General features: G+C 34.6%; 4 protein-coding genes and 1 long non-coding RNA gene across 5 annotated transcripts; 2 read left to right on the forward strand and 3 right to left on the reverse strand.

Moving 5' to 3' along the window:
* Positions 1-1,121: 1,121 nt before the first annotated feature.
* LOC136031676 (uncharacterized) lies at positions 1,122-4,162 on the reverse strand. The gene is made up of 2 exons (XR_010618555.1): positions 4,072-4,162; positions 1,122-1,292 (listed from the first exon to the last, which is right to left on the reverse strand). It is a non-coding gene; the product is annotated as an uncharacterized LOC136031676 (long non-coding RNA).
* A 16,477-nt stretch (positions 4,163-20,639) lies between these two features.
* On the reverse strand, positions 20,640-56,248 carry LOC136031674 (neurotrophin 1-like). Its single transcript, XM_065711350.1, has 5 exons — positions 56,181-56,248; positions 51,192-51,346; positions 44,278-44,389; positions 31,222-31,364; positions 20,640-20,887 (listed from the first exon to the last, which is right to left on the reverse strand). The coding sequence occupies exons 1-5, from the start codon at positions 56,202-56,204 to the stop codon at positions 20,701-20,703; spliced, it is 621 nt and encodes a 206-aa protein (XP_065567422.1). The 5' UTR covers positions 56,205-56,248; the 3' UTR covers positions 20,640-20,700.
* A 276-nt stretch (positions 56,249-56,524) lies between these two features.
* LOC136031672 (uncharacterized) lies at positions 56,525-74,593 on the forward strand. Its single transcript, XM_065711348.1, has 5 exons — positions 56,525-56,595; positions 61,414-62,051; positions 65,243-65,421; positions 69,166-69,292; positions 72,754-74,593. Exons 1-5 carry the CDS (start codon positions 56,578-56,580, stop codon positions 72,923-72,925), a joined length of 1,134 nt encoding a protein of 377 aa, XP_065567420.1. The 5' UTR covers positions 56,525-56,577; the 3' UTR covers positions 72,926-74,593.
* A 26,862-nt stretch (positions 74,594-101,455) lies between these two features.
* On the forward strand, positions 101,456-103,435 carry LOC136032355 (protein transport protein Sec23A-like). The gene has a single exon (XM_065712677.1). It carries the CDS (start codon positions 101,456-101,458, stop codon positions 103,433-103,435), a length of 1,980 nt encoding a protein of 659 aa, XP_065568749.1.
* Positions 103,436-125,527: 22,092 nt separating this feature from the next.
* LOC136032356 (neurotrophin 1-like) lies at positions 125,528-126,569 on the reverse strand. The gene is made up of 2 exons (XM_065712678.1): positions 126,549-126,569; positions 125,528-125,989 (listed from the first exon to the last, which is right to left on the reverse strand). Exons 1-2 carry the CDS (start codon positions 126,567-126,569, stop codon positions 125,528-125,530), a joined length of 483 nt encoding a protein of 160 aa, XP_065568750.1.
* Positions 126,570-127,113: the final 544 nt, after the last annotated feature.

A 127,113-nucleotide genomic window follows, 5' to 3' on the forward strand; every position in this document is an offset into this window, starting at 1 on the left:
AAATTAGATCCTCTTGCTCCAAAAGTTACCCTAAGATGCAAAAGTCTCCTCCCCGTTGAGCCTATCCTGCTACTATTCATTTCGTGCATCTGACCTTTCATGGAATGTGTACGTCCTCCCATCGCTGGTGCACGAAAAAGCTGCATCACTCCGCTCCAACGGATTCAAAATTGAGCAGGTAGTGCAGCAGCCTCTGGCCACATGATGCTAGAACCCCACAGTTGATCCAAGAACGCTTCAACGTGGCGTCTATGCAAGTACGTGTATAACCCTCCGTCAGAGGAGCTATCGAAGCTCGTTCCTGACAGAGCAAAGCCCTTGCGATCAACTCGCCGAAGTACAGCTCGTCAAGTCTACCTTGAGCAGGGTACTCCCCACCAGGAATATCTCAAAACAAGTTTCGTCTGACGTTCGGTCGCCACATGGAATAACTTGCCGGCAGAGGTGATCCCAGAAAATCCTTTCCTTGACACGTTCAAGAGAAGGTACCTGTGAAGCCTGTAATAATAAAAAAAAGAACCGGACTATAAACCTCTGTAACCATATTGATTCTTGTATTTCTTTAGTGTCTTTCTGAATGCGACCACATAAAACAAACATTAAAAAAAACTTAATTATTTTCAAAAAAACTTTATACCATTCTCAGCTTTTGTTTCTCTGTTTTTTTTCTGAATTATAAAAAATTAAAACATGAACTACACGTGGAAGGAGTTGGCAGTCCACAGTCTGAAGTGTGCCATACATAGTGTAAATAGGCGTGGCGTGGCAGGAGTGAACTCTGCCAAGTGGCAGAAAGAGGGCAGCCCTGTCAATCGATGTATAAGTTAGATACTGTTGTTCAGGTTCATTAAGAAAAAAAAAGTCGTATCACCTAAGCAGAACTCGAAAAGACCAATATATAATCCCTTTTGCCTCTTTTAATTGATTTGAGCTAGTTCAATTAACTTGATTTTTTAAATTTACTGCTATCTATCTCTCATCCCCCTAGATTCAAAGGGATATTAGCACTAAATGACTTACGTATCTACAGAGTTTTCAGTGTTGACAACTTGGTCCTTGTACAGCCCCAAAACAGCATCATAATGATAGTCAAGAGCGTACTCAACATCGTACTTTGGGTATTCGGAATCTTCTAGGCACCAAGGCTTGGTTGTATTTTTTGAGCAAGCAGGTATCTCGTCATACTTTGGAGCAGGATATTCCTCGTGATGAGGTTCAGCCTTATATCCGTGATTATAGGCAGGTTTTTGGTACCCAGATGCTGCAGCAACAGCAACACCGAGCGCAAAGATCTAGAGTTATACAGATTTCGATAAAATCAGATAGAACGAACTTTTATAAAACATGTATAATAATTTGATGATAAATAATAAATGTAAAAGATAAATAATCTTATTTAAATTGAAGATTAGTTTAACTTTCGATTAAAGAAACACCTTTGGAAGTTTATTTCTTAACTTGTGCCTGTTTATAATATTTCTTCAACAAGCTCCTCATTGAATGAAGAACTTAGTTAAATAATTTAAAACAAAAATAAAGTCAAGGGAGAATACTTGGCAACAAATACAATTATTAATAATTAAATTTTAATTTTTTAGAAATTAAACTAATAATTATGAAGTAGGTACAGTGATGTTTGTCAAGAAGGAAAAGATGCCAGAAGGAAAAAAAGGAAAAAATCATCGAAATGCCATGAAATGACCTTTAAACGAAAGTTAGTTTACTTATAAAACATACTATTAAAACTAAAAAAGATAATTATTAGTCAAATTCTTGGAAGGGTGGGGATGTGGAGGCGTCTATTTACTGTGTTAATTTGGCTGAAGTTACATAGTTCCTTCTTAATTACTCTGAAAAATAGATATGTATTCTCCTAAAATTGGATTGAAATGTTTTCCAGGGTCTAAAATATTCTTTCAAGCTGTTTTACGAATCCTTACGTGTTGCTAAAGCAGGTAAGATTTCATATTGGGCCGATTTTAAGCGATGGTCTATTTTAACCTTTAAGGAACTTATTTCTGGACTTCCAATTTTTAGATTGTTTTCTGGCATTGATGTTAACGTATTGTTTGACTGTTAGCCCTGTAAACTTACCAAAAGTTTTTGAAAATCAAGGGTGAATAACTAAAAATGGGCAAATAAGCTTTTTATCCATCAAACACAGAACGAAATTATCGATCGAATACAGAACGAGATTATCGATGCCAATTTGGCTACACCATGATGAAATAAATTTGTGTATTTTTTATAATCTGAGGCTGTTCAAATGTCGAAAATGCCAAAAACTAATGTCAAAACGAGTATCAAATCAAATGTCAAAACGAACATCAAATCAAAAACGAGTTAGCAACTTAAAATAACGACATTTTTTTCGGCCGACAAACGCTGTTTTTTCTTCTTTTTCTGCTATTTTCTAATATCTTTCCCTATGGTCTTCCTTTTTATTTTGCCTTTTTTCCAATAATAAAAATCTTAAATATTAGGATTTATATTAATATTTCTTTAACAGTGTTTTATTTTGTTTTCAAAGTTCATTGTCTTAAATGAAAAGTCTTCTGGTTTTTATAGTTTGTTTCATACCATGTATAATTAGAAAGGCAGTGTTTTCCAAGATAACATTTGCAAAAGTAAACCTTCAGAAAAGTTGATCTACTTTTCGTCCTTTTTCTGCCTTTTTTTTACAAAATAATTCAGTTTGTACTCTCTATGGTTCATTCGAAGAAGAACCAGTGGGGCTGTGTCTCCTCTTCAAAAAGAGGAAAGCATTATATAAAAAACTGGAAATAAATAACTATGTAACCTTTAAAAACAATTGTGAAATTAAACGCTGTATGGAACTCGGTAATATCTAGTTTTATTTTAAACTTCCATTCTTCCTTCAGAAATTTTTAGGCTGTTGACCCCCTCCCAACCTACATGAAACACGCACCCTCTAAATAAAAGAAGAATTCTTTTGTTCAGGGGATTGACAAAATGAAGCTCATGGAAGCATGAAATTAGAAACTAGTGCCGCGCGCAATTTACAAGAATATAACCAGAACATATATATATATATATATATATATATATATATATATATATATATATATATATATATATATATATATATATATATATAACATAGACGGTTTCAAGATTACGCGAGGGAACACATGATGGTGTATCATCATTCTTGGTAATCAATTAGATTTTTCAGTCTTTAGAAAATCTCCCAAAAATTGTGAAAAAATGCGCTGCAAAGACAGTACTTTAACTTTAACTTTTATACAGAATTTGTGATAGATTAGAAAATAAATGTATTTTAGCTAAATCTTATCTTAAACAAAAATTTGTGTGTTCCTGAGAAGTGCTAAAGCTGAAAAATTCACGTGGCAGCACTGTTCTTGCTACTATAATTTAAATCTAAAACAAACATTTTACATTGCTATAGTTTAAGTTCTTGCCTATTCCTCGTGTCGATTGTTTAGTATTTTATGAACATATGGCAGCTATTATAGCTAACAGCTTGGGTGAGTTGGTTCTTAGTATGTATGATATAGTTTGCGAAACAGAAGTCTACTTAAAATAAGTACAACGCCATGAAGTGTAGAATTTAAGTTTTGAGCTATTCAGGAACAAAGTTAATAAGGTAAATCAAAAATATTATTTAATATTGAATTGTGACATGTTAGAAAGGAGACAGCAAAAAGTTCCTTATATATCCACTATCAATACATTAAGAGAAAGAGAAATTTATTTTCTCACATATAAAGCCAAAATACATCTTTTAAAAAGTGCTGCCGCACCAAGAAAACTTTACAGTTTTGTAGACGTACGGCAATAACAAGTAAAAATATATATTCCATTAAAACCCCAACATAACCACAATCAACTCAAACTTCAAATGAATCTTTCTTATTTAAAAAACAACAAACTATTTACCCCCCCCCCTTAACAAAAAACACTATACAGCCCCAAAAATCGCCCTATACCACACTCCACAGACCATTAAGACTTGCATTAAATGCAAATAGCTTAAAATGAACCTAATGGTTTTTGATTTTAGAAACGTGTACAAGAAATGACACTCACCAAAAAATGAAAGTGAAAATGAAATTCCATCCTGAAAAGTGATCTTTTTTAGGATGTCAAAGGAATCGAGACTTGTACTGCTAACCTATTCTCACTGATTGATGTTTTATATACTCATCATAATATTCCGCCCATAGTTCATCAACCCAAGGAAGTCAAGGACTTTCGATAGGCGTCTTCAAAAAATAATTGCGCTTGAAAATGGTAATTGAAGCAAAGAAATATCGCTCAAATCATAGGTTTTCACTCAGTAAAGCCTTTGTTTTTGCAAATATCGTTGAACTTAAAAAAAGCCAGAACAAGGAATTCAACCCTTTGTTTTAGCACAAAAAAAGACTGAATTAGCGGGAAAAAAATCATCAACGAGACAAACATACTTCAAACAATTTGATATAAGCAGATCAAGCCCAGATTTTATGTAAGAAGTAATTTTTTTCGGATACATGCCTCTTTTTATCCCATTTTTAAGGCAATGTTAGGTTTTATGCATCGCCTATTCTATTTTGCTTTCTAGGTCTAAAATGACAGAAAGGGTGAAATTGCTAGGACACGTTCTGCAAATGAAGGATGACAGATTTCTAAAGATTGCTCTTGTCGGCCAACCAGTGTTGGCCTAAGGTGGCTTGGTGATGCAGTGAGTTGCTAGTAGTAGTTACAGTATTCTAATACTTTTATTTCTAGGGTGTTTCGTAATATTGTGATACAAGCGATTAAAACAGATGATAAGTATGAGTTTGATTCTAGGCCATGTCTTGTAGACGAAGGATGACCTACTTCCTAAAAGCTTGCCCCTTGAATTTCCCCCCTCCCTTGTTCCTCGATATGACCAAAAGCTATACGCAAAGATTTGCAGGTTTTATTGATTTGAATTACCTTTTGGACTTGTTTCTCGAAAACAGTTTGATCATAATGCCAAACAGTACTAATTTGATAAAAAACCTAGAAAATCAGCAAAACGTTGTAAATAGCCTCGGCTATATCCAGGCATTCATAAAACGGGGGGGGGGGGCAGGATTTATAACTGGAATGCAGTTAAACTGGAAGCGACTCTGAAAGTCCAACAGACATACATTTCCAGAATTCAATAAAGTAAAAAATTTATTTGTCTATCGTTTAGCTCAAAACAAAAGATGAACTGCTCTGTTTTTAAAGAAACAACAAACGATGAAGTATATGTTTGCACGGGATTTTTTTTTTTCTTTTCCTATGTTTTGACTTGATGGTACAATACGAAAGGGGGGGGGGAATAAGTGTTTTGCCCTAGGCTCAGTAATTACCCTCGTTTACCTATATATATATATATATATATATATATATATATATATATATATATATATATATATATATATATATATATGTATAAGCCGAACAAGGTCATATAACACAGTATTCGAAAATTCAAATCGCACTTTTGTAACATAAATCTACTCTACCCTGCTGGCAAAAGCAGCAACTACAAAATAACACGAACTTAAATTAGTCTCCTTTCCTTATAACGTCAATATTATTTATGTATTATAACTATATAATTGATCTATATCAATTTATTTTTGTCATTATAAACCTCCATACATTGCGGTACTTTATAACACACAACACAATAAATAACCTAAATAATAATCATCCCCCCCCCCAAAAAAAAAAATATGTGCTACAATTTTTTCTTTACCACTTCATTAAATTATTTACACACCTAGGACCTGGTCCATTTTTGATTCGTCTGCAGAATCTCCGGTAGCTCAAGGGTATTACCTTCAAAAATTTACCTTTTAAATCAGAAAGCTGCTGACTCCCAGCCAGAATATGTACCAAATCCTTAACTTGTGTATTGCATACGGAGAAAGAGTAGTTTGTATCTGAGGCCACCCTTTTGCTTTCACAAAATTTATTTCTATTTTTTAATGGTAGGCAATTCGCTCGAATACAAAACCTGGTCCCTAATATCTTGGGTGGTAAATCTAATTTAAAATATTATTCGAACCCAAAATCATCTTTAAACTAGGCATAAGACTTCAGCATCTCCGACTTCCTTACAGCCTGGCTCCCTCCGAATTCCCTGTATGATTTCTCTCCTAATGTTCTAGAGCCATTAATTAAATACGATCACATCTAGGATAAAAAACGAACAAACAAACAAATAAATTAACACGCATCAATGGTCATCCTTCTAATAAAAAAATAAAAAAAGCTATTTGTACATTCACGGTAAATGAAGCTGGGGAGATCTAGGATTTTCTTTGGGGGAGGATATAATAGGTTGCTTCCATAAACTTGCGAACAAAGAAATACCCGCAATTTAAAGGGAACCTCGACAACTATATGTCGTAGGTATGTAGTGGAAATGGTCGTAAATTTAATCTGAAATCTGGTAAGGGTTAAAGTTCTAATAAATCTGCTGAAATTAAAATGGTATAAAAATATTGATACAAAAAATGATAAGTTATAAACCCCCCCCCCCTCCGCCACAAAAAAAAAATAAAAGGCTGTTCACCATCTATAAAAAAAATTCTGATATTTATCATTTTCCGCATTTTTTTTTGTCTTTGCACTTCTGACCACTATAACGAGTGAGTTAAGTTTTTTATTGTAAAAAAAAGGTCTTGAACCATCTTTTGAGGTCAGCTACTCTTTGTGACAATTTGTATATCAAACTATTTAACATGTTGCCTAACTTAGTGGCATCGCTTAGTAACTATGATAGTATTATTTCCTCTTCTATTCATTCTAAAAAATTTTCGAATGAAGACCAAAATCTTCAGAAAAACATGAACTCTAATAAAGATACATGTTGGTATGTGCTTCAAAATAAGTATATGAGTCGAAATGCTCCTTAAAAACAAATAATTATGTGTTTATTGTCTTTGTATTTGATAGGCATAGATTGGTGGTTTAAATTCTCAGGGTTTAAATCTGTGGATATTTCCAATTATTTTTTTAATCTTGAGATTTTCAGACATTCAGTTCAAACGTTTAAATCTCGATGTGCCTGTTGAGCAAAAAAATAAAAATTTGAAACTTAACTCAGATTTAGCATTAAGTAAGAAATTTGTCCTGTAAAATTTTTATATATAAGCAACTAATCGTGGAAATATGATTGGATTAGTAAATGTCAAACAGTTCGTGGTAACAAACTGTAGTAAGGAGCGACCCGGCTCAATAGTAACCAAAACTCTAAAAAATGGAATTTTGATACCAATAGTTACATCAAAAGAATCGTATTTTAATGCTGATTTAAATATATAAGGTTCATCAAGATCAGCTGCACCCATCAAAAGTTAGGAGCCTGAGAAAATTTGCCACATTTTAGAAAATAGGGGGAAACACCCCCTAAAAGTCATGTAATGTTAACGAAAATCACACCATCCGATTCAGCGTATCAGAGAACGTTATTGTAGAAGTTTCAAGCGCCTATCCACAAAAATGTGGAATTTCGCATTTTTTGCCAGAAGACAGATCACGGATGCGTGTTTATTTGCTTTTTTGTTGTTTTTTGTTTTTTTGTTGGTTTTTTCCAGGGGTGATCGTATCGACTGAGTGGCCCTAGAATGTCGCGAGAGGGCTCATTCTAACGGAAACTAAAAGTTCTAGTGCCCTTTTTAAGTGACCGAAAAAATTGGAGGGCACCTAGGCACCTAGGGCACCTCCCACGCTAATTTTTTCCAAAAGTCACTGGATCAAAATTCTGAGATAGCCATTTTATTCACCATAGTCGAAAAACCTAATAACTATGTCTTTAAGGACGACTTACTCCCCTACAGTCCCCGTGGGAGGGGCTGCAAGCTACAAACTTTGACCTGTGTTTACGCATAGTAATGGTTACTGGGAAGTGTACAGACGTTTTCAGGGGTATTTTATTGGTTTAGAGGGGAGAGTTGAGGGGGGAGGTTACGTGGGAGGATATTTCCATGGAGGAACTTCTCATGGGGGAAGAGAGTTTCAATGAAGGGGGTGCAGTATTTTCTAGCATTATTTGAAAAAACAATGAAAAAATAAATATGAAAAGTTTTTTCTACTGAAAGTAAGGAGCAGCCTTAAAAATTAAAACGAACAAAAATTATTACGCATATGAGGGGTTCACCTCCTCGTTATACCTCACTCTTTACGCTAAAGTATTTTTAGTAATTTCAACTATTTATTCTACGGCCTTTGTGATTCAGAGGTCATTCTTAAGGGATTGGGACACTTAAGCTTTAGTGTAAAGAGCGAGGTATCAACGAGGGTTGAACCCCCTCATATACGCAATAAAAACATACAAATATAGAAGTTCGTTACGGAAGTTAATTCGTAAGTTACGTATAATTTTTACCAATGAAAACGTTTGTAAAAAATTAAAAGTTCTAGTTGCCTTTTTAACTAATCAAAAAATTGGAGGGGAACTAGGCCTCCTCTTTCACTCCTTTTTCTCAAAATCTTCCGATTAATTTCAATTAATTACTATGCAAATTTTTTTTTTATTATTTATGTGCGGAGAGCCAAGATCAAAACATGCATTAATTCAAAAACGCCAAGAAATCAAAAAAAAAAAAAAGTTTTTTTAAATGAAAGTAAGGAGCAACATTAAAACTTAAAACGAACAGAAATTACTCCTTATATGAAAGGGGCTTTTCCTCCACAACGCCCCAATCCAAACTGAAAGTTCAGAGACACATGTATACAAGCTAGAGAAAAAAATACATAATTCTTTGCCTTTTTTTATGAACAAATTTTGAAAATCTATTATTCTTAAATGATTACTCCGACCTTTGAGGGAGTATTTCAACTCATATACTTAGTTTTAAGTATATACTTATACGTACCTTTCTTAAAGTTCTAAAGACTTTGGCCTTTATTTTAATGTTTAGGACGAACAGGGGAGGTGATATGTCATATAATGCAGAGCTTTAATTAGATGAAAAGGCAATGCAATCACCACCATTTACTAACCAAAACCCAAAACTTAAATTAATAATGTTTACAATTCTCATACATTTACTTTCTATTATGCAAATCCCCTAAAAAACAACAATGTTGTAAATACCGCCCGACTTAGCAAAAAAAAAAGCAAAACCCAAAAAACAAAAAAAGACAGCCAAAATGAGTAATGATATCAATTTTGTCGCCTCAGTACCATAGCAAGACTCGAAAACAAACTTTTGACGTAAAATGAAGTAAATATTTTGCTTTTCAGCCCCGTTGTGACAGCACAATCCTGAAATATCATTTTGACAGCCTATAGAAGTTAGGATTTTAAATTTCCCTTCCCTGTTATTACGAAATGAAGATTTTTGCCTCCCAGCTGGCTTTTGTGGTAATTTATCTGGCTTTTGTGGACAGATTCCCTTGATAAACTTAAATTTAATTAAACTCTTTTTGGCAATATGCGTCAATAGTAAAATCTAAGAAAGACCATACAAAGTAACTGAAATCTTGTTTCAAACTTGTTTGCAAAAATAAACAATCTTAATAATTAAAATCGTATTAAAAACTCAACTATTAAAAACCAATTAAAAAAAATCACTTTCGTTCCCACCCAAATCACAGCAAGCGGTCCCTACGACAAATCCACCACTGCTTAAGGGGAGGGGCACCCCCCGCACCCCTCCTGGATCTGTCACTGAAATGAAGGCTAAAAAACACTGTAGTTGGATTTTATGGCATATTAAATAAAAAAACAAGTTTTTTTAAATGAAAGTAAGGAGTGACATTAAAACTTAAAACGAACAGAAACTACTCTGCATATGAAAGGGGCTTTTTCTCCTCAACGCCTCGCTCTTTACGCTAAAGTTTGACTCTTTCTCTTAACTCTGCTTTTTAAAACAGTAAAAAAACTTTAGCGTTCAGAGCGGGGTGTTGAGGAGAAAAAGCTTCTTTCATATACAGAGTAATTTCTGTTTCGTTTTAAGTTTTAATGTCGTTCCTTACTTTCATTAAAAAAAACTTGTTTTTTTTTTTATTTAATTTCTCGACGTTTTTGAATTAATGCATGTTTTGATCTTGGCTCTCCGCACATAAATAATTAAAACAAAATTGGCATAGTAATTTTTTTTTTTTGGGTAAGTGGCTTTCTCATATTTTAATCGGAAGATTTTGAGAAAAAAGGAGCGAGGGAGGAGGCCTGTTGCCCTCCAATTTTTCGATTACTTAAAAAGCTAACTAGAACTTTTAATTTTTTACGATATTTTCATTAGTAAAAAATACACGTAACTTGCGAATTAACTTACGTAACGAACTTCTATATTTGTATGTTTTATTGCGTATATGAGGGGATTCACTCCTCGTCAATATCTCGCTCTTTGCACTAAAGCTTAAATTTTGTCCCAAATCCTTAAGAATGACCCCTGAACCACAAAGGCCAAAGAATAAATAGTTGAAATTGTTAAAAATACTTTAGCGTAAAGATCGAGGTATTACGAGGAGGTAAACCCCTCATATGCGTAATAATTTCTGTTCGTTTTAAGTTTTGATGCTGCTCCTCACTTTCAGTAGAAAAAACGTTTCATATTTATTTTTTCACTGTTTTTTTTTTTATAATAATGCTAGAAAATCTTGCGCCCCCTTCATTGAAAATCTCTTCCCCCATGAGAAGTTCCTTCTTGGAAAGATCCTCCCACGTAGCCCCCCTCAACTCTCCCCCCAAACCCAAAAAATACCCCTAAAAACGTCTGTACATTTCCCAGTAACCACTGCTATAGGTAAACACAGGTCAAAGTTTGTAACTTGCAGCCCCTCCCACGGGGACTGCGGGGGAGTAAGTCGTCCCCAAAGACATAGTTATTAGGTTTTTCGACTAGGGTGAATAAAATGGCTATCTCAGAATTTTGATCCGGTGACTTTGGGGAAAAAATGAGCGTGGGAGGGGGCCTAGATGCCCTCCAATTTTTTTGGTCAATTAAAAAGGGCAGTAAAACTTTTAATTTTCGTTAGAATGATCCCCCTTTTCGACATTCTAGGACCACTGAGTCGATACGATCACCCCTGGGGAAAAAACAAACAAACAAAAAAAAACAAATAAGCACACATCCGTGATTTGTCTTCTGGCAAAAAATGCGAAATTCCACATTTTTGTAGATAGGAGCTTGAAACCTCTACAACAAGGTTCTCTTATACGCTGAATCTGACGGTGTGATTTTCGCTAAGATTATATGACTTTAAGGGGCTGTTTCCCCCTATTTTCTAAAATGAGGCAAATATTCTCGTAACTTTTGACGGGTAAGACTAATCTTGATAAAACTTATATATTTCAAATCAGCATTAAAATGCAATTCTTTTGATGTAACCATTGGTATCAAAATATCTCCTTTTAGAGTTTGGTTACTATTGAGCCGGGTCGCTCCTTACCACAGTTTGTTACCACGAACTGTTTGATTTAATTTATTTGTATATTTTTTACTTATGTATGTTTTTCGTCCAGATCAAGTTTTTTCAGGCTTTTAACTTTTGATTAGGTAATTTATGCTTAAGATATTTTACACATTTGGAATACAACAGTACGTAGTAACGAACTTTTAAAAGGAGCGACTCAAAACAAAAGTAACCAAAAGTCTAAAAAAAGAATTCTGATAACAATTATTGCACCAAGATAAATGTTTTTTTTTTTTATGACGATCCCAAATATACAGAATTCATTAAGTTTAATGTAGCTCGTAAGAAATTAAACGCCTAAGAAAATTCGCCTGGCTTTCAAAAAAGGGAGGAAATACCCCTAAATCGTCAACTAATCTTGATGAAAATGGCACCATTGAATTCAGCATATTAGGTAATACTATAATGGAGTTTTGAGGATCCTATCTAAAAAAATGCGGAATTTTGAATTTTTTGTCGGAAGAAAGATCACAGATGCGTGTTTACTTTTCTTTTTCTCAGAGTGATCGTATCCGTATCAAACCAAGAGTCATAGAACTTAGGTAGACGACTCATTGCAATGGAAACTAAAAGCTCAAGCGCTCTTTTTGCGCAACCAAAAAGATTGGAGGGCAACTAGCCTCCTCCCGCACCCCTTTTTCTCCAGAGACAACCGATGAAAATATATAGATAGTCATTTGGTTCAGTGCAGTTGAAGTGTTCAATAACTATGCCCTGGGAATAGCTTGATCTCTCTCAGACCCTGGGGAAAGTACTAAAAGTTATGCAATTTGCTCATTAGTTAAATCTAGCATTTATCGTTTGGAAACATTTGGAGATTTTTGGGGAAAATTTGCTGCAGGGGAGTTTTTGCAGGGGCGAATTGAGCTTGGGGAAGAAAGTTTCCAGGGAGAATTTTGCACACGGGGGATTACAACATTGGGACTTGTGGGTGGGATTACATCATAAGCTGAGGTCAAACTTTAGCATAAAAAGTGAAAGATCAGGAAGGAGTGGCCTCTTTCATAAGTGAGATAATTTCTAACGTTTTACGTTTTACTGTTGCTCCTTTGGTTCAATTGGAAAAAATTGTCTTTTTTAAAGTTTGATCAAGCTAAAAAGCTATTTCTTTTGGTATAAATATTTGAAAAAAAATAATCTTATATTTTCGGTTACTGTTAGCGCTAGTTTCTCCAGCAGTTCACATAGTTAGACATTATACAACCTCATTATACAGCCTCTTCAGCATTATACAATCTCATAGTTAGACATTTTCACAACCTCAGAATGTCTAACTATAAGGCTATGAAACACACATAAGTAATATTTTATGAATGCAACAAATTCTAAGCTTCTGATATAAAAAAGAAAATAAAAATTACATCTGTACAATTCTAAACCGATTAGAAATCGCTTCATATTTCTTCAGTAGGTAAGGGGGGGGGGAGAAATATTATGTTTATTTACAACGTTATAGAACTTTATATTGATGAAATTCCTGCTTTTGCAGTTCGTTTACATATATTCAAACATTTTTAAAGCACAAGAAGAAGGAGCCACGGTTTCCCTTATCTAGTGAATTAAATAAAAAAAAACTAATTTTTTAGCTGAAAGTAAGGAGCGACATTAAAACTTAAAACGAACAAAAATTACTCCGTATATGAAATGAGTTGTCCCCTCCGCAATCCCTCGCTCTTTGCGCTAAAGCTTTTAATTGTTTTAAAAAGTAGAATTGTGGCAAAGAGTCAAGCTTTAGCGTAAAGAGCGAGGGATTGCGGAGGGGACAACTCATTTCATATACGGAGTAATTTCTGTTCGTTTTAAGTTTTAATGTCGCTCCTTACTTTCAGCTAAAAAATTAGTTTTTTTTTTATTTAATTTCTGAACGTTTTTGAATTAATGCATGTTTGGTTTTGGCTCTCCGCACATAAATTATTAAAATGAAATTTGTATATTAATTCTTTTTTTGGCTAAATGGCTTTTTCTTAGTTTTGATCAGACGATTTTGAGAAATAAGGGGTGGAGAAGGAGGCCTAGTTGCCCTCCAATTTTTCGGTTACTTAAAAAGGCAACTAGAACTTTTAATTTTTAACGAACGTTTTTATTAGTAAAAAATATACGTAACTTAAGAAATAACTTACGTAACAAACTTTCATAACCTTATATTTTTATTATGTATACGAGGGGGTTTGTACCCTCGTTAATACCTCGCTCTTTACACTAAATCGTAAGTTTTGTCCCAATTCTTTAAAAATGACCCCTGAATCAGAAAGGCCGTAGAATAAATAGTTGAAATTACTAAAAATACTTTAGCATAAAGAGCAAGGTATTTATCTCCTCCTAAATACCTCGCTCTTTATGCTAAAGTATTTTTAGAACCCCTCATATGCGTAATAATCTCTGTTCGTTTTAAGTTTCAATGCTACTTCTTCCTTTCATTTGAAAAAACGTTTTCATGTTTATTTTTCATTGTTTTCTTATAGTAATGCAAGAGAATCCTGCGCCCTTTTCATTGAATTTTTCTTCCCCCATGACAGATTCCTCCAAGGAAAGATCCTCCTACATAGCCCCCTATTCTCAGCCCCACCCCCAAACAAAATAAAATCCCCCTGAAAACGTCTGTACACTTCCCAATAACCATTACTATATGTAAACACTGGTCAAAAATTGTAACTTGCAGCCCCTCCCCCAGGGATTGTGGGGGAGTAAGTCATCCCCAAAGACATAGTTATTATGGTTTTCGACTATGCTCAACAAAATAGCTATCTCAAAATTTTGATCCGTTGAATTTGGGAAAAAATGAGCGTGGGAGGGGGTCTAGATGCCCTCCAATTTTTTTGGTCGCTTAAAAAGGGCACTAGAACTTTTCATTTCCGTTAGAATGAGCCATTTTTCGACATTCTAGGACCACTTGGTCGATACGATGACCCCTGGGGAAAAAAAACAAAAAACAAATAAACACGCACCCGTGATTTGTCTTCTGGCAAAAAATACAAAATTCCACATTTTTGTAGATAGGAGCTTGAAACTTCTACAGTTGGGTTCTCTGATACGCTGAATCTGATGGTGTCATTTTCGTTAAGATCCAACGATTTTAGGGGATGTTTCCCCCTATTTTCCTAAATAAGGCAAATTTTCTCAGGCTCGTAACTTTTGATGGGTAAGACTAAACTTGATGAAACTTATATATTTAAAATCAGCATTATAATGCGATTCTTTTGATGTAACTATTGATATCAAAATTCAATATTTTAGAGTTTTGGTTACTATTGAGCCGGGTCGCTCCTTACTACAGTTCGTTACCACGAACTGTTTGATCTTCAGTTCTAAAAAATAAATACTTTAATTGAATTATATATTTGTTTCTCTACTGAATAGAGCTGCCTTGAATTTTATTGACTACACATTGTAAATGTAAATGACAAATCAAGTACAATGTAAAATTGAGTAAAACGGGAAGAGAAACACAGAAAACAAATAAAAAACAAAATTCAATAGCACAGACGCAATATACACAATAAGACACAAGACACAGTAAGACATAATAGACACAACAGACGCAATAAGAAGTACCATACATTTAATGACACAATAAGACACAAGACACAATAAGACACAATAAGACACAATAGACACAACAGACACAATAAGAATTGCCATACATTTAATGGCACAATAAGACACAAGACACAATAGACACAATAAGACACAATAGACACAACAGACACAGTAAGAAGTGCCATACATTTAATAGCACAATAAGACAGAATAAGAAGTGCCATACATTTAATGGCACAATAAGACACAAGACACAATAAGACACAATAGACACAGTAAGAAGTGCCATACATTTAATAGCACAATAAGACAGAATAAGAAGTGCCATACATTTAATAGCACAATAAGACAGAATAAGAAGTGCCATACATTTAATGGCACAATAAGACACAAGACACAATAGACACAATAAGACACAATAGACACAACTGACACAATAAGAAGTGCCATACATTTAATAGCACAATAAGACAGAATAAGAAGTGCCATACATTTAATGGCACAATAAGACACAAGACACAATAGACACAACAGACACAGCAAGAAGTGCCATACATTTAATGGCACAATAAGATACAAGACACAATAAGATACAATAAGAAGTGCCATGCATTTAATGGTTTCAAAGGAACATCATGCGGTAAATATTTACGTATTCACATGATTTAGCAGGAAAAAAAGTGAATCCAAAATCTGATTCCTTTTTCATCCCCTTTCCAAATATAATAATTGCTTCCGGGGAAAATTCTATTTTGAGCCCTTATAGGGGCTCACATAAACCCATAGTTATCAAAATTTAAAAACGTGTTTCTGAAAAACACTTTCCAGTGAGAAAAAAATTTCATCTCTATGTGATTCACTATTGTAATTATTATTTTCATTAGTTATTAGTCAAGTAGTAAAATGCTATAAAGAAAAAAAATTGCACTTATTGTTATAAAGAGCCTGAAAAACCTCAAAAAAGGCGTAAAAACAAAACAAAAAGTAAACCATTGGACTAACCATTCTTGATAACCCTTAAGGGGAAACTTATAGCCTCCACTTTGAACAACAAGGAACATCAAATTTTTTTTATGGGTTGCACTATGTATTCTTTTTTGTCAAACAGTTCGCGGCAACGAACTGTAAGTAAGGAGTGACGCGGCTCAATAGTAACGAAACTCTGAAAAAAACAGAATGTATATGAAGAATCGACTTATTATGCTGATTCAAGATACACAAGATTCATTAAGTTCAGTTTTAGCCATCAAAGGCTACGAGCCAGAGAAAATTTTCCTGATTTTTAAAAAGAGGAAAATATCCCCCTGAGAGTCAATGAACCCTAATGAAAATCAAACCATAAGGTTTAGCATGTTAGAGAACTCTAATGTAGAGGTTTCAAGCTCCCATCTTCAAAAATGTGGAATTTTGCTTTTTTTTTGGCCAAAAGAAAGATCATGGTTGCGTGTTTACTTCTTTTTTCCCCAGGGGTGATCATATGGATCCAGTAGTCCTAGAATATCGGGAGAGGAGTAATTTCAAAAAAAAACACAATTTATGGTCTCTTTTTGAATAGCCAAAAAGATTGGAGGGCAGCTAGACCCTTCTCACGCTCCTTTTTCACCACAGTAGTTTGATCAAAATTTGAGATATCTTTCTTCTTCAACATAGTCGAAAGGTCCACTAACTATACCTTTAGAGATAATATCCCGTGGGGAAAGGTCCTTAAGATATGAAATTTACCCGTTGTTTACAAATAACACTTGTTATTGGAAAGTATGCATACATTTCTGGGTTTGGAGAGGGGGATAGGGATTTCTATTGCTAGGGGACTTTTTCTTAGAGAGTTAAGTACCTGGGGATGAAGTTTTCACGGAAATTTGCATTGGGGGAATTCACCAGAATTCCTATACGAAATTCTTTTTATTTGTCTTCCTTTCTCTTTGCCTACTCAATTTACATGATGAGATGTTAAGGGTAATTGTCCAGGGTAAATTTTCACCGGTATTGAATTGCCTAGAGGATCTTTCCGTGAGGGGGGAGGGGCAAATATCCCAGCCTTATTTAAAAACAATCACATATCAAATAAAATAAAACAAGTTTTTCAACTGAAATTAAGGAGCAACATTAAAACTTAAACCGGAAAGAGGTTATTATGTATATGAGAGGGGTTGCCCCTCCTCAATACCTCATTCTTTACACTAAAGTTTGCCTTTTTGTCACAGTTCTTCTATAACGACTCCCAAAAAACAAGGGTCGGATAATTAGAACAATAAGAAACGTTTTAAAAGAACTGAAAACTTTAGTGTGAAGAGGGAGGTAGTGAAGAGGGCGCAGTCCCCTCATATACCTAATATTTTCTGTTCATTTTAAGTTTTAAGGTTGCTCCTAATTTTCAGCTATAAAAAAATAGTTTGTTTTCGTATTTAATTGCTAATGGGGCACTGAGACACTATAGAGTTGTTTAAGACTGTGTTTAAAAGCCAATTTTTATATCTAATTAGTTTTTAACTATTTTTTTAATCAGCTCATAGTCTTAAAACTGTAGACAAGCTAACACATTGCCTTTTAGAGCCCCATTAAGGGCTCAAACTGTAATTTGCCCAAGAAGCGATTAATGAACTATGAAAGAGAATAAAAAAGTATCAAATGATTAATTTGCTTTCTTCCTAGCTAAATTTTGTGAATCTGTACATATTTACCCTTCATGCGTATTCATGTATATATAATTTTTTCATTTAGTGTTTATTTTCTTTCAAACTTTTGAAATCCCACCTCATCTCCTTTCATTGGCATTGCATTTCAAAACTTTTCAAAGAGATGCATAAAATTTAGCTTTAAATGCCATCTATTCTTATCTTTACTTCAAAAGCATCTTTTATCGAAATATTATTTTCATTCAAGTAACAGCCAAATAATGGTTTCGTATTATTATAATTCTACAAAAATAATTTCTGAAAAAATTACGTGGCATAATTATGCTACATAACGGTACACAACATCCTGGGTGTTCGTTGATTTTGTTATTATCCCCTTCAATGTGTCAGCAGATGGCAACATTAGGGTGTATGATGCTGTATCTCATAGCGGCCCAAGAACTAATTCCCCTATGTAACAGGTTAAAGGGAAGGAGATACTATGTATGCAGATAGTAAGCTCGCCAGAGTTTTTTGTTTCCATTACTGAAAAAGCATGTCAAAAAGGTGCAAAATATAGGAACTATAGAAGCTGGGGTATGTTATGTAGTTTAAGTTGCACCCACCGATTGAAGCAAATTTTATTAGACACTACTCTGCAATAGGTAGTGAGAGAGAGAGGGAGAGAGAGAGAGGTCGGTATATTTAAAAACTATCGTATCATAGCTAAATTAAGTTTTTTTTTTACAAAATCATACATTTAAACAAAAATCACACACTACGACTCAGCATTAAAAATTGATGTGAAGAAAGGCACAAATGAGTTGGCATAACGATTAGTTCGTAATTTAGGGAGTTCAAGTTTGTTTTGTAACCGAGTTCGGCTATTGGGAGGGTCTGGTGCGGGTAGTATTGATCGGTGACTCTTACTGGCTAGGACGGATGATGTTAAGTACGGAAAATGATGGATGAGGAGGTTTCTAGTAGTTAAGGGAGTCAACAATTGGGAGACCAAGATATGTCATTTACAGTTCTGGAGCAACCTACTGTCGCATCACAATTAACTTTAAGTCCTTCAGGAGCTGGGTTTCAGTCGAAGAGTGCGACATTTGTCTCTCAGCGTTAAACTAAGATACATCTTTGAATTTTCTCAACTCAGCACGCCAATTGTTTTCAAGCACCAATAATATTTGCCTGGGGTTGAACACAACGTTCGCGTAGGCAATAAGAGATAATGCCTTAGAGATAAAAGGCAATAAGATGCCTTTTAAAGTAAGAGAGGTAACCACTTGGGACTGCACATCCAAAGATTATTTAATTATTCAGAATAAATAAGTACCACTATCCCAAGATATGAATGTCACAAGCACTGTTTAAGCTTTGTAACGTTCAATTATTAAATGCCCTTGGTCCATCGAATGAAAAGCACGACTGACATCATAACTTCATAGAACAAGTTATACCCTGATTCTTCAGCATCAACCGAAACCAAAGCAGTGCCGTCTGTGCATGAGCACATCTTATTCCTTCCTGAGACCTAAATTGATATCTCGGCATATAACATTCACTACCAAGTTCAGACATCATCAACTTGTCAAAATTACTGCCAGTAGCTATTGCCACTGGTTGATATGATGAGCACTCGTTTAAGGCTTCGTTCTTTTTAGAGACAATCGTAAAGAAACCGGTCGAAAATAAAAAAGCAACTATTCGACTAGTCCCGATGTGAACATTTTTGATTTATGTCAATCTGGATTTGTAAACTTGTATTCTTTGTCCTTTTTGTGTTCAATATTACGTATGTATCCAAATAGCTATGGCTTTCAATAAGTATGTGACAAATGCGTGCTCAGCAGAAATCCCGAACCTTGTGCCCCTCAACGTGAAAAGATAGGTACCCATAGTTTAACTCGTAAATACTGTTGATATTTTATGTTAACGTTATTATAATTCAGTAGAAATGGACACAAAAAAAATAAATAAAGAGATTATTCTCTTCGAATGGCGAATCTAGGGGGGACCTGGGGGTCTCTCCAGATATTTTCTGACGTCCTGCTTTTCACTGTTTTTTATAATAAGTTTTTCAATTTGGTCAATTATTGTTGCCCTTGTCACACTACCCCAACAGTAAAAAATGTTTACTGTTGGCACCCTGGTCATATTGCTCCTAAGATTTCTCTCTAGAATTTTCCTTGCTCTCCCGCTAGTTTGAAGGAAGGATTGAGATTTATGATGTAAATGATTAACTGAAATACGGTTAAAATGGTGATTATTCTGATTGCTGCCAATAGTTTTCCAAGTATCACCAACTAGTTGGCTATCAGGATTTGGTTACCACGAAAACCTCTAATGTGGCTGAAAATGTGAATCTTATTTGTGACAACCACTTCTTGCTTTTTGAGAAATGCCGATTGCTTATTCAAAAATGTTGATTCACTGACTATCTTAACTGAAGAAGTGACTCTTTTATGTTACTGCTTTTCAAGACCACGGGTTCTTGTATTAAATCTACCTCATCATAAGTCTCTGGAATACTGAGGGTGGCTTGGGATTGAGGTCTTAGCTATTATGTGTAATATCAAGAAGTATATAAACCTCAAAGGGTTTTAAATGGTAGTTACTGAGATGGATTGGTCGCATTCTTAGATACAATGAGAGGCAGATCTGTTGGAAATGTCTAAGACCGGCTGGAGCAAAGAGTGGCTGACGACCATGAGGCCACTAGAAACTAGTTGGCAAGCTTGGTAAGCTGCATCGACAAATTTTGAATACCACGATGGGTCCCAAAATAGCTTGGAACAAGATGTCAGCCTGGGCTTTCCCTTCTCTTTAATATTTTTATATTTCATTGACTAGATGGTAAAATTTACTCATTATTTATTACAGTTCCCTGTACATGGCAAATAGTATCTAGTTACCTTATGGGGAATCGGAAAAATAAATTTTAGAAATCAGTCTAACCATCAGAACAGGAAGCATTGCTTTCTAATCCTAAAAAGGAGGATATCCATAGAATTGACAAAGCTTACTTTACTATTGGAAAAGATAAGCGTTTGGAAAAATTAATAAAGAAGCTAAAAGAACTAAGTATATTAAAAATAATTATAAAAATAGATTCTTAAAGGATGCTGTATACCTAGTAGCTTTCAAAGCCACCTTGATAACAAGCGCAACTAGCAGGCAATTTAAATGACTCAATAAAAAATGGAAACTTGTACTCATTAGGGTCATAGGCAATCATTCTGTGATATACACTTTTTTGAAGACAGCGGGTTTCATAGCAGGCTGGAATTTTCGGGCATGGTCCTCCTTCAAATTGAGGCCTGGAAAGAAAACACGTATTAAAGAAGCTTTTGTAGAAGTTTCCTGGGTTAGCTTTATTTTTAAATACACACCAACTTCAAATATTAGATACATGTCAGTAGGTTGTCCTGCGTTTAAAAAAATGATATGCGTCAAATTGTGTCAGGCTATTTTGAGGGAGAACATAATTGTTGGTCCTACGATTTATGACCTCTTTCTTTTATTTTAATGAGTCATTTATAATAAATTTAGCTGTAATTAATTATGTTCTGCTATCTCCATAGTTTTTTCTTGAGTACTTTATAATGCATATAACCAACCCCCGCTCCCCATTGAACTTTCTAGCTGAAGGGCCATGAAACGGAGATCAGCACCACCGGTTTGGACCTTAGGGGTCCTGTGTCGTCTTACCTACTGATTTATTACTTACTTTATACTGTATAGGAGATACTTTCTATGTGATTCCTAGGGATTGCCTACTTTCAATATCGTGTACGCCTAAAAACACATGCCACATGTTCCACGAAGTATGTCATACGGATAGAGGAGATGTGCCCGTAGCAAATATTTGCCGCTCGTTGCGGAATACAACGTTGCGTGCCGCTGATGTGCCACTCGCTGCGTGATCCAAGATGTACAACAAGGAGTGAAGAGCGGAGAGATCCTTCTGTATTTTTATGTCTATTACTATGTCAAAACCTTGAGAAAAAGGCATATGAAATGATTCGCACATTCAATCCTTTTTGTGAAGCACACCAATATTTTCCTTTGTAAATGTTTCAGGTGGAAAAAAAGTTGGCCAAAGTTGCAAAAGTTGGGTGTAGAGCGTATTAGTTACGTAAGCGCCGTGATAACCCTGAAACTTTGTTCAAAATGAATGTGCTTTAAATAACCATACTTACTAATAATCTTTTAAGTATCATACAAGTCATTGCAATTTTAATATATTTTTGAGACAGGAAAAACATGGGAAATCCCAATGTACATTAAGGTTTTTGTGTTGCAATAGCCTAATTGTAAGGGATCGTAAATTTAACAATAGTAGAGGAAAAACTTTTGACAATTCCAAATTATTCCTCCCAAATAGAATTTGGAAATAAGTTGTGTACTAACTGCCGATTTGTTAACATTTACGGGTAATTTAGGTAATGGTCCTGAATCGTCCGATTCTCAGATTTAAAGTTGACTAAATTATTTAAGTCAATTAAGGTACTTGTTAATTATTCAGAACAAACTCAAGTTCTGGATCTGAATGTAAGATTGAGAAAACTGTTTTCATAGCCACAAAGATAAATGACGGGTGACAGAATGAATCGGAATTATATAATTTGGGCTATTTATTTGTACATTAGAATGTGGAGTGGATGTTGGTAAAGCATAGTGGGTCTACCTTTAAAATGTTTTAGCTATAATTATTCTACATATTATGAAGTTAGAATGGTTTTCCATTTTCACACTGTCCAAATACTTTACCCCCACCCCTCAATACGTAAATATGTAGCTAAACTTATATAAGTCCAATGCATACTGTCATCCATCAATTATCTTTGTGCTTATGAAACCGGTAATCAATTTACAATGCAGAATCACCCAGAAAGTATCCAGCCCTGCTACCCCTTACCACTGCTACCCCTACTCAGCGTAGCGAACGTGGTCCACAAATGATGCGGTCATTTTAAAATCATAACACTCAGTAATTGATGTTTTGCACCAGAGTTCCTGCGTTACAGAGACATTACCTTAAAATCTGTACGAAATAGTTTACGTCAATTGATTGCGTTATTACTTCGCTAATTCTTACTAAGAGATGCCGTAGATAGTTTTGAGGGAAGAGCAGTGCGGTCTTAGGAAGGCAAAAAAATACGTCGATAGAATTTTTGCTCTTAGACTAATAACTGTGAAGTTTCTGAACTATCAAACCCCCTTTGTTTTCAGTTTGATAGATTATGACTTTAATTTATTGTAAATCTAGCTGTAATTGATTTTGTGATGCTATTTTCGTAGTTTTGTTTTGCGTACTTTAGTTTATTTAAGAAACGTCATCTTTGCATTTCTGAGGGGTTCTTCATTTTAAAAATCGTGCGCTTTACGTAAGACGTGCCACACGTGGATTTAAGCCTATCATACGTGTTGCAGAGAGGTGCAGCATGATAGAAGTGTGCAGTGTAACAAGTGGTGTTCTCCGATGTACAACAAGTGGCAGAAAGCAGGCAGCCTCTTTGAAGTTTTTATTGTTTTCAAAAGTAGAGCTGTGACAAAAAATCTAACTTTAGTGTAAAGAGCAAGACTTTCATACACAGAATAATTGTTATTCGTTTCAAGTTTTAATATCACTCCTTATTTTTAGTTAAAAAAGCTTGTTTTTTATTTAATTTCTGAACGTTTTTCAACTAATATAGGTTCAAATTTGGCTCACCGTACACAGGAAATTAAAATAAATTTCCTTATTTATTTTGGCAGATTTATCAAACAGTTCGTGGTAACGAACTGTAGTAAGGAGCGACCCGGCTCAATAGTAACCGAAACTCTAAAAAATGGAGTTTTGATACCAATAGTTACATAAAAAAGAATCGCATTTTAATGCTGATTTTAAATATATAAGTTTCATCAAAATCAGTTATACCCATCAAAAGCTGCGAGCCTGAGAAAATTTGCCTCATTTTAGAAAATAGGGGAAAACACCCCCTAAAAGGGGGTATAATCTTAACGAAAATCACATCATCAGATTCAGCGCATCAGAGAACCTTATTGTAGAAGTTTCAAGCTCCTATCTACAATTAAGTAAAAAAAAACTAATTTTTTTAGCTGAAAGTAAGGAGCGACATTAAAACTTAAAACGAACAGAAATTAATCTGTATATGAAATGAGTTGTCCCCTCCGCAATCCCTCGCTCTTTACGCTAAGGCTTTTAATTGTTTTAAAAAGTAGAATTGTGGCAAAGAGTCAAACTTTAGCGTAAAGAGCGAGGGATTGCTGAGGGGACAACTCATTTCATATACGGATTAATTTCTGTTCGTTTTAAGTTTTAATGTCGCTCCTTACTTTCAGCTAAAAAAATTAGTTTTTTTTATTTGATTTCTGAACGTTTTTGAATTAATGCATGTTTGGTTTTGGCTCTCCGCACATAAATTATTAAAATGAAATTTGTATATTAATTCTTTTTTTGGCTAAATGGCTTTCTCTTAGTTTTGATCAGACGATATTGAGAAATAAGGGGTGGAGAAGGAGGTCTAGTTGCCCTCCAATTTTTCGGTTACTTAAAAAGGCAACTAGAACTTTTAATTTTTAACGAACATTTTATTAGTAAAAAATATACGTAACTTAAGAATTAACTTACGTAACAAACTTTCATAACCTTATATTTTTATTATGTATACGAGGGGGTTTGTACCCTCGTTAATACCTCGCTCTTTACACTAAATCTTAAGTTTTGTCCCAATTCTTTAAGAATGACCCCTGAATAAGAAATGCCGTAGAATAAATAGTTGAAATTACTAAAAATACTTTAGCATAAAGAGCAAGTTATTTATCTCCTCCTAAATACCTCGCTCTTTATGCTAAAGTATTTTTATAACCCCTCATATGCGTAATAATCTCTGTTCGTTTTAAGTTTCAATGCTACTTCTTCCTTTCATTTGAAAAAACGTTTTCATGTTTATTTTTCATTGTTTTCTTATAGTAATGCTAGAGAATCCTGCGCCCTTGTCATTGAATTTTTCTTCCCCCATGACAGATTCCTCCAAGGAAAGATCCTCCAACTTAGTCCCCTCTCCTCAGCCCCACCCCCAAACAAAATAAAATCCCCCTGAAAACGTCTGTACACTTCAAAATAACCATTACTATATGTAAACAGTGGTCAAAGTTTGTAACTTGCAGCCCCTTCCCCAGGGATTGTGGGGGAGTAAGTCATCCCCAAAGACATAGTTATTATGGTTTTCGACTATGCTGAACAAAATGGCTATCTCAAAATTTTGATCCGTTGACTTTGGGAAAAAAATGAGCGTGGGAGAAGGCCTAGATGGCCTCCAATTTTTTTGTCACTTAAAAAGGGCACTAGAACTTTTAATTTTTGTTAGAATGAGCCCTCTTGCAACATTCTAGGACCACTTGGTTGATACGATGACCCTTGGAAAAAAAAAAAAAAAAAAAAAAATAAATAAACGCACCCGTGATTTGTCTTCTGGCAAAAAATACAAAATTCCACATTTTTGTAGATAGGAGCTTGAAACTTCTACAGTAGGGTTCTCTGATACACTGAATCTGATGGTGTCATTTTCGTTAATATCCTACGACTTTTAGGGGGTGTTTCCCCCTATTTTCCTAAATAGGCAAATTTTCTCAGGCTCGTAACTTTTGATGGGTAAGACTAAACTTGATGAAACTTATATATTCAAAATCAGCATTAAAATGCGATTCTTTTGATGTAGCTATTGATATCAAAATTCAATTTTTTAGAGATTTGGTTATTATTGAGCCGGGTCGCTCCTTACTACAGTTCGTTACCACGAACTGTTTGAAAATGTGGAATTTCGCATTTTTTGCCAGAAGATAGATCACGGATGTGTGTTTATTTATTTTTTGTTTTTTTTCCCAGGGGTGGTCGTATCGACTGAGTGGTCCTATAATGTCACAAGAGGGCTCATTCTAACGTAAATTAAAAGTTCTAGTGCCCTTTTTAAGTGACAAAAAAAATTCGAGGGCACCTAGGCCCCCTCCAACGCTTATTGTTTCCCAAAAGTCACCGGATCAAAATTCTGAGATAGCCATTTTATTCACCATATTCGATTAACCTAATAACTATGTCTTTAAGGACGACTTACACCCCCGTAGTCCCCGTGGGAGGGGCTGCAAGTTACAAACTTTGACCTGTGTTTACATGTAGTAATGGTTACTGGGAAGTGTACAGACGTTTTCAGGGGGATTTTTTTTTGGTTTAGGGAGGAGAGTTGAGGAGGGGGGTTATGTGTGAGGATATTTCCATGGAGGAACTTCTCATGGGGGAAGATAATTTCAATGAAGGGGGCGCAGGATTTTCTAGCATTATTTGAAAAAAAAACAATGAAAAAATAAACATGAAAAGTTTTTTTCCTACTGGAAGTAAGGAGCAGCATTAAAACTTAAAACGAACAAAAATTATTGCGCATATGAGGGATTTACCTCCTCGTTATACCTCACTCTTTACGCTAAATTATTTTTAGTAATTTCAACTATTTATTCTATGGCCTTTGTGATTCAGAGGTCATTCTTAAGCTCAGAGGGAATTGGGACAAAATTTAAGCTTTAGTGTAAAGAGCGAGGTATCGAAGAGGGTTGAACCCCCTCATATACGCAATAAAAACATACGAATATAGAAGTTCGTTACGTAAGTTAATTCGTAAGTTATGTATATTTTTTACCGAAGAAAACGTTGGTAAAAAACTAAAAGTTCTAGTTGCTTCTTTAAGTAATCAAAAAATTGGAGGGCAACTAGGCCTCCTCCCTCGCTCCTTTTTCCCAAAATCTTCCGATTAATTGCAATTAATTAATATGCAAATTTCGTTTTAATTATTTATTTGTGGAAAGCCAAGATCGAAACATGCATTAATTCAAAAACATCCAGAAAATAAATAAAAAAACAAGTTTTTTAAAATGAAAGTAAGGAGCCACATTAAACTTAAAACGAACAGAAGTTGCTCCGTATATGAAAGGGGCTTTTCCTCCTCAACGCCTCGCTCTTTACGCTAAAGTTTCTTACTGTTTTAAAAGTAGAGTTAAGAGAACGAGTTTAATTTTAGCATAAAGAGCGAGGCGTCGAGGAGGAAAAACCCCTCTCATATACGGATCAATTTCTGTTCGTTTTAAGTTTTAATGTTGCTCCTTACTTTCATTTAAAAAAACTTGTTTTTTTTTATTTAATTCCGTACAAGAGGGATTGCTCTCTCCTTACACTAAAGTTTGACTGTTTGTTCCAACTTTTTTAAAACGACTACTGAAACACAGGGGCCGTTTAATTAAAATAGAAAGATTTTAAAAGGGGCTAACAACTTTAGTGTAAAAAGCAAGGTATTGAGGAGGGGGTAACCCTTCACAAACGGAATAATTTCTGTTCGCTTAGAGTTTTAATGTTGTTCCTTACTTTCACAAAAAACTTAATTTCTGTTCCATTTTTAAATAAGGCGGCTAAATCTGGCTTTCCCTCCATGAATTATACACCCCTCATGGGAAACTCCTCTGGAAAAATTTATTCCAACGTTAGATAAAACCCCGTAAATTTCCCTCCAAATAGTTCGATTCTCGCTGAAAATCACCCTCCCCGTTAAATTTCTTGTGGATGATTCAGCATGAAAAATTATCCTTAGCAAGAATTTTGCATAGGAATTGTGTCAAATGGTCAAAATTTTCCCTGGAAAACTCCCCCCCCCCCCCGAACTTCATAACTTAAAGGCCCCTCCCCACGGACTTCGGGGGGTCATTTAACCCCAAAAGACATAGCTTTTTGATTTTGAACTATATTGATCAAAACTGCTATCTGAAAATTTTGATCAGATCACTTTGAGAAAAAAATAGGCGTGGAAGGGGGGCCGGTTGCCCTCCAATCCTTTTTGTCACTTAAAAAGGCACTATAACTTTTAATTTCCATTTTAAAGTGCAATCTCCCGATATTTTCGTACCATTATTTCAATACGATCACCTGAGGAAAAAAAAGAAATCAAAAACAAATAAACACGCATCCGTGATCTGTCTTCTGGCAAAAATATCAAAATTCCACATTTCTTGATATAGGAGCTTGAAGCTTCTGTGGTGGTGTTCTCAGGCACGCTGAACCTGACGGTGTGATATTCATCAAGATCCTTGATTTGTAGGGGATGTTTCTCTCCTAATTCAAAAATCAGGCAAATTTGCTCAAGCTCGTAATCTTTGATGGGTAACACTAAACTTTGTGTCATAGCTATTTTATATTTTAAACTAAATAGAGTAGGACTACATAGCGACGAAGACCACACTGCCTTTCCATCACAAACACCAAAAACAAGAAGAGCGATAGGGAATTTCTCAAGACAGTGGGAAAGAAATTAGAAACACCAAAGCTCTGAATTCTAATATTACTTCTGTTTGTTTTGATTCTGCTTAAAGGAGCCATGTTTTTGAAAATCCTAGCACAAAATACTTTTTGAAGAATCCACCATTATTAGCAATGATCTAGGCATAAAGCAAGTAGTTCGAGAAGCAATTGAAATCAGACTTAAGATTAATAATAATATTTCTTTAAATAGGGATTTAGGAGAATATTCACTAAATGCTCTATACACAAATTTAATTAAAAATGACCTAAAATGACCTAAAAATGAACCAATAGATATTAACACAGAACCTGTCACAAATAGACCTATGTGATCAGCAGCCAAAAAACCTAGGCTGACATTAAAACATGTTTTTAAATCATTCTCTTTCATTTCAATGAATTGCGTCGTTTCATCACAATTTATCTATCAGTCCTGGTTGAGCTTCGCTGAGGTAAGGATGCTGGGACTGTTTAGAAAAACTGCTCATTTTAGTTTTATTGATTTTATCCTCTTGTAAGTTGTTTCTTTTTATATATTTTCGTATTGCTGAGGACGGACGTTGGACATAGGGCCGAAATATTCATTCTAATTTGTTTCCCACTGTCTTGAGAAATTCCCTATTGTTCTTCTTGTTTTTGGTGTTTGTAAATAGAGTACCGTCTTGAAAAGGACGTTTGAATATTTCCTGTTTATTCCATTTCTTATATACGCTTGTACATACTCTGTTTACCCTCCTTTTAAAAAAGAAAAGTTTAAAAGCCTTGAGGAAGTAAATTATCTCCAACGGGCGAAGATATGTATACGACTTTTAGTATGACAGTAACGAGATCTGAATCAGAGTTGGCAGATAGGGCACATTTGTAATTTTTGAGGTAGTTGCGCATTTCAATTTTCAAATTGGCACTTTTTTAAGGTGGGGGTGTGGGTTTTTGTTTATTTGGGCCATTTTTGCAAGGAAATTAGCACTTTCAGTGCTTTTTCACGTTCATTGCGCCGCAATTTTAAGCCAGACATCTGGCAACACTAATCTAAACTATATTTCATTTTGTTTTGTCATTAAATAAAAAAAACAAGTTTTTTTTAACTGAAAGTAAGGAGCGACATTAAAACTTAAAACGCACAGAAATTACTTCGTATATGAAAGAGGCTGCTTCCTCATCAACGCCCCGTTCTTTACGCTAAAGTTTGACTCTTTCTCTCAATTCTTCTTTTTAAAACAGTAAAAAACTTTAGCGTAAAGAGCGGGGCGTAGATGAGGAAGCATCCTCTTTCATATACGAAGTAATATCTGTGCGTTTTAAGTTTTAATGTCGCTCCTTACTTTCAGTTAAAAAACTTGTTTTTTTTATTTAATTTCTGAACTTTTTTGAATCAATGCATGTTTTGATTTTGGCTCTCCGCAGAGGAATAATCTAAACGAAATTTGCATATTATTTTTTTTTTGGCTAAATGGCTTTCTCATAATTTTGATCGAATGATTTTGAGAAAAAAAGAGCGGGGGACGAAGCCTAGTTACCCTCCGATTTTTTGGTTAATTAAAAAGGCAACTAGAACTTTTAATTTTTTACAAATCTTTTTATTGGTAAAAGATTTACGTAACTTATAAATTAGCTTACGTAAAGAACTTTTGTATTCTCATGTTTGTATTACATATATGAGGGGATTCGCCCCTTCGTCAGTACCTCGCTCTTTACACTAAAGCTTAAATTTTATCCCAATTTATTAAGAATGACCCCTGAATCACAAAATCCGTAGAATAAATAGTTGAAATTACTAAAAATACTTTAGTGTAAAGAGCGAGGTATTAGAAGGAGATGAGCCCCTCATCTCCTTCTAGTAATAATTCTTTCCGTAATAATTTCTGTTTGTTTTAAGTTTTATTGCTGTTCCTTACTTCCAGCTTAAAAAGCTTTTTCACATTTATTTTTAATTGTTTTTTTTTTAAATAATGCTAGTAAATCCTGCTCTCCCTTCATAGAAATTTTCTTCTCCCATGACAAATTCTCGATGAAAAGTTCCCAAAAAAATCCTCCTGAAAACGCCTGTATACTTTCCAATAACCATTACTATATGTAAGCACAGGTCAAAGTTTGTAACTTGTTGCCCCTCCCACGGGGACTGTGGGGAAGTAAGTCGTCCCCAAAGACATAGTTATAAGGTTTTTTGAGTACGTTGAATAAAATGGCTATCTCAGAATTTTGATTCGTTGACTTTGGAAAAATAATTAGCGTGGGAGGGGGCCTAGGTGCCCTCCAATTTTTTTGGTCACTAAAAAAGGGCACTAGAACTTTTCATTTCCGTTAGAATCAGCCCTCTTGCAACATTCTAGGACAACTGGGTCGATACGATCACCCCTGGGAAAAAAAAAAAAAAAAAAAAAAAACAAATAAACACGCATCCGTGATCTGCCTTCTGGCAAAAAAAATGCAAAATTCCACATTTTTGTAGATAGGAGCTCGAAACTTCTACAGTAGGGTTGTCTGATACGCTGAACCTGATGGTGTGATTTTCGTTAAGATTTTATGACTTTTAGGGGGTGTTTCCCCCTATTTTCAAAAATAACGCAAATTTTTTCAGGCTCGTAACTTTTGATGGGTAAGACTAAACTTGATGAAACTTATATATTTAAAACCAGAATTAAAATTCAATTCTTATGATGTAGCTATTGGTATCAAAATTCCATTTTTTAGAGTTTTGGTTACTATTGAGCCGGGTCGCTCCTTACTACAGTTCGTTACCACGAACTGTTTGATAAAAAAATCTTTACAAGCGTTAGAGCTGAATTCGAGTAATTTCTCTTTACAACAGCCAACATGAAAACAGAATATAAAAAACATCAGTTTTATTTTCCTGAGTACCTCTTTAAACAATTACATATATTTAAAAATTTTCCCATGAAATCTATATTTGCTAATAGATTGTATGTTTGTTTGTAATATGTCGTAAATGTTGAAATATTAATTGTTTATGGACACAATATATTATTGTTTATATTTAGATTAAATATATTAGATTTATATTTAGTCTCATTGTATTATGAACAATTTTTTCCATATGGTAAGATAAACAAATGAATTCAATTAGTTTTATTATACTTTAATTTTTAATTCAACGCTTTAGAATTTGGGAACATTAAAAGACTCAGCAGATGCCATAGACAATAAATTATTATAGGAATTTGGGATGAGGCTCATGGGTCAGAGGTTGGAAAGTCATATTTCTTGTTTCAATTGTCATTGATTGTAGGATAGCTATCTTTCTTTTCATCCCCGTTTTGCCCCTGTGTATCAATGGAAATGTTAACAAATTACCTGCATTGTTCGATCCTAATAGTCTGAGTATATTTGCTGTAGTTATCCTCATAGTTGACTATTATTCGCCACTTCCCCTCTGAGTTGATGGCTCTCAATGGTCTGCCGTAAATGGTGTCACTTGGGCACAAATATGTTTCTTCCTAAGAGAAGGGACAAGTCAGAATACAAATAGATAGATAATAATTAACAGAAATAAATAAGTAATAAGAAACATGAAACCAAACAAATTACAGAATATTCCAATTATTTGTTCACAACTATGATTCTTCCTATGAAGGCGGAAGGATCAGAAACAGAAACTAAAATATAAATTAGCGTGAACACCAAAAGCATTGGATTTTTATGGATTTCATATATGCAAGTTCAATTTAAGTTTATAATTAGTTATCAAAAGTTACGAGCCTGAAATAACCTGTTTAACTTTAGATCAAGGGAAAACCCTAAAACAGGGATAGATCTTAATAAAAGTTAAATCCAACAAATTCAGCATAGTATTTGGAAACCTGTTACATAGATATGAACCCCTTATCTACACTAATGTGGAGTTTTGTATTTTTTTTATGGCAAAATTCATGATGCTAGACTGCTAAAAAAAGAAGACAAATCAAACTTATGACAAGGGTTATTTGAATAAAGCAATCTAATTCATACTAGTGACCACAATTTACAAAATATAGCACCATTTATTTGAATGTTTTATTTGGTTTCTACCTTTTGATGGTTTCAAAGATTAGGATCACCAAAAGGAGTTGCCATGATTTGCAGTATTTATTAACTGTATAAGGGCGCAACTGTCAGTGCTGCTAAGGTTTCAAAACTTACCTCTCCCCTTAGATATTCAAAATTAAAGAAGGGCTTGAATAATAACAACAACAATAATAAAGTGCTTGAATTGGATCAAAATTATTTGTGCATTAGAAAATTTTACATCAGTCTGACTGAAATACAATGTATTACTTTTTTGTGTATGAAATTTTTGATGTTTATCAAATTTTCAATTAAATATTCCCCCTCAACCCCTTTTTTTCTATGGTCATTTTGCTGTTTATTTGTGTTTTGCCGTCTTTTACTTTATGCTGGGATGTCAGCCCACTCGTTCTTAATTTTGATTAAATAAAAAAAAATAAGTTTTTTTTAACTGAAAGTAAGGAGCGACATTAAAACTTAAAACGCACAGAAATTACTTCGTATATGAAAGAGGCTGCTTCCTCATCAGCGCCCCGTTCTTTACGATAAGTTTGTCTCTTTCTCTCAATTCTTCTTTTTAAAACAGTAAAAAACTTTAGCGTAAAGAGCGGGGCGTTGATGAGGAAGCAGCCTCTTTCACATACGAAGTAATTTCTGTGCGTTTTAAGTTTTAATGTCGCTCCTTACTTTCAGTTAAAAAAACTTGTTTTTTTTATTTAATTTCTGAACGTTTTTGAATCAATGCATGTTTCGATTTTGGCTCTCCGCAGAGGAATAATCAAAACGTAATTTGCATATTATTTTTTTTTTTGGCTAAATGGCTTTTTCATAATTTTGATCGAATGATTTTGAGAAAAAAAGAGCGGGGGACGAAGCCTAGTTGCCCTCCGATTTTTTGGCTAATTAAAAAGGCAACTACAACTTTTAATTTTTTACTGATCTTTTTATTGGTAAAAGATTTACGTAACTTATAAATTAGCTTACGTAAAGAACTTTTGTATTCTCATGTTTTTATTACATATATGAGGGGATTCGCCCCATCGTCAGTACCTCGCTCTTTACACTAAAGCTTAAATTTTATCCCAATTCATTAAGAATGACCCCTGAATCACAAAAGCTGTAGAATAAATAGTTGAAATTCTAAAAATACTTTAGCGTAAAGAGCGAGGTATTAGAAGGAGGTGAGCCCCTCATATGGGTAATAATTTCTGTTTGTTTTAAGTTTTATTGCTGTTCCTTACTTCCAGCTGAAAAAGCTTTTCACATTTATTTTTTAATTGTTTTTTTTTTAATAATGCTAGTAAATCCTGCTCTCCCTTCATGGAAATTTTCTTCTCCCATGACAAAATCTCGATGGAAAGTTCCCCCAACATGTCCCCCTATTCTCAACCCCTCCCCCCAACCAAAAAAATCCTCCTGAAAACGCCTGTATACTTCCCAATAACCATTACTATATGTAAGCACAGGTCAAAGTTTGTAACTTGTTGCCCCTCCCACGGGGACTGTGGGGGAGTAAGTCGTCCCCAAAGACATAGTTATAAGGTTTTTCGACTACGCTGAATAAAATGGGTCCCTCAGAATTTTGATCCGTTGACTTTGGAAAAATAATTAGCGTGGGAGGGGGCCTAGGTGCCCTCCAATTTTTTTGGTCACTTAAAAAGGGCACTAGAACTTTTCATTTCCGTTAGAATAAGCCCTCTTGCAACATTCTAGGTCCACTGGGTCGATACGATCACCCCTGGGAAAAAAAAACAACAAAAAAACAAATAAACAAATAAACACGCATCCGTGATCTGCCTTCTGGCAAAAAATGCAAAATTCCACATTTTTGTAGATAGGAGCTCGAAATTTCTACAGTAAGGGTCTATGATACGCTAAATCTGATGGTGTGATTTTCGTTAAGATTCTAGGACTTTTAGGGGGTGTTTCCCCCTATGTTCTAAAATAACGCAAATTTTCTCAGGCTCGTAACTTTTGATGGGTATGACTAAACTTGATGAAACTTATATATTTAAAACCAGCATTAAAATGCAATTCTTTTGATGTAGCTATTGGTATCGAAATTCCATTTTTTAGAGTTTTGGTTACTATTGAGCCAGGTCGCTCCTTTTTACAGTTCGTTACCACGAACTGTTTGATTAAATAAAAAAACAAATTTTTTTTAACTGCAAGTAAAGAGTGAAATTAAAACTGAAAACGAACAAAAATGATTCTGTATATGAAAGGAGTTGTCCCCTCCTCAACGCCCCGCTCTTTACGCTAAAGTTTGACTCTTTGTCACAACTCTGCTTTTTAAAATAATTAAAAAACTTTAGCGTAAAGAGCGGGGCGTTGAGGAGGGGACAACCCCTTTCATATATGGAATAATTTCTGTTCCTTTTCAGTTTTAATGTCGCTCCTTACTTGCAGTTAAAAAAACTTGCTTTTTTATTTATTTTCTGAACGTTTTTGAATTAATGCATGTTTTGATTTGGCTCACCGAACATGAATAAATAAACCGAAACTTGCATATTAATTTTTGTTTTTACTAAATGGCTTTATCAGAGTTTTGATCGAACAATCTTGATAAGAAAAGGGGTGGTAGAGGAGGCCAAGTTGCCCTCCGATTTTGTATTACTTATAAGTGCAACAAGATTTTCTTTTTCTTCTTTGTACGTTTTTGTTAGTAATAAACATACGTACCTTTCGAATGAACTTACATAAAGAACTTCTATATTTGTTCATTTTTATTACGTATATGAGGGGGTTCGCCCCCTCGTCAATACCTCGCTCTTTACACTAAAGCTTGAATTTTCTTCCCAAATCCTTAAGAATGACCTCTGAATCGCAAAGGCCTTAGAATAAATAGTTAAAACTACTAAAAACATTTTAGCGTAAAGAGCAAGGTAGTGTGGAGGAGACGAACCCCCTTATATGCGTAATATTTAATGTTCGTCTTAAGTTTTAATGCTTCTCATTACTCCCAGTTGGAAAAAAGTTATTTATTTTCCTAGTGTTTTTTTTAATAATGCTAGAAAATCCTGCGCCCCCTTCATGGAAGTTCTCTTCCCTCCTGAAAAACTCCTCCATGGAAAACCCTCCCACAAAGGCCCATGGAGCTTGAAATTCTACAGTAGGGTTCTCTGATACGCTGAATCTGATGGTGTGATTTTTGTTAAGATTCTATGAGGGTGTTTTAGAGGGTGTTTCCCGCTATTTTCTAAAACAAGGCAAATTTTCTCAGGCTCTTAACTTTTGATGGGTAAGACTAAACTTGATGAAACTTATATATTTAAAATCAGCATTGAAAATTCCATTTTTTGAGTTTCGGTTACTATTGAGCTGGGTCGCTCCTTCGTTACCACAAATTGTTTTATTATATGTTTACTTTCTAATATTTGGTCGTCTGCTTGATGAAACAGCTGATATTGGTAAGTCTACAACCAAATCCAAATTTGAGGCAAATTTCGCTCTTACGTGAACATTAAGATAAACCAAGAATATAACTATATTGAATTTCCATCAAGGAGTCTGTTTGTTCTTGTCCTCTCAAACAGAAATACCATAAAGAAGCAGGTCTTCAGGTCTTCAAGGTTCAAGCATCGTAAAATATAAAAAAAAATTCAAAATAAACCAGAGTTTTAAGGGCAAGCTCCAAATCAAATAAATAAGATATACACGTTTGCTTAATTGTAGGTTTACATTCACATAGTCCTTTTTTCTCACACTTATTTCTGGCAATGAAATGTAGTTAATATTTTTAGCTGCAATTAAGGAAGCTATTACACGATTGTTTTTTAGGAAGCAATTATCTTTATCGTACACGTGCAAGCAGTAACTGCACTTAAATGTCATGATAAAATCCTTCGTGATGATGAATGATAATTAAGAGCAGGGGAACCGATTAGAAATGGGTAAATATAGTAGGTTAATTTCTACCCTGTTTTCCCCACCTCCTCCTATATTTTGAAAATTATCTTTTTTTGCTATTTTCATTAAATTATGTAATTTTTTATTTTCATTGAAAAAAAAAATTGTAAAACAGCAAAGTTGACCCCCTAGAACTTGAAAGGTGCATTTTGCCTATTGCATCCCTACATTTTTACAGCAAAAACTAATACAAAAAAACAGTACTAGGAGCAAAAATGTCCTTGAGTACCCCGCAGAAAATGATGAAATAGTTTAAAAGGTCCTCAACAGTCTTTCACCTGCCATGAAATCAACAAACTTTATTATATAATTTGGATTCTCTAAGGAAATTAAGTATGGTCAGTTTTTAGTGAAGTGCTATTTCTTCAGACTTCTACAAATGCAAGGAAATATCAAGGGTCAGTTTATTTGAACCAGTTATGCAGATATTCGGTGCGTAAACTGCGAAGCAATAACTTTTGTTCCTTTTAAGTTTTAACTCCGCTCTGTACTTCTATCCAAACTTTTTTTTTTGAAAAATCATACGTCGTTTGTTTTTAGATTTACATGAGTAGGCTACACATAATAAACCCTAAAAAAGATCTTTATTTTACTATGGTGATCTCTATGAAAAGTTATGTGCCTGAGGGTATTTGCCTGATTTTCGGAAAAGGATGGAAATACTCCCAAAATGGCAAGTGAGCTTGATTAAAATCACGCTATCAAATAAACAATATGCTATGCATCTGAAGCTTTTCAGAGACAGTTATACTATGCGATGGCATTTTTGCTCCTGAAAAATCACATGTTTCACACTAGATAAATGCACAGTAATAAATGCAATAATTTTTAAAAGTTGAGTCACAGATGTTTAATAAAATATTGTATAGTAATGTGAAACTGCGCACGAGCAATAGTAGGAGGGTTAATGGGTAATTGTGTAGGCGGAAGAGGAGGAGGTGGTTGATGCCTCAAGAAGTATATTTTCATGCTCAAATGGGCTAGCTCTCTAGGGTCCTCAGAACGACAAAATAATGGGACCTGGCAGGGGGACGTAGAAATTAATTTCAAATCTGTCTTCATGCATGAATGTCGTCAGAAAACTGACCAAGAGCAGTTTTATTAATACTTAAATGAAAATACCGGAATTTTTGTTTATTTTTCTTTTATATCACATACCTCGTTGTAATGAAGCATAAGTAAGGAGCGTTCCCTGCTTACTTGTCTTTCAAGCGTCACATTGATTTGATTAAAATGAAGATATGCAGGAGTCTCGGTATTTTAAGAAAACTCAAACATATTTTCCCTGGATCAATTTTGGAAATCCTTTTTCACTCCTTGATCCGATCTTACGTTTCCTACTGTCCAATAGTATGGATGTCAACCTTTCCTTCACTGTTAAAACCACTTTCTAAGGTTTATAATAAAGCTAGAAACCTCATTAAGAAACTAACCGTTCAAGAGTTATCCCATTACTTGATCTCGAGTCACTGTATATTCTTTCGTGTGCATGTTTTACTTTTTCTCAGCTTCATGGTGACCTCCCCCGTCCCCTAAGTGTTCAGCCATCTTTCACCTCTGATCAGAATAATTATAATCTTCGCAATACCGAAAATCATATTCAAGTTCCTTTTACTCCTTGTGTAAGGTCAGACTTTAATCCTTTAATTGCGAGTTATATTGTACGGAATAAGTTGCCCGAATCAGCTCGAAGGTGCCACTCATTCGTTTTGTTCAAAAAAATTATTAAAAATTCATTGGCTTCTTAGAAATTATTTTATCTCTTTTTATATGTGTATATGCGTGTATGTATGCATATATATTTCCTTATTATTTCATTGGAGTCTATTTTATCTACAGATCTACATAATTAATTTAGTCTGTTCAATCTATTAGTCTATTTAGTTTTGTTTTCTATATTTTTTCATTTTATTTATATTTTCCTCTCTTCTCCTTTTTGCTCTTCTCTCTGTAAGTAAGTGATTATTTTTTTTTCTTCTCTGAGAAAGTGGCTCGTTCATTTTCCTCTTTTTTACAGGCCAAAGAGCCTTTGGGGAAATAGTAAAATGTAATATTGTATGTGTGTTTCGTGATGAATAAATCTTGTCTTCTTCTTCTTCTTCTTCTAGTAAAGTAGCTCCAAGAAAATAAATTTTGATCAACAATATGTGCATTAAAAGTATTATGATTATTCCCTAGATATAAAACTCACTAAGATTGACTTTAACTACCAAGAGTCATGAGCCTGAGAAAATACACCTCATTTTTGGAAAAGGGAGGAATGTTTTCAAAAGACGAAGTGATTTGGAGGGAAATTACACAATCGAAATTTAGCATATAAGACAACTCTTTTGTAAAGGTTTCAAGTCCTTATCTAAAAAAATATGACATTTTTTTTTGAGAAGAATAGTCATGGATACGTATTTATTTGTTCATTTGTTTGTCCTTTTTTCTCCAAGAGTAATCTTATCGAACCAAATGGCTCTAGAATATCAGAAGAAGGCACATTAGAAAGCAAATTGAACTTTTATAATTACCAGAAGATATGTGCCGAAAAGAGTAGTATTTTCTACCATGTTGTGGCGTGAAAAGACATTTTTAGCCCAAAGGGTGCGAAAAAGCCATCGAGGAAAAACCCTGAGATAGCCAATCAATTTAAATATATTGGAAAACTACGAACTGAGTTTTCCAGTTTTAAAGACAGGAATACTTCACACTTCCTTAAAATCCGTGTTCTTCATATAGAATGGTTAAAAGGCTTTTTCGACGGAAAATAAGGAGCAACACTAAAATTCAGAACGAACAAAATTATTCCATATATGAAGTGATTACTCCCTTCTCAATACCTTGCTCTTCACACTTAAGTTCTTAGCATTTTTAGAAAGGATTTCTACTTCAATTAAATGGCCCTTGTATTTAAGGAGTTGTCCTTAAAAAATTGGAACGAACAGTCAAATTCAGCGTAACGAGCAAGATATTAAGGAGGGGGCCACCCCTTCACATGCGGAATTTTTTCTATTCGTTTTGAGTTTTAAAGTTGCTCCTTATCTTCAGCGAAAAAAGATCATTTTTTTTATTTAATTATGATCGTTTTTCAAATAATACTGGTAAATCTAGCTCACCACCAATGAAAAATGCCCTTGAAATTCCTCCTTGGAAAGTTCCTTCCGCGTAAAACACACATCTCTGTAAAATTTCTTCCAGACAATCCCATATTTCCTGAAATTCCCCCCACCCCCCGTAAAATTCCTTGCGGAAGATTCAGCCTGAAAAATTCTCCTTGACATACTTTCATTTGCGAAAGAATTTAAGTTCTAATTGTTTTTCGATCGCTCCAGATATTCTTTCCTTCCGTGGAATTGTTTCCTGGAAATCCAAATACGCAGAAAATTCCCCTTTCACGATACCCCCAGAACATCTCCACATGCAAAAGTGAATAGGCAGAGACAAAGTAAGAAAAATAGAAAGAGTTTGTTACAGGAATTATGTCAAATCGGCCCAGTGTAAAATCTCCCTCGGAAAGTTCATCCCTGTAAATTGCCTCCACACGAAAAATCATCCTCATAAAAATCCCTCCTGAGCACAAAATCTCCCCTCCTCCAAAAAATGTCTGCATAATTCCCGATAGTAAATACTATACTTAAACAATGGGCAAATTTTTAAACTTAGAGACTTATCCCTAGGGGATTGGGGGTTCATGTTACCTCCAAAAGCATAATTTTCCAGATTTTTCCACTATGCTAAACAAAATGGCTGCCTCAAAATTTTGATCGGGCATTTTTTTGGGGGAAAAGGTTGTGGGAGGGGGGCTAGCTGCCCTACAATCCTTTTGGTCACTTAAAGAGGGCAATAGAACTTTTCATTTTTGTTCAAATGAGCTCTCTCTCGATGTTTTAGGCTCGATGTGTTGGCTCAATACAATCTCCCGGGGAATAAAAAAACACACATGCATCCATGATCTTTCTTCAAAAAAAAAAAAAAAAAAAAAAAAAAAAAAAAAAAAAATTGCAGATAGAAGCTAAAAACCTCAACAGTAGGGTTATTCAATGTGCTGAATCTGTTAATATAATTTTCATTAAGATTCATTGACTTTTAGGCGTTGTTTCTCTCCTTTTTTTTAAATCAGGCGAATTTTCTCTGGCCGGTAGCCTCATATGCGTAACACTAAGCCAAATTAATCTTATGTATTTAGAATTAGCATAATAAGCCGATTTTTTTGATATATTTACTGATATAAAACTTCCTTTTCTTGAGTTTCGGTCATTATTGAGCCATGTCGCTCTTTACTTACAGTTCGTTACCACAAACTGTTTGAACATTTAATTTTTGTTTTAAAACTTTGCTTAACCGTGTTTTTTTAATTTTCTGCTAAATTAAAATAAGTAAATTGGTATGAAATTTGGCAACAGACATTAGGGAGTAAGGTCAGTGGACATTTGTGTAGGGGAAGGGCGGTGCATGAAGCCTCAAAATTTCATTTTATGCCCAAATTGTCTAACTCATTGTAAGCCTTCAAATACATATAGAAAGAGGTTTTGCGGATAATGAAAGTCAACCTCCAAACCTCCATGATTTCCAAAAATTTGTTGGGCTACACCTTTAATATTAGGGCTGAAGAGCGATGGCACCAATCTTATCACAGAAAATATATTCTGTTTATCATAAGAAAATTGCATTCACATGCCTGCCAGCACAGAGGTGGAAAGTGAGGCAATATCATGTAATATACTTTTTTAATAAAGCCCGCAAATATACATGGAATAATTTCTGTTCGTTTTTAATTTTTATTTCGCTCTTTGCTTTCATTTGAGGAAACTTGTTTTGTGTCTGACGACGCTAAAGAAGTCAACATAAGTCTTGGTTAAAATGACACTTTTAACATAGGCTTTACTTTTTACCTCTCTTAACGCCCCCCTCCCCCCAAAAAAGTCCAATTTTGTCAAACAGTTCATGGTAACGAACTGTTGTAAGGAGCGACCCGACTCAATGGCAACCAAAACTCTAAAAAATAGAATTTTGATACCATTAGCTACATCAAAAGAATCGCATTTTAATGCTGATTTGAAATATATCAGTTTCAACAAGTTTAGTCGTACCCATCAAAAGTTACGAGCCAGAGAGAATTTGCCTTATTTTAGAAAATAGGGAAAACACCTCCTAAAAGTCATACAATCTTAACGAAAGTCATGCCATGAGATTCAGCGTATCAGAATACCCTAATGTAGAAGTTTCAAGCTCCTATCTACAAAAATGTTTAATTTCACATTTTCTGCTAGAAGACAGATCACGGATGTGTGTTTATTTGTTTATTTGTTGTTTTTTTTTCCCAGGGGTGATTGTATCGATTCCGTTGTCCTAGAATTTCGCATGAGGGCTCCCTCAAATGGAGATTAAAAGTTCTAGTGCCCTTTTTAAGTGACCAACAAAATTGGAGGGCACCTAGGCCCCCTCCCACGCTCATTTTTCCCCATGGTCACCGGATCAAAATTCTAAGATAGCCCTTTAATTCATCATAGTTGAAAAACCTAATAACTATGTCCTTGGGGACGACTACTCCCCCACAGTCTTTGTGGGAGAGGCTACAAGTTACAAACTTTGACCAGTGTTTACATATAGTAATGGTTATTGGGAAGTGTACATACGTTTTCAGGGGGATTTTTTTGGTTTGGGGAGGGGGGGGGGAGCTGAGAGGGGAAGGGTACGTGGGATGATATTTCCATGGAGGAATTTTTCATGGGGGAAGAGAATTTCAACGAAGGGGCGCAGAATTTTCTAGCATTATTTAAAAAAAGAAAGAAAAAATAAATATGAAAAGTTTTTCCAACTGAAAGTAGGGAGCAGTATTAAAATTTAAAATGAACAGAAATTATTACACATATGACGGGTTTACCTCCTCGTAATACCTCGCTCTTTACGCTAAAGTATTTTTAGTAATTTCAACTATTTATTCTACGGCCTTTGTGATTCAGGGGTCATCAAACAGTTCGTGGTAACGAACTGTAGTAAGGAGCGACCCGGCTCAATAGTAAACGAAACTCTAAAAAACGGAATTTCGATACTAAAAGATATATCAAAAGAATCGGATTTTTATGCTGATTTTAAATATATAAGTTTCATCAAATTTAGTCTTTGTCATCAAAAGTTACGAGCCTGAGAAAATTTGCCTTATTTTGGAAAATAGGGGGTAACACCCCCTAAAAGTCATAGTATCTTAACGAAAATTACACCATCGCATTCAGCGTATCAGAGAACCCTATAGAAAAAATTCCAAGGTCCAATCTACAAAAATGTGGAATTTCGTATTTTTTGCCAGAAGACAAATCACGGGTGCGTGTTTATTTGTTTTTTTGTTTTTTTTTGTTTTTTTTCCCAGGGGTCATCGTATCGACCAAGTGGTCCTAGAGTGTTGCAAGAGGGCTCATTCTAACGGAAATGAAAAGTTCTAGTGCCCTTTTTAAGTGACCAAAAAAATTGGAGGGCACCTAGGCCCCCTCCCACGCTCTTTTTTTTCCCAAAGTCAACGGATCAAAATTTTGAGATAGCCATTTTGTTCCGCATAGTCGAAAACTATAATAACTATGTCTTTGGGTATGACTTACTCCCCACAGTCCCTGGGGGAGGGGCTGCAAGTTACAAACTTTGACCAATGTTTACATACAGTAATGGTTACTGGGAAGTGTACCGACGTTATCAGGGGGATTTTTTGGTTTGGGTGTGGGGTTCAGGGGAGGGGGCTATATGGGAGGATCTTTCCTTGGAGGAGTATTTCATGGGGGAAGAGAAATTCAATGAAAAGGGCGCAGGACTTTCTAGCATTACTATAAAAAAAAACAATGAAAATATAAACATGAAAAAGGTTTTTCAATTGAAAGTAAGGAGAAGCATTAAAACTTAAAACGAACAGAGATTATTACGCATATGAAGGGTTCTAAAAATACTTTAGCATAAAGAGCGAGGTATTTAGGAGGAGGTAAATACTTCGCTCTTTATGCTAAGTTTTTTTTAAATAATTTCAACTATTTATTCTACGGCCTTTCTGATTCAGCGGTCATTCTTAAAGAATTGGGATAAAACGTAACGTAAGTTACGTAAGTTATGTACGTTTGTTACGTAAGTTAATTCTTAAGTTACGTTTTTTTTACTAATAAAAACGTTCGTTAAAAATTAAAAGATCTAGTTGCCTTTTTGAGTAACCGAAAAATTGGAGGGCAACTAGACCTCCTTCCCCACCCCTTATTTCTCAAAATCGTCTGATCAAAACTAAGAGAAAGCCATTTAGCCAAAAAAAAGAATTAATATGCAAATTTCATTTTAGTAATTTATGTACGGAGAGCCAAAATCAGACATGCATTAATTCAAAAACTTTCAGAAATTAAATAAAAAAAACAAGTTTTTTTTAATGAAAGTAAGGAGCGACATTAAAACTTAAAACGAACAGAAATTACTCCGTATATGAAAGGGGCTTTTCCTCCTCGACACCCCGCTCCTTGCGCTAAAGTTTGATTCTTTCTCGCAACTCTACTTTTTAAAACAATAAAAAACTTTAGCGTAAGGAGCGGAGTGTCGAGGAGGAAAAGCCCCTTTCATATACGGAGTAATTTCTGTTCGTTTTAAGTTTTAATGTCGCTCCTTACTTTCATTAAAAAAACTAGTTTTTTTATTTAATTCTTAAGGAATTGGGACAGAATTTAAGCTTTAGTGTAAAGAGCGAGGTATCGACGAGGGGTGAACTCCCTCATATACGCAATAAAAACATACGAATATAGAAGTTCGCCACGTAAGTTAATTAGTAAATTACGTATATTTTTAACTAATGAAATTGTTCGTAAAAAATTAAAAGTTCTAGTTGCCTTTTTAAGTAATCAAAAAATTGGAGGGCACCTAGGCTTCCTCTCTCGCTCCTTTTTTCTCGAAATCTTCCGATTAAAACTATGAGAAAGCCATTTAGCCAAAAAAAATTAATATATAAATTTCGTTTTAATTATTCATGTGCGGAGAGCCAAGATCAAAACATGCATTAATTAAAAAACGTCCAAAATTAAATAAAAAAAACAAGTTTTTTAAAATGAAAGTAAGGAGCAACATTAAAACTTAAAACGAACAGAAATTACTCCGTATGTAAAAGGGGCTTTTCCTCCTCAACGCCCCACTCTTTACGTTAAAGTTTTTTACTGTTTGAAGAAGTAGAGTTAAGAGAAAGAGTCAAACTTTAGCGTAAAGAGCGAGGTGTTGAGGAGGAAAAGCCCTTTCATATACGGAGTAATTTCTGTTCGTTTTAAGTTTTAATGTCTCTCCTTACTTTCATTAAAAAAAAATTGTTTTTCTTATGTAATTTAAAATATAGACCGAAAGTTTATGCCACCTTTATTTCAGTATTTTCAGTATTCAAGTAAGTGAATATAAAATAGACAAAGCTACCATTTATTGGATTCTTTATTCATTTAGTGTTTAAATTTTGAATAAAATATTTAAAGCTACCTTTATGGTTTTCAGCCCGTCTACTGAATCTATCGTTCCTTGGTCCAGCACATCAGCATACAATTGGTCGAACTTGGCAAAATGCTCTTCTATAGCTTTCTTTACTTCATAGCTTAAAAACGAAAATAAGATTTAGCCAAGCGTAAACTAAGATTATTAAAACACATTTCTCAGCCAATTTAATAGTGAGATTAAAATAAATGTCAACAAAAATGTTACCTACGAATTACTGTTTAAAGCTGACTTAAAGTTTAACATATTTGGCATAGAAAAAAGAACCAATGCATTTCCAGCATTCAGCATTTTAGCTGCTAATGATCCAGACATAATCCAGACAAGTTAATGCAGACATAGCCCAGCGTAAAACAAGACTATCGAAACAAAATTTTCTGGCAAAATAAGAAGTCAACAGTGTTGTCACCTAAAAATTGCATGTCTTGGTTACGCCAAATTTTTGAGCTATCTCTTCATTTCGAATTGTTTTTTTTTTCCAAGTAATATAAAAAAGTTGAGTTAAGATTGTTTATTTTGTTATTGTTTTTTTTCATTATTTTATTATTACAATGTTTATTTTGTAATTAAGGATGCTAAATTTTTCCTTAACTTACGACCGTGGATGCATTGCACCTCTTATTAAGAGTCAGATGGAGCACTTAAAGTCAGTTAAGAAGAGTAGCCTTGCCGCTGTGACTCGTCTTTATATCTGTGCTGCGTGTATACATATAGCATCTCAATTTTTGTTCATTCCCCTTGTTCTTGTAATGTGTAGTCTTTTATCGGTACAGACCTTCTAGAAGCAGCTGAACCTGAACAGGATCGTACGTACTGGAGATGGATTGAGGAGATGGATCGCATCTGCCATGCCAAGATTCTCTGAGCTTTCCAAGCTGAGCTCTTCTGAGCTCTTCTCTGAGTTTTCCAAGAGTATGCTCTAAATACAACATGAGCACCCAGAAAAGATGCCATTAAATTTTCAAATTGTTTGCAATGTTTCAGAAATGGTTTAAAAGAATAAGTTTAAGCTTTGAGGGAGTACTGGAAAGGGAGGGAGTCAAGTCTGTTTTACATTTAACTTAGCAAAGGGGGAGGGAGTAGATGTAAACTTAAATATACTATTAATATCCATTTTATCAACATACCATGTCTGCAGTATCTTTGGAGCGGTTTGGGGAAGTGGAGTTCAAAATTTCAAGACTCCTGGACAAAAAAGGGGGACGATGAGGGAAAGGGATCTCAAGCTTAATTTTAGGGGAGGAACTAGGTTAACCAATTTTTTCTCTGATCCTGACAAATATAATGATTTTGTACTATAAGCTCGTATGACACTTATAATTTATGCATGGTTGAGCAACCGAATAATTCAAAAGACTCTATATATTCCCAGGTGGTCAAAATAGCGTATCTACTATATCTCAGGATATTCAGAGGGTATTAAGACACAATTCTTAGGGAATTTTGAGGACAATACTGAACAAAAACAATATACACTGCATGCATCCAGGTTATCAAAACACCGTGTCTGCAATATCTCAAGAATGGAAAGTCACATCCTATGAGATTAAGTTGAATATTGAATGAGGCATTGGTGGAAGATCAAATCAACCTTCAATCTTGACTTGAGGGAGGAGATGTAAATCATAGATAATATATTTATCCGTCGTCGATAGTAAACAAAGAGCATGGGGAAGAAATTAAGGAGAAGAAAGGGGTAAGAGAAATTCAAATTTAGCGTTTGGGAGGAGGAAGAAGGTCAGCAATTTTTGTATTTATTTCTGAATTTTTTTTTTCACTTTAAGGTTCGGTGGGGCTAATAATTACAACACAAGAAAGTATCAAAAAATTAAAAGACTATATGTGTTGTTAGGTTTCTACATTTCGTGTCTACCATATCTTAGGAACGGCTTAGGTTATTAAGTAGAAAATTTCAGAGAACGTCGAGTTGTCAAGTCGATGATGTTTCGGGACTTGGTGAAAAGTTTGGGGCTAAATCATGGGGCTAATATGTCTTTCTTAACAATCAAAAGTGATTGGTAAGCGACTAACCTCCCTACAGTGCCCTTTGTTCCACCTACCGTCCATTCAAAAGGTTAAGATAGCTGCTGTTTTTTAATAGTCGAAAGGCTAAACAAATATATCTCCAGGGATAGTGTGACCCCCACAGTCCCTAGAGCAAGGGCCATATATTACTTTATTTCCCGTTACTTACATGTTAACTAATAGCATTTACATTTAATTTTCTTATCTAACTTCGAACAAATAGAAATTAGCACGAACATGAGTAGGGATAACGCCCTTTAAAATTTCCGATCGTCAGAGGGTCATTCGTGCTTTGCTAAATATGAACTTTCTTATAAGTCCTGATCTTGTAAAACTTTTTATTTTGGCTGTTATGGAACTACCAAGATTTCTTCATTGCGTAAAGCTTCTTCTTGTTGCTACACTGAATCGTGAAGAGAAACAAGTGGAAACTTTTCCGGTTTACACAAACTGAACGCTGAACTGAACGATTATGTCAACCAACTTGGCTGCATTATATATTCGTGAATTTTTACAATCAAGGGGTAGTACAACCGTTTAGAGCCCTAAAAATATTATGCAACTATCAGGATTTCTTTATTGCGTAAAGTTTCTCCTTGTTGCTACACTGAATCGTGAAGAGAAACAAGTGGAAACTTTTCCGGTTTACACAAACTGAACGCTGAACTGAACGATTACGTCAACCAGCTTGGCTGCATTATATATATATCTTTCTCATTATTATATATGTATATCGATGGGGTAGTACAACCGTTTGGTGCCGTGCAAATATAGACTAGTCAGAATATGTTAAAATTGAGTAAGAAAAGTAATGTATCTCGAATCAGAAGCAAAAAGGATTTTTATTTATGTGTGAATAATCAACCAAAGGGATAAACACAACAATCTAGGATAGCCTAGTTGGTTATATTCTCCTGTAGGCAAAACAGTTAACTAATAATTTTTATGTGATTATTTTTGGAGAATTTTAATAATATACATATTGATGCAAGACTTATGTTTATATCTGTTCAAGGATATATATACATTCTTTTCAATTCCTGTCTGGAAACAAGATATTAGGGTTATATCTTTGCACTATTTTAATCATCCAATCACTCTTTTTTGTCCAGTTTACTGTCAATTAATGGTAGTTTTTGCCTTTTGCTACCGCAATCAGCAAATTTATATTTTTTAGACCTAATATATTTCCCTCATGTTCTTTGTTTTAAACGTTGAACCCACTAAGTGCTAAAACTGTACTGAACGCACTGAACATCTTTTGCATTAAACATTCAGCTCCTAGATTATCCTAGTTTTTTAATGCGTAAATTTTTGTATAAGTTTCCTGTTAACCATTTTTAAGAATCTGATTTTTCTTTTTAGTGTCCCTGGTACTTTTTTTCAGCACTATTAGTAAAAAAAATTGATGAGATTTTCAGGAATGAGTATCATATTATGCCTGGGTTGCAGCGGTAGCTCGCAGCCTAGTAACAGACCTTATATTTACTTTAATAGCGATTTAATGAAAGATGAATTTGTGGATTATAGAGGAATTGAGAATGAAACTTAATTTCAGCCTTGAACTGGAGATGAAATTCTGAAGGTTGTGAAAACAATCAAATCGAATTTAGCAGGGACAGATGGCATTAATCTGAAAACTTTTAAGTCAGTGATGTGTTATTTAATGCCATGTCAAGTTCATGTAATCAATATTTCCCTTCAAACTGGTATATTCCCTGATGCACTTAAAAGGGCAAAAGTAATCCCCCTTCACAAAGGTGGCTCTAAGCTAGAAATTGAGAATTATAGACCCATATCAATCCTACCCTTGTTTTCGAGAATATTAAAAAAAAATTGTGCATAAAAGGCTTTATGATAACCTTATGAAAACGGGGATGTTAAGTGAAAACCAGGTTGGCTTTAGCAAAGGTCACTCGACGTTGGACACCGTGCATTCCCTTTGTGATACTGTAAATAAATGCTTTGAACGTGGTGAAGTCCCTTTGACCGTTTTTATCGATTTTAGAAAAGCATTCGATACAGTGGATTTTAATATTCTACTCAAACGTCTACAATCCCTTGGAGTTCGTGGTAACTATTTAAAGTGGTTTCATAGTTTTCTAAGTGGTAGATCTATTCAAGTTGTATTAAATGATGTGTTTTGTTCTCCTTTTCAAGTGAGCTGTGGTGTACCTCAGGGGTCTGTTTTGGGACCACTTCTGTACCATGTGTATGTTGATTCAATGCGTTTCTACTTACCTGAGTGTTGTATTACGACTTTTGCAGATGATACTGCTTTAACTGTGTCTAGTAGATCTGTCGATGATTTGTTGTTGAAAGTAAATATTTTTTTTATTTACAAGTTTGAGCCTTTTGTCAGTGAACGTTAATAAAACTAATTTATGATTTATAGGAGAGTTGGTAAGCCTCCATGTGTTCATAAAAAGATATTTTTTAACGGTAGGCTTCTTTCACAGGTGTATGATATGCGTTATTTGGGATTCCAGCATGATTGTAATCTATCTTTGAAGAACCATAGTGATCTTGTTGCAGCTACAGTTGCTAGAGGTTCGGGAATTTAGCGTCGATTAAAGCATGTTTTACCATTATCAGTTCTTTTATCATTATATCAAACCATTGTTGCGCCTTATATTTCTCATGGTTGTGTCCTTTGGTCTAGTAATTTCTATGCAAATTTTAAAAGAGTGCAGATCCTACAAAATAAAACGGTATGTCTTCTTGGTAATTATGTAGAAAATATGAATGATACTGCGTCATTTTTGAGAAATTACGAGTGCTTAACATTGGTCAGATTCGGGATTATCAAGCTGCTGTTTTTACAGATCGATGCTGCAATGATGTATGTCCTCCAGTTTTTACCAGTTTCTTTCGAGTAAATCTTTCACTCCATGGGTATGAGACTAGAGAGGCAGATAATTTGATTGTTGAGTACCAAACACCACACGTGCAGCTTTAGGAACTAGATATTTAGCTCCGGCTATTTGGAATTATATTCCAGCTGGCATTAGGAAGGCGGAACATATTGGGTCGCTTAAAGAAAAAAAAAAAAACGTTTATTGGGAGTGGATTGTTCTTTATGGTTGATTGTGTATGGCTATGCTGTTTGACCTATGTGATTGTATGGATGAGCAGGGTAAAGGCCTCATTCAGGTACTGATCTATATTAATTACTAATGGACGAAAACAGTCTTCCTTTTCTCCTTCTGTCTTTTTTTCTTATGTGTTGGTGCTTTTGCATTGGTGATTTCTTTTTTTCATTATATTATTATTGTTAGCCTTTTTTTTATGTATATTCTGGTATTAAGGGGTAATTAAGTGAGAGTATTTTTGTCCTTCTTTAATATTTGTTTTTTTAATTAATTAGGTTAAGAATTATAGGATTGCAGCCGTCAAATATCAGGCTGTTTGAGCCTTCCCCCGGCGGTTATGTGTATTTATAGTTTTTGTAATTTAGTAGGTAATAAAAAGTTCATTAATTCAAAATTCAAATTCACGTCTCATACTAAGAAATACAGTAGCCCTTAGCTCCTCCAGAGCAGATCGAAACATAAAGTGGGCTATTAGAATCACATTTCTTTGAAACCCCTAAGTAGGAAATTAACAGTTCATTGGCTTTGAATAACGCAAAAAATCCATAAGCTTTAAAAGCAGGTAAGTTTGCTTAAACTACGATATTCTGCATCGACGGTGCCTTTTTTCTTTTCCTGCACAGCTATCGGCACACTTGAACGTCGTAGAAAGCTGTTTAATTTCTCATTTTGAAGGAAATTAATGTATTTCAAAACCTTTTGTAATTAAAAATGGGTTTTAAAATATATATATATATATATATATATATATATATATATATATATATATATATATATATATATATATATATATATATATATATATATATATATATATATATATATATATATATATATATATATATATATATATATATATATATATATATTTAAATTGACTACTTTCTTTAGTTCTCTTCAGTAATCTTTATTATTGTGATTTCCAGTTTCTGATTTGTTGTTGCTACTGTTTTGAGATATAACAACTATGCTCTTCAAAATACAAATTTTCAATGAAGTGTAAATGAGAGTTAAGCCTTTTAGAAGTTTTGACAGGGAGGGAAGGGGACATGTAGCACCACAAGGATTTGTAAGCCTTAATTAGCCTTGAGATATCATTTTTTGTTGTATTCTTGTTGATGTTATGACAGATAAAAACATGTTGCTCGAAATTTTTTTTTAGTAAGGCGTAAATGACGCATTGACCTCTAGAAGAATTAGATGGTGTTTGCTTTTCTCCTATTTGTGGTAATTTCTGTTTGTTTTAAGTTCGATTTGATTATTCATAGTATTTGTGTTCTCATTTAATCATTAATAGTCATTTATATTATTTCAAGTCTTAATTATTATGGGACTTCATTTCTGCTCGTTTTTGGTTTAATACAGCTCTTTAATTTCCTTTGAAAATATTCTTTTCTGGAAAAAGTTTTCGTTATTTAATAATTAGCAGCATCGATGGACCAAAAATCCAGTTTTCTATGGACCTTTAAAATCCAAACTTATAGTACGCCTAGCTGGTACTTCCAGAACTTAGCTTAAAAAATTTAAGTGGAAAGACATTGGCTCTCTCATGTGAACTATGACGTTTCATTACGCGTAAAAAAGACTTACAGAAACAAATTTTTTGACTAAAATGTTATTTATTAAAATGAAAATGAATTTTCATTGCGTAGCTACTTACGCAACTTCGTAATGTAACTACGAACGTAACTTGGAATAGTAATTTAGAAGCTAAGAAACAAAACTAATGTGACTTACTGAAAATGGTAATCTTAGAAGTTGAAGAATGAAATCAATGTAACTTACTCTGGGTACTCATTGTCTTCCAAACAGAAATTCTCGTTTGTTTTTTTCGCACAGGTCGGTACTGCATCATAATCATGGTTTCCAGGCTTGTGACCCTTGTCTTGATACTTGGGGTCTCCATTGGCAGTAGAGATTACCAAAACTACCAAAACAACCTGAAAGAAATTCTCTTTTAATGTAGTTGAATTGATTCCTTTGTGTTCTTAGGGCGATTGGTGAAATGATTGATTGATTAATCTCTTCATAATATTATTAAGAAATAATTTGTTCAATTTCGAAAATCATTTTTTTTTGTACAAATGACATCTTGTGCAATTTCATGGGGAAAACTTTACCACCTTCGGTGAGACGAAAGATAAGAGACGGTAAACAGCCCTTGGGTTATTCATAAGATTTTCAAGACATAAAAATGGCCTTATAATCACAAATAATTAATATACTACAATTTTTCTTCGCACCATAAGTGAAAAAATTTAATAGATCCATGGAAATAAAACTCCACATGGGTCTAGTGTGTAATCTTTCTCTCATTTTCTCTTTTCCGATACGTGATTGTTTTCCATTTATAAAGTATTAGTTAGATCAAGTTGACGCACGGACAAATTTGACTGCACCGTGAACCAAGATTTGCATTTACACTGGTTGTCAGTTGCTTCTAGCCGCCCTAGTGTAGCTTTGGCCCTGAACTTTGAATTGTGTATTCTTTGGGGTAAGGGTTCGAGTCCTGGTGCTACTGAATAATTAGTTACGGAAGGGAGATAGCAGTGTGACTCCGTGAACTCAGTCAGATATGATAAATCTCAAGATCGGGCACCTGGAGAAATCTGGGGAAACTACAAAAGTCTTGGGTGATTTGCTCCATATTACGCATGATACTCTTGCCAAGGGTAAGCAAAGAAAAAATTAGTCCCTGCAGTAAGTGGACCATTGATTGCGCTTGATATAGCTTATCAAAATAATAAATAACAAAAAGGAATACAAATAGTTTGACAAATAGATTATACAATTTAGTCAAGTAATTTGAGAAGCACATTTTCCGAATCTCTTTTCCCAAACCTCATCAGTAACTTAAGGCAAATAATTGTTCATGAAATTTTTGTAGCTGATTTTTTTGTATACAAATAAATTTTACTTTGAATACTCAGTACTACTGTTGCAGTTAGATTGAGTTTGGGTGCGGTGGTAATTTTTAGAAGTATATTAGGATACCAACACTTAGTCATCGTTAAGCTTTATCGATAAGTATTTTATTTAACAACTGAAATAGGATACCAAGTAGTAGTAATAGTAGTAAAAGTAGTAGTAAATGTAGTATTGATAGTAGCATTAGTAGTAGCGAATACATACTTGCTTTTGGTGAGATAATCTTCCCTTTTTAGCATTTTCTGAAAGTATTCCATTTACGATGAACTATATCAATCCTTTATTTAAGACGAAACGATAGTTACCATTCCTGAATTAATGAAAGATGGCAATTTTTTTTTCAAAACGCATTTTTGAACTTATGGGCTGTGATTTGCACAGCCCATCACAGCCCACTTATGGGCTGTGATTTGTCAGGGTCAAGCAACTGCTGTAGGTATGATAACCAATCAATTCTCTTGACGTAGTAGTTTAGGTTGACGTAAACTACTTGACACAAAAAACGTGACACATTTTCCAAAGATAATTACAAACAGCAAAAGGCGTATGGCTTTTTCTTAGTTGCAATAGTAAGAGACAACCCTAGAGAATCAAGCCACTAAGTAAGTTAAATATGGAAGCATACCCCAGAAAAAAAAAAAACTTTTCAAGAGACTCTTGCATTATCTTAACTTTTAGTTACTATGTGTCGTCGAATCCTATTTCAGTTGATAAATTTTCAGTTTAACAACGAAATAGGATACCAACCCTTAGTCATAGCTAAGCTTTATCGATAAGTATTTTATTTAACAACTGAAATAGAATATAAATTTCATACGCTTGAATAGAACTAGGACTCCCAATGGTATTATTTACGGAAATTAAAGGGGAGAGCACATTTTTTTTTTCAAAATCCAAGAAGACAATTTTATTGTTTTTTCATTTATTTTCAAAGAAAACAGCTTAAATAGAAGGTATTTTTTTATGAAAATACTCAAAAAGAACTTTTTTTTAAATATAGGGAAGGAAAAAAAGTTAGAAGGTGGGGGGCAAGTACCACCGTCCCCCTTTCTTGAATTGATGCCCCTGCCCTATAAAAATAATAGCTCTAGATTCTTCCATAGTTTCAAATAATCTATTAGAATGTTTTCCAGTCTATTCTGTAATGGGGAAGGGGAAGGTACTTAGAACTTTGTTAAGGAATAAAAAACTATTTAAACGCCATGTCTTCAGATGCCCTTTGAAAGATGCTACAGATAATTGAATGAACATTCAGATGGTTATGGTTATAACCTTTGATTTCTCTGCTGTAAATAATATGTAGATGTAAACACACACGCACACACACACACACACACACGTATATATATATATATATATATATATATATATATATATATATATATATATATATATATATATATATATATATATATATATATGTGTGTGTGTGTGTGTGGTGTGTATGTGTGTATATATTTATATATGTATGTGTGAATGTGCGTATAGTGTTCTATATTAGCACTGTTGGTCAGTTTCGGCTTTTATCACCCCCACAGAAGTCAATTTTGGATAATTAAAGTTTATTTGAAAAAACAAATACATTAAATAGCTATTTTTATTGTGGCCTTTACCTGCAATGACTATACCGTGTTTTAAAGAGTTGGGTTTAAGAGGGTGGTAGACCTCGTCAGATCAAGGGTGAAGCTCTGGATGTATTATAAAAAGTGAAAAAAAATATAAATTAAAATCAGTTTTTTTAAATAAAAGTAAAATTCATTGCTAAAACTTAAAACAAACCAAAAGAATTCTGCATATGAAGAGGGCTGCCCTCCTCTAAACCGTGGCTTTTTTTATTAATGTTTGAATTTTTGTCCCTGATGCTTTATGAACAATAGCTGCAGAGGGAAGCAAAATAAAATGGAATAGAAAGTATAATCAAACATATTGTTGCAACGAACTGTAAGTAAGGAGCAATCCGGCTCAATAGTAATCGAAGCTTTAAAAAATGGAATTTTGATACCAATAGATACATCAGAAGAATTAGACTTTTATGCTGATTTCAAATAAAAAGTTTCCCCAAGTTTAGCCTTACCCATCGAAAGCTACCAGCCTGAGAAAATTTAACTAATTTTCAAAAAAAGGAAGCACCCCCTAAAAGCGATAGAATCGTAATGAAAATCGCACCGTCAGACTCTCAGAGAATCCTATCGTATCAGACTATCGTATCAGAGAATCCTACTGTAGAGGATTCAAGTTTCTATCTGGAAAAATGTGGAATTTCGCCTCTTTTTTTTGTCAGAAAAAAGATCATAGATGCGTGTTTTTTTTCCCAGGCGTGATCGGATCGACCGAGTGGTACTAAAATATCGCGAGAGGGCTCCTTCGAACATAAATTAGAAGTTATAGCTCTCTTTTAAGTGACCGAAAAATTGGGAGGGGTCCCACACTCATTATTTCCCAAAATATTCTGACCAAAATTTTGAGAGAGCCATTTTGTTCAGCATAGTCGAAAAATCTATTAACTATGTCTTTGAGGATGAATTAATCCCGCAGAGTCCCGAAGGAAGGGCTGCAAGTTATGAGCTTTGCCCATTGTTTACATATAGTATTGGCTATTGGGAGGTATAAGGATGTCTTCAGGAGATATTTTTCTGATGGGGTGGAGGTTCGGGGTTACGTGGAATGATTTTTCCATGGAGGAAGGGAATTTTCTATGAAACGGTGCATGATTTTCAGTATTATTTAAAAAGGATCAAAAATTAAATAAAAGAAAAACAAGTTTTTTACAATTCAAAGTAAGGAGCACCATTAAAACTGAAAACAAACAGAGATTAATACATATGTTAGTGGGCTTACCCCCTAGTCAATACCTCTCTCTTTACGCTAAAATTTCAGTTCTTTCAAAAGAGTTGTTTATTCTAATTAAACGGCCTTTGTAGTTCAGGAGTTATTCTTAAAGAATTAGAACAAGCTTCGAACTTTAGTGTATAGAGCGAAGTATTGACTAGGGGGTGAACCCCTTCTCATGCGCAATAATTTCTGTTCATTTTAAGTTTTAATGTTGCTCTTTACTTTCAGTTGAAAAACTTCTTTTTTTTATTTAATATCTAAAGAATGGAAGAAGTTACTGATGGCGTTGCCTTAAATCAATCTTGTGCACAGATAGTTTAAAAGGCAATCGGTTGCACATTTATTACGCTCATAAACACTTTCCTCGTAGCTGATTAAAACTTTAGAGTAAAAAGCAGAGGACTGGGTAGAGGGTGTCTCCACTTATAATCTGTTCATTTGAAGTTTCAGGGTCGATTCAATTACCAGAAGGAAGCATTACTATAAATAATTATAAGAGTTTAAGGATAAAGTATGACTTTTCATTGTGTAAATATATTTTTTAATCACTAATATTTTAATCACCAATATTTTAATTTATGTTTCAACAAAACAATTTGCAGCTACATTGGCCCTCTTAAAAATCTCCTGTTTTTTTTTCTATTTTCTAAAATTGCTTTAGACCATATTTACATCAACCCACCTCTTTTTTGTTTTTACCACCCCATTCCCCCTCCCCTTAGCAAAAAAAAATATTATGGACGTACCTGTTACAATTTTGATAATCTCTCTGATAATGGGCGATTAAATCTGTAAGTTCTAAAAAACGTGTAAGCAATACTGAATTTTTGCTTCATAGTGAAATAAAACTTGTGTTACTTTTAATAAGTACTTGTAGTTAATACTTGGATATGTAGCTTACTTATATTTTTACGAACTATATTCTTCTTTTCGAGAAAGGGATCACATAGATTAGTTTTAGATTACTAATTATTCCTTCGTAATGGTAAGACATATAATATTATAGAAACTTACCTGAACTGACAATGTAAGCACCATGTTTATTGCTAAACTAAAACGAGCTAAGATCAAACCTTAAACTTAAAACAAAAGATTTCCTTGAATAAGTTTTGTATAACAAAATTGAAAGTAATAACCTCTCGATTAATAACCTGTAGTAAATTAACTGATTATATCACCCTATTTCCGCATATCTCGCACATTATGCGCAAATAAATTAATAAAAGTGTCAAAATTAATACCGCAACTTTTATTTTATTTTATCTGAATTTGATGGGAATAAGCAAAACAAGGTTAAACGGTCATTTAACTTTAAAACGTCCTTGCTTTTAAGAAGTGATATTTTCAAACTTTTTAGTAAATTAAAATAGTCTATATTCTAGTTTAGTTTATTACAGAGAACGGAGTAGAAATGATTCTTATTAAATTGGTAAATATTCTCTCTGGTTTTAGAAAGTATACACGTGAATTTAGAATGAGTTTTTTGAAAATCATCCGGAACACAAATATCTGAAACACGGTTCCAGCGGAAGCTATTACTTTTAAAGAAATATTCGTTGTCTTAACTTTCCTATACGAATTTAGATTTATTGTCCGTTATAATCATAATAAACACCATATAAATTAGCATTAAAGATTCATTCTAAGATACTAATGGATGTTGTACAGCACAAATAGCATAGGTAGCTTACAAGGGCGTAAACTTGTGTTAGTGTCAACCAAAATTCACCAATGCCATCTAGCGTTTGGTGTTTCCTGGCATGTTTTGATGCAATAATACGATACAATTAGCACCATTTGGATGATTGAGAAAATCAGTGCAGCAATTTGTGTCTGGTCTCAGTTTCTGAAAAAAACATAAACAATTACAAAGCTTGAAAAAGCTGCTAAGAAACGCCAAGCAATAGATGGCATTGGTGGTTTAATTTGTTGACACTAGTGGCAGTTCCCACTCTTATACTTTGACCCTACCATTTGAAGTAGCAGTCATTCAATTAAAACAGTACATTAAGCAGGATTCACACACGCTGTGATCAAACAGTTCGCGGTAACGAACTGTAGTAAGGAGCGACCCGGCTCAATATATTTTTTGAATGAATGAACTCTTTATTAACTACTAAATTCTAAAAACTATAAATACACACAACCGTCCGGGGAAGGCTCAAACAGCCTGATTTTGGAAGGCTGCAATCCTCTGATTCTCAACCTAATTGACTAAAAAAAACAAAATTGAAGAAGGACAAAAACACTTTCACTCAATTACCCCTTAATACCAGAATATATATAAAAAAAGGCTAACAATAATAATAAAAAAATTATCTCCCCACTCCCAATAGGTGTTTTTTAATTTTACTTTAAACGACCCAATATGTTCTGCCTCCCTAATGCCAGCTGGAATATCATTCCAAATAGCCTGAGCTAAATACCTAATTCCGAAAGCTGCGCGTGTGGTGTCTCGGTACTCAACAATACAATTATCCGCCTCTCTAGTCTCATACCCATGGAGTGAACGATTTACTCGAAAAAAAACTGGTAAAAACTGGAGGACATACATCATTGCAACATCGATACGCAAAAACAGCAGCTTGATAATCTCGAATCTGACCAATATTAAGCGCTCGTAATTTCTCAAAAATGACGCGGTATCATTCACATTTTCTACATAATTACCCAGAAGACGTACTGTTTTATTTTGTAGGATCTGCACTCTTTTAAAATTTGCATAGAAATTACTAGACCAAAGGACACAACCATAAGAAATATAAGGCGCAACAATGGTGTGATATAATAAAAAAAGAACTGATCATGGAAAAACATGCTTTAATCGACGCAAAATTCCCAAACCTCTAGCAACTTTAGCTGCAACAAGATCACTATGGTTCTTCCAAGATAGATTACAATCAAGCTGGAATCCCAAATAACGCAATTCATGCACGTGTGACAAAGGCCTACCGTTATAACCAAACTCAATAGTAACCAAAACTCTATAAAATGGTGATATCAATAGCTACCTCAAAAGAATTGCATTTTAATGCTGATTTTAAATAAACAAGTTTAATCAAGTTTAGTCTTACTCATCAAAAGTTATGAGCCTGAGAAAATTTGCCTTATTTTAGAAATAGGGAGGGAACAACCCTTAAAAGTCATAGAATCTTAACGAAAATCACACCATCAGATTCAGCATATCAGAAGACCCTGTTGTACAAGTTTTAAGCTCCTATCTACAAAAATGTGGAATTTTGTATTTTTTGCCAGAAGGCAGATCACTGATGCGTGTTTATTTGTTTGTTTTTTTTTGTTTTTTTTTTCCAGGGGTGATCGTATCGACCCAGTTGTCCTTGAATGTCGCGAGAGGGCTCATTCTAACGGAAATGAAAAGTTCTAGTGCCCTTTTTAAGTGACCAAAAAATCGGAGGGCCCCTAGGCCACCTCCCACGCTAATTATTTTCCCAAAGTCAACGGATCAAAACTCTGAGATAGACATTTTATTCAGCGTAGTCGAAAAACCTTATAACTATGTCTTTGGGGACGACTTACTCCCCCACAGTCCCCTTGGGAGTGGCTACAAGTTACAAACTTTGACCAGTGCTTACATATAGTAATGGTTATTGGGAAGTGTACATGCGTTTTCAGGAGGAATTTTTGGTTGGAGGGAGGGGTTGATAAGAGGGGGTTATGTTGAGGAAACTTTCCTTGGAGGAATTTGTCATGGGGGAAGAAAATTTTCATGAAGGGAGCACAGGATTTTCTAGTATTACTTTAAAAAAACAATGAAAAAAATAAATAAGAAAAAGTTTTTTCAACTGAAATTAAGGAGAAGTATTAAAACTTAAAACTAACATAAATTATAATGCATATGATAGGGTCACCTCCTACTAATACCTCGCTCTTTACGCTAAGGTATTTTTAGTAATTTCAACTATTTATTCTACGGCTTTTGTGATTCAGGGGTCATTCTTAAGAAATTGCGACACAATTTAAGCTTTAGGGTAAAGAGCGAGGTACTGATGAGGGGATGAACACCTTTATATACGTAATAAAAACATGAGAATACAGAAGTTCGATACGTAAGCTAATTTGTAAGTTACGCATATCTTTTACTAATAAAAACAGTCGTAAAAAAATAAAAGTTTTAGTTACCTTTTTAAGTAACCAACAAATCGGAGGGCAACTAGGCCTCCTCCCCCGCTCCTTTTTTTTCGCAAAATCATTCGATCAAAACTATGAGAAAGCAATTTAGCCCAAAAAATAAATATGCAAATTTCGTTTTAATTATTCATCTGGGGAGAGCCAAAATCAAAATATGCATTGATTCAAAAACGTTCAGAATTAAATAAAAAAAAGTTTTTTTAACGGAAAGTAAGGAGCGACATTAAAACTTAAAACGAACAGAAATTACTTCGTATATGAAAGGGGCTGCTTCCTCATCAACGCCCTGCTCTTTACGCTAAAGTTTGACTCTTTCTCTTAACTCTACTTTTTAAAACAGCAAAAAACTTTAGCGTAAAGAGCGGGGCGTTGATGAGGAAGCAGCCCCTTTCATATGCGAAATAATTTCTGTTCGTTTTAATTTTAATATCGCTCCTTACTTTCCTTTAAAAGAACTTTTTTATTATTATTTAATTTAACACAAGAAACGTTCTTTTTGGCGATTACTACATGTTCGCTATATTTTGTGTTTTTTTTGTGGTGTTTTTTTTTCTTTCAAAAAGGTGTTCTTTCGAACACGTATAAAGTTTCCCAGTGTGTCGTGAATATCAAGAATTCTCCTTTCGAAATATGTCAAGTTTTCAGTTTTCTAAATTTTAAATGTGTAAAACACATAATTTAAGCTTAACCTGGATATAAAGCTTTTTTCAGCTTTATTTATAAAATGTGAAAGATATATATTAAAAGAATATTTTGTCGCTGAAAAACAATCCTGTAGAAGATAAGAATCTATTCCAAAAATGGTGTCTCAAAAAACAAAACACTAAAATCGTTAAAGAAAAATAAACAGGAGTGACGGGGGATGAGAGAAAGGCAAGATTAATGTCAATACATAGTATTATGGTAAAAAAATTGCATAAATACAATCTAATTATAACACAGAAGTTTCATTATTTAATCCACATAATGTTAAATTAGCTTGTCCGAAAAATGTTTGATGCATAAATGAATCTTTGAATTTGAAGATATTTTTAAATTAGAGTATCGTTAAAACGCATAACAAACAGAGATTATTCAGTATATTTGAGTGACTACCGTCAAGGTCCTATCCAAGAGGGGGTAAGGTGTTTGAACCCCCCCCCCCCATACGAAAAGTGTTTTTTCGAGATCGTAAAAACGTAAAAACAATACATATAAACAAACTTTGATGTGTTTTTTAAAGTTTTGGTGTAGAAAGTTTTTGATGATTGTTTTATTTTTTGTACTATTACAAGTTTTGACAATTATACTATTTCAATAGAATTTTTTCTAGGTATATTCCTTAGGAATGTTCTTAGGGAGAAGATTTTGGATTTTGATCATAAAATTTTAACTTCTTTTTGTGAGGAAGCTATAAGGAATTCATTTAAATACGATTCAGTGAATCCTAACTACTTCACCTATGGGTTATGTGCAATAGTAAATTAACTAAATTAGTAGGTAAATAATTTAGAAAGTTATCTAAACAAGTTAACTTTTAAAATGTAAAATTAGTGTTCAAGCAAGGATTGAACCTTTTAGTTATATTTGACTCTTGATGTTAAACCTTAGGCTTTATCTATTGGTATTTGGGAGACAGACCTCCAATTGGGCGAGGCGTAACGTACAAATGAAAAGCAGATTTAGATTTTCAAATGCATTCCATATATATCCAAACCATGGCCGTATCCAGGGGAGTTAAGGGGTTTGACCCCCCCCCCTCTCCAAAAGGTTTGGCTGACTCTTAAAAGCATAAATATAAACAAATTTTGGTCCGTTTTTATTTTATTTTTTGTAGCCCCTCTAAAACATTCTTTTTTAACCCCTCCCCCCTCTGAAAAAAATCCTAGAAGCTATCCTGATTCAGATATATTCAATATACATCCAAATAGATATCCAAACATATTCAAACAATATAATTCGATATCCAACCATACTTTTTTATCAGTAGGCTCTACATTCGGAAACATAAAAAATACGGCCAAAAATATTCCAAAACTCGATTCTTGAATTTTTACTTATGCTTTTTATGTAGAATTGTACCGGGATTTTGTTTTCTTGAATATTCTTTCTTTTACAGGCATTTGTGTGTATATCTGTGGTCATAGTTAGATGCAAAGCACCACAAGGTACAACAGAAAACTACAAAGTAGACGAACAAATGAGAACTGAGCCATCGGATTACACCTATTCCAAAGAAGCACCGTATGACACTCCAGTCTATACGCCAAAATATGAGTCCCCTGGGTACTCAAAACCTGGTTATGATTACTCAACGGAAAAATATAGACCAAGTTACAAGCCAGAATACAACTACAAAGATAAATATAACAAGCCGGAATCATCTTATGGCCCCTCCGTCTACACGGAAAAATATGACTCTAGCTATAGTAAACCTGGTTATGGCGATACAACTGAGAAATATGGATCAAACTACAAAGCAGAGTATAAACAAAAAGGAAAACATGACCATAAGCCAGACAATCATAAATATGATCACAAAGAAGATTATGTATATAAATCCAAGAGTGACTCTGGGTACAAACAACATTCGAAACCTGGGTATAAGCACAACTCTGAACATAAACCATCATCAAAAGCTAGCTACGGTGGCTCCACTGCTTATAATAAACCCTCATATTGTGACCCCACTTACGCTCCCGCTTGCGCTAAGGACAAAGGTGCAATATTTTGTTTTGATGATTATGAATATCCAAAGTAAGTTTTATATTATTGCATTATATGCTTTGAAAGACAAACAGTTAAAAAAGTATATATATATAAGTATAAAAATTATATATATATATATATATATATATATATATATATATATATATATATATATATATATATATATATATATCACTTTTACTGTTTGTATTTTATATATGATACTCATATATATATATATATATATATATATATATATATATATATATATATATATATATATATATATATATATATATATATATATATATATATAATTAAGGTCCGTTTGAACATAAGCATACAACAAAAGATTATTTTATAAAAGTAAATTGATTTTCAGAAAGTGCATACTTTGCTCTATTTTTTGACATAAGTTTCAATCTTCTGAAACACTTATAATACCTCTCAACTAATTTTAAGTAAAGTCTTTATAAGAACTTGCCACCAGCTCTAATAACCAAGAGTTCACTGCTGTTTTTACGCCATCGTCTTCTTTTTAACGGTTGCCACTGAGGTGGCAACTGGTTGAACGATTACGCCCAAATCGAGGCAACAGAACATGGAATTTAGACAACCCACTCTCCGAAAAAATTTGAAGGCCAAACATCCTCTCTCCCAGTGCAAAATCATGGCGTCGGTGTTTGGGAATAAGTATTGTGTTTTTTTTTCTTTTTGGTCGACTTCATGCAACGGAGGAACCACTATCAATGCAGAAGTATACTGCCTAACCCTCAGAGAGCCCCACAGAGTGATTAGAAAGCAAAACAAAAAAGTCTTGGCATGCTGACAAAGGAAATTGTCCTTCCTTCATGACAATGCTAGACCTCACACTGGTGGTCAGACCTGTAATTTGTTGAACAGTTTTGACTGGGAGGCATATATATATATATATATATATATATATATATATATATATATATATATATATATATATATATATATATATATATATATATATATATATATATATATATATATATATATATATACAATAGACAAATTTTTAAAATCTCGTAATTTTTGGGGAAATCAAGACTTCTTTACTTTTTTTTCAAATTTGAGCCCTTTTTTGAAATCTTATTGGCCTCAGTCCTCGTGGAAAACTTTTGAGATTCCTCTTGATGCTTTCTTAGCAAGGGTCCCGTATGAAGGAATGCCAAAGAGTGTCATGAGGTGTTAACAAATGAATAATGAAGTTACCTAAAATCAAGAAAACATCGAGTTTCTCTAAGATTTTCACTTATTTTCGAGAAACTTTTGATCTTTCATCCCTCTCACCACTAAATAAAATGAAAAAACATCGCGGTAGTGCCCATAAAATGTTTGCTTCGGCTTAAAATGCTTCGACTGAATAATATCTGCTTATTTTGATTTTTGATGTTGCTCCTTACTTTCAATTGAAAAATAATATTTTTTTTAATTTCTCACCGTTTTTATAATAATGCTGGTAAATCTGGCTCGCCCTTTATGAAAAATTGCCTTTTCTCACAAGAAATTCATGAAAAGTTCCACTCAAGTAAAATACACCCCCACCCCATACAATTCCCTCCAGACAATTCCATCATTGCTGAAAGTCCCCCCTCCCCCGTAAAATTTCTTGAGGATGATTCAGCCTGAATAATACTCCATAGCATACTTTCATTTGAAAACCTTTTAATTTCAAATCGTTTTTCCGATCACTCCAGAAACCCCCCTTCCGTGTAAACATTTTCAAGGAAATGCAAAACCATTGAAAATCTCCCCCCCCCCCGGGCAATTTCCCTGGAACACCTCCGCATACAAATTTAGGTTGGTAGAGAGAAAATGAGACAAAAAAAAAATTAATATTGAATTATGTCAAATAGTGTAATATTTCCCATGTAAAGTTAACCTTCTGAAGTTTCTCCCCCCCCATTGAAAATACTTCCTATGGAAACCCACCCCAAGCGCATAATCCTTTCCCCTCCCACAAAAATATCTGTAAGCTTCCCAGTAACAGTTATTATCCACAAATAATGGGGCATTTCCTTAAGGGATGTGGGGGCCCATGTTACCCTTAAAAGAACAGACATTGTATCTTTCAACAACGCTGAAGAGAATGGTCATTTCAAAATTTTGGTCATACAACTTTGGGGGAACAGGCGGGTGGTAGGGGGGCTAGTGGCTCATAAATCTTTTTGGTCCCGATCTTCTAGGACCATTAGTTCGATTCGATTATTTATGGGAAAAACAAACCGAAAAGCAATAACAAATAAGCACGTATCCTTGACCTTTTTGCTGGCAAAAAACACATAATTCCACATCTATGTATTTCAGATCTTGAAACTTCTATAGTATGGTTTTCTGACACGTTGAATCTATTGGTAAGATTTCCATTAACATTCCTTAGCTTTTAGGGTGTATTCCCACTATTTTTGAAAATCCGGCAAATTTTCTAAGATTCGTAACTTTTGGTGGGTAATAAGAAACTTGATGAATCTCATATATTTGGAATCAGCATAATAAAATAATTCTTTTCATATATCTACTGATATTGGAATTCTGTTTCTAGTGTTTTGGTTACTGTTGAGCCGAGTCACTCCTTACTTACAATTTGTTAGGACGAACTGTTTAATTACCGTGTTTAACCTACATGCTCCATGCTCCAACCGAGCTCCACCGATGTTCCACCGATTTTGGAGCATTTCATGCTCCAAAATTTCCTTCTACCGAGAATCTTTTAAAAACCTTATGCGAAAAAAGAAGAAAAAAGTACATCTCGGTAAAATAGGCTCAAAAGGTTTTTATTGGTACTGGCGAGATTCAATCATCTATTGAATCATTTGAAGTATCAAGTAATAAGTTGTTTTATCATTTTGCCCCATTTTTCGTCAATGTATATAATATATAAAAAGGAACAATGTGTTTAAGTAAAATACGCTCAATTATAAATTAAGCTTCAATTACATAGGGAATCAGTATAATTAATAAGAAAGAGTTTCTTTAAAAATTTATTATACGAATGAAAAAAAAAAGTTAAATGCAAGTGAAGACAATCTTATGAGAGGATGGAAAGGACCAAACTGCAGGTAGGCTTATTCATTCAACCTGGAACTCAACTTAAAATAAGACGTCAGTAAATCAGTTGCACTGAACATTAGGGCAATCCTACGGACCCTATAATAATAAGGTAGATATCAAAGGTATTCAAAATAAATTTTACCTTTTTTTAATTTAAGGTATGAAATTGAGGCAGCTATAGAAAAGGATTATGAATTCATCAATAAGTATTCTGATGTTGCAAGTCAATCAGCTGATGATCTTGTGGACACCATCGACAGCTACCAAGAAACAAAATTCAATTACGATTTTTTTCACCCCGATACGTTCGACAAAAGTCATTGGTCTGGACCTGAAGGTATATTTTTCAAAATACTTTGTTTTAAAATTTGGCTTTATAAGGGCTTAGGGGGGAGGGGGGTTGAAGACCATGCAAGACTGCTTATATTCTAGGTTTTATCCGTGTTTATTATTATGGCGGATATATAAAGTTTATATTTATAAATATAAAGTTTATATTTGCTATATTTTAAAAAGATTTCAAAAGTCTCATTTTTTCTGTCTACCTAAGCTCCATGTTATTTTTCATTATTTTATCTTTCAATCAACTGAAAATTTTTTGAATTTTACTTGTAAGTTTGGAAAATATTTCAAGCTTAGAAAATTAATTTTCATTAAAAACCACACAGGATGGAGTAATATTGCAACCAGGGATGTTAATTCACGATAAATTGTGGGGAGGGGAGCAAGGATTTTCAACTGTTTTTTAATGAAGATACAAAACAAGGTGTTTTTTCTCTTAATCTGGGAGAAGAATTTTTTTCCGATACTTCAAGGAAAATACCAGAAAGAAGAATTTTCCAAATTTAATAGGGAAATAACCCCCCTCTCCACTTGACATCTTTGGGTACAACCGCATAGGATAGATATGCTCGCCCTTTAGCTACTGTATATCTAAAATTATTAGGCTCTAAACATACCATCTATAATTAAAAGTATTGGCAGAATCTTCAAAGAAATCAAGAACGTATCTGAAAAGAAAATATTGATCACCTAATCAATAAACAAAGATACATTGAATCTGAAGATCCACAAAATATGTTGAAACTTAATAAACATATAATGAAACGTAATAAATAATAACAAACTGGAATTTAAAATAAAAACATTTCCTGATCTAGTACAATAGTACTATTAGTACTATTACAGCTATCACTTAACAATACTTAACTGTTATGTCTTCTAGCTACATCTGCCAGATCCTCGGCAATTTTATCAATGGCCTCCATTTCACACCTCCTTAGTTCATATTTTAATGCTTTATCCACTCTCTTTTACAGTCCTTTTGTTTTCATATGATATATCACTCAGATAATTCTTATACAAACCCATTCTCCTCTATATTAAATATAAGGCTTTTTGACTAATATACCTAACTAAAGTCCTAACTTTCTTCGCTAAGACACAATCAGCAACTTCACAGTTGTTTTCTAAATGTATTCCATCCATATTCCACATTGTCAAATTTTAAACTTTCTAGTTTAGTATTTAACTGTTCTAGAAAAGTTTCTTCTCTCTCAAATTCCCATCCTGCAGTCTACCAGTATCATAATTTCATGGGTAGTAGTTACCCTTCCAAAATTTCAGCTTTAGATTTACCCTAGAAACTACTAGATGGTGAGCTTTACTTTTAACATCAATATAAGCACTCCTATACATACCACAGTATCTTGTATTGATCCTGCCATTCTTTGGCAACTATTACATAATCAATAAGGTTTGATGTCTTACCATCAAGTGAATACCATGTTAACTTGTGGGCCATTTTATGACCAAACACTGTATTTGTTATAACTAGATTGTTATACCTACAAAATTGCAAAAGTCTGTAGCCATTACTACTTTCTTTTCCTACCCCAAATTTTTCTAAGCTAGGATACCATCTATCCCTATTTCTACCAAATTGGGCCTTAGTTCTCCTAGTAAAACACCTTGTTTCTACCCTGTCTATTCGCTCCTGTAACTATAAGTAAAATTTATCTGAGTCACTAGTATCTCCATCAGTCGGTTCTACAGGGGCATATACTACTATAACTGATAGTCTGAACTCTATAGTCATAAAATGAGCAATTAGTTTTATACTATTAATAATTTCCCAGCCTAAACAAGACTTGGCACCTTTCTTGTTCATTATGAGCCCTACCCCCTATCTATGCACTCCATCCTTCATGCCTGAGTAAAGAAATTCCATGTCACTTAATTTCATGCTTCCTACCCCTGGGATATGAGTTTATGAAACTCATCATAAGTCCAGTTCTAATTGTCTGAATTCGTCAGTCAAAATGTCGGTACGACAGTTATTTTTTAACGTCGTAGCATTCCAAGTTCCAGGGTTCATGCCCTTTAAATCATTGAAATTATTTTGGCCTCAGGAAAAGTGATTACGGATACCTGTGCAGGACGAAGACCAAGATATCTTCTTAAATCTACATCAACGCGTATAAGCCGGCTTAGAGCCAGACAGCAAGAAGTCACTGGGAAATCCAGTGTGGACGAAGGTCTTGTGTAATCCTTGGCCCATCTTGGTCACAACATGGTTTTCAGCACTTGGCGATGCTCTTGTATCAACAAGAGTCGAAATTCTGCACAGACAGTCTCAAGCCAAATACGTCCAACTCATTATATATTAATGCATACCAATATTATGTCACTACGGGGAAGCAGCCCATAGTAGATAAATTAGCTAGAAAGAGGTTTTTCATCACGAAAACGCCTGCCAAAACAGACCGAGCCCAAAAGAATTTTCAAGTAATCAGGATCTCGTGCGAATGCTGTGTCATTTGCTAGACTGTAATTTCCTCGAAGGGGGACACCCCTCAAGTGGGAACAAAGTTGGAAGGAAGGTCCCTAGTCTTGCAGGTACCTCGAAAGGTTCAGAAAATAAAATACATTAAAAAAATTGTAGAGTAAGAAGCAAGTCCTTGAAACGAAATTGAAATGGATGATTCGAAGATTAGGTTTAATGCCAGCAGTTTCCTCTGAACACAGGGGTACAGTCTGGTCATCTGTTTTCCATTTATTTTACCTTTTATTTAGAAGGAATACTTTAATTATTCAACTCTGAAGCACAATAAGTAAAATAGGATAGAGTGGTTTGAAAAAACAAATAGTGTTTTTCTGGCAATTGTTCTATCTTCCAACATTAACCGTTTGGTTAATATTACATTAACCGTTATTACGGTTAATATATTAACCGTTTATTTAAGGTTTATTCTTTCAATGATGAAGTGTGTAAACGTATAAAAGGTAGCATTGAAAAATATATCATTTCAATGATGAGGCATATACAAATTTAAATAAGTTGTAAAGAACACAAAAAATATAGTTTTCTACAAGTAAAAACGGTTCTTTTTTACCTAGGTCCCCCTTCTCTCTATAGAGTTTGACATTGGCTCTGTTTTTCAACTTTGAGATATATTCTTCTTTTAATTACACTTCCTAAAGATTGTTTTCAGGGAAACGTATAGTTTCTAGAAACGCGGGAATTTCAAAGAAATCTTGAAACATAGAAATACAATCTAAAATATTTCAGCGCAAGCCAAAGTTCGACAAAATTAGTGGGGAACATGAATTCCTTGGAGAAGACAGACAATACAGAATCTTGTCCTACTTACGCCTCTGCCATTTTATAAAATAGAAGGTATCATGAAGGTTAACATTCCATATAGACAAATTTCCCTACAGTGTAAAGATGTTTAACAGCAAAACAGGCATCTTCTGGTAATTGAACTTTAAGCTGGTTTCCATAAAACTCGACCTCATTTAATTCACCCCCCACGCAAATCAACCCCATTCAACCCATATTCGTGCACTGCAACCCCCATGTAATTCCATAACAGTTTAAATCAAACCCCCAGCAAACTTGAGTTGAATGAGGGTTGAGATGGATGATTTAATTAAGGTGAAACTGAATGAGGGCTGCGTTTAAAAGTTTGAGCGGAATGAGTACGAGTAAAACGCATGGTCTTTAAGCTTGACATTTAAATTCAATTACTTTTAAAACACCATGTATAGTAATTCGATCTAATTCACTTTTTTTAAGGATATATTTGTCCGTCTTCAGTCGGATATGTTCAACCATTCCGCGCTAGAAATGCTGTGGGCCAATGGCGAGTTATTGTTCAAGATGTTAAATATTATACCCAAACTATAAGGACAGAAGCTTGCAGGTAATATACTAATTTGCAGATATTTCATCTGCAGAGTTTAATTTGCAAAACTCGACAAATTAATTTGCAAAACTTGGGTTTTAAGGAGACCACAGCCAATAATAAAAACAATAAGGACAGAAGCGTGCAGGTAATATGCCAATTTGCAGATCTTTCATTTGCAGAGTTTAATTTGCAAAACTTGACAAATTAATTTGCAAAACTTGGGTTTTAAGGATACCACTGCCAATAATAAAAATAACTTGCTTAAAACAACTAATTGAGTTAAAATCAAGTAGTTACAGGCATCAAGCCATGGCTGATCTAAAAAAAAAAGTCCAGACAGACAGTCCGAGTGAATGAGAGGCAAATCTGGCATAAGGAATCGTTAGAATTGTATAAAAATGATGACCTTTCATTTGTTGATAGATAAGCCTACCTATCGTTCGTCCATACGTCATTCTTAGGGAAGAACTAAGGCAGATAGTAACAGAACTAAGGGATTAAATATTGCATTGATTTTGGGTTGACGCGTCACAGACGATGTCCACTGGTTTTGTATGAAAAATCTGGGACTAAATTTGGTTGGACTCAGAGTTTAGCTTTGATTAAACTTGTTTTTTAACAGAATAGATCCTTTAAATTTACTTTTTTTTTCAAAATTACACATTTTTATAAATTCATTGAAATTTATTTAAAAAATAATTATTTTGAAATTTATTTTTAAAGTTTATTTTATAGCGTGCAAGCTTATTTTAACCAAATATTACTAAAGCCAAATTAAACAGCTAAAACCAGTAGTTTCGGCCCATTTTTAGAACTTAAGACCTAAAACATTGTTCACACGAAATGTTTAAGAAATTTACTAACATTGAAAACTTGTTCGAAATATATAAAAAAAAAATCAAAGAAATGTACATTAGAACGTAACACTAAATGTAATGTTTAAGTGCAACATTAAAATGTTATAAATGCAATATAACATTAAAAATGAATGTAAAAAAAAGGTTGAAGAAAGAGAGAACTAGAAAAACAGTTCTTCTTGAAATTAAAAAAAAGTGAACTGAAGCCCTTTACGCAAAAAGAAAATTTGAAATTGTCATCGAGAAGGAACAAAATTGATTCTTGTTTATGTTTACCTTGAATGTGAATGATTAAAAAAGGGTTTGTAAATATAAATTTCAAATATGATTGAAAAAGATGAAGTATAATTAATATAAAGTAACACACATGCTTTTTTCTGGAACACAACAAATGCTAGTAGGCGATGCCTTTGAAAGTTTTCTGGAATATGCTCATCAAACAGCGTGTGTAAGAGATAGTTCAGGGCTATTTCCTCTCAAAAATTTTTACATTTACACGAATTCTCTGTAAATATTAATGCTTCTTACGTAAATTATTTGCTCTTGGGTCTTACCGATTTTGTCCCTCCCTAATACCGGATTATCCCCTGAAATAAATTCTGCTATTAGAGCTTAATATTACAATTCAATATGACGCAAAAAAACTGCAAAATTATCTGTGATCAGTGGAAATCTAGCCATCAAATTCGTTCGAATCGTTCAGAGAAACGAAATCCAAAAACCAACCTGTGTGACAACGCTGCTCTACACCTTAAAAGTAAAAATATGAAGTTTCAATTTAAACGCAGTTAGGACAGAAACATTTCAATGGGGAATTAAAAAATGTTTTGTCCTAAGACAACATTTGAAATTTGTAATTTGGATCATTTAGGAAACAGAATTTAAACAGTCAAGGTACCAGGCTAGCGGAATTAAACAATTAAGGGTTCTTATACAATAATTCTTGGACTAATTCTTATGGTGTACTATTGTCAATTTGCTTTTGAGTTCTTTTTAACTCAAATTCCAGCAACCCAAAAATTAATTTATATTTACTAAAAAAAAAACAAAAACAAAAAAGAAATAAAAATCTGAATGATGAAAACCCTGAAAGAAACCCGAAAATATTAATAATAGAATTTTTTGTATTTGTATGTCTCACCAAAGCTTTTCTTTAATGTATATTTACCCTTCTTAAGAAATGTAATTACTCTAAGTGGTAACTCACTAATTTTCAGCTGTACCTGACGTTTAATTAGTTGTCTTAAAATTTTTAAGAGGTCCAGAAACTGATTCTTGGTCTTAAAATTAAACAGGACATAAAACTCAATTATTTCGAATATAAAAAGTTCATGTCTACTTAACTAAATAAATATAGAATTTAAATAAACGTCTCCAGCAAAAAAGTTACTAGAACAGTTTTTGTTTACTTGTTAAATTTACTATGTTACTTGTTTTATTTACTCTGTTATTTGCTGTTCAAAAAATGGCTGCACACAGAATCAAACTTGTGACGATAGGTTTTAGCGACGACTTATTATTTAACAGGTGCAGATACAAATTTAAAGATATTGATTAAAAGTTAGAAAATTACTATATTAGTTTTATCAATTTTTACCGTTTCATTATTATTTACAATATAATCACTATTCCCATGATTAGAAAGTAATTAATTATTTTATTAATTCGAAAATGCACTATTAATTAGTTTATAATTCAGCAGTAATTAAATGAAGGTAATAAACTTCATTTAAATGTCAGGTGCAGCTCAATAGTACTATGATAATATTTTAATAATTATCACTATTTTTGATGTGCTTAAAAGATAATTTATGAATTTGTTAATATATGAATGCTATTTAATTTTCAAGGCACAAACACATAAGCTGCATTTTCGTGGCACCCTCTTTCAGAAATACTTGTAAACGCAGTCACATTTATAAATATAATTCGAAAATGCACTATTAATTAGTTTATAATTCAGCAGTAGTTAAATGAAGGTAATAAACTTCATTTAAATGTCAGATGCAGCTCAATAGCACTATGATAATTTTTTAATAATTATCACTATTTTTGGTGTGCTTAAAAGATAATTTATGAATTTGTTAATATATGAATGCTATTTAATTTTCAAGGCACAAACACATAAGCTGCATTTTCGTGGCACCCTCTTTCAGAAATACTTGTAAACGCAGTCACATTTATAAACATAATTCGAAAATGCACTATTAATTAGTTTATAATTCAGCAGTAGTTAAATGAAGGTAATAAACTTCATTTAAATGTCAGATGCAGCTCAATAGCACTATGATAATTTTTTAATAATTATCACTATTTTTGGTGTGCTTAAAAGATAATTTATCAATTTGTTAATATATGAATGCTATTTAATTTTCAAGGCACAAACACATAAGCTGCATTTTCGTGGCACCCTCTTTCAGAAATACTTGTAAACGCAGTCACATTTATAAATATAGTAATTAATATTATTTCATGATTTAAAGCAATCAAAAGAAATGGATCGCATTAAATTTCATTTTGGATAGAGCTGCAATATTGCAATTTTAATCTTAATGAATGTGTTCCCATATCCATTTATTTATTACTATTCTATTTTTTGAATTCTATGCTTTTTTCAAGGGATCCAGATACTGACTGCCGCCTTGTTGCACCCTGTTTTAAAAGTAGCTGTACACAAAAGCACATATACGAACGTCTCCTATCTTGGGATCCATGTAACCCTGACCAAGGCCTCTTTGTTGACGTGTTTAAGGTGCCATCAGCGTGTTCCTGTCATGTGCCGGAGTATTAAGCAAAAAAAATTCTTACTGATATGGAAGCTATATTGATTCATTCTTCATCTTTTCTTCAATTTTTATTATTCTATAGAATAACATCAAATATCATCTTCTCCCTCCTGTTTTTTCTCTCCATCTCTCTGTCTCTCTCCTTTGCCTCTCCTCCCATCCCTCCTTATAATTACTTTAATTCTTATTTATCGAATATCTGACTATAAAATTTGAAAAAAAAATTATTCATGATTTGACAGCAATTTAATTATGTATAATCTTCAAAACAGCCAGGGATATAAGAAAAATTCACAAAAAAATATAAGAATAATAATCCCACTTATATGCAATTTTGCAAATTTCAATAAAAAGGGACTGAAAAAAAAAATAGTTATACATATTTTATAACAGTAAAGAAGAACTAGAAAAGCTTCTTATCTGTCTAATAGAAACAGATTGTAAAAAAAAAAAAATTATGAGCACTTTTGTGTATTTCTTAACTCACAAATCTATATGTTTTAAGAACCAAAGAATAAGAAAATTTTGCACTTGAAACTCACTTATCTAATTTATTTATAACTTTGCCGTGCCTATGAATAAAAAAACACTTCTTGGCTCACAAATCTATATCTTTCAAGAATAGAAACATTTACATTTGAGATTCTAAACTCCAATTTCAAAACTACTTTTAATGAATCTAACTGAGTTATTTATATTTGTTTGGTGAATAATTCAAATTAAAGGTTTTAATTAGGTTGTGTCTAAATACTTCCACTTTTCTCAATTTTAAATGTTTGGCTCTTAATTCAAGTTTTAATATTGATGAGTGATATAATTTTAATAATATTGTTAACAAAATATTACTTCTACTATAATATATGCTATTATTATCAATGTATTGTTGATATCATTATAATCAATAATTATATTACCATTGATAATATGTTATTCTCCAGTGAAAGCCTAAAAATAAACCTTTCATTTCAAAAAAAAAATAATTAAAGATTGGAGCAAATGAAGTATGACATTTTGGTTCTTCCAAGTGAAAACGCATTACCTTCAGCAAGAAAGCAGGATTTTAATTCGAATATATTTGCCAATGTTACTTACTTCATTGCTGGGTGACGCCTTAGAAATTTCGGAATCAACTTTAATTTTTTCATTCACTTCATTCTTAATCAAAACGTAGTTTTGCTGTTACCCTTCGAGCACCCTCGGAACATAAGAAATTTTAAATTTTGGGTGATAACCCCCGTTTTCTACAAGGCGGTAGGGTGACCATTTTAGTACCTTAGTTTATAACATGGTGGGTTCAAGTCCAAAAATACTAAAAAGGGATAATTGATTTTTTAAAATCATAGCAATCTTGAGATTTTGATGAGGCACAAAGAGAACGAGCAAGAACACATTTTGATTTTGGGTAACCAGAATTTGTCTACAAAACCAAAAAAAAAAAAACGATGTAAAAAGAAAAATATGTCAGAAACGATCTAAAATTAAAATTATTATCATTATTTCATCTGTCGTCTGTACACTGACTTTTGTTTTATTTTGGACTTTTCACCAATGAATTTTTTGAAATCTTGTCGTCAAAGCAGCTTCCATAGTTTACGCTAATAAAATCTTTTAAAGTTATTAGATCTGTATTTTGTCACAATTAGTATTTTTGTAAATAAAGTATTACGAATATATTTGTTTGTTTTTTTAAGTTATTGCATTTTTTATGCCATAAGGTAATGAGTATATCAATGATGAGTATTTATCTTTGCGGCAGGTAGGATATAAAAGAGAATAAAGATAGGTCGCGTTCCTCTAGTTCCATATGGTGCGACCCCTTCCAAGCTTTACGGGTAAAGATGGTAGATTGCCAAACATTGGCAAGTGGTAAGTGGCAATATAGTGGCAAGCGGCAAGTAGTAGTGGCAAGTGGCCATCCATATGGGGCCAAACGAAAAGCTTATGGTGCGACCCCATCCGAGCTTTACGGGTAAAGATGGTAGATTGCCGAACATTGGCAAGTGGTAAGTGGCAATATAGTGGCAAGTAGTAGTGGCAAGTGGCAAACCATATGGGGCCAAACGAAAAGCTTGTCGTACCCAAATGGAGTGGAAAGAGATCATAAGTAAGGATATTCGGGAAATTGGAACTTTGTGGGAGGAATAAAAAGCAAAACCCAGTGGATAGCGAGCATACGTAGTTATGTTAATCTCAGGTGGCTTGATAATACAGTCATTTTCTAGTAGCAGCATTTGTAGTAAACAACAATGTCTTTTAGAACCTGATTTGTTTTTAAATTTTCTGTGTGAAATTTCATGCCAGTACAAAGAATAAAAGTTTTTGAATCAAGAATATCACAATTAGTCCCTCTATGAAGACTAATTTTCACATTCATCACACCTTGACAGCTTTGCTACCCTATTGTAGCTTCACGCCCGGGCTGTCGTGGAGTCAGCATTCTTAATCAGTTAGATAAGAAAGAGGAAGTCGGATCAAATACTGAAAAGAGATTTGTTATAATTTGTAATATGGATAAAAAGTTTAGTTATAGAATTCTTTAGTAGAAGAGATCGGATCTGGCTGATAGAGCTAAAGACTATAGCCATAAGAGTTGATAGGTGGACCGTGGAGGCAAAGAAGATTATAACTCAAGGAAGCGGTAATATTTGAGGGATGAGAGACTGTCATTGGCTTCTTAAAGTTGAGAGCCTTATATTTATTATTAAACTAAGTCTTTATTTCCACACAGGTAATTACCACAAGAGAGCTTAAAAGGCTACTATCTGATTTTCAGCCACCCTATGAAATCTGTAATTCGAGTCACTTTAGGAGGCCACCCTTTCAAATAGCTTCAGTTACAATAGGCCTAGAACTATGAACAGAGCCACAAATACCAGAGCACTGACCGTAAGATACTCCGAGTATATTCACTAAAAGTTTTAATTGATTAGGCCGGCTTGGGACCGCCACCATCTATATACCTAAGGATGGTACGGCTCACGAGTGTAGAGCGTCATCTGAGGTAATTATTAGGTAGATAACCTGTTTATAGGGGACAGATATGCGGTTATCTACATCAAGCAAACGATATTTACCGGCAGAAAATTCATTTGAAGGAATCATATAAGAGTCAAACTGGATGTCATCCAAGTCAAAGTATTCCTAAAATCAATACCATTGGGGTCCTATTAATAGTGACGCAATAATGACTTTTACGTGATAAGTATCCCTTCAAATTTCGATTCCGACACTTTTATCATAAGCTTCTTCAAGACACAGGTGCATATTATGCAATAGGGAATGTTTTATTCAAGATGCAGGTGTCTCTTACGTAGTAGGAAATTTTTTCTAACAGATGCAGGTGTTAATTACCTAATAATTTGAGCGTTCAAAACACCTTCAGGGTTCCGGCCAAATGAGGATTTCTTGGAATGCTCTTTAAAAGAAACTTCAGAGGCCCGCCAAATCAGGATATCTTTGTATGTTATGTAATAGAGTTTGTTTGGCAGGTAATAGCTTTCGCTTACTTTTGATTCTTACGTAGTAGGACTTGTTAGAGTCCGCTAGCTAAACGAGTAATCCCCGGATGTAACTGAGGAGACACCCACGTGGGATTTTACGTAATGACAATGAAAACGTGGGTTGTTGCACAGTACTTTAAGACATTTCATTTTCTTTCGAGGTATTTTTCTTTTTTTTCTCAGGGAATCTTTATAATCTAAATACTTTTGTCCGCATGAAGATTCAAATATAAGACCAAAGATTTTCCCCCATCACCAGACCAGAGCCTTAACCACCTGGACCAAAAAAATATTGATAATGTTTTGATTCGGCTAATACTTTTTACGTTATAACCTGTTGCACGCAAGAAGAATTCCCCGTCCCCGCTTGCTAGAATGAATGAAATGATTGCATGTTCCCATATGAATGCAATTATTGACGTGCGGGGGAGGAATTGATTACTAGAAATTGCTTACATTCGATTTGCACCTACATGTTAAATAGTGCTTTAGAGGGTGTTATCAGATAATATTGGGGCTTGTTCATAACGCATTATTTAGTAATAAAGTCTTTTACTCTATTGTAACTTGAATGTGCTATCAAAGATGAAATAAAAGCGAGAGTATCGCTATGGCTAGAACATAGTACACCTTCATATATGATCAAAAGTCTTTTTTTCCTCTTCACTACTCAGAATTTAGCACTTATATTAAAGACAGTCCTGAACGAGCATACCTATGTAAACAGGCTTCAAGATATTACATAGCACTGGCCTTAGATATTTCACTGCATAAATTATTACCTATTGAAGTTTTATCCTGAAATAAGAATTCTAAAAGATAAAAACTTTTATCGTACATACAGATTTCATTAATAAAACAAATTTACAAGGATTATTAAAACCAGAAAAAACAATTAAAACACAACAAACAAAAAACGGAAGGTGAGAAAAGCTTATAAAGGATAAAATATAATAAAAAAGAATGAGTTAAAGAAAGCTGGGGACCCTCACAACCATTTCCAGGGAAGGTTGTTATTAGAGATATATTGAAACCGTGTTAAGAGGTATTTCTGAGAAGTTTTAATGAAAATGCCAATACCACGCTTCTTTGAGCCAAGGCTATGCATATTTCACGCCACCGTGACAATTTGTGGCGGCCCTCCTAGTGTTAAATATTTTATTACGTGAATGATAATGTATCGAAGTTTTATCTTGGAACAAGAAATCTGAAAGATACGAACTTTTTTCGTACATGAATATTTTATTATTAATAAAAACAAATTTACAAGTCTAATTAAAAGACATAAAAAGCAATTAAGAATCAGACAATGAAACCACAAGTAAAATAAAAAGGGCTTCGATAGACAATATTACCATGGAATATAAAGACGAATTGATGAAAAAAAAGCACCAGCAAACGTTGCTACGATCATCAGGGATTTACCAACAGACATAATCCACGAACTCAACATTATTCTACGATGAAATGTATGACGAGGCTGCTAAAATTTGTGTTTGGCCCCAAAATGCAAATATTTGACATCTCAAGAGAAAACCTGATGAAGTATTTTATGGCATGGATTTAAGGCATTCATCTATGATGATGATATTCCACGAGCATTTATTTCAATAAAAATATTTTATTGCATTATTTTGTCTTGTTTCCATTATTTTTAGGATTCACTAACAATTCCAATGTTTAGAATGTTTTTTCACTACTCAGAGATGCAAGAAAAAGAATTTTCAGAAAAAAATATACTCTTATCTGTCTCATAGAGGGGTCTACTAGGATCTGAGATAGGTTATTAGGTTTTTTTTTCAGTCAGATTGAGATCAGAAGGAGATGAGCTAGATTTTGTCCTAAATTCAAGCACACAGAGGCACACACACAGACACATACACACATACACACACAACAACACATCTCGGCCCACAATTGCCTCTCACTCAATTGGACTATCTGTCTTGGTTTTTACTACAATTAGCCATTGCTTGATGCCCAAAAACATTTCATATTAATTCAATTTAGACTATTACATAAAAACTATTCGATTTTAGATTAAAATTAAATAGTTTTTGGGCGTCAAATCAAGACAAATAGCCTAATTGAGTGAGATGCAATTCTGGCGTTAACCCCCCTTATTAGGATTGTATAAAAATGATGTTAGTTCATTTTTTAATAGATAGATATGTATATATATTATCCGTCCATGTGTCCATATAGTTTTCCAAGTGTTTGATTAAATGGCACGGGTAAACGGCAGGAGTTAGTGTGCCTCTCTTATTGGACCAATACTTGTTTGTTGAGCTATTGGAGCTTAGCTGCACCCTTCCCAATCTCCTATTTCTACCCAAATCTATTCTCAAACCTGGATTCTTCATAGCCTAAATCATTTAGCAGCACAATAGACACACTGAGTGCTATCAATATACCTACCTGTACTTTATATTGACACTCAAAGTCAAAAAAATGTACGTTGTATGACGTGTAACCACACTTCTTTACATTTTCAAATTGTGATTTAAAACATTATTTTTTAAGTTTGAACTTTCAGACTACCCAATTCTCCTAGGCTATCACTAAATAAAATTGGGAACAGAAGAAAAAACGGGTAGAAAAAAAAAACAAAACAGGACAAAACAGCTATCATAAAAACGGAAACAGAACAGGTAAATAAAAAAACAGGTCATCTGTTTCTGTCCTTTTCTTACGAACAGAACAGAAACGGGCACTTCGAAAATAGGACAGATACAGAAATCAGAAACTGTCCCCATGCTTTATGTCAACCCCCACAATTATGCAGTTGGTAAATTATGCTTTAAAACTAAATGTTGCTTTAAAATAAATCAAAAGGCATCTTGTTTATGGTGGCCAATAAGACACCTCAGCGATATATCAAGAACGACTGGGGATAGTAAGTTGAAAATTTTGGGGATGCTACTATTATTACTTCTACTTTTATAATTTAAATAAATAAAAAACGTGTAAGTGTATCCAGGTTGTCAAAGAGCATAGATAAAATCTTTGGGGAAGATATTAAGTTTTATTTTTTAGGTCAACCTCAGAAACTATAAAATTAAATTAAAAAATGCTGTTTGCGTCATGATCAAAAATTGTATAAAAAGTTACGCCAACATTATAGTAGGAGCCAATAGTATGGATTCCTATAGAAATTAAATAAAAAAAAACTAATTTTTTAAGCTGAAAGTAAGGAGCGACATTAAAACTTAAAACGAACAGAAATTACTCCGTATATAAAATGGTTTGTCCCCTCCGCAATCCATCGCTCTTTACGCTAAAGTTTGATTCTTTGTCACAATTCTACTTTTTAAAACAATTAAAAACTTGACTCTTTACCACAATTCTGCTTTTTAAAACAATTAAAAGCTTTAGCGTAAAGAGCGAGGCATTGCGGAGGGGACAAACCATTTTATATACGGAGTAATTTCTGTTCGTTTTAAGTTTTAATGTCGCTCCTTACTTTCAGCTAAAAAAATTAGTTTTTTTTTATTTAATTCAAATAGGCGCGGTATTTATCGAGTATAGCTGCTTTAGATAAATTTAAAAGACCTCCTTCAACACCTTTCCAGGTTTTATATTTATCAATTTTTCTTTCCCTTTTGCTTCTGTCTCTCTCATTGCCTTAAATTTGTATTTTTTAAAAGCTCATCTGATGCTAAAGAGTTGTTAAAACTGCCTATTCTCTTTTAAATATGTGAGTGTTATATGTTATATCCGCCTGCCGTGGTGTTATATGGGTATGGGTAAATTTTATTGTTCTCAGAAGATGCTTCAAATTAGCCTTTCTTATGTTAAGGGTGAAAATTTCTTTGCTTATGCAAAAATGGAATGTTCCGAGTGACAATATTTACCACCAAAAAAAGTAGAACTACTATGCTCTAACAATAAGTAGTTTTGTTTATGCGGGACCGCTTTTCTCTTGGATTTTAGGAATGCTTATAACAAAAGTCTTTCAATATGAAGATAAATTGCCTATTCAAGTTTCACTCTTAACTTAATTTCATTTAGTTTCACTTAATGAGGAATTTAATTGTTCTACAAGTTTTATGCGAAAAGTTATAAAATTTAATGTTAATTTTTTTTAAGTAGCATGAAATTTAATATTTTAGAAGGCGGCAATGTGCATATAGTGGCCATTCAAAGACGATATAGCGGTACTTAGACTGACGAGGAATTAATTTAGAATTTAATCTGTATTCTATTTGACGACTATTAGGATTTATTTACAAAGGAAATGTTTAATATTTGCAAGGGTAAAAGCGTCCAACATTTGAACTTAAGAAAATACTGAAAGAATATGTTAATTTATTCTTTGTTTTCGAGGCAGCTAATAAAACATATATAAATTTGATTGTCTGTATCAATTCAGTTTTTGTTAATGTGTCTTCGTGGTGTCACGGAAGAATCAATTGTTAGTTTCATCAAGACTTTCAAATAAAATCATATAGTACTCAATCAGTATTTTTTTTTATTTACCTTTCTTTTTTATAATCATATTAACAATGTGCTCTCCTTCAGCTCCTACAGAGTTATGGGTGAAACATAAATCGAAAATGGCCGAGGATATACTCCATCAAAAACGGTTAGAGAAGTCAAATATGACCTTTGATTTTACATCAGAAATGTATAACTACACTTTAGTTATTATTGAAAATTTATGCGTATGTATGGCAAACAAACCTCTTCAGGGATTTGGGAATGCCTTCACCTAATCGTAACGCTGCTGTTTCGACATGTGTAGAATTGGATCGTGAACAAAGTTACAACACGAGTGATCAATTGTCGTATGTACAAAATAATATTTCTAAGTTAACGTCTGAGCAAAAATACATTTATGATAAGATAATGCATTGTGTAGAAAACAACGTTGAAGAAATCTTCTTTTTGGTTGCGCCAGGAGGTACTGGTAAAACGTTTGTGATAAAATTGATTATGGCATCAATTTGATCACAAAATGACATAGTGTTGGCGATTGCGTCGTCCGGAATAGCCGCAATGTTGCTTCCTGATGGAAAAACTGCTCATTCCGCTTTGAAATCGCCTCTGAATTTGCATTCTACAAAAACTCCCACGTGCAATATTTCCAAATTATCTGGGATTGGTAAAGTATTGCAGCAATGGAAACTTATCATTTGGGACGAGTGCACAATGGCACGCAAAAAATCGCTCGAGGTTCTGGAGTAATCCATACGAGATTTGCGAGGAAATTCAAAGCCTTTGGCAGAAATTTCAGGCAAATATTACCTATAATACCTAAATCAACCCCTGCGGACGAAATGAATGCTTGCCTGAAAAATTCTAATTTATGGGCACACGTAAGGACATTAAAATTAACTATAAATATGCGTGTCCGATTGCAAAACGATGACTCTGGTGAAATATTTTCAGATCAATTGCTGGCAATTGGAAACAGAAAGCTCCCAGTAGACTCAATTTCAGGACGTATACAACTGCCTGCTGAATTCTGTAATTTAGTGACGTCCAAAAATCAATTGGTTGAAAAGGTATTTCCAAATATTCTAACCAATTATAAAAACATTAATGGCTCAGTGAACGAGCGATATTGGCAGCCAAGAATAAAGACGTCCACGAAATCAAAAATATTATTTTGACCAAGATTCGAGACCAGGAAGTAATTTACAAGTCAGTCGACACAGTTTTGGAACCAAATGAAGTGGTTAATTATCCATTTGAATTTTCAAATTCACTGGATCTCCCAGGGTTTCTACCACACGTGCTACAACTAAAAGTAGGCTTGCCAATAATGCTATTACGAAATATTAGCCCACCAAAGCTTTGCAAAGGCACGCGACATGCCATGAAAAAAAAAACAATGGAAAACGTAATAGAGGCAACATTCTTGACAGGGCTTTTTGAGGGTGAGGCTGTTCTTATTCCTCACATTTCCATGATACCAACGGATCTGCTTTTTCAATTTAAAAGATTGCAATTCCCAATTCGATTAGCATTTGCAATCACCAGCAACAAAGCTCAAGGGCAATCATTAGAAAAATGCAGTATAGATCTTAATACAGATTGTCTATCCCATGGACAATTGTATGTTGCATGTTGGAGGGTCGGTAAACCTGACAATCTATTTATATGCACAGGCAATGGGACAGCGAAGAATATTATATAAGGCTTTGTGTATGCACAGACAATGGGACAGCGAAGAATGTTGTATATTCGCAAGTTTTAAGTAGTTAGAAACATACATATACATACATATATATATATATATATATATATATATATATATATATATATATATATATATATATATATATATATATATATATATATATGTGTGTATATATACATATATATATATATATATATATATATATATATATATATATATATATATATATATATATATATATATATATATATATAAAATATATGTCTATATATATATATATATATATATATATATATATATATATATATACATATATATATATATATATATATATATATATATATATATATATATATATATATATATATATATATATATATATCACAGGTGGGACACAGGGACATAACTTGAGGGGGCGCAAAGCACCCCCAACAGCTAGGTGTTGGTGTGGTGCTTAGCACCACACCAACAGCTCGTTTAAAATAAAAGAAAAAATTCCAGAAGAAAAATTGAACTCATAAATTATAAGCAATTAAATCATTATATCTTTAATATTCTTTTTAATTTAATTACTTTGTTTGCAAAAGTGTTAGAGAAACGTACAGTTTTTGCTACGAAAAGACAAGAGAAAAGTAGAGTGAAATAAAATCTACAACTTAGACTGTTCAAGACACTTAATTTATTTTCTAAAGATGATTTAAAGATGATTTGACGAAGGTCATTTTCTAAAGACAATTAATTCTTCTAAAGATGTCTCAATATGACAAATACTTTAATAAGCTCTTATCCATTTTGCATCCTGGGTTCTTATGCACCAAATATGCCCAACAGACAAAAAGGAAATTGTCTTCTCTCAACGGTTCTATACTTAAACACACCTTAACGGCTTTTAGCTTTATAGTAATAGCAATGATAATAGCATTTGAAGTGTTAGCAGTAATATTATATGCATGCAGACTGCTTTAGTATTGTGTTGTAAATACTGCGGCGTTGACTTGTGCATTGCATTCTTTTATTAGACATTTCGAGTGTCTTTATACCTATTCGCTTCTCCTTATTTTAGATTACTCCAGAATATCATAGAATAAAGACGCTTGTTAAGAAACTATGTACTTCACGTGAGATAATCGAAGATCTATTTAGAAGATGGAGAGTAAAAAGCCCTGCAAATTTTAAATGTATTATAAAGTCCAAGTGAAAATCAGTAATGAAGATTTTCTTCCCGGTAGGATCCAAAAAATTTTATCAACAAACACAAAATTCCATTTTTTGATGCTGGGGTAGGGTACAGATATATGCCTTTTTATATTGGCGTTGTTTCAAAACAAGTACCAAGAATGGCAGAAATCAAGCTTTGCTGATTCTTTTCAGATAAAGAAAAAAGGTAAAAAACTAAAAAAAACTAAAAATAAAAAACTAAAAAAACTAAAAAAGCTAAAAAACTAAAAAAAAAGTTAAAAAAAAGAAAAAACTAAAAAGAAGAAAAACCTAAAAAGAAAAAAAAATTAAAAGAGATAAAAACTAAAAAGAAAAAAAGAAAAAAAAATTAAAAAAGTTACAAAACTAAAAAATAGAAAAAACTAAAAAAAAAAAAATAAAGCATGTTTGTTTTTTTGTATGTTTGAGAGTTTACAGCCCAGTCGATGATTATAGCTTGAGTAGATGTGTTCAAATCGGGACTACGTCTAAAATTTGTCCCTATAATAATAATAATTAATAATTTATTTGTTACCCGCTTATTTTGACAAATTAAGCGGAGTAAAAACATTAAGGAAAGAAAAACAAAATAGCACAAACAATATAATTAATACAGTCTAATCAAAGGGTGGTAAGGGCCCAAGCGTTGACAGGCCTTAGCACCTAATCTAGCATAGTGTTTTTTTTATAAACTAAAATAATATCAGTGGCACAAAACTTTCTGATAATCTTCTGATTTCTATTAGAATGCGGCAGATACAATAAATATTTACAATAACGAAAATACAGAACTCTTATACCCTGCAAATCTTGATTATTAAACAACAGGCGCATACCGGAAAGAAACAATATAGAATGATCGCAATATGTAGAATAAAGTCTGGATAAAGCCTTTCGTGAAAATCTGCCTCGGATCAGGACAATTTTTGCGTACCCTTTTTTAAGTTTACTTTTAATATCATTTAGCCCACAAGATCAAAAAGCTGATAAAGATGAATAAATACTAATACCAAGCCACTGAATCGAAGAAACGAGCTTAACTGAAAAATAACCACAATCAAGATCACTACTTTGATGCTTAGCATTAAAAACTAAATATTCACATTTTTCAGTATTAAGTTTGAGGCCGATTTCCTCAAAAGACTTAGAAACAAGCTGGGTCGATTTAATTAGGCTAGATTTAGTGCGGCTGATCAAAAGTAAATCATCTGCATATGCTATATACGAAAGATTAGTTAGGCCTAAAAAACATGATGGATTAATACGTGGCAAAACAGAATAAAGACAAGCATTAAAAAGATAAGGGGATAAGACTCCTCCTTGCCTAAGACCAGAACGGATGGGGATATTACCAACGTAGGTGTCACCTGACTTTAGTCGAACATATGAATTATCATACCAAAAACGAAGAGTTGATATAGTAGACACATTTGCACCAAGTTGGATTAAAGAATACCAAAGTTGGCTATGGCATATTGAATCAAAAGCTTTTGAAACATCGAGTGCACAAAAATGAACCTCAAAACTCTTTTTATGCGCTTCCAGTAATAGTAAAAATATAAGCACGATGAACATGTTGGCATCCTATATACGGCTTGAAGTCAAACTGATCAGACATATAATCTATATTAGACAGGAGATCAGAGAGCAAAACATATTCAAATACTTTACTTAAAGTACAATCAACCGTAATAGGCCTATACGAAGCGCAGCTAGTTGGGTCCTTACCACGTTTCAAAATTGACGTAATGTTACCAACTAAAAAAGAATCAGGGACTAAAGAAGAGCATAAACACATCTGAAAATGTAACTGCAAGTGATAAACTAATTCCTCCGAATCGGTGTTGAGGTGAAAAGCACTGATGCCGTCTATATCATAAGATTTAGATTTAAGTCTCTCTACACTTCTTTTGACACGGTCAACACTAGCGGGAGGTACATGACCTTAAATGATTTTCTTAGGCAACAGATTAGAACAGAGCTTGGCAAAACAAAAATGAACCACATATATCACTGTATCGAAAATGTTATTATAATGATTGATCCATGATACATTAGTGATTCGGTCGGCCGTAGGTGATATATCAAACTTCGCGACATTAATCACTTTTTTGCACTGGCTAGGAGACTTAGGAAATTCAGCACCATTGTACCTAATTTTTCGAAGATAGCGTATAAAATCAAACTTTGTTCTTTTTTTAATATCAAAAACATTACCCCTTAAAGGGCGGCCGCAAGCTATCCAAATTTTTAGCCACAATTTACCCCGATTTTTTGTTGTTTTGAGCTCTGGGCCATTCTTCCAAATTGAACTTCTTGTTTGTGCTCTAAAGCAACATAGGGGTACAGCTACCTCTTCAGACCTCTTTAAGCACGAAACAATGGGGCTATAATAAATGTTAAGCTGAATTCTGGCTTGTGGGGACCCAACGCTTGTACACAACAGATTAAAAGGGACTTTAATCGTTGATAGAAGGCTAACAAGCGTAGAAAAATAAAGAGGGCAGTTAGCTTTGTTCCATTCTCTTTTAGAAATCCATTTTCTAGAATTGGGACGAAGGTTCTTCTCAGCATTAGCTTTAAGGGTAACAGAGAGGGATAGGGGGAGATGGTCGTAATCACGCTCATCCTGATCAACATGGACTTCACCACAGATGAGACCAGAAGAAACGATACAATGGTCAATGTCCGAAAGTGAGCCACTATTATGGATAGAGGAATGGGAGGCATATTTCTTTAAAATTTTGTAACTATTCGGTAGGGAATCTAAAAGAAGCTCAGTCCGCACTGATGAAGAGTTAATATTACAGTTCATATCACCAATTAATCCAGTCCATAACTCTCAATGGCATTCAAAAGACTTTTTATTAATGCGCAAGATTTTGTAAATTTAGTTAAACTTCGGAGGGATTTCTGGTCGCAGGGGAGATAAACATTAATGAGGACAAGGTTGGCAAGACGAATAGCAATGTAACAATCACTCTCGTGATAGCATGAAGGGGGTGGTGAAAACAGCTTCTTTTTTATTAAACATGCTAGGCCACCTGATGGTCTGCCAGAGGTTTTGCGTGCACTTTTAGAAAAAACTGAGTGTTCGTTACTTCTCTGTAGGGAGTTCAAGCTCACTAAAGGTAGGAGATACTCCTGGAGGAATAAAACATCAAAATTTTCTGATTTCTGATCTAAAGAGACGTCTTTATCCTTAGTACCGTTAATATTGAACGAACATATAGTGAAGTTAGTCTTAGCACTCATTTTCTAGTATAGGACGATCGTTTCGACAGAAGTTCGCGAAGAATTCGGCATTTCGTTGAGAATGACACATGATGGCCTTGACAGTTCGCACATTTTGGTGTAGCCTTGCACGGAGAATCAGGCGAGGATTCATGTTGCCCTGCGCAACGGGAGCAGCATTTTTCTTTATCACAATTTGATTTTAAGTGATTTGGTGATTGGCAATTATAACAGCATTTGGGTGGGTGTTGGTATTTGTAAACTTGATATATCTCATACCCAATCTTTATACCAAGTCGAAGTGCATTAGCGAGCGCAACAGCGTTTTCAAAAAACACTCTAACAGCAAAAAAATTGCCTATTCGTTTCGCATGAGTAATATTATTGCAATTAATTAACATTCCCTCATCAAAATTGGTCGGTATACCTTTAATGATTCCAATATATTTCGTTTCTTTTACTTTGACGTCACAATCTCTCATTACAGTTGGAACGGAATTGCAAAAGTTCCTTGCAGCAATCTTGTCAATTCGTACCACTAGCTTATCGCCAGAGGGCTTAATGCTATGAATACATTCATGACCTGGAATAGAGTCTATTATTTCGCGACGCTTGGCTGGATTATCTAATTCTGATGGGACTTTAGAAATAACAACGGTCATCAGATCGGGATTCAATGACTGAGCGCCAGGGCTGCTAAGAGGGGGGAATTTAAGATCATACGACGAAATCTTCTCACCAATTTGCTTAAGTTCCGAATCAATGCTTACAAGCTTTGAGGCGAAGCTAGAATAAGCCACAGCAGGAATAACAGGAACGTCGGTAGATAAAATAATCACGTATGTAGGCAAAGACAAATTTTCGCTGTCGCATTTCTGGAAGATTTCCATCATGTCCTTAATGTGACGGTAATTAACTTGATCGCCTTGGCGTCTTTGCACACGTTCACCCTCGTAAACATGAGAGCAAAGCTCTATTTTAGCCGCCATAATAGACTTCTCATCGAAAATACCAACAGCATGGTTAGCAATAACTTCATCACTTACTCCTTTTTTAAGATTTGATTGCACGAAATTCAACACCGACGATTGTACATATTCCGTCATAATGGTATAACCAACAAATATGGACAATTAACCAAAGTCCAAAGTCAAATCAGTTTATTACTCACCATGCTGTCAAACAGCTAAAATCCGATTAAATTAGTTTCAAAATAATCCTTTTCAATGTAACTGAATTCGTTATTTTCGTCAAACTAAAGTAGACCGGATTTACTCACAGTTCATAAATAGCCAATTCAAACCAAATCCTTTTACTTTGAACTCCGAATCAATATAATCCAGTTATTTGAGATGTTCTCACTCTGAGAGCAAGGTCAGTACTAAGGCCTATTGCAAGGCCTTGAAATTTAATGGTGAAACAATGGAGATGTGTTGCGCCTCAGGAAAAGTTAAACTTCCTCAACTGTCTGCACCACCAGAGCCACTAAAGACTGCTTACTAGAACTACGTCAGAATCTAAGCGTTTTTTGTTAAATATCAGAAAATATAACTCATATTTCCGAATAACGTCGTTTGCTGCCCAAATCAAAAATCAAGATCAATTTATGCCTACTTTCAAAGTAAAAGGGTAAATTTATAATAGAGCAGGGTTCCTTCTACCATTCTCAGGCAAAAATCAAAAATTTTTACAACTGTACTTCATCAGTGATAGAAATTCTGAATTGAATGCACGTTGCGAAATTTCTCCCGACGTTGAATAGACTATTGTTTCCCAATTGCAACATCTTTTCTACGAAAATAAAAATTTAGTGCGTCTGTTTAAAACAGCAATCGATTTGATGCCTACAGATACGCATAAAATTGTTATTTCTGCTGACAAAATGCCTACTGGCAAACATGTGCGTAGATGCAATGCTCCAACTATCGACGAAGTGGCAATCATTAATGTCGGTGATCAGTTTTTACCTCGAGATATAATTTTTCATAAGCGAATCGCTCAGTTGGTAAGAATTGCTGAAACTCATCGATGCTACAATGCCCTAGAATATCCTATGATTTTTTTAGATGGAGCCGACGGTTATCACTTTAATAATAAATTGATAGATGCATCCACTAACAAACAAACAAATAAGAAATACAGCGCAATGAATTATTATTCCTATAGACTAATAATTCGTCAGGATGAAGACAATTATATTTTAAAATGCCGTCAATTGTTTCACCAATACATCGTTGATATGTATGCAAAGATTGAATCAGAACGTTTTCTATTTATTCGTCTGAATCAGACCAAGCTCCACTCTGAACAGTACATTCATTTGCGAGATGCAGTTGTAAATGACGGTAATACCACTAACGTTGGAAGATTAAAGATTTTACCTTCGTCTCATGCTGGCAGTACCCGTCAAATGCATGAATATGCTCAAGATGCTATTGCGTATGTTCGTCTCTATGATCGTCCAAATTTATTTATTACTTTTATATATTACAATCTTGGGACGAGATACAACAGCTTTTACTTCAAGGACAATCGGCGGTTCATAGACATGACATTACGGCCCGTGTCTTCCGGCTATAGTTGAAATCACTGATAAACCACATAGTAAAACTTAAAGTGTTTGGGTCAGTAAGATGCTGGTTGTACTCAGTGGAATAGCAAAAGCGAGGATTGCCACAAGCACATATTTTTAATTTGGCTGTTTGATAAAATTTCTTCTAAAGAAATTGACGATGTGATTTCCGCTGAAATTCAGTTTTTGGCTTTCAGTTCGAAATCAGTGATATCGATGAAATCGTACAATATCAGGCTGGAAGATACATAAGCAGCAATGAAGCTGTTTGGCGAATTCTTTCATTTCCGATACATGAACGAAGTCCAGCTGTTGTTCACTTAGTGGTCCATTTACAGAATGGACAACGTGTTTCTTTTTCGGAATCCAAGATGCAACAAAGAGCCCTGAATCCACCGGATACAACGTTAACTGCTTTCTTTTCGTTATGCCAAAATGATTCTTTTGCAAGAAACTGCTGTATACTGAAGTGCCTTCGTATTACGCGTGGAATGCTAAAAATAAATTATTTGAACGTCGAAAACAGGGTAAGTCAGTCGACGGCCAACCTACCATCTTCAAAGATACCACGATAGGAAGGCTCTACACCATTCACCCGAATCACCCGAATGCTTCTTTCTCCGCCTGCGTTTGGTGAATGTACCTGGTTCCACGTCCTTTGAGTATTTGAGAACTGTAAACGGTACTATACATGACACCTACCGTAGTGCAAGCCAAACTCTGAATTTATTGGAGAATGACCAACACTGGGATAACTGCATCAATGACACGTGCGAAACGTCAACTCCAAGTCAAATTTGTGCATTGTTTGGAATCATACTAACAACTTGCTCTCCTTCAGCTCCAACAGAGCTATGGGAAAAATATAAATAAAAAATGGCCAAGGATATACTCCATCGAAAACGGCTAGAGACGTCAGATATGACTTTTGCTTTTACATCAGAAATTTATAACTACACTTTAGTTATTATTGAAGATTTGTGCGTATGTATGGAAAACAAACCTCTTCAGGATTTGGGAATGCCTTCACCTAATCGTAACGCTGCTGTTTCAACATGTGTAGAATTGGATCTTGTACAAAGTTACAGCACGAGTGATCTTTTGTCGTATGTAAAAAATAACATTTATAAGTTAACTGAAGTTAAGTGTGAGCAAACGGACATCTATCTATCTATATATCTATCTATCTATATATATAAAAATAAGTTGTTTGTCCATGTTTTGTGTTTGTCCGCATATGTGTGTTTGTTTGTCCAAATATGACGTCTGCGACGCGCCCCCACCCACGGGGTGTTGGTGTGGCGCGAAGCACCACTTCAATAGCTAGTAGAAAATATAAGAAGATTTTCGTCTGGTTACCTATAATTTAGACAATTTATCCATCCTCTTAAAGAATAGCTTTAATCAACATTGTAAACTACGAATGGATTTGACTAACAGTGATTTTTTTATGAATGTTCGAATAGAAAACTGCCAAGAAGTTTCGATTTTTATAAGATTTGAAAACTTTGTGCATGGTGGACATTTAGGGACTTGTTAGTGCCCTTGATGAGTTCCAATACAAAATATAAGAAACCTAATAAGAGAAGCACAAAAAGAGAAATCTTTATCAATGTATGAAATGATGTGTGGTTATTTACAGTGACAAAAAGACGGTAGGAACTCTATATTGTTACAACAATATGGAGAAAATTCACCCAGTTATCGAACTAAAAAATACTGCTACAGGACGTTGGAACAATTACAATTAAACAAGGTTGCAGACTCGTGACTAAAGAAAAAACTGTGCAAACACCTTTAATCCCAACTATCACAAACGTCATGAGCCCAAAAATAGTAAACTCTCCGGGAATAAACTTGTCATTCACAATCCCGAATATAAACAGCAAAGAATCAAAAACAGGCATATGGCCAGAAATAGTAAAAAATAAAGGTATAATGCAATTAACAAAAATAGAAGAGTCAATAGATCTACAAATACTGATATTCACTAACGAGGACCAAAGATTAAAATACGTGGAAAATCAATACGGATTGTTCTCGCCAAATTCATGGTACAATCTTATAATCACCATATTTAAAGTATTTCTTATTTCATTAACATTAAGAGCACTACTAACTGTATAACTGTAAACTATGGAAGGGTCTTAGGACAAAGGGGAACAAAAAACGATATTATTGAGACACAAGAGATGCATCAATTAAAACCTACTGCTCCCGACGATATTTAAGCCATCATGAATGGGAGGATATAATAATACAAGAGGTACTTGTCCATTTTTATAGATATACAAGAGAATTAAGAGGTTGTCTCTTATAAATTCTGATATTTTGTCCCCAAGTTGAAAATATTACAAATGCTATATATATATATATATATATATATATATATATATATATATATATATATATATATACATATATATATCTATATCTATATATATATATATATATATATATATATATATATATATATATATATATATATGTATATATATATATATATATATATATATATATATATATATATATGTATATACATATAAATATATATTTACATATATATATATATACTTATAAATATAGATATATATCTATCTTCTATATATGTAAAAATAAGTTGTATGTGTGTTATGTCTGTCGAGTGACGTCATGATTGTCGACTGACTTCATTATAAGGATTGAGCTGTATGCATCACTAAGTTGTTGGTCGATTGACGTTATGTTTGTCAACTGATGAAATTACAGACCGGGACACCGGGACACAAATGACGACCGGGACATTGGGACACAGGGAATATAAATGACGACCGAAAACCTCAAAGAGAAATTACAGACCGGGACACCGGGACACAAATCACGACCGGGACACAGGGAATATAAATGACGACTGGGACACAGGGACACAACTACAACGGGGACGCCGGGGCACAGGGAAGATATATAAGTGACGACCGGGACAGAGGGATTGTTCGAAGAGAAATTACAGACCGGGACACCGGGACACAGGGAATATAAATAACGACCGGGACGCTCAAAAAGAAATTACAAACTGGGACACCGGGACACAAATGACGACCGGGACACAGGGACACATCATTAGAATAATGAGGTATAGATATGAATACTGATTGTTTTTCCCATGGACAATTATAAGTTGCATGTTCAAGAGTCAGTAAACCTGACAATCTATTTATATGCACAGACAATGGTACAGCGAAGAATGTTGTATATTCGCAAATTTTACGCTAGTTGCCATCATTTTTGCTTTGAAGGCGTGACGTCATTCAAGTTATATAAGACGTATGTTCGCGTAGAATTCTATTAATGCTTAAGTTTATAATGACTGATGAAGATGCTCAAAGAGTCTATGCCAAAAAACTTGCTGCTGATAGAGAAAGTCAGAAAAGAAAGCGTGCCGAGGAAATACCAGAGCAACGCGAAAGCAGACTTGCTGCTAAAAGAGAAAGTGAAAAAAGAAGGCGTGCCGAGGAACTACTAGAGCAACGCAGAAGCAGACTTGCTGCTAAAAGAGAAAGTGAAAAAAGAAGGCGTGCCGAGGAATCAAAAGACCAGCAGGGAAACAGGCTTGAGGCTGATAGAGAAAGAAAGAACAGAAAGCATGCCGAGGAACTACCAGAGCAACGCAGAAGCAGACTTGCTGCTAAAAGAGAAAGTGAAAAAAGAAGGTGTGCCGAGGAACTACTAGAGCAACGCAGAAGCAGACTTGCTGCTAAAAGAGAAAGTGAAAAAAGAAGGCGTGCCGAGGAATCATAAGACCAGCAGGGAAACAGGCTTGCTGCTGATAGAGAAAGTAAGAAAAGAAAGCGTGCCGAGGAATCAGAGCAATCTGAAAGTTATCGCCTGGCATTCAGGTACAACCCAGTCGATGATTATAGCTTGAGTGGATGTGTTCAAATCGGGACAATGTCTAAAATTTGTCCCTATTGCAAGGCCTTGAAATTCAATGGTGAAACGATGGGAATGTGTTGCGCCTCAGGAAAAGTTAAACTTCCTCTATTGGCTGCACCACCAGAGCCATTGAAGACTTTCCTTACTGGAACTACGTCAGAATCTAAGCGTTTTTTGTCAAAAATCAGACAATACAACTCATGTTTCCAAATGACGTCGTTTGGAGCCCAAATCGAAAATCCAGATCAATTTATGTCTACTTTCAAAGTAAAAGGGCAAATTTATCATAAAGCAGGGTCCCTTCTACCATTCTCAGGCGAGAATCATAAATTTTTACAATTGTACTTCATCAGTGATAGAAATTCTGAATTGAATGCACGTTGCGAAATTTCTCCCAATGTTGAAAGGACAATCGTTTCCCAATTGCAACATCTTTTCCACGAAAATAATAAGTTAGTGCGTCTGTTCAAAACAGCCATCGATTTGATGCCTACTGATACTCATAAAATTGTTATTTCCGCTGACAAAACGCCTCCTGGCCAACATGTGCGTAGATACAATGCTCCGACTATCGACGAAGTGGCAATCGTTATGGTCGGTGATCAGTTTTTACCTCGAGATATTATTCTACATAAGCGAAACGCTCAGTTGTTAAGAATTGCTGAAACTCATCGATGCTACGATGCCCTACAATATCCTATCATTTTTTGGGATGGAGCCGACGGCTATCACTTTAATATTAAATTGATGAATCCAGCCACTAACAAAGAAATGAATAAGAAATGCAGTGCAATGCATTATTATTCCTATAGACTAATGATTCGGCAGGATGAAGAAAATTATATTTTAAAATGCCGTGAATTGTTTCACCAATTTATGGTTGATATGTATGCTAAAATTGAATCAGAACGTTTGCTATATATCCACCTGAATCAGACCAAGCTCCGCTCTGAACAATACATTCATTTGCGAGATGCAGTTATAAATGACGGTAATACCACAAACGTTGGAAGATTAACACTTTTACCTTCGTCATATGTTGGCAGTCCCCGTCATATGCATGAATATGCTCAAGATGCTATTGCGTATGTTCGTCTCTATAGTCGTCCAGATTTATTTATTACATTTACATGTAATCAATCTTGGGACGAGATACTGCAGCTTTTACTTCAAGGACAATCGGCGGTTCATAGGCATGACATTACGGCACGTGTCTTCCGGCAAAAGTTGAAATCACTGATAAACTACTTTGTAAAACATGAAGTGTTTGGGTCAGTGCGATGCTGGATGTACTCAGTGGAATGGCAAAAACGAGGTTTGCCACACGCACATATACTAATCTGGCTACATAAAAAAATTACTTCAAACGAAATTGATGATGTGATTTCCGCTGAAATACCTGATAAAAATGTCGATAAGGGGTTACATGATATTATTGTAAAAAATATGATACATGGACCTTGCGGTGCACTGAACGAAAATTCACCATGCATGGCCAAAGGAAGGTGCACAAAGCAATATCCTCGACTTTTAGTACCCAAAACAATTACCGGCAATGATGGTTACCCACAATATAGAAGAAGATCTACTGAAGATGGCGGTAAAACAGCAATAATAAAGAAGCGTAACGGTACCACCATCGAAGTAGATAACCAGTGGGTTGTTCCATATTCCTCTTTATTATCAAAAACATTTAATGCACACATAAACGTTGAATACTGTAACTCCGTAAAGGCAATCAAATACATATGTAAATACGTCAACAAAGGCAGTGACATGGCAGTTTTTGGCTTGCAGTCCGAAATCAAAGATTTCGATGAAATCGTAGAATATCAGGCTGGAAGATACATAAGCAGTAATGAAGCTGTTTGGCGAATTCTTTCATTTCCGATACATGAACGTAGTCCAGCTGTTGTTCACTTAGCGGTACATTTACAGAATGGTCAACGTGTTTATTTCACGGAAACCAACGTGCAACAAAGAGTCCTGAATCCACCGGATACAACATTAACAGCTTTTTTTTCGCTTTGCAAAAATGATTCTTTTGCGAAAAAACTGCTGTATACTGAAGTGCCTTCGTATTACACGTGGAATACTAAAAATAAAGTATTTGAACGTCGAAAACAGGGTAAGTCAGTCGACGGCCAACCTACCATCTTCAAAGATACCACGATAGGAAGACTCTACACCGTTCACCCCAATCAACATGAATGCTTCTTTCTACGCCTGCTTTTGGTGAATGTACCCGGTCCGACATCCTTTGAGTATTTTAGGACTGTAAATGGTACTATACATGACACTTACCGTAGTGCATGCCAAGCTTTGAATTTATTGGAGAATGACCAACACTGGGATAACTGCATCAATGACGCGTGCGAAACGTCAACCCCAAGTCAAATTCGTGCATTGTTTGGCATCATTTTAACAACTTGCTCTCCATCAGCTCCTACAGATTTATGGGAAAAAATATAAGTCAAAAATGTCCGAAGATATACTTCATCGAAAACAGTTAGAGACGTCAGACATGACTTTTGATTTTACACCAGAAATTTATAACTACACTTTAGTTGTTATAGAAGATTTTTGCATAAGTATGGCAAACAAACCTCTTCAGGGTTTGGGAATGCCTTCACCTAACCGTATCGCTGCTGTTTCGACATGTGTAGAATCGGATCGTGAACAAAGTTACAGTACGAGTGATCTATTGTTGTATGTACAAAATAACATTTCCAAGTTAACGTCGGAACAAAAAGACATTTATGATACGATAATGCATTGTGTCGATAACAACGTTGGAGAAATTTTCTTTTTGGATGCGCCAGGAGGTACTGGTAAAACGTTTGTGATAAAACTGATTCTGGCATCAATTCGATCTAAAAATGATATAGCGTTGGCAATTGCGTCGTCCGGAATAGCCGCAACATTGCTGCCTGGTGGAAGAACTGCTCATTCCGCTTTGAAATTGCCTCTGAACTTGCATTCTACAGAAACTCCCACGTGCAATATTTCCAAAACCCACCAAAGCTTTGCAATGGCACTCGACTTGCCGTAAAAAAAACAATGGAAAACCTAATAGAGGCCACAATCCTGACAGGGCCTTTTGAGGGTGAGGCTGTTCTTATTCCTCGCATTCCCATGATTCCAACAGATCTGCCTTTTCAATTTAAAAGATTGCAATTCCCAATTCGATTAGCATTTGCAATCACCATTAACAAAGCTCAAGGTCAATCATTAGAAAAATGTGGTATTGATCTTAATACTGATTGTTTTTCCCATGGACAATTGTACGTTGCATGTTCGAGGGTCGGTAAACCTGACAATCTATTTATATGCAGCGAGAATTGGACAACGAAGAATGTTGTATATTCGCAAGTTTTACGCAGTTAATTTGTATTTCGGAACCAAATGAAGCGGTTAATTATCCATCTGAATTTTTAAATTCCATAGATCCTTCAGGGTGTCCACCACACCTGCTACAACTAAAAATAGGCGTACCAATAATACTTTTAAGAAATATCAACCCACCAAAGCTTTGCAATGGCACGCGACTTGCCGTAAAAAAAAAACAATGGAAAACCTAATAGATGCCACAATCTTGACAGGGCCTTATGAGGGTGAGGCTGTTCTTATTCCTCGCATTCCCATGATTCCAACGGATCTGCTTTTTCAATTTAAAAGATTGCAATTCACAATTCGATTAGCATTTGCAACCACCATCAACAAAGCTCAAGGGCAATCACTAGAAAAATGCGGTATAGATCTTAATACAGATTGCTTTACCAATGTACAATTGTATGTTGCATCTTTGAGGGTCGGTAAACCTGACAATCTATTTATACGCACAGACAATGGGACAGCGAAGACTGTTGTATATTCACAAGTTTTACGTAGTTAATTTGTATTGTATCTATCTATCTATCCATCTATATAAAAACGAGTTGTGTGTATGCATGTTTGTTTGTTTGTAAAAAGAGCGTTTGCATATGACGTCATTATTAGTACATACGGCTTTGTATATGGACAGACAATGGGAAAGCCAAGAATGTTGTATATTCGCAATTTTTACGTAGTTTGAAACACATATATAAATCTATCTATATTCACAGGTGGGACACAGGGACACAACTACAATGGCGCGTAGCTAATATGGCGCGTAACTAATATGGCGCGTAACGACTTACGCGCGCGGGGGGGCTTGGGGGGGGGGTGCGAAGCGCCCCCACCAACTAGGTGTTGGGGTGGCGCGAAGCGCCACCCCAACAGCTAGTATATATATATATATTCACAGTTGGGACACAGGGACACAACTACAATGGCGCGTAACGACTTACGCGTGCGGGGGGGCTTGGGGGGGGGCAAAGCGCCCCCACTAACTAGGTGTTTGTGTGTCGACTGACGTCATGTTTGTCGACTGACGTCATTATGAGGATTGAGCATTATTCCGTCATGTAGTTGTTTGTCGACTGATTTCATGTTTGTCGACTGACGGAATTACAGACCGGGACACCGGGACACAAATGACGACCGGGACACCGGGACACGGAATATAAATGACGACCAGGACACTCAAAGAGAAATTACAGACTGGGAAACCGGGACACAAATGAAGACCAGGACACAGGAAATATAAATGACGACCGGGACAAAGGGACACAACTACAGTTGGGACGCCGGGGGCACAGGGAGGATATATAAATGATGACGGAGACACAGGGAATGTTCGATTGGCAATTACCATCAAAAAAGCTCAAGGGCAATCATTAGAATAATGAGGTATAGATCTGAATACGGATTGTTTTTCCCATGGACAATTATATGTTGCATGTTCAAGAGTCGGTAAACCTAACAATCTATTTATATGCACAGACAATGGGACAGCGAAGAATGTTGATTATTTGTAATTAAATTAAACGTAATTAAAAACAAATATATATCGATCTATATTCACAGGTGGGACACAGGGACACACCTACAATGGCATGTAACGACTTACGTGCGCGGAGGGGCTTGGGGGGTGAGAAGCGCCCCCAGAAACTAGGTGTTGGGGTAACAACTAGGTGTATATATATATATATATATATATATATATATATATATATATATATATATATATATATATATATATATATATATATATATATATATATATATATGGTGTGGCGCTTCGCGCCACATCGACACCTAGTTGGTGGGGGTCATATCTGACCTTTTTAGACGTATTCGGTGGATTATATTCTCAGCCATTAGCGATTTGTATTTCTCCCATAACTCTTTAGGAGATGAAGGAGAGCAACTTTTGCCAGAAGACACGAGCCGTAGTGTCATGTCTATGAACCGGTGATTGTCCAGGATGTAAAAGCTGTTGTATCTAATTCTAAGATGGATTATATGTAAATGTAATAAATGACGAATCATTAATCTATAGGCATAATATTTAATTGCGCTGCATTTCTTATCTATTTATTTGTTAGTGGCTGGATTTATCAATTTAATATTAAAGATATATCCGTCGGCTCCATCCCAAAAAATGAGAGGATATTATAGGGCATCGTAGCATCAATGATTTTATTAAAAACTTCGCTTTGAAACGCCTTCTTATATACTTATAATTACGTCATATACAAAGCCTTTGACGTCATTTACAAATCACCGACCATAACGATTGCCACTTCGTTGATAATTGCGTATCAGTAGGCATCAATTCGATTGCTGTTTTGAACAGAAGCACTAAATTATTATTTATGTGGAAAAGATGTTGCAACTGGCAAACGATGTTTTTTTTTAAAACGTATTTTTTCTATAATCGGTATCACTTTCAAGTTGTTTAGTTTATTTTACCTTGATGTGTCTTTTGTCACTATGAAATACATATCGACGAACCTTTGTTTTTATAAAACTAAAATCTGGTAGGCATTGATGACCTTATCCAAGTCAAAATCCCAAACCCAATCATCATCGCTGTCATTTTCACTTTTGATACGTTTTGACTCTTGCTGGCCAGGCTGCTCTTGTGATTCTTCGGCACGCTTTCTCTTTGGTGATTTCTCTTTGAGACGCAAGCCTTTTTCCACGCTGTTGTTGTGATTCCTCGGCACGCTTTCTTTTCATACTTTCTCTATTAGCCGCAAGCCTGTTTTCACGCTGTTGTTGTGATTCCTCGGCAAGTTTTCTTTTTTTACTTTCTCTATTAGCCGCAAGGCTTTTGGCATTAGCTCTTTGAGCAGCTTCCACGGCTATTTCTTCTGCCATTGTAGGTTCTTCTGTCATTTTAAGATCTATATTAAAAATTTCTCTTTGAAAGGCCTTCTTATATACTAATAATGACGTCCTATACAAAGCCTTTGATGTCATAACAAACAAGATGCCAGTCGACAAAGAACTTCATGACGGTATAATGCTCAATCCTTATATTGACGTCAGTCGACAAACATGACGTAAGTCGACCCACAAACATAACGTCAGTTGACACAAAAACGACTTATTTTTATATAGATAGATATAATAAGATATAAAAAACTAAAAAAAAAGAAAAAAACTAATAATAAAAGAAATAAAAAAAGAAAAAACCTAAAAAGAAAAAACCTAAAAAAAAGCAAAAAAAGGTAAAAAACTAAAAGAAAAAAAAAAGAAAAAAAAAGAAAAAAGCTAAAAAACTAAAATAAGAAAAACTAAAAAATAAAAAAAGAAGATGAAACACATACATATATAAATAAAAAAAGCTAAAAAACTAAAAGAAGCGAAAAAAAAAGAAAAAAAAAAGAAAAAACTAAATAACAAAAACCCAAAAAGAAAAAAACGAAAAAAGAATAAAAAAAATAATATAAGGTAAGTTTTATGATTTTTTACTTCCAGTTCACTGATTATGAATTATGCAATTTAACTCTTATTTTTGTAATTAATATAGTGTCGTCGGTATTTGAAACTTCACCTGTAATTAGATTGGGATAAATCGAAAGTCCCAGTTGTAAAATTAACAAAAATTGAAAATTACAGTACCACTTCGGTTATTCCAATGAAATACAATTCAGTTACATCTCTAACAGATAGTAAAAAACCAAAGTATCATGCTCTACGACACTAAATTGAACATAAGTGGTCAGCAAGAATTGTCACGTAACCTTATTGCTTATCAAAAAGGCTCTGATAATCGGTAAAGCACTAGCTCCTTAGAATTACTTTTTGAAAGAAAGTAGAGCGGCATCAAAAACCAAAGACAAACAGAATTAATGTCTTATAATGAGTCAAACTTAAAGCAAGCCGAAACAACCATGTTTTAAGCACATACACAGAAAAAAGCCATCAACTTTTTCTGAGCTTGATATAGCAGAGAGCAAACCTTATCTGCAACAGACGTCACTATATTACAGCAGACATCTCATTGTTATCACAACAGCATTTATAGTTTTAACCTATCATCATGACGTCAAGCATCATCTTGTGTATGAAGCTGCAGTTTTTTCTGTCAAAAAATTTATTTAATTTCAAACACTGTGTTTTTTTTAATTGCAAAAAAATTAGATATACCGATTTCCTTGAATATGAGCCCTTAAACAGTTCTGTTTAGATGGAGTAAATTTATATCAGGCTTGAAGTTAGCTTTGGATATAAGAGTATAAGATTGAGGCTAAACTGACGGAGTCAATCTCATAAAAGAATGATGAGTCAGAAGGTAAATAGTGCTTTTGCAGACAATGAAAGCAGAGATGGTGTACGGATGTCATTTAACTGTTGGCCCGCAAGCAAGATAGAAGCTGCTAAGCTTGTTCTACCTCTTGGTGTCATGTACACACCATTTAAAAAGTGTGAAAATAAACTCGACCTTCAATATGACCCAGTCGTGTGCAGGACAAACAATTGTAAAGCCATACTAAATCCGCTTTGTAATGTTGATTAACGAGCTAAGCTTTGGAGTTGTGTTATCTGCAATCAAAAAAATACTTTTCCAGCAAGTTATGCACATGCAAGTGAAACCGACATGCCTGGTGAACTTTACCAAGAGTTCTCGACAGTTGAATATTCTATCTCATCTGGAATCAAGAATGTCCCAACAGCTTTTCTCTATGTTGTCGACACTTGTATTGAACCATGTGATCTTTATGCTTTGAAAAGAACTCTGCTTGACTCACTACATAGTTTACCACCAAATACTCTATGTGGTCTCATCACGTTTGGAAAATATGTCTATATTCATGAGATAAATCCACTCGTTGAAAAGGTTTATGCCTTTAAAGGAACTAAGGAATATAATAGTCAAGAACTTCGGAGGCTATTAAAACTGGATAGACAAACGGCATCACCAGCCTCCACACTAGCTTACGGTAAACAGGAACCAAGTGTACCTACCAATAAATTTTTGAAGCCCCTCAGTGAATGTTTCAAAATTATGGAAGAAATATTTAAAGGAATACAGCTTGACACTTTTAAAGTACAACAAGGTAGGAGACATATTCGAAGCGTCGGAGCAGCCCTCTCAATTGCTGTCAACCTGTTAGAGACAACCCACACAAATATCGGAGGAAGAATAATGTCCTTTATTGGCGGTGCATGTACAAATGGTCTAGGAATGATTGTTGATGATGACTTGAAAAATACAATAAGAAGTCATCATGACATAGAACAGAGCCAGGCAAAGTATTTTAAGAAGGCAACGAAATTTTATGAGGCCCTTGCCATGAAAGCGTCCAAAAATGGTCACGCAGTTGATATTTATATTGCAGCACAAGATCAAATTGGTCTACACGAAATGAAATCGTTGCCAAGTCTCACTAGTGGGAATTTAGTCCTGTCTGACTCTTTTGAATCCTCGCTGCTCAGCGAAAGTCTCAAAAAGTTATTTGCGAGGGATGAAACAGGGAATTGTCAAATGGCTCTCAATGCTGTAATGGAAGTTAGGGTTTCAAAAGAGCTGCAAATTCTAGGATGTATTGGTCCTTGCGTTTCAATGGGGGTCAAGCATGATTCGGTTGCAGATACGGAAATTGGTGTCGGTGGGACCAGGCAGTGGAAGTTTTGTTCACTTTTGCCTACCACCACACCCGCAATATTCTTTGATATAGTTCCAGAGGCCCCAGCCAGTGCTGAAGGACAAGGTTATATACAGTTTCAAACTAATTATAGAACAATTAATGGCGACAGAAGAATTAGGGTTACCACAATCGCTAGGCATTTTTTTACCTCTTCCAGCGATCCAATGATACGAGATTGGTTTGACCAGGACGCTGCTGCTGTTTTGCTTGGTCGTCTTTCAGTTTTCCGTCTAGAAAGGGAAGATGAGTCTAATGTCATGAGATTGTTGGATAGAAATCTGATTAAGATATGCCAGAAGTTCTCATCCTTTCCGATAAATACACCGGAGTCGTTTGTTCTGCCTCAAAGTCTTGAACTTTTCCCTCAAACTGTTTATCATTTAAGACGTTCGCCTTTTCTACAGGTATTTAATTATAGTCCAGACGAAACCACATTTTACAGGTCAATATTTTTAAGAGAGGATACAGAGAGTGGTATAACAATGATTCAGCCTTATTTATTTGAGTATAGTCCCTTAACAGGGAAAGAATCAACGCCAGTTAGTCTTGACGCAACAAGTCTAAAGAAGGACATAATTCTTTTAATGGACACATTTTTTCAAGTTCTTGTCTATCACGGAGCTGATGTTGTTTACTGGAAAAATAACGGTTTTGATAAATTGCCAGAGTATGCCCACTTAAAAGTATTCTTCAAAGCCCCTTTAGAAGACGCAGTAGAGATTGTCTCGAATCGTTTTCCCTTGCCCCGGTACGTAGTTCCCGATGAAGGAGCCTCCCACGCTCGATTCCTGTTAAATAAAGTAAATCCATCCATTACCCATACTCATCTAAATTACCAAGGAGAAGAGGGGGCTATACTTACAGATGATGTGTCTCGTGAGGTATTTCTCCATCATCTTAGGACGCTGGTTGTATCCAGCCAAAGTTAGGAACTTGAATTCTGGCCTTTTTTAAGCGCTAAATTCTTCATTTTTGTATTGTTTGCAGTTGCCATATAATATCATCTCTTTTATTAATGGAAAAAAATTCTCTATGATGTCCCAGTGCTATGTTAGCAATGGAGAAAAAACTAAAAAATGGCACATCAGTGATACCCTTGCAAACAAGTGATTTTCGTTGTTATTCAAGCCTCTAGACATCATTTATAGAATTTATGACCAAGGTGATTCCAATGGTGTACATTTGTTTTGATCAGACGTCATTTTGGGGGGTTTCAGGCTATACTTTGAATTTCCGTCCATTTTTTTTTAAAAACAACATTTGACTAATAAGATTTGTTCGAGGTAATAGTTGCTATTTCTGAATCAACGGCATTTTTTTTTTTTGTTAGAAACAAATTCGAAATTACACAATGACAAATATTTACAAACAGCTAAAGCGAAAGGCATGCAACAAGTGTCATCAAAAATCACATTGAATTAAAAACCTAAAAAGTGTTAGAGGGAAGCCTTTGGTTAATAAACAAGTCAAAATTACAATAGAGTGAACGAACTTGTGATTTTGGTGCATGTGAAGGATAAGCAAAAAAAATTCAATTAACACACATTGAATTATAAACGAAAATTTGTATAACAGAATCTGCGATTAGAAGACAAATCAAAATTACAATGAAATGAAGGAACAGCATGTTTTAGCTGAACGGATAATCAGAAAGGAGGAATTGAATTCACTATTTGCCACTCTATAACTCAAAATTAATGAATAACACAACAATTATGGTAATGCGTAATTAAGCTTTTTGGAAGGTATATGCAATAGAACACACTTGTTTATTACTAGATTAAACAACAACATATTTCAAGTAAAAATATCATAACCGGGGGAAAAGCTGGCAAAACAGTTAACTATTTGGATAGGGTAATCCAAATAGTTCACACAAAAGGCAGGAAATAAATGTATGAGGGCAATGGTCAGGAAACAAATAAGAGTTCTATATAGGGATAGGTCCCTTTACTGGGCAATGAAACAAAAATATATACAAAAGCTCATTTTTAGAATCAGACCAAATTTAGAATCAGAAATATTTCATTTGCTATTAGAACAATAAGAAGATAAATTGAGCACCTGTAAATTCAGCAGCATTTAATTTTTGATTAGAAGAATATTCAACGCCGTATTACAGAATTCAAGAGTATTTAGTAAACTAATTAGTTATTTGACCTACAATGTTCAAGAAAATTGTACCACCTTTATTCAACGCAGCATTACAAAATTCGAGAACACTTGCTTTGACCCTAAAGTGATTATTTTGTTTAGTACAAATATAGTTTGTTTTAATTTTGACGCGTTAGTAACTATGCTGATGATGATGACCGACTGTCTCATCGAAATATCTAGAGCCTTTGTATATATTTTTGTTTCACTGTCTAGTAAAAGGATCTTTCCAAATTGTGAATTTTTTTTTTCGCCAAAGTAAAAGCAGTGTGGTGTAGGAAAAAAAAATACCAACTTCGTATATATGGGGACGACAGACCAACCTTAGAAGCAACAATATTTCATTTGCCATTGGAAGAATAAGTAGATATATATAGCACCATTCAATTTTTAATTAGAAAAATCTTTAACGCAGTATTAAGGAATTCAATGGCATTTATTTAGCTTACTAAGTCAATGGACTTAGTTGCTTTGACCTACACATTTTACAAAATTCAAGAACAGTTAGTTAACTTTTAAAGTCAATGGATTGGTAACTTTCTTTGAGCCTGGAGTGATTATTTTGTTTAGTACAAATATAGTTTGATTTAATTTTGATACGTCAGTAGCTCTATTGATGATGACGACCGACGGTGTTACTGAAACTATCTAGAGCCTTTGTATATATTTTTTGTTTCACTGTCTATTAAAAAGACCTGTTACTCCTTATATGAAAGGGGTTTTTCCTCCTCGACGCCCCGCTCTTTACGCAAAAGTTTTTATTGTTTTAAAAAGTAGAGTTGCGAGAAAGAATCAAACTTTAGCGCAAGGAGCGGGGCGTCGAGGAAGAAAAACCCCTTTCATATAAGGAGTAATTTCTGTTCGTTTTAAGTTTTAATGTCGCTCCTTACTTTCATTTCAAAAAACTTGTTTTTTTTTTTTAATTTCTGAAAGTTTTTGAATTAATGCATGTCTGATTTTGGCTCTCCGTACATAAATTATTAAAATGAAATTTGCATATTAATTCTTTTTCGGCTAAATGGCTTTCTCTTAGTTTTGATCAGACGATTTTGAGAAATAAGGGGTGGGGAAGGAGGCCTAGTTGTCCTTCAATTTTTCGGTTACTTAAAAGGGCAACTAGATCTTTTAATTTTTAACGAACGTTTTTATTAGTAAAAAAATACGCAACTTAAGAATTAACTTACGTAACAAACTTTTATATTCTCATATTCTTGATTATATATACGAGGGGGTTGGTCCCCTTGTTAATACCTCGCTCTTCACACTAAATCTTGTTTTGTCCCAATTCTTTAAGAATGACCCCTGAATCAGAAAGGCCGTAGAATAAATAGTTGAAATTACTTAAAAAAATTTTAGCATAAAGAGTGAAGTATTTATCTCCTCCTAAATACCTCGCTCTTTATGCTAAAATATTTTTAGAACCCCTCATATGCGTAATAACCTCTGTTCGTATTAAGTTTTGATGCTTCTCGTTACTTTCAATTGAAAAAACTTTTTCATGTTTATATTTTCATTGTTTGTTTTTTTATAGTAATGCTAGAAAGTCCTGCGCCCTTTTGATTGAATTTCTCTTCCCCCATGAAATATTCCTCCAAGAAAAGATCCTCCCATATAGCCCCCTCCCCTGAACCCCACACCCAAACCAAAAAAATCCCCCTAATAACGTCGGTACACTTCCCAGTAACCATTACTGTATGTAAACATTGGCCAAAGTTTGTAACTTGCAGCCCCTCTCCCAGGGACTGTGGGGTGTACGTCATCCCCAAAGACATAGTTATTATGGTTTTAGACTATGCGGAACAAAATAGCTATCTCAAAATTTTGATCCGTTGACTTTCGTAAAAAAATGAGCGTGGGAGGGGGCCTAGGTGCCCTCCAATTGTTTTGGTCACTAGAACTTTTCATTTCCGTTAGAATGAGCCCTCTTGCGACATTCTAGGACCACTTGGTCGATACGATGACCCCTGGGGAAAAAAAAACAAAAAAAAAACAAAAAAACAAATAAACACGCACCCGTGATTTGTCTTCTGGCAAAAAATACGAAATTCCACATTTTTGTAGATTGGACCTTGAAATTTTTTCTATAGGGTTCTCTGATACGCTGAATCCGATGGTGCGATTTTCGTTAAGATTCTATGAATTTTAGGGGGTGTTACCCCCTATTTTCTAAAATAAGGCAAATTTTCTCAGGCTCGTAACTTCTGATGACAAAGACTAAATTTGATGAAACTTATATATTTAAAATCAGCATAAAATTCCAATTATTTTGATGTATCTTTTAGCATTGAAATTCCGTTTTTTAGAGTTCCATTTACTATTGAGCCGGGTCGCTCCTTACTACAGTTCGTTACCACGAACTGTTTGAAAAAATGAAAAGATATAAAATATTTTCTTTTCTTTGGAAAAGACTATGTCAATAAGAAAACGAACAGAAATCAATTTTAAAAAGTTTTTCAAAGAAAAGTAAAGAGCCACAATTAAGCTAAGAATAAGCAGAAATAAAGTCAAATAATCTTCTAAGCGTAAAACTACCACAAATCACTATCAATAAATAAATCAGACTCAAAACTAGCAGAAATTACAATAATTAGCCGAGTCGAACTCAAAACAAATATAAATTAACATGAGTAGGGCTAATAACCCCCACGCCTTCTCAAGACCAGACCATAATTTGTGCTTTTTGAATGTTTTAAATGTTTTCACTTTTCTTACTTTCATAAATTGAAAAGTGTCAAAACTTTAAGAAATAAATATTAGTACATGTCAATCCAATTGACAATCCACGGTCATTTGTTTTTTTTTTCAGCAAAGCGTAAATTATGTTCTCGTCTTAAGAAGGCATGGGGGGTTATCAGTCCCACTCTTGCTAATTTATGCTTGTTTTGGTTTTGACTCGGTAATTTCATGTTATTTCTCTTCGTTTTGAGTTTCTTTTTTTCTACTGATAGTGATTTATGGTGGTTTTACGCTTGGAAGATTAGTTGACTTTATTTCTGCTCATTTTTAGCTTAATGAAGCTTCTTACTTTTCTTTGAAGAACATGTTTTACGGAAAAAGTTTTTTTTAATTAATTAGTATTAAGACTACAAACTCGCTTTAGAATTTGTATCACAACTTGACATTTTCCGTTTTTTAGAGTAAAATAACTAGTTTTCCCGAGTTCAAATTGCGGTTGATATGTTCTTCATTTCAAGTAATACTAGATGAAACCAAGATATTACCTGATAAATCAATCCATTATGTTGTATGATATTTGATGACTTTAGGCATATTATTTTTACACCTCGGTTTTTAAGATAATTTTAATTGTATGCTGAAAGTTACTGATATCTCAGCTCCTGTAAGACTATGAAAAGTGTTATAGATAAGTTTGTTGTTGTGAGGCTACGTATTTACTTTTGATTCCTAAATGAATTTTATGTTTTTTATGTTTGGCTTTTGTGTTTTTAGCAAAGTACTAGTTTTTTGTGATCATACAAACATAGGAAAATATCACCAGTGGATTTACTTGCACTATTTTTTTTTATTTATATTTTATAGGCTGTGAAGTAATAATTGTAGTCCGTTTTAAGTTTTAACTTCGCTCTTTACTTTCCTCAGAAAAACTGCGTTTTTTAAAGTTAATCTTTGTTCTTTTTTAATTAAAATTTCATTTAGAAACAACACTGACATTGATTTTTTTACTTATACGGAATAATTTCTGTTCGTTTAAGTTTTTATTTTTCTCCTCAGTTTCAGTTGAAGACATACTCTTTTATAAGACTTCCGATCACCACCAGTCTAGGCAAGATAAAACACCTCAACCCCTATTAAGGAGCTGAACGAAGAAGCCGTACAAGAATTGAAGGAAAAATAAGTTTTGAGTAGAAAAAAAATTAAAAAATCGCGTCATTTCTTTTTGTAAGAAAAATAGATTTTCAAAAGAAGAAATTAGATCTTAAATGCTTGGTTAAAAAAAAAAATTAGATTTATTATCACTTCAGAAAGTAGCTCCAGATGAATAGCTTCAATAAAAAAGGTTAACTAAGTGGACAGGTTTGCATATGCTTGAGGAAAATTTTGCTAGCCAACAGAAATTAGCCTTTAGGCTTAGGGAGTTAATTGTCCTGTCCCTATATAGAAAAGCCACTCATTATTTCGAAATAAATCGGAACTTCAAAAAAGATCATTTCTTGTGAAGGTAAGATAAATGGTAATATAAACTAAGTTTGTTTTCGTTTCAAAAAATTTGGGAAGAATTACCTGAATTCTCCAACAGAACTGATTTCTTTTGTCTTTCTTCCTCTTTGGATTCAAAATCTTACGTACGGAGATGATATTACAATGAAATTGTCAAGTTAATAATTTGAATAAATAAGTAAAACAACAAGTAATCCTTCTTTTACTATACTATTTTGAGTGGTTTCACAACCAAATGCCTACACTTCTCCAACCACTAAGTAGCAAGGGTATAGGGTAAGGAGAGTAATTTGCTATGGGTTAGAGGGAGCAGCTGCCCCTCGCAGACCTCAGTTTTTCCCCAGACCCCACTTACCCCTTCTGCTGAAATTTAGTTTCTCCATTATGTTGTTAAAACTAAGATAAGCCTGCATTATTAAAGCATCCACTGAAACAGGTAAGTTTTCTTTTGTACAATCTTTACCTTTTTCATTACTATATGGCTCGTTTTTCAAATTTTTCTGTCATTTTCACTCGATTTGAGTTCCAACTGGTTTCAACTTTGACGCCCTCCCTCAGAGGATTTTGGCAAAATTACACCATTCGTTGGGGTTTGGATTTAGTGATCTACCAAGAGTGTTGGTGCAAACCATGAACTAGATGACCTCTATTTTCTTTTGAATCAAAATACTTGACAAAATACCTTCCTGAGACATACTTTATAAAATGAGTGCATCATATTTGTAAAAACGGTAAAGTTATCCGAAAAATTATCATATAGAAGGGAAAAAACCGTGATTAAAAAAAAGAACATGCTGGAATCGATCACAAGACACTCTAATTTGAAGTTCAATGCTGTACTAACAGAACCACGCATCTAATAATCTAGTTTGATATATTGGTGTTTGTACCTTAAATGTGTAGCTTATTAAGGGGGCTTGGAGAAGGAACATACGGGAGGATTTCTTGAAAACTTCCGGTTAAAGGTTTTGAACCATTTTGATTACAATAAGGATAGTGTTTTATACTTTCGAGCTTTTCAAACACTTCGTGGTAGCGAACTGTAAGTAAGGAGCGACTTGGGTCAATAGCAACCGAAACTCTAAAAATGAAATTTTGTTACCAATAGTTGTATCAAAAGAATCGGCCTATTATGCTGATTTTAGATATATAAGTTTGATTAAATTTAATTTATAGGGCTATGAGCCTGAGAAAATTTGCCTGATTTTTGAATACGGGGCAAACACCACTTAAAAGTATTAGAATCTTAATGAAAATCACACAATCAGATTCAGTGTATCAGAAAACCCTACTATAGTGGTTTCAAGCTCCTATCTGCAAAAATGTCGAACTTTGTATATTTTGCCAGAAGAAAGGTCACGGATCCGTGCTTATTTGGTTGTTGTTTTGTTTTTGCTTGTTTTACCCCGGGGTGATTGTATCGACCCAGTGGTCCTTGAATATTGTGAGAGGGCTTATTAGAATGTAAATTAAAAGTTCTAGTGCCCTTGTTAAGTGACCAAACAGATAGGAGGGTAACTTGACCCCCACCCCTTTTTTCCCAAAAGTCATCCGATGAAAATCTTGAGATAGACATTTTGATCATCGTAGTTGAAAGGGCCAAATAACTTTGCCTTTGAAAATAACTTGACCCCTCCCCCTCACCAGCCCCAGAAGAAGTGTCTTTAAGTCATAAGATTTGCCCTGGGTGGAGGGGGCTATCTTTCTGCAGGGGTTTTTTCACGCGGGAACTTTCAACGGGGAGAGAAGTTTCCAGGGGTGAACTTGTCAAGGGAAACTATACAGGGGGGAATTTGTCAGAACTCCTACACAAAATCCTTTTTAAATGTCTTTCTTTATCTTTTCCGTCTCAATTTTACGCGTGGAGTTATTAAGGGTAATATTGCCCGGGAAAATTTTTCACCGGGATTGAATTATCTAGAGGATATTTCCGAGGGTAGGCGAATTTTTCTGTGCTGTTGGGGCCAAATTTCCTGGCATTACTTAAAAACGACCAGATTAAAAAAAAAAAGGTTTTTTCAACTGATAGTAAGGAGCAACATTAAACTTAAAACGAACAGAAATCATTACGTGTATTAGGGGATTGCCCCCTCCTCAACACCTTACTCTTCATGGTAAAGTTTGAATTTTGCCCCAATTCTTTAGGAACGACTCTTGAAACACAAGGGTCGTTTAAATCCAAGCTAAACAAGTGGGAACTTGCACTAGTGTCAACGAAAAAACGTGAAGCTTGGCATTTTTTCATTGTAATAATAAGAATAATCAATTTACTTAGCGTAATTGGTAAAATTAGGGCAATAATAAGGATCTGCTCTTAAGTCCTGACAGAAAAATGATTACAGAGCTTGAAAATACCAAGCGTCGCCAAATGCTAGATGGCGTTGTTAGTTTTTTTTGTCGACACTAGTGCCAGTTCCCACTCTTATATGCTACCAATACTCTTTGGTTCAGCCCATACAAATGAAATTATGCTTACAGACAATAATTTAAAAACTTCAATTCAGAGGTTGAATATAGAAGCAGACTCTGGCTGAGGTGCATTCGTGTACACCGATTTGTATTTAGTGGAGTCAGACGATTTTCCAAAGAATAATATTTGAGGACGGCATTGGTGATTTTTGCATTATTTTCTAATTTTTCATAGAATAGAATGCATATAGATATATATCATAGATATACATAGATAGATACATACATAGATAGATATACATAGATAGATATAGATATATCTATATATATAAAAAGTAGCTGTTGGGGTGGCGCTTCGCGCCACCCCAACACCTAGTTGGTGGGGGCGCTTCGCGCCCCCCCCAAGCCCCCCCGCGCGCGTAAGTCGTTACGCGCCATATTAGTTACGCGCCATATTAGTTACGCGCCATTGTAGTTGTGTCCCTGTGTCCCACCTGTGAATATAGATAGATTTATATATGTGTTTCAAACTACGTAAAAATTGCGAATATACAACATTCTTGGCTTTCCCATTGTCTGTCCATATACAAAGCCGTATGTACTAATAATGACGTCATATGCAAACGCTCTTTTTACAAACAAACAAACATGCATACACACAACTCGTTTTTATATAGATAGATAGATAGATAGATACAATACAAATTAACTACGTAAAACTTGTGAATATACAACAGTCTTCGCTGTCCCATTGTCTGTGCGTATAAATAGATTGTCAGGTTTACCGACCCTCAAAGATGCAACATACAATTGTACATTGGTAAAGCAATCTGTATTAAGATCTATACCGCATTTTTCTAGTGATTGCCCTTGAGCTTTGTTGATGGTGGTTGCAAATGCTAATCGAATTGGGAATTGCAATCTTTTAAATTGAAAAAGCAGATCCGTTGGAATCATGGGAATGCGAGGAATAAGAACAGCCTCACCCTCATAAGGCCCTGTCAAGATTGTGGCATCTATTAGGTTTTCCATTGTTTTTTTTTTTTACGGCAAGTCGCGTGCCATTGCAAAGCTTTGGTGGGTTGATATTTCTTAAAAGTATTATTGGTACGCCTATTTTTAGTTGTAGCAGGTGTGGTGGACACCCTGAAGGATCTATGGAATTTAAAAATTCAGATGGATAATTAACCGCTTCATTTGGTTCCGAAATACAAATTAACTGCGTAAAACTTGCGAATATACAACATTCTTCGCTGTCCAATTCTCGCTGCATATAAATAGATTGTCAGGTTTACCGACCCTCGAACATGCAACGTACAATTGTCCATGGGAAAAACAATCAGTATTAAGATCAATACCACATTTTTCTAATGATTGACCTTGAGCTTTGTTAATGGTGATTGCAAATGCTAATCGAATTGGGAATTGCAATCTTTTAAATTGAAAAGGCAGATCTGTTGGAATCATGGGAATGCGAGGAATAAGAACAGCCTCACCCTCAAAAGGCCCTGTCAGGATTGTGGCCTCTATTAGGTTTTCCATTGTTTTTTTACGGCAAGTCGAGTGCCATTGCAAAGCTTTGGTGGGTTTATGTTACGTAACAATATTATTGGTACGCCTATTTTTAGTTGTAGCACGTGTGGTGGAAACCCTGAAAGATCTATGGAATTTAAAAATTCAGATGGATAATTAACCGCTTCATTTGGTTCCAAAACTGTGTCGACTGACTTGTAAAGGACTGCCTGGTCTTGAATCTTGGTCAAAACAATATTGTTGATTTCGTGGACGTCTATATTTTTGGGTGCGAGAATCGCTCTTTCACTTAGCCATTTATTATTTTTATAATTTTTTAGAATATTCGGAAATACTTTTTCAATCAATTCATTTTTGGACGTCACTAAATTACAGAAATCAGCAGGTAGTTGTATACGTCCTGAAATTGAGTCTACTGGGAGCTTTCCGTTTCCCATTGCCAGCAATTGATCTGAAAATGTTTGACCAGAGTCATCGTTTTGCAATCGGACACGCATATTTGTAGTTAATTTTAATGTTTTTACGTGTGCCCATAAATTAGAATTTTTCAGGCAAGCATTCATTTCGTCTGCAGGAGTTGATCTAGGTATTATAGGTAATGTTTGCCTGAAATCTCCCGCAAGCAATATTAAGGTGCTGCCAAAGGGTTTCGACTTCCCTCGCAAATCTTTCAAGCATTGATCCAGAGCCTCGAGCGATTTTTTGTGTGCCATTGTGCACTCATCCCAAATAATAAGTTTGCATTGCTGCAATACTTTACCCATCCCAGATGATTTGGAAATATTGCACGTGGGAGTTTCTGTAGAATGCAAGTTCAGAGGCAATTTCAAAGCGGAATGAGCAGTTCTTCCACCAGGCAGCAATGTTGCGGCTATTCCGGACGACGCAATTGCCAACGCTATATCATTTTTAGATCGAATTGATGCCAGAATCAGTTTTATCACAAACGTTTTACCAGTACCTCCTGGCGCATCCAAAAAGAAGATTTCTTCAACGTTGTTATCGACACAATGCATTATCGTATCATAAATGTCTCTTTGTTCCGACGTAAACTTGGAAATGTTATTTTGTACATACGAAAATAGATCACTCGTACTGTAACTTTGTTCACGATCCAATTCTACACATGTCGAAACAGCAGCGATACGGTTAGGTGAAGGCACTCCCAAACCCTGAAGAGGTTTGTTTGCCATACTTATGCAAAAATCTTCTATAACAACTAAAGTGTAGTTATAAATTTCTGGTGTAAAATCAAAAGTCATGTCTGACGTCTCTAACTGTTTTCGATGAAGTATATCTTCGGACATTTTTGACTTATATTTTTCCCATAAATCTGTAGGAGCTGATGGAGAGCAAGTTGTTAAAATGATGCCAAACAATGCACGAATTTGACTTGGGGTTGACGTTTCGCACGCGTCATTGATGCAGTTATCCCAGTGTTGGTCATTCTCCAATAAATTCAGAGCTTGGCATGCACTACGGTAAGTGTCATGTATAGTACCATTTACAGTCCTCAAATACTCAAAGGATGTCGGACCGGGTACATTCACCAAAAGCAGGCGTAGAAAGAAGCATTCATGTTGATTGGGGTGAACGGTGTAGAGTCTTCCTATCGTGGTATCTTTGAAGATGGTAGGTTGGCCGTCGACTGACTTACCCTGTTTTCGACGTTCAAATACTTTATTTTTAGTATTCCACGTGTAATACGAAGGCACTTCAGTATACAGCAGTTTTTTCGCAAAAGAATCATTTTTGCAAAGCGAAAAAAAAGCTGTTAATGTTGTATCCGGTGGATTCAGGACTCTTTGTTGCACGTTGGTTTCCGTGAAATAAACACGTTGACCATTCTGTAAATGTACCGCTAAGTGAACAACAGCTGGACTACGTTCATGTATCGGAAATGAAAGAATTCGCCAAACAGCTTCATTACTGCTTATGTATCTTCCAGCCTGATATTCTACGATTTCATCGAAATCTTTGATTTCGGACTGCAAGCCAAAAACTGCCATGTCACTGCCTTTGTTGACGTATTTACATATGTATTTGATTGCCTTTACGGAGTTACAGTATTCAACGTTTATGTGTGCATTAAATGTTTTTGATAATAAAGGGGAATATGGAACAACCCACTGGTTATCTACTTCGATGGTGGTACCGTTACGCTTCTTTATTATTGCTGTTTTACCGCCATCTTCAGTAGATCTTCTTCTATATTGTGGGTAACCATCATTGCCAGTAATGGTTTTGGGTACTAAAAGTCGAGGATATTGCTTTGTGCACCTTCCTTTGGCCATGCATGGTGAATTTTCGTTCAGTGCACCGCAAGGTCCATGTATCATATTTTTTACAATAATATCATGTAACCCCTTATCGACATTTTTATCAGGTATTTCAGCGGAAATCACATCATCAATTTCGTTTGAAGTAATTTTTTTATGTAGCCAGATTAGTATATGTGCGTGTGGCAAACCTCGTTTTTGCCATTCCACTGAGTACATCCAGCATCGCACTGACCCAAACACTTCATGTTTTACAAGGTAGTTTATCAGTGATTTCAACTTTTGCCGGAAGACACGTGCCGTAATGTCATGCCTATGAACCGCCGATTGTCCTTGAAGTAAAAGCTGCAGTATCTCGTCCCAAGATTGATTACATGTAAATGTAATAAATAAATCTGGACGACCATAGAGACGAACATACGCAATAGCATCTTGAGCATATTCATGCATATGACGGGGACTGCCAACATATGACGAAGGTAAAATTGTTAATCTTCCAACGTTTGTGGTATTACCGTCATTTATAACTGCATCTCGCTAATGAATGTATTGTTCAGAGCGGAGCTTGGTCTGATTCAGGCGGATATATAGCAAACGTTCTGATTCAATTTTAGCATACATATCAACCATAAATTGGTGAAACAATTCACGGCATTTTAAAATATAATTTTCTTCATCCTGCCGAATCATTAGTCTATAGGAATAATAATGCATTGCACTGCATTTCTTATTCATTTCTTTGTTAGTGGCTGGATTCATCAATTTAATATTAAAGTGATAGCCGTTGGCTCCATCCCAAAAAATGATAGGATATTGTAGGGCATCGTAGCATCGATGAGTTTCAGCAATTCTTAACAACTGAGCGTTTCACTTATGTAGAATAATATCTCGAGGTAAAAACTGATCACCGACCATAACGATTGCCACTTCGTCGATAGTCGGAGCATTGTATCTACGCACATGTTGGCCAGGAGGCGTTTTGTCAGCGGAAATAACAATTTTATGAGTATCAGTAGGCATCAAATCGATGGCTGTTTTGAACAGACGCACTAACTTATTATTTTCGTGGAAAAGATGTTGCAATTGGGAAACGATTGTCCTTTCAACGTTGGGAGAAATTTCGCAACGTGCATTCAATTCAGAATTTCTATCACTGATGAAGTACAATTGTAAAAATTTATGATTCTCGCCTGAGAATGGTAGAAGGGACCCTGCTTTATGATAAATTTGCCCTTTTACTTTGAAAGTAGACATAAATTGATCTGGATTTTCGATTTGGGCTCCAAACGACGTCATTTGGAAACATGAGTTGTATTGTCTGATTTTTGACAAAAAACGCTTAGATTCTGACGTAGTTCCAGTAAGGAAAGTCTTCAATGGCTCTGGTGGTGCAGCCAATAGAGGAAGTTTAACTTTTCCTGAGGCGCAACACATTCCCATTGTTTCACCATTGAATTTCAAGGCCTTGCAATAGGGACAAATTTTAGACATTGTCCCGATTTGAACACATCTACTCAAGCTATAATCATCGACTGGGTTGTACCTGAATGCCAGGCGATAACTTTCAGATTGCTCTGATTCCTCGGCACGCTTTCTTTTCTTACTTTCTCTATCAGCAGCAAGCCTGTTTCCCTGCTGGTCTTTTGATTCCTCGGCACGCCTTCTTTTTTCACTTTCTCTTTTAGCAGCAAGTCTGCTTCTGCGTTGCTCTAGTAGTTCCTCGGCACGCCTTCTTTTTTCACTTTCTCTTTTAGCAGCAAGTCTGCTTCTGCGTTGCTTTGGTAGTTCCTCGGCATGCTTTCTGTTCTTTCTTTCTCTATCAGCCTCAAGCCTGTTTCCCTGCTGGTCTTTTGATTCCTCGGCACGCCTTCTTTTTTCACTTTCTCTTTTAGCAGCAAGTCTGCTTCTGCGTTGCTCTAGTAGTTCCTCGGCACGCCTTCTTTTTTCACTTTCTCTTTTAGCAGCAAGTCTGCTTTCGCGTTGCTCTGGTAGTTCCTCGGCACGCTTTCTTTTCTGACTTTCTCTATCAGCAGCAAGTTTTTTGGCATAGACTCTTTGAGCATCTTCATCAGTCATTATAAACTTAAGCATTAATAGAATTCTACGCGAACATACGTCTTATATAACTTGAATGACGTCACGCCTTCAAAGCAAAAATGATGGCAACTAATTTCATGACGTCAGCCGAAACATGACGGCGAACATATGTCTTATATAACTTGAATGACGTCACCTTAAAAGCAAAAATGATGGCAACTAGTTTCATGACGTCAGCCGAAACATGACGTCACCTGATCCATCCACAGATCCACACACAGACAACTTATTTTTATATATATAAATAAGTTGTCTCTGTGTGTGTGTGTCTGTCGAGTGACGTCATGTTTGTGTGTCGACTGACGTCATGTTTTCGACTGACGAAATTACAGACCAGGACATCGGGACACAAATCACGACCGGGACACCGGTATATAGGGAATATAAATGACGACCGGGACACTCAAAGAGAAAGCGACCGGGACACAAGGAATGTTCGATTAGCAATAACCATCAACAAAGCACCGGGACACAAATGACGACCGGGACACAGGGAGTATAAATGACGACCAGGACATAAGTAAAAAAAACTAAAAAAAACTAAAAAAAAGGGTAAAAACTACAAAAAAAATAAAAAGAAAAAAAAACTAAAAACTAATAAAAAAAGTAAAAAAGCTAAAAAACTTAAAAAACTAAAAAAGAAAAAAAAGAAAAAAAGGAAAAAAAAAAGAAAAATAAAGGAGAAAAACAAAACTAAAAAAATAAAAAGAAAAAAAAACTAAAAAGAAAAAAAAGGGGAAAAATACAAAAATTTATTTCATCATATACCATTTCAAAAACGAATGTATATACAGACCGGGACACCGGGATACAAATGACGACCGGGACACAGGTCAAAATACTAAAACTAAAAAAAAGGTAAAAAACTAAAAACTAAAAAAAAGACCAATTCAAAAACGAATGTATATACAGACGGGGACACAAATGACGACCGGAACACAAGGAGTATAAATGACGCCCGGGACACTCAAAGAGAAATCACAGACTGGGACACCGGGACACAAATGACGACCGGACACAGGGAATATGAATAACGACCGGGACACAGGGACACAACTACAATGGGGACGCCAGGGGGCACAGGGGGATATATAAATGACGACGGCGACACTGGGAATGGTCGATTAGCAATCACCATCAACAAAGCTCAAGGGCAATCATTAGAATCATGAGGTATAGATCTGAAGACGGATTGTTTTCCCATGGACCATTATATGTTGCATGTTCAAGAGTCGGTAAACCTGACAATCAATTTATATTCACAGATAATGGGACAGCAAAGAATGTTGTTTATGCGCAAGTTTTACGTAGTTAAAAACATATATATATATATATATATATATATATATATATATATATATATATATATATATATATATATATATATATATATATATATATATATATATCTATATTCACAGGTGGGACATAGGGACACAACTACAATGGCGCGTAAATAATATGGCGCGTAACAACTTACGCGCGCGGGGGGGCCTGGGGGGCGCGAAGCGCCCCCTCCAACTAGGTGATGGAGGGGATGGAACAGCTAGTAGATATATATATAGATAGTTTTTAATTAATTTTGATTGCACCCAATGTCTCTGAAGGGTGTTCTTCTTGCAGCAAAAAAAAGTGTATGAACCAGGGCACGTTTTATTTCATATAAGAAGTTCAAAATACTTGGATTTGGGGCACAGATATATTACTCAGCTGGAGAGAGAGATGTTTTAAATTTGATAAAATAGTAAGTGACTATTATCCCATATGATTCTTAAAACGACAAGAAATTATCAATGAGATGGGAGTGCCACATCAACTGATATAACCTGATATAAATCAAGAAACAGTTTTGCTGGACAACTATAGCAGGAATAAGAAAATGGACTGAATGCAGAGAAGACAGAAAATTTATATTTTGGGTATATTATATCTATATGAATTTCAACAGCACAAATGGGCCAGAGATCAACTCGAACCAGAGTTGATACTACGGCTATTCCTTACAACCCATCACAGTACCACGCTTCTTAACGCCATTGGATCCTCTTCTCTAATATATCGAGCTTTTTTCCCCTTATATCCTCCCAAGACATTCCTTTTTTATCTAAAATCCTTTCTCAAAAGTGATTTCCACCTCATCTGAGGGGATAGTGTTCTTTATTTGTCATGACTTAGATTATAGGTTTTACATATATGAAAAAAATAGAATCATACCCATATCAGCTAGTCAAGAGCAAAGAAATTAATCCAGAGGGATCAGGGATCCAGGGATCCAGGGAGGAATCATTTTAGAGAGGAATACAACTTAAAAAGCAATTGACTAGGTGATCTATCTAGTGCGTATAGTAAACGAACGAAATGAAATGAAATGAACGAACGAATGAAATAGTCAAGAGATTAGAGGCAGGAGGCCAATCAACAGTGGAAGATTGAATCTGTCAGACGAAACACCTATTAAGCCACTATATTTATCTATATTTATATATATATATATATATATATATATATATATATATATATATATATATATATATATATATATATATATATATATATATATATATATATATAAAATGTAGTGTCCATCTGTCCGTTACACTATCTTTATCGTTACACTGTCTGTCTGTCACTAAGTATGACGTCAATATATACAAAAACTAACTAAAAAAAAAGTTAAAAGAGTCAAAAACTGTCTTCTATAAAAAAGAAACTGAAAAAAAAAAATAAAAAAAGGAAAAAAAAAACTAAAAAACTAAAAGAATAAAAACTAAAAAACTAAAACAGAGAAAACAACTAAAAAATAAAAAAAATTAACAGAATTAAAAACTATCTTCTATAAAAAAAACTGAAAAAAAGAAAAAAAAGAAAAAATCTAGAAAACTAAAAATAAAAATAAAAAATAAAAGAAAAACAAAAAACTAAATAGAAAAACAACTAAAAAAAAAGAAGAAAAGACAGAAAAAAACTAAAGGAAAAGAAAAAAACTAAAAAAAAGAAAAAGACTAAAAGAGAAAAAAAGGCCAGATTAGGAATGTCCAATTTACGTCATCAATTCGATCCAAAAATGACATAGCGTTGCCGGGACCCAGAACACAAGGGACAATGAGAATCCATGTATAGAAGCCTGCCGCGTGCCATGCTGGGGCCCGCGGGGCCCGGTGGCAAAGCCGCCGGGACCCAGCACTGTCTGTGGTTATATCACAAGGGACAATGAGAATCCATATATAGAAGCCTGCCACGTGCCATGCTTGGGCCCGGCGGCGAAGCCGCCTTGACCCAGCTAGTATAATACTTATAATTAGATCCTGACGCAAGACCTACGCAAAATCAAACACATAAGATCGTTTAACAAGGCACAGCACTTGGAGATTCTCTGGTCTTTTAAATTGTATTCCCTGTCTGAGCAGCTCGTGTCTTGCTCGCTGCATTGGTATGTTCATCTTTTTTGCCTACCCATTGAAGCACTTGCCCAACTCAGCTTGACTTCGATACAACCGCGAAAAGCTGGAAACGCCCTAGAGGTAGATCACGCACAAGATGGGCGAACGTCATCTGTGGTTGAATCACAATTACCCCAATGGAGTTTGAACCCTCGCCCTGTGCAAAACCTTTTGGAGACGCCTAATGGCACCGACGTCTGGTTCCCTCTACGGTGGTGAAGTTTCCGATTAAGAGCTTTAAGTCAATGTAAGCCAAAACTAGTGAAGAGTACTTAATATCCCCACACAAAAAGGTACTCAGGACAATTTTGCCGCATCAGATTCATAAGAAATTGCTCGAAGGCCATGATTGGTGGTTCCAATGCTAATATATTTATTTAAGGACTTCTAATAAATTAAATAAAAAACAAGTTTTTTCAACTGAAAGTAAGGAACGACATCAAAACTTAAAACAAACAGAAGTTACTCCGTATATGAAAGGGGCTGTTCCCTCTTAAACGCCCCACTCTTTAAGATAAAGTTTGACCCTTTCTCACAACTCTACTTTTTAAAACAATAAAAACTTTAGCGTAAAGAACGGGTCGTTGATGAGGAAACCGCCACTTTCATATATGGAGTAATTTCTGTACATTTTAGGTTTTAATGTCGTTCCTTACTTTCAGTTGAAAAAACTTGTTTTTTTCATTTAATTTCTGAACATTTTTGAATTAATACATGTTTTGATTTTGGCTCTCCGCACATGAATAATTAAAACTAAATTTGCATATTAATTTTTTCTGGCTAAATGGCTTTCTCATAGTTTTGATTGGACGATTTTAGAAAAAAAGGGGGTGGGTTAGGAGGTCTATTTTCCCCTTCAATTTTTCGGTTACTTAAAAAGGCAATCAGAACTTTAAATTCTTTTACGAACGTTTTTGTTAGTAATAAATATACGTAACTTACAAATTAACTTAAGTAACGAGCTTCTATATTCATATATTTTTATTAGGTTTATGAGAGGGTTCGCACCCTCGTCAATACCTCACTCTTTACACTAAAGTTTAAATTTTATTCCTATTCTTTAAGAATGACCCCTAAATCCCAACTGTCTTAAAATCAATAGTTGAAATTACAAAAAATACTTTAGCTTAAAGAGCGAGGTATTTTGGAGGAGATGAACCGCCTCATATGCGTAATAATTTCTGTTCGTTTTAAGTTTTAGCGCTGATCCTTAGATCCAGATGAAAAAAAACTTCTTCATATTTGTTTTTTCATTGTTTTTTTTTAAAGAATACTAAAAATCCCTGCGCCCCCTTTGTTGAATTTTTCTTCCCCCATGAAGAATTCTCCATGAAAAGATACTCCTGCGTAACCCCTCTCATCGAACCCCTTCCCCCTAACCCGAAAAAAATCCCCCTAAAAACGTCTGCACACTTTCCAATAACCATTTCTATGCGTAAACAATGGTCGAAGTCTGTGACTGGCAGCCCCTCCTTCGAGGACTGTGGGGGAGTAAATCATCCCCAAAGACATATTTATTGGGTTTTTCAACTATGCTGAACAAAATGGCGGTCTCAAAATTTTTATCCGGTGACTTTGGGAAAAAATGAGCGTGGAAGGGGGCCTAGGTGCCCTTCAATTTTTGGGTCACTTAAAAGGGGAACTAGAACTTTTACTTTACATTACAATGAACCCCTTCGTGACATTCTATGACCACTGGGTTGATATGGTCACCCCTGGAGAAAAAAAATATAAAAATAAACACACGTGATCGGTCTTCTGGCAAAAAATACAAAATTCCACATTTTTGTAGATAGGCACTTGAAACGTCTACAGTATGGTTCTCTGATATGCTGATTGTGATGGTGTGATTTTTGTTAAGATGCTATGACGTTTAAGGGGTGTTTCTCCCTATTTTCCAAAATAAGACACATTTTCTAAGGCTCGTAACTTTAGATGGGTAAGACTAAATTTGATGAAACTTATATATCTAAAATCAGCACAAAAATTTGATTCTTTTGATGTATCTTTGGATACATCTTAAGCTAATTATTGGTTTGTTTTTTTATTACGTCTAATATTCGTTTCTTTTAATTGTTTTATCTTTTATGCTGTTTTAACTGTTTCAGCTCTTATAATAACTGTTATAAAAAAAAATCTATTTGGGTTACAAGACAGACATCTTCCTTGTTCAATTAATTACTCCGTGTATGAAAGGAGCTGTTCCCTTCTCAACGCCTCTTTACGCTATTAAATAAAATAAAACAAGTTTTTTGAAATGAAAGTAAGGAGCGACAATAAAACTTAAAACGAACAGAAATTACTCCGTATATGAAAGGGGTTTTTCCTCCTAGACACCCCGCTCTTTAAGCTAAAGTTTTTATTGTTTTAGAAAGTAGAGTTGCGAGAAAGAATCAAACTTTAGCGCAAGGAGCGGGGTGTCGAGGAGGAAAAGCCCCTTTAATATACGGAGTAATTTCTGTTCGTTTTTAAGTTTTAATGTCGCTCCTTACTTTCATTTCAAAAAATTTGTTTTTTTTATTTAATTTCTGAAAGTTTTTGAATTAATGCATGTCTGATTTTTGCTCTCCGTACATAAATTATTAAAATGAAATTTGCATATTATTTTTTTTTTGGCTAAATGGCTTTCTCTTAGTTTTGATCAGACGATTTTGAGAAATAGGAGGTGGGGAAGGAGGCCTAGTTGCCCTCCAATTTCTTGGTTACTTAAAAAGGCAACTAGATCTTATAATTTTTAACGAACTTTTTATTAGTAAAAAATATACGTAACTTAAGAATTAACTTACGTAACAAACTTTTATATTCTTATATTTTTGATTATATATATGAGGGGGTTGGTCCCCTCGTTAATACCTCGCTCTTCACACTAAATCTTGTTTTGTCCCAATTCTTTAAGAATGACCCTGAATGAGAAAGGCCGTAGAATAAATAGTTGAAATTACTTAAAAAATTTTTAGCATAAAGAGCGAAGTATTTACCTCCTCCTAAATACCTTGCTCTTTATGCTAAACTATTTTTAGAACCCCTCATATGCGTAATAATCTCTGTTCGTTTTAATTTTTAATGCTTCTCCTTACTTTCAATTGGAAAAACTTTTTCATGTCTATATTTTCATTTTTTTAATAGTAATGCTAGAAAATCCTGCGCCCTTTTCATTGAATTTCTCTTCCCCAATGAAATATTCCTCCAAGGAAAGATCCTCCCATATAGCCCCCTCACCTGAACCCCACACCCAAACCAAAAAATCCCCCTGATAACGTCGGTACACTTCCCAGTAACCATTACTGTATGTAAACATTGGTCAAAGTTTGTAACTTGCAGCCCCTCCCCCGAGGACTGCGGGGGGTAAGTCATCCCCAAAGACATAGCTATTATGGTTTTCGACTATGCGGAACAAAAGGGCTATCTCAAAATTTTGATCCGTTGACTTTGGGAAAAAATGAGCGTGGGAGGGGGCCTAGGCGCCCTCCAATTTTTTGTTCACTTAAAAAGGGCACTAAAACTTTTTATTTCAGTTAGAATGAGCCCTCTTGCAACACTCTAGGACCGCTTGGTCGATACGATGACCCCTGGGAAAGAAAAAATAAACACGCACCCGTGATTTGTCTTATGACAAAAAATACGAAATTCCACATTTTTGTAGATAGGATCTTGAAACTTTTGCAGTAGGGTTCTCTGATACCCTGAATGCGATGGTGTGACTTTTAGGGGGTGTTTCCCCTATTTTCCAAAATAAGGCAAATTTTCTCAGATTCGTAACTTTTCATGACGAAGACTAATTTTGATGAAACTTATATATTTAAAATTAGCATGAAAAATCCAATTCTTTTGATGTATCTTTTGGTATCAAAATTCCATTTTTTAGAGTTTCGTTTACTATTGAGCCGGGTCGCTCCTTACTACAGTTTGTTACCACGAACATTTGATAGATACAGTGCACTGTCGTTAAGGCTAAGCCCTAAATTAAATTAGTTTTTAGGTAACCATAGGGATACCGGTTGTTTTGTCCACCCACAAGCAAAAACTAAATCTGTTGGAAACTTTTAAGCCCCCACTCTATAAAAAAGATAATTTCTTAAACTACATATGCCACCCATGATATAAAGAAAAAACGATAAAAAAACGGGGCTTTTTAAGTTCGTGTTGTTTTGGTTTTTTTCTTTTCACACTTTTTTGGCATTTTCCTTGAAATAATTTTTGTTCGCACTAAAGAAAAGAGGCGGTTGTCCTCCCAAAATATTAGCTTTGATTTTAGTATTTTTGTTTGGCCTTAATTAACACGTTTTTATCCTTTTTTTTCTTTATACCACTCTTTAACAAAAAAACTACTGACCATTGCGTTCCAGAATGGAACGCGAATGGTCGAATGTTGTGAATGTTGTTTCTTAGGCATACAGACTTTTGAAAAATTGTGTCATAGAGTAAATATGTGTTAAGTTTTTCTGATTAACAATCTAGATTCAAGGTTTTCGGTTTCAATCTAGAAACTCAATCTAGACAATTAATCCAGACACTCGAGTTAGTCATGTTAATGAAAAGGAAGAGCGATGCAATATATTATGTGTGTAATATATTAGCATTCTGCACTTTATCTATTGTAAGTTTAAATCTTTGAGACCATACCCCCCCCCCCCACCCGAAATAAAAAATGAAATCCTCCATTCCTAAAATATCATTCCAAAAATGAAATCCTAATGCTGCTACCCAGTTTTCACATTATTTGCTCATTTGTTTGCTGTTTCCTTTTTGTGTTTTTAATATTCTGAAAGCTTGAATCATTCGAATTTTTCAAATTTCTTGGGAGGTCCCTCCCTTCATCAAAATGAAGGAAGCATAATATGTCTACATATACAAGTCATGAAAATCACTAGAAATACTTTACTTTATCAGAAAATCAATACAAAAATAGGTCTTTTATTTCATTTGTAGATCAATATGGTATGTGACAGGAGCAAGCTGAAGGAAGTCTGTAAATATCAATAAACAATCCTTTGTAGGTATCACATGGATCAAAAGACAGCATTCTGTGATAGACATACTTCTGTAAACACTGACTTTTGTAGCAAGGGGCGATGGTTCTGCAGTCACCACCAGGGAAAAGGCAAGTTTCCATTCTCTGGGTTTGCGTGTAGTAGAGGACATCTTGAACAATGACACGCCATTCACCATTGACATTCCTTGCGCGTTTTGGACGCGCATAGGTAACGTCAGAGGGACAGATGTAGCCTTCTGGGCCAATCCAGTGCGTCTTATCAACCAGAGGACCGCTGTAGTAAGAATAGTCAAATGCTTCTTCTTGGTATCTAGTAAGACCATCAACAAGGTCGTCAGCAGACTGCTCAGGAACATCGCTGTACTTCTTCCCAAGGTAATAATCTGCTTCAATTGCCGCCTAACATCAGGAATAACAATAAATTAGATATAGTCTATGAATAATATACGACTATAAGTAATTCAAAAAACGGTAAGAACAGTCAGGACCGTATCCAGAATTTTTGTTTTTTTTTTGGAGGGGGGGGGGGGGGGTACAAAAACATCTCCTTTCAGGAGGGGTACAAAGCATACCTTTAAAAACGCATCAAAGTTTTTTTATATTCATTTTTGTTGCGTTTTACGGGTCGGACAAACATCTTTGGGGGGGGGGGGGGTCAAACCCTCTAACCCTACCCTAAATAAGGCCTTGAGAAGAGTACAATGTTAAGGTTCATATCATGAAACCGAACCAGAGGCCAATTCTATGTAAATACGTACTGATATTTTGAAAGTTCAGGCTTAAGGACACCAATCCAAAAAAATGTAGGAGAAAGTGACATTTTTTTTGTTTTTTTTTTCTAAAAGGAAGATACAAAAAATAAATATTTTTCAAAACCTAAAAGACATTTTTTTCCCTTTATTTCTTTGATGAAAACATCAAATTGAACGATTTTTATCAAAATATAAGGGGCAATTACCGAAACACCTCCTTCCACCATTGGTACTTATGTCCCTACTACTATAATATCACTGACAAAGACCGTATCCAGGTGGTTTGACCACCCTATTCGAAATGCAACTCGTAAAAAACTTTGTAGAAATGTATAAAAACACATTTTGATGCATCTTTTAAGTTTTATAATTTCTTTTCCCCCTCCCCCCCAGAAAACATACCTGTCCCCCCAGACAAAATTCTAGAAGGGGCCTTGTCAGAGACCAAAACACTTTTTTCCCTTTAATATCCTTTTGTCTTGTTGTTCATTTCGGTTTATCCTGATTTTATTATTTAATGCATATTATTTATAGACCGTGTTTCTCAAGAAGCAATTTTATTTTAATTTGTTCTTTGTGTTTTCTTTTTTGGTAGCATTCTTTTAATTCAGGTACACAAATTTAACGTGTTATATTCATTTGAAACACGCCTTTTTTAATAAGATTTTTATTATTTCCATCAAATTTTTTCTATATTTCTTATATAGTATTTCAGAGGGTTTCTAGCGTGTTTTGAGGGTTGTTGTTTCAACCCATGTAACTTTTACCTTT

This window comes from Artemia franciscana, chromosome 10 (assembly GCF_032884065.1).
Source record: "Artemia franciscana chromosome 10, ASM3288406v1, whole genome shotgun sequence".
Classification (NCBI taxonomy): Eukaryota; Metazoa; Arthropoda; class Branchiopoda; order Anostraca; family Artemiidae; genus Artemia; species Artemia franciscana.

What these genes read in the sequence shown, in the direction of transcription:
- LOC136032355 (XM_065712677.1), top strand. Translation starts at nt 101,456, where the DNA reads ATGCCTGGTGAACTTTACCAAGAGTTCTCGACAGTTGAATATTCTATC.
- LOC136032356 (XM_065712678.1), bottom strand. Translation starts at nt 126,569, where the DNA reads ATGGTGGAAGGAGGTGTTTCG. An exon ending in TGGTGGAAGGAGGTGTTTCG is followed by an intron (nt 125,990 to 126,548) that starts GTAATTGCCCCT and finishes TCCTGATGTTAG; the next exon opens with GCGGCAATTGAAGCAGATTA.
- LOC136031674 (XM_065711350.1), bottom strand. Translation starts at nt 56,204, where the DNA reads ATGGTGCTTACATTGTCAGTTCAG. An exon ending in TGCTTACATTGTCAGTTCAG is followed by an intron (nt 51,347 to 56,180) that starts GTAAGTTTCTAT and finishes AATTTCTTTCAG; the next exon opens with GTTGTTTTGGTAGTTTTGGT. An exon ending in ATTAGGATCGAACAATGCAG is followed by an intron (nt 20,888 to 31,221) that starts GTAATTTGTTAA and finishes TTTTCTTTCCAG; the next exon opens with GCCTCAATTTGAAGGAGGAC.
- LOC136031672 (XM_065711348.1), top strand. An exon ending in TCATTGGTCTGGACCTGAAG is followed by an intron (nt 65,422 to 69,165) that starts GTATATTTTTCA and finishes ACTTTTTTTAAG; the next exon opens with GATATATTTGTCCGTCTTCA. An exon ending in ATAAGGACAGAAGCTTGCAG is followed by an intron (nt 69,293 to 72,753) that starts GTAATATACTAA and finishes GCTTTTTTCAAG; the next exon opens with GGATCCAGATACTGACTGCC.